Consider the following 144,179-nt stretch of genomic DNA (forward strand, 5'->3'; position numbering starts at 1 on the left):
AAACTAGGTATTGATGGAATGTATCTCAAAATAATAGGAGCTATTTATGACAAACCAGCAGCCAATATGATACTGAATGGGCAAAAGCTGGAAGCATTCCCTTTGAAAACCGGCAAAAGACAAAAATGCCCTCTCTCACCACCCCTATCCAACATAGCGTTGGAAGTTCTGCCCAGGACAATCAGGCAAGAGAAAAAAATAAAGGGTATTCAAATAGGAAGACAGGAAGTCAAATTTTGTCTGTTTGCAGATAACATGATTATATATTTGGAAAACTCCATCGTCTCAATCCAAAAACTCCTTAAGCTGATAAGCAACTTCAGCAAAGTCTCAGGATACAAAAATCAATGTACAAAAATAAATGTGCAAAAATCACAAGCATTTCTATACACCAGTAATAGAGAGCCAAATCATACTAAACTCCCATTCACAATTGCTACAAAGAGAATAAAATACCTATGAATACAACTTAAAAGGGATGTGAAGGACCTCTTCAAAGAGAACTACAAACCACTGATCAAGGAAATCAGAGAGGACATAAACAAACAGAAAAACATTCCATGCTCATGGATAGGAAGAATCAATATCGTGAAAATGGCCATACTGCCCAAAGTAATGTACAGATCCAATGCTACCTTCATCAAGCTACCACTGACTTTCTTCAAAGAATTAGGAAAAACTACTTTAAATTTCATATGGAACCAAAAAAGAGCCCATATAGCCAGGACAATCCTCAACGAAAAGAACAAAGCTGGAGGCATCACACTACCTGACTTCAAGCTACACTACAAGGCTACAGTAAACAACACAGCATGGTAGTGGTATCAAAACAGATATATAGACCAATGGAACAGAACAGAGGCCTCAGAAATGATGCCATACATTTACAACCATCTGATCTTTGACAAACCTGACAAAACAAGCAATGGGGAAAGAATTCCCTATTTAATAAATGGTGTTAGGAAAACAGACTGGCCATATGCAGAAAACTGAAACTGGACCACTTCCTTGCACCTTACACAAAAATTAACTCAAGATGGATTAAAGACTTAAACATAAGACCTAAAACCATAGAAACCCTAGAAAAAAACCTAGGCAATACCATCCAGGTCCTAGGCATGGGCAAAGACTTCATGACTAAAACATCAAAAGCAATGACCACAAAAACCAAAATTGACAAATGGGATCTAATTAAATTAAAGAGCTTCTGCATAGCAAAAGAAATTATCATCAGAGTGAACAGGCATCCTGCAGAATGGGAGAAAGTTTTTTCAATCCATCTGACAACAGGCTAATATCCAGAATATACAAGGAGCTTAAACAAATTTACAAGAAAAAAAACATGAAAAAGTGAGTGAAGCATATAAAAAGACACTTTTCAAAAGAAGACATTTATGCTGCCAACAAACATATGAAAAATAGCTCATCATCACTGGTCATTAGAGAAATGCAAATCAAAACCACAGTGAGATACCACCTCTTGCCAGTTACAACAGTGATCATTAAAAAATCAGGAAACAACAGATGCTGGAGAGAATGTGGGGAAATAGGAATGCTTTTACACTGTTGGTGGGAGTGTAGATTAGTTCAACCATTGTGGAAGATAGTGTGGTGATTCCTCAAGGATCTAGAACTAGAAATACCATTTGATCCAGCAATCCCATTACTGGGTATATATCCAAACGATTATAAATAATTCTACTACAAAGACACATGCACAAGTATGTGTATTGCAGCACTATTCAAAATAGCAAAGACTTGAAACCAACCCAAATGCCCATCAATGACAGACTGGATAAAGAAAATGTGTCACATATACACCATGGAATACTATGCAGCCATAAAAAATAATGAGTTCATGTCCTTTTCAGGGACATGGATGAAGTTGAAAACCATCATTCTCAGCAAACTAACACAGGACAGAAAACCACACACCACATGTTCTCACTCATAAGAGGGAGTTAACAATGAGAACACATGGACACAGGGAGGGAACGTCACACACCAGGGCCTGTCGGGGCTGGGGGGCTAGGGGAGGGATAGCATTAGGAGAAATTTTACATGTATATTGTACAAGACGGGTCAATGGGTGCAGCTAATGACCATGGCACATGTATATCTACACAATAGACATTCACATTCTGCACATGTATCCCAGAAATTAAAGTATTAAAAAAAATTAGTTTTAACTAACATCCAAAATTAATTAAAAGTTTATCAATTAAAAAATGTCTTTGCAACATGAATGAATAATTTTCCTCTCCTTTAAAGTAATCATGTGAATTCACAACATCCACTCTCCCAGCAATTTTAGAATGAGCACTGCTTAGGGAAGGGTCTTTTGAAATATAATTGTAACTATATATAAAATACAGCTGTTTTCTATAGTAGTTTACATTTTTGTCTATATTATCAAAGTGAAAGTATCATTTTTGTGCTCAGTTTCACAAGTTTGGAAGCCTTCCTACATTTTCCTGTGATCTATAGATTACTCAAACTCTTCAGAATTGTCTCTTCCTTGAAGTCTTTGAAGCTATCTGGATAGCTTTTAGGGGTGGGTGTTGAACAATTTCCTCAAGAATTTCATAGATATTAAACTACATATATTTCCTATCTATTTTAGCAACATTCAGCAATTTAGGTCTTCCTAGAGAAAATACATTTTTCCAGATTTTAACATTTTTAACATAAATCAATAGAAAGTATTACCCAATAACTTTGACTTCTCTGTCAGCTGGCTTTGTCTTCTTACTTATCCCTAATTTGTGTGCTTGGCTGTTTTTTTCCTTCTTTGAAAAACCACTTAGATATTTATACCTTAGATTTATACTTATATTTATACTTAGATTTTGTACCAAGGTACAAAAAGCTCTTGGATTTATTATACTTTATACTGCTTTTCAGTTTTCTATTCATTAATTTTAGCTTAAATTATTATTTTCTCCTGCTTTCTTATGTTCATTTTTTCTTTTGTAAATTTTCAAATTCAATAGCTTTTTTGTTCCATTTTTATTCTTATATAACAAGAATGTAATAAAGGTGCTTAATTCTATAACTTTCCTGTGAATACAGCTTTGGCAATATACCAGAGGTTGTTATATGCAGTCTCCTCACTTATTAAGTTTTAATTTATTTTCTTCTTTGACTACAAAATTGTTTATTTTCACATTTTTTAATATTATTTTTCTTCTGTTATTTATTTCTAGCTTTCTAATATCGTTCCCAGTGTCTGTAACCTACACTAATTCTATCTTTTGGAATATATTCATGTTCAATTAAACAAAAAACTTACAAGTGCTTAAAAGATTTTCTGTAGTGGATAGAGTTTATTACATATTCTTGAAATCTTTTTAATTTCCCATTCATTTATCTCTGTTCAATATAATCTTTCAAGGACTAAAGGAGGCAATTAGTTTCGCACTAGTACTGACTTTCTGCCAATATCTCTAGATACAATATTTACTTTGGTTTTGACTTTATAGGTTTCAATACTATGTCACTTGTTGAGTTACATTTCAGTAAAATATAAACCTTTGTAATTGTTTAAACATGTCACATTTATTTAAAGTTTCATATTAAAATTGCAAGCATTTTTATGTTTGTTCCATTTGATGACTAATCTTCACCTTTAATTTTTAACTTCTGATTTATTTTTACGTGTGTCTCATAGAAATTATGTAATAGTATTTGTAGTTTGCTTTTGTATTTACTCAATTTATGTATTTATTTGAAAAGCTAAGTTTGTCATGTATATTTGTATCTTACTTCTGTCTCTGAATATAACAGTTTTGTTTTACATCCTTCTTTTTGGTGTCCTTTATTTTCTCTATTTTGCTTTATAGTCTGTGTTTCTTCTATTTCCAACATCCCCAAATTACCTTATTTTTATTGTTATATTCATCAAACATTTTCCTAGTTTTCTAATTATTTTTACTCTTAGCACTTAATTTATTTCTTTAGGTTTTAGACATATGTTAATTATCTATACTAAACTGTATATTTAAATGGTTTTAATATTCAATATTACCCCTTGGAACCAAAGCTCTCCTATTTATCAATTATTTGTTTTATTCAACCTTTAGTTGAGTAATTATAGCTTCAAGTAGTTTTGGGGGTTTTTTAATTGTTTTACCTTGCTTTGTTTTTCCATTTTCCAAGTTATATTAGTAATCCTTCCTGGAGGTTTGCATATTTGAAAATAATTTAATGTTATCTCAATCTATTAATAATATTGGGGTAAGGTTAAAATTCTTGATGTAGCAACTCTTTTCCTCAAGATATTGTAGTTGATATTCTATTTCCTTCTGATTTCCTAGCTATGGAAGAAAAGGACAGAATTGTTACTGTTCTCTTTAGGTGACTCTCCCTAGTCCCATGTAGGTTTCGGTTTATTCATGAAGTTCAATAATCCCAGTAAGATATGCTTTGTTGTTTCTGCTTTTCATTTATCTTGATGAACTCTGACAACTCTTGTTATCAATATATTTAATTTTTTCAACTTAATAAAATTTTCATCTACTGTACCATCGAATGTTTTCCTTTCTTTTTTTTTTTTCAATTGTTTTCATTGAAAATACCAGTTATACTTATTTTGGAGTACCATCATCTTCTGGACAACATCTAATTGGATGCTATCATCTTCTGGTCACTTTGTTCACCATGACAATTTATTGGATTCAATATTATATTTTTCATGTCTATCCTCTATCACTGATACATTTTTATTCATATTATTTTCTTTCTTTCTTCACTTCAAGATTTTTACTGATATTATTTCTTCCCTCACTTTCTTTTCTAATTCTACAAATACCTTCTCTTTTTTTAATATTAATATTATACTTTCCAATTCTGTGAAGAAAGTCATTGGTAGTTTAATGGGGATGGCATTGAATCTATAAATTACCTTGGGCAGTATGGCCATTTTTACAATATTGATTCTTCCCATCCATGAGCATGGTATGTTCTTCCATTTCTTTGTGTCCTCTTTTATTTCACTGAGGAGTGGTTTGTAGTTCTCCTTGAAGAAATCCTTTGCATACTTTGTAAGTTGGATTCCTAGGTATTTTATTCTCTTTGAAGTTATTGTGAATGGGAGTTCATTCATGATTTGGCTCTCTGTCTGTTACTGGTGTATAAGAATATTTGTGATTTTTGCACTTTGATTTTGTATCCTGAGACTTTGCTGAAGTTGCTTATCAGCTTAAGGAGATTTTGGGCTAAGATGATGGGGTTTTCTAAATATACAATCATGTCATCTGCAAACAGGGACAATTTGAGGTCTTCTTTTCCTAACTGAATATCCTTTATTTCTTTCTCTTGCCTGATTGCCCTAGCCAGGACTTCCAACACTATGTTGAATAGGAGTGTTGAGAGAGGGCATCCCTGTCTTGTGGCAGTTTTCAAAGGGAATGCTTCCAGTTTTTGCCCATTCAGTATGATATTGGCTGTGGGTTTGTCATAAATAGCTCTTATGATTTTGAGATACATTCCATCAATACCGAATTTATTGAGAGTTTTTAGCATGAAGTGCTGTTGAATTTTGTCAAAGGCCTTTTCTGCATCTATTGAGATAATCATGTGGTTTTTGTCTTTGGTTCTGTTTATATGCTGGATTATGTTTTTTGATTTGCATATGTTGAACCAGCCTTGCATCTCAGGGTGAAGCCCACTTGATCATGGTGGATAAGCTTTTTGATGTGCTGCTGAATTCAGTTTGCTGGTATTTTATTGAGGATTTTTGCATCGATGTTCATCAGGGATATTGGTCTAAAATTCCCTTTTGTTGTTGTGTCTCTGCTAGGCTTTGGTATCAGGATGATGTTGGCCTCATAAAATGAGTTAGGGAGGATTCCCTCTTTTTCTATTGATTGGAATAGTTTCAGAAGGAATGGTACCAACTCCTCCTTGTACCTCTGGTAGAATTCGGCTGTGAATCCATGTGGTCCTGGACTTATTTTGGTTGGTAGGCTATTAATTATTGCCTCAATTTCAGAGCCTACTATTGGTCTATTCAGGGATTCAACTTCTTCCTGGTTTAGTCTTGGGAAAGTGTAAGTGTCCAGGAAATTATCCATTTCTTCTAGGTTTTCTAGTTTATTTGCGTAGAGGTGTTTATAGTATTCTCTGATGGCAGTTTGTATTTCTGTGGGGTCGGTGGTGATATCCCCTTTATCATTTTTTTATTGCGTCTATTTGATTCTTCTCTCTTTTCTTCTTTATTAGTCTTGCTAGCGGTCTATCAGTTTTGTTGATCTTTTCGAGAAACCAGCTCCTAGATTCATTGATTTTTTGGAGGGTTTTTTGTGTCTCTATCTCCTTCAGTTCTTCTCTGAACTTGGTTATTTCTTGCCTTCTGCTAGCTTTTGAATGTGTTTGCTCTTGCTTCTCTAGTTCTTTTAACTGTGATGTTAGGGTGTCAATTTTAGATCTTTCCTGCTTTCTCTTGTGGACATTTAGTGCTATAAATTTCCCTCTACACACTGCTTTAAATGTGTCCCAGATATTCTGGTATGTTGTATCTTTGTTCTCATACCTTTTCTTATCTCAATATAGTGACTTATTTAATATGGTATTGAGTTGATCTTCTTAATTTTTTTTTTTTTTTTTTTGGTGTTAAGTAGTATAGTCTAAATTTTTCTTCTGGTTCCTAGTGTTAATGATTTTCAGAAATATTGTTCTGTGTATGTTTTTAGTAATATATTAATCTTCTTTATTGTTGCAAAACATTTACAACAGTCCCACGCTGTTGCGTCTTTTTTTAATTCTTTTTGTGAAAGTTCATTCGAAGTTACTATCTTTCATTAAGTCTTTTTTGTTAATCTGGAAAATACCCAAATCCCTTCCATCTTCATATCTGGATTAAAACCTGCAATTTCACCACCATCTTATTCTAAATTTTTTCCTTTTCCTTTCCTTCAGTGCATTGAAATAGTTCCAACTATGCCAAAGATATTTTAAAAATAAATGACTTAGGAAAAATACAGATATCGATATATTTGTGGAAAAGGCTGATTGGCTTATGTAAAATTGTTACTAATTATGCAATTTATACTAAGTAGAATTTTAAAATCAATGGTAAAACCCAGGAAGCTTGTAAAAGACCTTAGATTTAGAAATATTTGCTTGAGGCAATTTGCTAGGCTTCTGAGGGCAAATATTTCAAATCATGTTATTGCTACTGCAGTCTCTCTTCACTACCGCACTAAAGCTATCTATGAGCCATTATTTCGTACCACAAAAGCTGCCAGTATAAAAATCAAAGCACAACAAAGAGCAAAACATATTCTGTCTCCTGCTGTAAAATGCACTGTGAGTGCAGATGTGCGTCCACTTTTAAGTGTCAAGAACTAAGCAGAAATTTTGAAATGTTTGAGAATGGATGCTTAATTTTACCTAAAACCAAATAAGCAATACTGTAGTTGATTAGCTTATAAAAGGTAACCTATTATTGACTTACAACCAATAAACGATTATGTTATAAAAGGTAATCATTCATTGGATTACAACAAATAAATGTTCTAAGATATACAAAAAGCAGACTTCCTATTACAAAGGAAACTTTATTAGAAATCTCATTCTAAGCTCCTATTCTTAGAATATTATCATGATCACAACAATGAGAATCAACAAATACAAGTGGTTTTTTTCTGAATGTCTGTTTTTATAATATCTTCCAAAAATAAAGTATAAATTCTAAAAACTGAAATCTCTTTATTGATATGCAAGTACTTAGCAATAAAATGTTTGAAAGTGACTCTCAAACTTATATTGTGAGGAAGAGTGTTTACATACAAGGACGAAGAAGGAAACTATATATAAGAAGATGAAGTCAAATATACAGAATGTGTTGGAATTCACAATCTGGGATGAAAACAAATGGCACCTTAGGTCACTAGATAGTCTATAACCAAAGAAACTAGAACTGTATGGACGGCAAGAGAAGACTCCTTCCCCACAGACTCAACAGGAGCCAGAGGCACCACTTTCACCAGCACTGCCCAAGCATGCTGGTTGGTTTCCACACCTCCCTGCCAGCAACAACTGTAAAAACTGTTACCTGTCTGATGATAAATAAAATTAAAATAGTACGGTTTATTTTATTTTGAATTTTCCTAACCACGAGTGGATCTGAATATCTTAATATGTTTGGTCTATTGTACTTCTCTTACATAGAATGTCAACTTATAATCATCTGCCTATTTTTCTATTGAGTTATATAACTTTCTATATACTAAGACATTAATATTTCTCTATTATCCCCATTGATCTATGTTTTCATTCATAGCTACTAGGTTTATGTTCATGATGGAGGTCTCCACTGTGTGTGTGTATATATACATGTGTGTGTATAATGCGTGTGCATTTGTAACTGTGCATGTTGTGTGTGGATGTGGATGTGTACTCCCTTGGTTTTCTTTTTTTTGCAGAGGGCTTTTTTTATTTTCATTTTGCTTTGTCTATCTTTTCACTTCACTTTTTATATTTAAACTGTTAATCTTTCTGCAATATTTTTTACAGATAGTTTAACTGAAGATCCACTTTTATTGTTTTCTAGATGGAAGGTCAGTTGTATTGGCATTATTTCTCAAATAATTGTTTTTCACCATGTTGTATTGTACTATAAAGTTTACCTTATATTCTCAAAAATACTCAGATGTATTTCTAAAATATTGTTTATATTCATTTTTATTTTTATATTCTTTTTTTTTTTTTTTTTTTTTTTTTTATAAAAGCAGGAGTCGGTAATGTTTTATTCTTAAAGACTTCACCTTTGGAACTTAAAATAAGCAGTATATTCATTAAAGAAATAGTTTGGTTTTGCAATACAGGAAGTCTTTACATTTTTTGTCTATAAAATGTTACTAAAGAAATATTCTAACGATCTTAAAATAACTTTGGGAGGCACGGGGAGGACAAAGGGACTGAATTTTTATGTCGCGGTCTTTGATCAGTGCTTTTAGTTCAATCCAGTCAAGTAAGTAAAGGTTCATAGAAAAAATTATGTTTTATAAAATCATAGTGATGAAAAAAAATTCCAGCTTAGGATCATCCCATCCAAGAAAAATACTGAGAAAACAGCTTGTAAAAAAGAAGGTAATATAATCAAATTATACTCATAAAACTCTACACTTAATAACAGGAATACATAATATAAAAAATATAAAAATAATTCTTACCATTTATTCCACACCTATCATTTCCCAGGCACTGTACACCGTACTAGATGCTTTACAATCAGACGGAGTCTCACTCCGTCACCCAGGCTGGAATGCGATGGCACCATCTCGGCTCACTGCAACCTCTGCTTCCCCGGTTCAAGCCATTCTCCTGCCTCAGCCTCCCAAGTAGCTAGGACCACAGCCATGTGCCACCACACCTGGCTAATTTTTTTATATTTAGTAGAGATGGGGTTTCACCATGTTGGCCAGGCTGGTCTCAAACTCCTGACCTCAAGTGATCCATCCGCCTTGGCCTCCCAAAGTGCTGGGATTACAGGCGTGAGCCACTGTGCCCAGCCTACAATCATGATTTCTAATTCCAAAAATCAGAATTTCTAATTCTCAGGTAGATGGCCAAAGCTATTTTTTAAGTTTTGTATCTTTTTAAACAGAAGAAAACGAATCTTATTAAAGCTGAATGACTCATTTAAGGCCATACAGCTGGTAGGTGGCAGTAGTGGGGTTTGAATACATTTTTCTTCCATACCACACACCAATTACCGTATAGAAAAACAGCTGAATTGCTCTTATTATTTTAGACAAATTTCATTTTTAAAACCCCACATGTGGTTTATTATTCTGTTATGGAAATATCTATCTTGCATATTAATAAAAAAGACAATCCCTGTGTTCTTATCATGAGTTTAGAAAACAAAGTGTTATCACAGATAACAATAAGCTATTCTTATTCCTAGTTCCAATGATTTTGAACCTATTTCTCAGAACAAGAAGCCCTCTGATTCAAATATGAAACAGAGTATTCTATTTCATCACAAACACAAAGATCTGAAACCCCATTTTTGAGCTCTCTCTGTATATAATAAGAATCCAGCCTGCATTTGTCAATGATAGAGAGTACAGTAAATAAGAAGTCCCTGAAGAGGTCAGAGTGTTGACAAAATTCAACATGATGATGGAGTCCACACAAACACAGGAAACAAAGCTCGGCTCTTCCATACAGCCGCCTGTCCTTGCAATGACTTCGTTTTAAGTCAACGTCTCTTCATGCCGCACATATTCCCCAACGTCTGCCTGATGAAATGCCACAATCGCCATGGGGTCTACTTTTCTGCAGTCTTGTGTAGATTTTGCTGCCACCCCAAAACCCAAAGGGATGTCTGCCATGGAGTACACCACCACGCCCTGGTACTGAGAAGTATTTTCAGTGATTCGACCCAGACCAGATTTCAACACATGGTTCCCATACAGAAACGACTGCTCTGCACCAGGCTTTATCCACACTTTATACTTGGCATAAGGTGCAAGGTAATCCAGGGCTGTGACGTGCAACCGAAACTTGTGGGTTTTAGTGAATTTTCCAAAGCAGGTCCCCAGCGACACCAGCTTGTCCCCGGAGATATTAGCGGCCAGCTTCATAATCTTCTCACTCACATAGTACACCCGGTCGTTGTGCAGACGGAAACAGTAGGTGCCATCGGGCCGGTCCACCAGCAGCTGAAGATTCTCCCCGATATATTTCGCGATCTTCTCAAACATGACACGGGTCTCTTCTTCAGTCAAAGGCCGCATTTTCTCCGTGGGTTGGAACACCGGATCCTCGTTATTTTTATATTCTTAAACCAAAACAATATTCTTATTTCTCATGAGAGTCCTTGAGTCCTGATAATGTATTCTATGTACATTTTGAATAATTTTATTGAATAAAGAATCCAGTAGATGTCTTAATTTACATATCAATTTAGGAGATTTAAATTTTATGATAGATCTTTCCAGTCAAGATGAAATCTGCATTTCCATTTCTTCAGCTCTTTTTTTTTCTTTCATAAGATATTCTATTATAGTATTGTGCAAATTGAGTAAGTCTTTGAAACTTTCTTTTTAGCTTTTCCTGAGCATTGTGTAGTTATAGCACATTATCAAAATCATCTCCATTTCTAAATGTAGGTAAGCAGAAAATCTTTTTAAACCTATTTTTCTGGTGCTCATACATCTTACAAATTTTCTGATTAATTTTAGTATTTTTGTTTTACTTTAGTAGCTCCAGTTTTCTTTGCATATAAAGATATAATCATCAAAAAGATTATTTCTTTTTTCCAATTTTTTTCCTGTTATTTTCTTCTCTCTTTGCACTTGATAATGATGTTGGCAGCTGCTAACCCTGTCTGCTTCTTAATAATAACTAAAATTGCTTTATTATTTGGCTGAAGTAGATAAAAACAGGCTGCTTTTGCTATTTGGTTAAAATCCTTTATTATATTTAAACAATTTTCTTCTATTGTATTTTATTTCAAATATTTCAAGGTAAGAATTATTTAACTCTATCAAAGACTTTTTCTCACCTAAATATGCAATCTGAGCCATAGTTGAAGCTTACATGTCACTTATAACCTTCAGAATTTTGAAAAAGGAGGAACATATCAATTTTCAGAAAACAGCTATTGCTCTTATGAAGATTTTCACTTTAATCAAGGATATCTGAGTTTTGTTTGTCATATAATATTAATCTTAGAAAAATGTGTGCATTTCTGCAGTAGAAATTTACTCATCTCGAAACATGTCCTCAATGACAAATTTTCATGATAAATTTGTAATAGCGTTTCAATGTCTAATTACATTGATTTACATCCCAGTTGCGTTTTATATCTCTTGATCTTAGAGTAAATTTAACATTCTGATTACTGGTACTGATTCTCCTATCTTCAGAATATCCCAAGTAGTAATTTTCAGACTTATTTTCAAATCCTTGCTTGTCAGCATTTGCCACAATTAGAATATTGAAAATATTTAAGGAATACTGTTTTGTTTTGTTTTTTCTATTTTGAAGCCTTCTTTCGTTTTGGTTACAATTATTTCCCAATGAAAATTCATTTCCCTTGCCTCATGCCAAGATTGCAAAAATTAGTTTTCCTAAATTGGTTGTTCTACTTTCAGGATTTAACGTCTTTCTAGAAAATTTTAATTCAAAACTAAACTTAAATATGTTACGATTTTTCATAGCATTTTTAGTTACTATAAAAACTTTTAGGTTCTTTTTAGTCCCATTAACTATGGTTACTTCCCCTACAAAATATAGTGACTGAAGTGCTATCCCAGCTTCTCACTGTGGATCCCAGGCAACTTTCTACAGCTCGTCTGTAATCAAGTTTCTGATAGCCACTAGTCTTTGCATCTTTAAAAACTACACTACATTTCTCACTCTCAGACTAATTTACAATTTTTTTGGCGGGGGGAGGAATGGAGTTTCACTTTTTTGCCCAGGCTGGAGTGCAGTGGCGCCATCTCGGCTCACTGCAATTTCCACCTCCCAGGTTCAAGCAATCTTCCTCCTCAGCCTCCCAACTAGCTGGGATTACAGGCACCCGCCACCACGCCCAGCTAATTTTTGTATTTTCAGTAGAGACAGGGTTTCATCATGTTGGTCAGTCTGGTCTCAAACTCCTGACCTCAGGTGATCCACCCGCCTTTGCCTCCCAAAGTGTTGGGATTACAGGCGTGAGCCATCACTCCCAGCCTACAAGTGTTTATAAAGTGGAAAATCTTCTGAAATTAGAGAGAACTGGGTCAGAATCCTAGCTCCACCATTTATAAACTGAATAAACATAAAAAACATTCTTCAACTAATTGAGCATCAACTAAAAATGTGTGTGATAATATGTACCCCAATCATTTGCTCAATTCCTATTAATTGAACATTAATGAAGAAAACAAATACAAATCCTGAGAAAATTATCTTAATGTTAAACTAACTGCAATGTGATGAAAGCATTTGATATACTAAATTATTGCTGAGACCACTGCATCAATTCACTGGACTTATAATCATAATGTATATTCAATTCCACAATTATGGAAAGTGTGTATCTACTACTTGAAAACATTCTGTTGGAAAGCATTCTATGATTTTAAATGGAAAACAATTGAGATCCTTATTTCAAATTTTGATATCACTGAAAAGACTAGTATCATAGGAAAAAAGGTCATATTGAAGAGTATGACTATTTTGCTTATATTCACAATTTTAGATGTTACATCTGGAGATTTAAGAAAATATAAATGTTAATTATAGAACATCTACCACTAATTACAGGGAATATGTCTTAGAGTCCTGTGCATAAATGTATTAATTAGTCTCTTTAAACTCTGATTACTGCTTTCCCTTTGCAGCCTCCCAGAGAGCAAAGAAATTCATTATAATGAAGAGTTCCTACAAAAATTCACATTATGCAAATTGCCTTTGGAAATATTATGAAATGTGAACCTCCCAAAAACTTTGAGAAGATATTTTATCCACATTATATGTAAGAAAACTGAGTTTTAAGGAGCAATTGTGTTACTAAACCAAAGTAACAAAAGGAATAAGTTGCAAAGAAATATGCCATTCAATACATAATCCTGGCAAATGATCAGCACCTCAACTGTCCTTGAAGAGTTACCAGAATGAGATGACTGTTTCCCAGGGCAACTGAACTATTACCATATTATATCTCGTAATCTCTCAGCATCCCACTGTGAGTAGGTCGCTATATCCCTTCAAGAACTGAAACAGACCATATTCATTATAGCATTAATCCCTGAACACATTTATGAGTTCCTCTGCAACGGCTTTACTGATCTTGTTCCTCTTTTCCCTGCTTTGAGTCACATCTTCTGTACAGACCCCAGAAATCCAGAAATTCTGACTCTAACAGTAGGTACATGCTTCAAAGCTCACTTTGAATGGGATATACTCCTTCCTAACTCTACAATAGAATCAGACATGATTTTTTCTGACTTTTTGAGTCACATTATTGTTATTCATGTTGCCCTGACCCAACCTTCAATTATTTTTTATTACAGAATCACTAAATTACAAAGTAGAAGTGAACAATGTGAATGAATTAATTAAGCCCAAGTTTTGAATGCACATATTTACTCAGACTTTTCTAGTAACTGAAGATGCAAATTCTTCAACAACTTCAGGATAGAAATGTTTACAAGATGGCCTATTCCATTTTCACACTATTCCAACCTTCAAAAAAAGTTTGTTTTTTGCTTTCTTTTTTTTTTTTTTTCTGAGACAGGATCTCACTCTATCGCCCAGGCTAGTATGCAGTGGTGCGATCATGGCTCGCTGCTTTTAACCTCAACCTCCCAGGCTCAGGTGATCCAACCACCTCAGCCTCCTGAATAGCCGGGACTACAGGTGTGTACCACCATGCTAATGAGCAAAAATGCTAATCTTTGCATTTTCTTTCATAAACATGAGGTTTCGCAGAGAAAACAATTTATCTTGTAAAATGTATTTGTCTTTAGATTCTACCCATTGAATCTTGTGGTCTTCAGTGGAAACACAAAGCAGAATAAACCTAATTTTCTGTCTCACACACACACAAGAAGTCTTCGAAAAATGCCAAACAACATAAATGTAAAACAAGCATGAAACAGAGATAAACTCACGCACCTGTAATAACACAGAATAGAGGTGGCACCACCAACCAATGACAAAGGGTTTAGTACGTGGTGTTAGAGAAGCTGGCTCAATACGGTGAAAAGGGAAATGAGAGCACCACATGTAAAGGTAGGCTCCAGCTGGATTAATGATGTAAGTGTGAAGTGTAAAACTTCAAAAATAATAAAAGTAAATGTAGCATATCTTTGACATAAAAATAAGGTAGATCTTCTCAAAAAATAAATCATAGATTTAAAAGGTTTGTTCAATTACGCACAATATGAGCAAAAATAAATGACAGTTTTGGAGATATTTGCAGTGTCTAACAATGACAAAGAAATTGATCAAGAATATACAGTGAACTCCTACAAATCAATAGGAAAAAGACAGAAACCGGGAGCAAGAGATGGTCAATAGAACTGCTCCAGTCTCCAACTCCCAAAGCAGTGACACAGAAGACCGGTACTTCATTTTCAAACGGAGGTACTGGTCATCTCACTAGGGAGTGCCGGACAATCGGTGCTGGTCAGCTGCTGCAGCCCCACCAGCTGAAGCAGGGCTGGAGGCATTGGCCTCACCTGGGAAGCACAAGGGGAAGGGAATCCTTCCTTAGTAGCCAGGGAACTGGAGACACAACACACCTGGAAAATCGGGTAATTCCCACCCCAGTACCAAGCTTTTAAGCAACAGGCACACCAGGAGATTATCCACAACTGGCCTGGGGAGGGTCCCACTTCCACGAGCCCCCATTGCTAGGCACACAGCAGTTCAAGCATCTCAAGGCAAGGCAGCAGCGAGGTTGGGGGAGGGCTCGCCATTGCTGAGCGCAGGTAAACAAAGCCGCTGGGAAGCTCGAACTGGGTGGACTCACAGCAGCTCAAGGAAACCTGCCTGTCTCTGTAGACTCCAACCTGGGGACAGCTACAGTAAACAACAAAAGCCAAAAGCAGCAGAAAACTTCAGCAGACGAAACGCCTTTCTGTCTGACAGCTTTGAAGAGAGCAGTGGATCTCCCAACAATGGAGGCTGAGATCTGAGATAGACTGCTCTGCTCAAGTGGGTCCTTCGACCCCTGAGTAGCCTAACTGGGAGACATCCCACTAGGGGCAGTCTGACATCCCACAACTCACAGAGTACACTCTGAGAGGAAGCCTAAAGCAAGAATCAGACAGGTACACCTGCTGTTCAGCAATATTCTATCTTTCAGTGGCTTCTGCCAAGCTGACCACCCAGGCAAACAGGGTCTGGAGCGTGGACCTCAAGCAATCTCCAACAGACTTGTTGTTGAGGGTCCTGACTGTTAGAAGGAAACTATCAACAAACAGAAGCACACCTACAATTCAAAACCCCATCAGTACATCACCATCATCATCAAAGACCAGAGGCAGATAAAACCACAAAGATGGGGAAAGCAGGCAGAAAAGCTGGAAATTCAAAAATAAGAGCTGATCTCCCCGCAAAGGAGCCGCAGGCTCGTCAGCCAGCAACGATCAAAGCTGGACTGAGAATGACTTGATGAGATGAGAGGAAGAAGGCTTCAGTCCATCAAACTTCAGAGCTAAAGGAGGAATTACGCATCTGTTTAAAAGAAACCAAAAATCTTGGAAAAAAAGTGGAAGAATTGATGGCTAGAGTAATAATGCAGAGAAGGTCATAAACTTAAAATGAAAGAGATGAAAACCATGACATCGAGAAATACGTGGACAAATGCACAAGCTTCAGTAACCGACTGATCAACTGGAAGAAAGAGTATCAACATTGAGGATCAAAATGAACGAAATGAAGCGTAGAAGAGAAACCAAAAGAAAGAAGAAAAGAAATGAACAAAGCCTGCAAGAAGTAGGATTATGTAAAAGACCAACCTACATCTGATTGGGGTGCCTGAAAGCAGGGGGAAAATGGAACCAAGTTGAAAAACACTCTTCAGGATATCATCCAGAGAACTTCCCCAACCTAGTAGGGCAGGCCAACATTCAAATCCAGGAAATACAGAGAACGCCACAAAGATACCCCGAGAAGAGCAACCCAAGACACATAATTGCCAGATTCACCAAAGTTGAAACAAAATCTTAAGGGCAGCCAGAGAGAAAGGTCGGGTTACCCACAAAGGGAAGCCCATCAGGACTCACAGCAGATCTCGGCAGAAATGCTGCCAGAAGAGAGTGGGGCCAATATTCAACATTCTAAAGAAAGAATTTAAACCCAGAATTTCATATCCAGCCAAACTAAGTTTCATAAGTGAAGGAGAAATAAAATCCTTTACAGATAAAGCAAATGCTTAGAGATTTTGTCACCACTAGCCCCTGCCTTACAGACCCAGCAAGCACTAAACATGGAAAGCAAACAACTGGTACCAGCCATTGTGAAAACATGCCAAAATGTAAAAGACCATTTAGGCTAGGGAAGAAACTGCATCAACTAATGAGTTAAAATAACCAGTTAATATCATAATGGCAGGGATCAAGTTCACACATAACAATATTAACCTTTAAATGTGTAAATGACCAAATGCTCCAATTAAAAGACACAGACTGGCAAATGGATAAAGAATCAAGACCCATCAGTCTGCTGTATTCAGGAGACCCATCTCACATGCAGAGACATACATAGGCTCAAAATAAAGTGGATGGAGGAAGATTACTGCTACAAATGAACAAAAGCAGGGTTGCAATAATTAGTCTCTGATAAAACAGACTTTAAACCATCAAAGATCAAAAGAGAGACAAAGAAGGCCATTACATAATGGTAAAAGGATCAATTCAACAGGAAGAGCTAACTATCCTAAATATATATATGCACCCAATACAGGAGCACCTAGATTCATAAAGCAAGTCCTTAGAGACTTTACAAAGAGACTTAGACTCCCATACACAATAATGGGAGCCCCCAACACCCACCAAATAACATTAGACAGATCAACGAGACAGAAAGTGAACAAGGATATCCAGGGAATTAAACTCATCTCTGCAAACAGACCTAATAGACATCTATAGAACCTCCACCCCAAATTAACAGAATATAGATCTTTTCTCAGCACACGACTCTATTCCAAATTGACCACACTGGAAGTAAAGCACTCCTCAGCAAATGTACAAGAACAGAAATTGTAACAAACTGTCTCTCAGAGCACAGTGCAATCAACCAGAACTCAGGACTAAGAAACTCAATCAAACCGCTCAACTACATGGAAACTGAACAATCTGTTCCTGGAATGACTACTAAGACATAACGAAATGAAGGCAGAAATAAAGATGTTCTTTGAAACCAATGAGAACAAAGATACAACATACCAGAATCTCTGGGACACATTTAAAGCAGTGTAGAGGGAAATTCTAGAGAACACCAATGCCCACAAGAGAAAGCAGGAAAGATAAAATTGACACTCTAACACGCAATTAAAAGAACTAGAGAAGCAGAATGACATTCAAAAGGCTACAGGCAAGAAAATAAGCTAAGATCAGAGCAGAACTGAAGGAGATAGAGACACAAAACCCTCCAAAAATCAATGAATCTAGGAGCTGGTTTTTTGAAAAGATCAACAAATTGACAGACCGCTAGCAAGACTAATAAAGAAGAAAAGAGAGAAGAATCAAACAGACTTAATAAAAATGATAAAGGGGATATCACCTCACCGATCCCACAGAAATACAAACTACCATCAGAGAATACTATAAACACCTCTACGCAAATAAACTAGAAAACCTAGAAGAAAATGGATACTCTCTGACACTTACACTCTTTGCAAGACTAAACCAGGAAGAAGAAGTTGAATCCCCTGAATAGACCAGCTAGCAGGTTTGAAATTGAGGCACAATTACCAGCCTACCAACCAAAAAAAGTCCAGGACCACATGGATTCACAGCTGAATTTTACCAGAGGTACAAGGAGGAGCTGGTACCATTCCTTCTGAAACTATTCCAATCAATAGAAAGAGGGAATGCTCCTAACTATATTTCTAGGAGGCCAACATCATCCTGGATACCAAAGCCTGGAGACACAATGAAAGAGAATTTTGAAATCAATATCCTGATGAACATCGATGCAAAACTCACAAAATACTGGCAAACCGGATTCAGCAGCACATCAAAAAGCTTATCCACCATGATCAAGTGGGCTTCATCCCTGATGCAAGGCTGGTTCAACATTCGCAAATCACAAACATAATCCAGCATATAAACAGAACCAAAGACAAGAACCATGATTATCTCATTGATGCAGAAAGCCTTTTGACAAAAATTCAACAGCACTTCATGCTAAAACGTCAATAAATTGCATTGATGGAACGTGACTCAAAATAATAAGAGCTATTGCACATTAAACCCACAGCCACATCATACTGAATGGGCAAAAACTGGAAGCATTCCCTTGAAAATCAAGTAATAAGATTGTGGGATGCCCTCTCTCACCACTCCTATTCAACATAGTGTTGGAAGTTCTGGCTAGGGCAATCAGGCAAGAGAAAGAAATCAAGGGTATTCAGTTAGGAAAAGAAGAAGTCAAATTGTCCGTTTGCAGATGACATGATTGTATATTTAGAAATCCCACCAATCTCAGCCCAAAATCTCCTGTTGATAAGCAAATCCCAGCAAAGTCTCAGGATACAAAAATTAATGTGCAAAAATCACAAGCATTCTTATACACCAATAACAGACAAACATGAGCCAAATCATGAATGAACTTCCATTCACAATTGCTTTAAAGAGAATAAAATACCTAGGGAATCCAACTTCATAAGGGATGTAAAGGACCCCTTTCAAGGAGAACTACAAACCACTGCTCCAGTGAAGTAAAAGAGAGGACACAAACAAATGGAAGAACATACCATGTCATGGATAGGAAAATCAATATCATGAAAATGGCCATACTGCCCATGTTATTTATAGATTCAATGCCATCCTATCAAGCTACCAACGAGTTTCTTCACAGAATTGGAAAACTGCTTTAAAGTTCATATGGAACCAAAAAAGAGCCTGCATCTCCAAGATAATCCAAGTCAGTGGAACAAAGCTGAGGCATCACACTACCTGACTTCAAACCATACTACAAGGCTTGCTGGTAATCAAACAGCATGGTACTGCACCAAAACAGAGATATAGACCAATGGAACAGAACAGAGTCCCTGAAATAATACCACACATCTACAGCCATCTGATCTTGACAAACCTGAGAAAACAAGAAATGGGGAGTATTCTATTTTAATAAATGGTGCTGGGAAAATTGCCAGCCATAAGTAGAAAGCTGAAACTGGATCCTTCTCACTCCATATAATGAAAATATTAATCTAAGATGGATTAGAGACTTAAATACAGGGTCTAATACCATAAAACCCTAGAGGAAAACCTAGGTGAAAATTCATTCAGGACATAGGCATGGGCAAAGACTTTGGCTGCCCAAGTTCAAAAGCAACAGCAGCAAAGCCAAAAATTGACAAATGGGATCTCATTAAACTAAAAGAGCTTGCACAGCAAAAGAAACTACCATCAGAGGAACAGGCAACCCACATTGGGGAAAATTTTGCAATCGACTCATCTGACAAAGGGCTAATATCCAGAACCTACAAAGAACTCAAACAAATTTAATATGAAAAAAAAAAACAAACAACCCCATTCTAAAAAGTGTTAAAAGGATATGAACAGACATTTCAAAAAGACTACATTCATACAGCCAACAGACATGAAAAAAAAAATGCTCATCATCACTGGCCATCAGAGAAATGCAAATCAAAACCACAATGAGAGATACCATCTCACACCAGTTAGAAATGGACATCATTAAAAAGTCAGAAACAACAGGTGCTGGAGAGGATGTGAGAAGAGACACTTTTACATTGTTGGTGGGATTGTAAACTAGTTCAACCATTATGGAAAACAGTATGGCGATTCCTCAAGGATCAGAACTAGATGCACCCATATGACCTAGCCATCCCATTACTGGGTATATACCCAAAGGATGATAAATCATGTGCTGCTATAAAGACATGCACACGTATGTTTATTGCAGCACTATTCACAATAGCAAAGACTTGGAATCAACCCAAATGTCCATCAGTGACAGGACTGGATTAAGAAAATGTGGTAACATATACAATTCATGGAATACTATAGCCATATGTAAGGATGAGTTTTGTGTCCTTTGTAGGGACATGGATGAAGCTGGAAACCATCATTCTTAGCAAACTATCACAAGAACAGAAAACCAAACAATCGCATGTTCTCACTCATAGGTGGGAGCTGACAATGAGATCACTTGGACCCGGAAGGGGAACATCACTAACACCGGGCCTACTGCATGGGAGCAGGGGAGGGGAGGGATTGCACTGGGAGTTATACCCGATGTAAATGACGAGTTGATGGGTATGACGAGTTGATGGGTGCAGCACAGCAACATGGCACAAGTGCATAAGCATATGTAACAAACTCCGCATCGTTATGCACATGTACCCTAGAACGAAAGTATAATAATAAAAAATAATTTAAAAAAATAAAATAAAATAAACTAGGCAATATGTGTATAAAAGAAAAGAAAAAGACAGAAACCTCAATGAAAACATGGGCAAAGGATATGGAAGAGAAACCACGAAGGTTAACACTTATTGGAAGAAATGACAATGTTCAAACCCGTTAGCAATCAGAGATATGCAAATTAAAACAGAGCAAGATAACTTTTTACTCCTCAAAAAAAACATTAAAAGGGGATATAAAACAATGTTGGCACATGCTTGAGGACATATAAGCTGCAATTTGGCAGTTTGGACTGGTGGAGACATCCTGGAGATTAACCTGATGATACTTACTAAAATAAAATATAAACACATCATTTGTCTCAGCAATTCATGTTTTGGATTGATTCTCATAGAAGCCCATGGGAGACATGTTCATTGCACCAATGCTGTGCTGAAGAGTCTGGGTGTGATTAAGTGTGCATCATTGAGATCCTGAATGGACAAAATCTTGTGTATTAACCACATGGAGTACCAACCAAAAATTAAAAATAATAGTTTAAATCTACACATAATAGCATAAATGGGCCTTTCAACACAAATAGTGCTGAGAGAGAAAACGTCTTCAGAGGATATAAAGTAACACCATTTACATAGATTTAAGATATTTAATAAAATAACCAACTTTCTTGGGACTTCGAAAACATGAATAGGGATGGTTGCATATGAGATAAATTGCAATATGGCTATAAATGAGAGATGAAGGTGGAAACCAAAAATAAAAAGAGAATAAATAAATTATTATGTTAGCAAAATATTAAAACACAGAAAGACCCATGTGTGGGCAAACAATAACATTACATGAATAGGGGAGTATATTAAACCTCTACATTTCAAGAAAAAATTTAGTGAAGACATCAGTTGTGCACCTGCCCAACTAAAGTTGATGTAAGGACATATATTAATTTACCTAAGATTGTGCTTGCTCAGCCTTTTGTCCTTTCCTCTTGATCCCCAAGACTTATAAAATTTGGGCACACATTCTTGGCTGACTAGCACAATCACAGTCCACAACTTTTTTTTTAATTACCCATCTTCAGCTAAGAGTGGCCGTAGAACACATGTGTCCAAACAGGGCAGTCAAAAGTCTTCCAGGAAAAGTTTACCTTCCCCCCAACAAAGGACAAGGGTTTTTAAAGACCTGATGATATAGTATATAAATACCTATATTTATTTTATCCCTCTGTATCTGGGGATTCTGCAACCATTAATTCACTCAAGCACAGATAAAATTATTGGGGAAAAAATGACAAAAATAAAAACCAACAATTAAAAATGATACAAATAAAAAACAACTCAAATATTCACAGAGCATATTCTGTATCGTAAGTAATCTAGAGATGATTAAAGTATGTGGGAGGAAGTTCATAGTTTATATGAAAATACTGTGCCATATTATATAGGAAATTTGAGCATTTGTACATTTAGGTATCTAGAGGGCTTCTGGAACCAATCTTTCATAAATACCAAGCAATGACTCTATGATTCTGTGTGTGTGTGTGTGTGTGTGTGTGTAAATTAATATTTTCATGATAAAATTTTAATAATGATCAAATGCCCTCAGAAAATTATCATGTGATTGACCTCAGTCCACCTTGCCTGATGCATTTTATACAATAATGTTTTTGTACAAATACACAATGAAACGGTACATCACAGAGCTTGGCTTCATAGAATATTTTGCAGCTCAGCAACCATGAAAATTCATTAACATGACTAATAACCTACCTCAGGAATATACCTATGTGTTAAATAGGAAGAAAGTAAATTTCTGCATTCCCAGATAGTCATAGGATTGCCATGAAAAAGTAAAGTCCATCTCTGTTTGTAAGTGTGACTATGTTACAGTTGAAGATTTCAGTACAGACAAGTTGTTATGAAAGAGACCTTCCTGAATCATGAGGTCATGTTCTAAAAATTATATAAGAATCACACTGATAGCCAATAGATATTGCCTCCTTTTGCTCTCTTTCCATTTTTAAACTTACACTTTGACAGAAAAATTATTTCTTTATGGTGTACAACATGAGGTTTTGATGTATGTATACATCATGGAATGACTAAATCAAGCTATATAACATATGCATTACCTCACATATTTATCAGCTTTTTGTGGTGAGAACACTTAAAATCTGTTATCTTAGCCAATTTTAATTATACAATACAGTCTTGTTAACTACAGTCAACACTCTCTATATTATGTGTCCGGAACTTATTTATCTTACAATTGAAGGTTCATACCATTCGACCAACATCTCATCATTTTCCCCACTCCGTAGCTCATGGCTAACACCGTTGTACCCTTCATTTCTTTGAGTTTGATTTTCTTGGATTCCACATTGAAGTGAGATCTTGTGATAATTGTGTTTTTTTAACCTGGCTTATTTCACCTGACATAATGCCTTGCAAGTTCATCCATGTTGTTGCAGATGATGGTGCTCCATTTTAAGGCTAAAGAATATTCCATTGTGCATAAAGTTCACATTTTCTTTACCTATTCATTCACTGATGGACACTCAGGTTGATAGTTGATTCTGTATCTTGCACATTGTGAATAATGCTGCAAAGAACATGGGGGTGCTGATGTGTCTTCAACAAACTGATTTTCTATTCTTTTTGATGGAAACTCAGCAATGTGATTACTACATTATAAGGATGTTTTATATTTAATCTTCTATAGAAACATACTGTTTTCCATTGTGACTGTACTAGTTTACATCCCCACCAATGGTAGAAGGATGGACTTTCCTTAGAATTCTAGCCAACACTTTTCATGTCTTCAATAATAGCCACTCTAAAAGGTATAAGGTCATAGCTCACTGTGGTTGTAATGTGCATTTCCATGATTATTAGTGATGTTAGGCATTTTTTCCATATACTTTGGTCATTTGTGTGAGTTCAACTGAGAGATGCCTATTCTGCTCCATCAGATTATGTTTCTCATTCCTTTTAATCTTCAGGTTTGCTTTCCATGATTTCAGTCACCCACAGTCAACAGTGGTCTGAAAATATTAAATAATAAATTCCTGAAACAAAAAATTCATAGGTTTCAAATGCTGTCTCATTCTGTCCCACTCAAACATTAATCATCCCTTTATCCAGAATATCCATGCTGTAGATGCTACTCACTCATTAGTCACTCAGTAGCTATGTCAGTTATCAGATGGACTGTAGTGATATTGCAGTGCTTGTGTTCAAGTAAACTTTATTTACTTAATAACGGCCTCCGAGTATATAATAATGCTGGCATAATGTTATTATTATTCCAATTCGTTATTAGTTGTTGTTTATCTCTTACAGTCCATGATAATTTATAAATTAAACCTTATTATAGGTATGTGTGTAAGTATAGGGGAAAAAAAAACATGTTGTATATACAGCTTAGAACGAACCAGAGTTTCAGGCATCCACTTGAGGTCTGGAACATATCCCTCAATTATAAAGGGGTACTACTGAATTGAGTTATTTGAATTTCTTATATATTTTCAATTATAAAGGGGTACTACAGAATTGAGTCGTTTGAATTTCTTATATATTTTGGGTATCAAATCCTTATGAGATATGTGGGTTGTAAAAATATTCTTCTATTTTAAAAGTGTATTTTCACTCTGTTGCTTATTTTGCTTGCTGTACAAGAGCTTTGCAGTTTGTCATGATTTTCTTTGTGTGATTTTGCTTTTGTTGCTTGTACTTCTGGGGTCATATTCTAAAAATTATTGCATAGACCCTGTCACAGAGCTTCTCCCCTGTTTTCTTCTAGTAGATTTATAACTTCAGATCTTACTTTTAAATCTTTAAAACTTTAATAGTTTCTTTTTGTGTGTGGTGTAAGATTAGGGTGTAATTTTTTTCTTCTGCATGTGGATTTTGTGTTTTCTCAGCACCATTTTTTGAAGAACTGTCCTTTTTTCTATTGTGGATTCTTGGCATCTTTATCAAAAATCAATTGGCCATGAATGTGTTTAATTTGATTATGGGCTGTCTGTTCCATTCCAGTAGTCTATATGTCTGTTTTAATGTGAATACTATGCAGTTGTTATTATCACAGGTTTCTTGTAGATTTTGAAATCTGGTACTGTGTTGCCTCTGACTTTGTTCTTTTTACTCAAGATTGTGTGGACTATTTGGAGTCTTTTGTGGTTTCATGAATTTTAGGATTGTTTTCTCTATTTCTATGAAAACTGTCATCAGAATTTTCATAGGGATAGCATTAAACCTGTAAATTGCTTTGGGTAGAATGGATATTTTAACAATATTGTTTCTTCCAATCCATGACCCATGGGATCTCATTCTGTTTATTTGTGTCCTCTACAGTTTTTTATACCAATATTTTATAGTTTTCAATATAAAGATATTTTGCTTAAATTGTTTAAATTAATTTTAATTGTTTTCAATTGTTTAAATTGATTCCTAAGTATTTTATTTTATTTTTGTAGCTGTTGTGATTGGGATTATTTTCTTGATTTGGTTTTCAATAGTTGATTGTTAGCATATGGAAATGCTACTGATGTTTGTATGTTCATTTTGTATCCAGCAAGTTTACTTAATTCATTTATTAGCCTTAAGAGATTTCTGGTGAGGTCTTTCTGGTTTTCTATATATAAAGTCATGTGATCTACTGAGATTATTTAGATTCTTCCTTTCATATTTGGTTATCTTTTATTTCTTTCTTTTGCCTAATTATTCTAGCTAGGACTTACAGTACTATGTTGAAGAGAATCAGTGAGTATCTTTGTCTTGTTCCTGATATTACAGGAAAAGCTTTCAACTTTTCACTGTGGAGTATTATGTTAACTATAGCCTATCATATGTGGCCTTTATTGTGTTGAAGTAATTCCCTTCTCTAATTTGTTGAGGGTTTTTATTAAAAATGGATGTCGACTTTTGTTGATCGCCTTTTCTACGTCTATTTAGATGACCATATAATTTTTGTCCTTGACTCTGTTAATGTGGTATATCACGTTTATTGATTTGAATATGTTAAGCCATCCTTGCATTCCAAACATAAATTACACTGGTTATATGGTGAATGATACTTTTAATATGCTGTTGATTTCAGTTTTCTAGTTTTCAGTTTTCTTGTTGAGGATTGCAGCACCTATGTTTATCAGGAATACTGTCCTGTAACTCTCTTTTATTATAGTGTTCTCCTCTAGATTTGGTACCAGGTTAATGCTGATCTTGTGGAATAATTTGAATGTATTCTCTTTTCTTTAATTTTTTTTGGAAGAGTTTGAGAATGATTGGCATTAATTCTTCTTAAAATGTTTGATAGGATTCACTAGTGAAGTCATGGGTTTCTGTGCTTTCCTTCGACAGCAGATATTTTATTACTCATTCAATGTCCTTACTTATAACTGACATATTCCTATTTTCTATTCCTTTGTAATTTACTTTTGACTGGTGAGTGTATCTAAGAATTTATCCTTTTCTTCTAGGTTATCCAGTTGGCTGACATATAATTGTCAGCATAATAGTTGCTTATTATGACCCTGTACATTTCTGTGGAATCAGTTGTAATTTTTCCTCTTTCATTTCTGATTTTATTTACCTGAATCTTCTCCCGTTTTTTCTAGTTAGTCCACTTAAAGACTTGTTAATTTTGTAATCTTCTCACAAAACCAACTCAGTTTTATTGGTTTTTTTTTCTGTTGATTCCTAGTCTCTTTTTCATTGAGATCTGCTCTGATTCTTATTATTCCTTACTTCCTTTTATTAACATTGGGCTTAGTTTATTCCTTTTATTCCCCTCAAGGTGTAAAATTAGTTTGTTTATTTAATATTTGCCTTCTTTGTTACTGTGAGCATTTATTGGTATAAAGTTCCCTCTTAGATCTGCCTTTGCTGCATCCCAAAGTTTTGGTATGTTGTGCTTTTCATTTGTTTCAAGATATCTTTAGTTTTCCTTTCTTTTTATTCTTGACCCATTTGTTGTTTATGATGATGATGTTTAGTTTTTATATATTTGCACATTTTCCAAAATTCCTTCCGTTACTGATTTGTTGATTCAAACTATTGCGGCTGGAAAAGATACTTAATATGATCACAGTTTTCTTAAATATATATTAAGACCTGTTTTGAAACACATTTCAAAACCAAAAAAGCTTCTTAAATATGTTCAGACTTCTTTTGAAGCATGTTTTCTGTGTTTTGAGCAGAATTGTATTCTGCTGCTGTTGGATGAAATGTCCTATATGTGCCTATTAGGTACATTTGCTCCGAAGTATAGTTCAGATCTAATGGTTACTTACCTATTTTCTATCTGAATAATCCGTTCATTGATGAAAGATATAATAATAATAGTAATAGTAGTTATAATAACATGATGATACAATAACAGTAATATTATATTGTAAATCTCTTCAAGTATATTAATATTTGCTTTACATTTTTAGGTGTTTCACATTGGGTACATATATGTTTATAATTGTTACGTCTTCTTGATGAGTTAATCCATTTACGTTATAAACTGACTTTCTTTTTCTTTTTTTACAGTTTTTTTAAATTTAAAGCCTAACTTATCTGATATATATATATATGTGTGTGTGTGTGTATATATATATATATGGTCCTTTTTGGTTTCAATTTGTGTGGAATACCTTTTTCCATCCTTGTTCTTCCAATGTGTATGTGTCCTTAAAAGCAACATGAGTTTCTTGTAGGCAACATTTAGTTGGGTATTTGTTTATATATATACACACACGTATATATATAAATTATGTGAATATATATGAATATATATGTGAATATATGTATGAATATATATGTGAATATATATATGAGCATTTTCTTGTTTTCTGGTTGTTTTGTAGACCTTTTCTTTTCTTTCCTCCTCTCTGCTGTCTTCCATTGTAATTAGACAATGTTTTTCTACTGATACATGCATTTCACAGTGAGTACTTCCTGGGATCCCTTCGATAACTGAAATAGATCCCACACATTATTGTGGTAATATCTTACCTCTCTAATGAGCTCTTCTGCAAGTGTATTACTAATCTGTTGTCTTTCTTTCTCCTGCTTTGGAAATCATTTTCTGCACAGACACTCAGCAATTGTTTAAAACTTGGTCTAACAGGAGGTTAGCCTCAAAACTCATGTGAAATCTTACATTCTTCTTCCTAACTCTATAATAAAGTTGAGTATCATTTCTTAGCTTTATAGGCCATATCATTCTTATCCAGCTTGCCTACAACTAACGTTCAATGATCCTTTACATATACAGTCCCAGAATTTCAAAGTAGAAGTGAATGATGTGGATAATTTCATTAAGTCCATGTTCAGAGTGCAGATTTACTCAGAATTTTCTAGGGGGTGGAGATACAAATTATTCAATAACTTCAGGATAGGGATGCTAACAAGACAGATTATTCCATCTTCATGTTGTGTTAGCCATTTGAAAAGTGTCTTATTTTGTTAAGTCTTCCTGTCTTTAAATTCTACCCATTGGACCTAGTTGTCTTCAGTGAAAAAACAAAGCAGAATAAACCTAATTCTCTATCATACATATCCCCTCCATACAAAACCTTTAAAAAATGCTAAGAAACATAAATATAAATCAAGCATAGTACAATGTCCAGAGACAAACTCTTATATATGTGATAAAATCATAGACTAACAATGGTCACCACCAATCAGTTACAAATGGTGAGCTGTTTGGTAGGTGGTGCTGGGGAACCTAGCTCAGTATAGTGAAAGATGAAACCATATGGAGATGTATCATTTATTATTTAAAAAACAAACTTTGCCAAGAATGCTAATTTAGAAAGAGGGTAAATCCTTGGTTCATGGCTTCTTTGTTGTTGAAATCCAACTGTAGGGTGTAATCCTTAAACATATGTCATTTTTGAATTTACTCAGAGTACTCTCATGTTTGTGTTATATATCAGTGCTTCCCACTAAAATGTAATCAATCAATAATTCATTACTCCATCAAGTCGAATGGATGGGGAATGGCGAGATGTTGATCAAAGGGTACAAAATTCTAGTTAGTAGAAATCAGATTTAGCAATCCCTTGCACAGAATGCTGACTCTAATAATTAATAATGCATCATATATTTTTAAATTACTGAAACAGTATATTTTAAATGTTTTCACCACAAAAATGTATCAATATGTGAGAAATTTGACTTGTTAATTGACTTGATTTAATCATTTCACAGTATTTTCTTGATTTTAGTCACATTTACGTTCTTCAAAACAAAATTTTAATGATTTTTACGTGTAAGAAACTTTTTTGATATTTACATTATGACATTAATAATAGTTGACTTTACTGTAAATTTCCTGTTCATTCTTTCTTTAACTTCATATCTTCTCCTGTTATTTCTGTGATAAGTGAATTCATACTTCATGACTTTTCTTCATTGAGAACACTCTTATTCCTAAATTCTGGGGTTCTTGCGGTTGCTTCACCCTCCATCTTTGCTTCTCGTTTTACACACTAGAAAATCTTCAGATCTTCTCTGCTACTCCGATTCCAATATTATGTATATGAAATAACTCCTAAAACTAAAATTGTCTGTATCAGTCTGGGCCCAGTCAGGAGATAGAAATACACAGCAAGTTTAACAGGAAAAGTTTCACATAAAAATCATAAACTATAATAATAGAGCATTTTTAAGATATGATGAATCTATATGCTACTCCAAGACTGTGGGAGAATACTGAAGGAAAAATAAACTTAGAAAAGGTACTCTACCTTCTGGCTTACTGTATTGAAAAGTTGTTGTGCTATAGTTAACTACGGTATTGCATACTTTGAAAAACTTATTAACAGAGTAGATATCCTGTTAACTATTCCTACCAAAGAGAGCAGAGGAGGTATCTTTTGTAGATGATGAATATGTCTATTACCTTCACTGTTGAGATGGTTTCATGAGCATATGCATATGTCCAAATTCATGAAATTATATACATTACACATGTATACTTTTATATCAATTATATCTCAATGACATGAGGGATGTTGAGCTTTAGCCTGGCAAGAAACTTTATTTGGCCCTGTCGTTTGAAGAGTAGCACCATAAAGATCGTTCACCCAGAGTCCCCATGGGGCTCCTACCCAAACAGACACCCAGATTCCCTCTACAGGATGTCCCCACCCACTCTCCAGAGTCTATCTGAGGCCCACGGCTTCCCAGGCCCCTACATCCCCACATTTCCAGATGTGCATTGCTTGTTCACCAACTTTGCTTCAGAGGGTCACCTTCTGTCTCCCTGGTGACTACAGAACAAGTTTGATTATTTAGTCACTTAATGTTATCCAAAAGTTGCATTAGTGACAACATTCAAAATTTTTCTACCTATCTTGAAATATGCAATACATTGTCATTTGCTATGGTCACTCTATTGTGTAATGGAACACCAAAATTTATTCTAACTATAATTTTGTACTCACAGTCAAAATAATTTTGAAAAGAAATCAAAGTTGAAAGCCTCACACTACCTAATGTTGAGTTACTACAGTCCTGCAAAAAACAAAACTATGTGATATTGATGAAAGAATGGGCAATAAATAAGTAGTGATTGAAGGAATAAATAAATCTAAGGCTCCACTAATAAACCACTTGCCCGAAATTCCAGAGAAGACGTAAACACTAAAGTCAGTGATGATTGTAGTGCAAAAAAACACAAATTTTTACAAAAATAACTGAAATTTGTTTATGAAAAAAGTGTAATTTCCTCCAACTAAGAAGTATTTATGGATCAGCCATGCAAAATCTAATAATTTACATTTTGAATATAATTAGAATAAAATCTTCTGTCTCCAGGTAACACAATGGGAGCATTAACATCTTCTCAAAAATGAACAGGTTTGTTGAAGTAAAAACAGATAATATCCAATCCTTACATGAATGTAGAGATGTTAAAATGGGATATCCCCTGGGAAGAAGTATTAATCTTAAAATATTTCAAAGGCTGATTCTAGGATGATGCTCTAGTAGCAAGAGGAGTAGCATCTTCAGTAGCAAAATGGTTGGTAGATACAGCAGCCACAGTCAGAACCAGACCCATATCCATATCTGGAACCATATTCGCAGCCCCCATGGGCGTTCCCATAGTAGTTGAAACTCATGGTGCCAGAAGGTGAGATTTAGTCGAGGACAGATGGATTTTTCTGAAGTTTCAATGTAACATATGACCCTAGAACCTTTACATCCTGACAGGAGGAGCCAGGGCACATCATCAATTTCATGATTCGTGCAAAATAGGTTTAATACCTAGTATGTGCAAATCACCCCACTCAGTTGAAAATGAGAGGACCTGGTCTTTTCATAGCTATAGCATATGCCTTAAATAAACATATTATTATAGGTTTTCCAGTTTTATTGAGGATCCATTTTTTTGGTCACGTAGGCATTGTCTTGAGCCAATTACAAATCTCTAAGAACAGTTTCTATCCATTAGCCAGTCATCTGAACACATGATTCCAAAGATACATTTTACACAGGAAGGCTCTAGGAAGGGTTAGGCAGTTGATGTTTGAAAATGCAATCAATAAAATGAGTTTGACCCATTACTTTGACTAGCTTGCTAATTACTAATTCCTTTGTAGGTGATTTCATTGGAACCCAATGCTGCTGTATACAGAAACTCCTCAATATTTCATGTTACAGAGTTTCTATGAATTCAAATAGCCATGGATATAATATTCTGATAATATGTATTTACTTCTGGAGAAATTCCTTAACAAATATTAATCACCTCTAGATATTTATTTAGTTCAAACTAGAACAACAACAAATGAGTATCCTGTATGATAACAGCTGTTGAATGTTTTATGAATTTTAAATTCCTTTTAATCTTTTTATTTTAATCAAAATTAACACATGAAAGAGGTAGGTAGCATACTATAGATATTGAGGTGGAAAAAAGTTTAGGAAACTTACTAAAGGCACATATGAAGCACAAGTATGTATTCTTCTTTGCTGTGCTACATACAATCAGTACGTTGTTATTTGCTATTGTCACTCTATTGTGTAATAGAGCACCAAAATTTATTTTGAAATAAATACGTACAGAGATATATCAATGCCATATTTGTGGATTGAACTCAATATTGTTAAGATGTTCATTCTCCCAGAATGGATCTATGGATTCAACTCTATCCCCATAAAAATCTAAGCATGATATATATGTAGATATTAACAAACTGACTTGAATGTTTAGATGGAAAGGCAAAATAACTAGAAGAGCCAACATATTTTATTTAATTTGGAATTTGTAATTGACACATAATGTACACATTTATGGTGTAAAATGTGATGTGTCAATGCACATATATATAATATAATGACCTCCCTTCCTCATCATCGGGTGCTTAAATACTTACTGTAACAGGGATGTCATTATTTCGTGTGGTTATCCATTTCACTGTGTAATTACTCTGTTATAAAATTCCCCATATGCTTTAGGGTCTCTCATTTTTTTCATTGTCAATTGAGGTCCTAGATAAAATTTATTTAAATGTTTGGTACCCAGGGCATTCCCACCAAATATGGCTGCTAGTGCCTCTCACCTGTTCATTTTCACTCGAGAATAGAGTGTCCTTGAAGTTCATTGGAATGGCTGGCTTCCTGATCTCTGCTGATGTGCAGGTATGTTATCCCGGTTATCCAAGACAACCACACCTCTTACCAGGTAATTTAGAGAACAGAAGAAGAAGTGTGTGGTAATCATTTTCCATTATCCATAACAAATTATCACCAAAATAGCAGCTTAAAACAACATCCACTATTATCTCAGTTTTCGTAGATCAGAAGTCTAAGCACAACCTAGCTAGGATTTTGCCTCAAGGTCTCACATCATTGTAATTAAGGTGTCAGCCAGGACATCTGCAAAATCTCTTTGCCATGTAACTTGAATTGCCAGATTTCGTAAGTATGCCCCAAATATTGCATAAAACATACTTATACTAAAAAGACATATATTTTTAATCTGAAATTTACATTGATTTATTTTGTGTTTTATCTGCTAACCCTAAACATAATGTAATCACAGAAGAGATATCCCATCATCTTTAGTAAGATTAGAGACAAGTTATAGGTCCCTTCCCACACTCAATGAGAGTAAACCACACAAGCGTACGGTTATTGGGGGCCATCTGAGAATAGCAACAATTCACACCTGCAATGTTTTTTCTTTTTGGCTCAACTGTGATTACATTTCTCCCAGGAGAGATAATGGCTGTAGCAATAACATTCCAATATGTGAACTTTTTAATTTATATAAACTTAAAGGGTACAAGTGCAATTTTGTTTCACAGATATATTGTATAGTAGTAAAGTCTGGGTTTTTATTGTATTCATCACTCAAATAATGTACATTTTACCCACTAAATATTTATTTTTTTCTTCCCTGCCTAGAAGGATATTTCTTTCTTCTATGATTGATCAACTTCTATTCATCCTTCATATTTCAGCTAGAAATCTGTCTCTTTTTCAGAAAGTTTCCTCATCCTTCTTTCTACTTTTTCTTAGTCCTGGCCCTTCTTCTGATTTATTCCCCTGTACTTCTCAAATACTTCTGTGTGTAACTGTTTTATAGCAATACTCCAATCTTTGTAGCCTGTGGTCTTCTATGCCTTTCCTATGTTTTTGGAAAGCAAGGATGAAATATTTTACTTCACTGTTCATAGTACATAATGAAATGTGTTTTATTAGGAGCTCAATAAATATTTGATAAATGAGACTTCACGGTTATCTAATTTAGAAGTGATTCTATACCTTCAAGAAAACAATCTCTTCATCCATGCCCTTTTGCCCTACCTCTTCTCAAGACTTCAATTTTTTTTCAAGAATCAAGGGTGTCTGGGAACAGAATTTATTTGACCATGGGTGGCTGAATTTTGACTTTAGTTCTGACTGTCTTTTTATATCCCAAATGAGTATTAGATTTCTGCAGCCAGACATATTACAATTGGCCCCTCCTTCCAGATATAGAAACATAAAAGTTCTCATTCTGCACTTTTTTTTTTATACAGCATCACCATTTTCACAATCAAGTTTCAAAGCACAAATCACTTTCTTTAGTATCCTAGATTAGGATGGAAGTAAAAATGGATACGTAAGATCAGTTAATTCCATACCTCTTTCTGACTTTGTAACTTCCTCCTAGAATAACTCTTAACAGTGAGAGAGAGAGCCAACCGAGGTTTAAATACGTCCAATAATAGAGCGCCTAATGAGGAAGTAATTCTTGTTTCAGATGCTGTCACATATTAAAAAGAGATCTTGTGTTGAGGAATTTATGTCATTGTTACACATTCCATCTAATTAGTTTCTCAAAAACAACACAGGGCACATCTGCAAAACTAGTCTTACTAATTTTGCAATACCAGTCCTGAAGATATATAACTATATATATGACCCCAAATTCCCCACAATTCTAAGTGCTAAGGAAAAAATATATACTTTTTAGATATTTTCTTCCCTAGATGTTTCTCCTTTTTCTTTCTCTATTGAAGTCTAAGATTTTACAGGTTCTACCTTCACCAAGTCTCTGATGTTCATCTGTTCTTTTCCATTATCTACACTGAAGTGCAGATCTCTTTAACCAGTATCCAAATCGTTATTATACTTACATTTTAACCTTTCTGTCTCTTCCATTCCAACCCATTTTTGTGCCATTAGCATTTTCCTAAAGCAGGCTTTTCTGTGGCATTCTGTGTGTGTGTGTGTGTGTGTGCGTGTGTGTGTGCATTATTGCTCGTTAATGTGGAAAAAATGGATAGACCCAGAGTCATGAAACACAAATACTTAAGAACAAACCCTTAATGAAAATCAATTAAGAACAGAAGACTCAGCCAATAAGCAGCCATTTTTTCAGGGACTATATTTAAAATACGTGACATCTAGTACGTCACAGGCATGGACCAAGCAGAATGGAAAGCACAATTAGAAAGAGCAGCTTAGCATTAGCCCACCCAATCTTTGAAGACATCATAGAAATATAAGACAAAAGTGTAAGTCAATCGCATGCCTGAAACAAAAAAAAAAAAAAAAAGAAAAACTTGTTAGGACCAATGAAACATGTTTATTTGGAAATAGTTACAATATAGAAACATAAAATAAGAAGGTAGTAGGTTTACATCCGGACCATGGCCAGAGTTAGGTCTTCTGTCTTCCAGAAACATCATGGGGTAACTCAGGCCCCCACAACAGTAAGCAGGATTTCATAAGATGATCTGTTTTCTGCAGGTTCTGACTGCTCTCTATTCCGTAGAATCTGATGGAATTGTAGGACATTGAAACAGAAATGGCCTTGAAATGGTCCTTTTAGAAGAAACGGTCCACAGCAGTTATTTTCTAGCAGCAAGAATAACATCTTCTATAGCAAAATGGCCGGTAGCCACAGCAACTAGAGCTAGAGCCGTAGCCAGAGCCGTATCCACAACCATAGTTGGAGCCATATCCACAGCCATAGCCAGAGCCATAACCACAGCCGTAGCCAGAGCCATAACCACAGCCAGAGCCAGAGCCATAGCCACAGCCGTAGCCAGAGCCATAGCCACAGCCGTAGCCAGAGCCATAGCCACAGCTACCACATGAGTTTCTGTAGTAGTTGCAACACATGGTGTCTAGAGATGGGTGTTTAGTAGTTCAGTAGAGAAGCAGGTGGGCAATTCTGAAGTCTGAATGTCATCTTCTGCCCTGAGACCTTTATATACAACCAGAAGTGGGTGGAGCACACAACACAGACTCTGTGGCCTCATTACAACAGCAATTTACATTTTTAAAAAGTTCATCATTCTAAGGACAATGAGTGTTTCAGGTAATTATGACCAGGATTTGCCCCTAGCCAGCCATGAGAATTGTAAAGAAACAGCTGTAACCCGCACATGGAACAAGCATGCCTTGTGGAGTGTAATCAAACCTAATTTAGATTTTTTTACTCCAGGGGCTATTATCTCTTCTGTACTTCCAGGTACACACATACCTGTGCACTGGGAGATGTCCCAGCATTTTCCATCTCAGTAATCAACAAGAAATTCCCAGACTAGAGTTGAGAAGCAAACAGCAAAGGCACAAAATGAGGCATTCTTAGGTTACACTTGCAAGAAAGTAGATGGAGCCCATGCAGGATGGCCACTGCAGTGGTGGCTAGAGCAAGAGACAGGTGAGGCAAAGATCTGAAGTGATGTAAAACAGAGGTCTGATACAATATAGTAAAATAAAAGCAACAGGATTTTTGCCCAATGCACCATAATCTACCCTAAGATTTCTTGGAACTTTTCAGTGTGTTACTTTCTTTGAAACATCTTGCCCACTTCATCAAATTTTTTTTAACTTTTATTTTAGGTTCAGGGGTACATGTGCAGGTTTGTTATATATGTAAACTCGTGTCTCAGGAGTTTGTTGTACAGATTATTTGATCACCCAGGTACTAAGCCTGGTATTCAAAAGTTATTTTTTCTCATTCTCTCCCTCCTCCCACCCTCCCCCTTCAAGTAGGCCCCTGTGTGTTGTTCCCCTCTTTGTGCCCATGTGTTCTCATCATTTAGCTCCCACTTATAAGTGAGAACTTCCAGTATTTGGTTTTCTGTTCTTTCATTAGTTTACTGCTAAGGATGATAGCCTCAGCTCCATCCATGTTTCTGCAAAGGACATGATTTTGTTCTTTTTGATGGCTGCATAGTATTCCATGGTGTATATGTACCATGTTTTCTTTGTCCAGCCTACCATTGATGGAAATTTAAGTTGATTCCGTGTCTTCGCTACTGACTTCCAATTTTTACCTTCCAAAATCCTGTTGACCCTTCAAAGCACAGCTTAGGCTATATGTCCTATGAAAGCATTCCTGGACATTCACAATAAGTGTTAAGCATCACTCCACCATTCTTCTAGGGATCTATTTGCTCAATTCTATTATGGTCCTCAATATGTTATACTGGCATACTCTTATTTTATTCATCTGATTCCCTCAGATGATTGTGAGTTATTTATGGTCAATAACTTTGTCTTTATTTTCTGTGAATCTAACAAACTAGGGGCACTCACTAACTTAAACGAAAGCCTATGAGATTTCTTCCAGCTGTAAATGTTTTTATTTTAAATTAGAGGATGTTATATGAGAAAGATAACAATAATAAGTATTATTATTTATATTTCCCTTTATAGTTTTCTCTACATCCTCACCAACGTCTGTTATTTTTTGTCATTTCAATAACAGCCATTCTGAGTGGTATAAGATGATGTCTTTGTGGTTTTAATTTGCATTTCTGTGATCGTTAGCAATGTTGAGTATGTCTATTTGCCGATGATATGATCTTAAATAAAGAAAAACCTAACAACTTTACCGAAAAATGTTACCGAATTCATTTATCAAAACTTATTGTATACACAACATTATATGTATAGTATTATATATGTGTAAAATATATATACAAGAATATAGTAACCAAAGCAGTATGGTAGTGGTATAAATATAGATATATAGGTCATTGAAAAAGAAGAGAGAACCTGGAAATAAAGCCATATATTTATAGCCAGCTGTTCTTTGACTAAGTCAACAAGAAAATACATTGGGGAAAGGACACCCTCTTCAATAAACGATGCTGGGAAAATTGGATTGCTATATGCAGACGAATGAAATTGGACCCCATCTCTCACCATACACAAAAATCAACTCGAGATGTAATAAAGACTGCAATGTAAGACCTGAAACAATAAAAATACTGGAAGAAAACCTAGGGAAAACTCTTCTGAACATTGGTCAAGGCAAATAATCCATGACTAATACTTCAAAAGTATGCAACAAAAACAAAAATAGATGAATGGGACTTAATTAAACTAAAAAGCTTCTGCACAGCAAAAGAAATAATTAACAAAATGAACAGACAACCTGAAGAATGGGAGAAAATATTTGCAAACTATGCATCTGACAGGGGCTAATATTCAGAATGTACAAGAAACTCAAACACTTTAACAACAACCACCAAAAAAAAAAAAAAAACACAAATAATTTCATGAAAAAAGTGGACAAAGAACATGAATAGACATTTTCCAAAGTAGACATCCTGTTACAATTTTTGAGTCACATTTACATTTATTACTTACTTTGATTCTTATGAAAACAATGTAAAGTAAGAAGTTGTGTTTTTGTTATTTTCCAGCTTTATTGAGGCATAATGGACAAAGACAATCATGTGAGCTTAAGTTATACAACATGATGATTTGATACACACATTTACTGAGAAATGATTGATACAATCAAGTAAGTTAACACAATAATCACATAAATAGCATTTTTGTTTTGTTCTCTGGTGAGAACAATTAAGATCTACCCTTTCAGCAAATTTCAAGCATACAATGCAGTATTGCTAACTATAGTTAGTTACCACGAGGTAAACTGTATCTCCAGAACTTATTCTTCTTGTAACTGAAGATTTGTACTCTTAAACTAACATCTTCCCATTTCTTCCACCTCCCCGACCCCTTGGCAACCACTATTCCACTCTGTTTTTGAATTCTACTTTTTTAGATTCCACATATCAGTAAGATTACTCAGCATTTGTCTTTCTCTGGCTGACTTGTCACTTAGTATAATGTCTTCCACGTTTATCTATGCTGTTGCAAATGGCAGGATTTCTTTCCTTTTTATAATATTCCATTACAAATATACACCACAATTTATTTTTTCCTTCACCCATTAGTGAACAGTTAGGTTCTTTCCATGTCTTGGCTATTGTAAATAGTGCTGCAACAAACATGGGAATTCATATATCTCTTTGAGCTACTGATTTTGTATCCTTCACATATAAACCCAGAAGTAGGGTTAAATCATGTGGTAGTTCTAATTTTCATTTTTTGAGGAACCTCCATATTGTTTTCCATAATGGCCATATGAATTTATATTCCCATCAAAAACAGTGCACAAATGTTTTTTATGGCACTTCCTCGCCAACGCTTGTTATCTCTTATCATTTTTATAATACCCATCACACCAGGTATGAGGTGATAGCTCACTGTGATTTTGATTTGTATTTCTCTGATGATTATTGATGTAAAGCAACTTCCATGTACCTATGGTTTTTGTTTTTACACACATCACAGATGTGAAAACAGAAGCCACAGGTAGTTGTCACTTGCCCAAGGACTCTCAGCTGTTTAGTGGTAGAATCAAATCGATTTAACCCCTGCAAGAATATTAAAGCTCAGGAAGGACCCATAAATTATTTTTTCCTTTAGTTTTTCAAATGGAAAATATGCACTTCGTTTGACTAAAATTGCCAGTATTTTGCAACTTTTGTCTTACACCTCTACCATCTGGATTTTCTTTCTTTGTGGTCTTTACAATCCTAGCCAAAATTCCTAAAACTCTATACCAGCTTCTAGTACTTTCATAATTTAACTTTCATGTGCAGAACTTTAATCAATGTGGAATTTCTTATGCATATAGTGTGAGGTAGGTATTTATATCTTTGTATCTAAACAGGTGGGACATTGATCAATCCCATTGCTGTGGTTTCAATGTTTGCCCCCTTCAAAACTCATGTTGCAACTTAATTGCCATTGGAAAGGTATTGGGAGGTAAGACCATTATGAGGTGTTTAGATCTTGAAGGCTCCACCCTTATAAATGGACTAAAACCATTATCACAGGAGCAAGTCTGTTATTGCGGGAATGGGTTCACCCCATCTTGCTCTCTCTCTTGCCCTCTCTTGGTCTTTCACCATGTGATGCCTTCTGCCATGTTTTGATGCAGCAGGAAGACCCTCACCACTTTGATACTGGATTTTCCAGCCACCAGAACTATGAGCTAATAAGTTTCTGTTTATTATAAATTACCCAGTCTCGGGTATTCTGTTGTAGCAGCACAAAACAAACTAAGGCACAGATTTACTGAATAAACTATCCCAGATGGAAAATTTGTGTATACAGGGACTTCGCTCCTCCCCTGAAGTCTGCAGCACTGGCAACACTGGTCCTATTGCCTCAGGCTGACCTACTGCTTATACCTGGATAACCTGGTTAGACTTCCTAATCTTTGCTAGTGGCCTAACATGACTTCTCTTTCTAGCCAGTGTCCTTACCTGGCCAGTTTGTTATGATTGGCCCTCTAAGACAACACTCTACAATAGAAATATACCATGAAACACATTGAGAAATTTAGATTTTCCAATGTCCACATTTTAAAAAGATAAAAAGAAACAGGTGAATTAATTTTATACCATATTATATTCACCCTAATGTCTCAAAATATTATCATTTAATATATAATAAATAATTTAAATGTATTTGATGCTTTCATTCTTTTTTCTATTAAGTCTTTGATATCTACTGTGTATTTTACACTTACAGTGCATTTCATTTTGAACTATCCGTATTTTGAGCGCTCAACAGCTGGCTAGTAGCACCATATCAGACAGTGCAGCTCACTCAAGAGACGTGATAATTCTTTTATGGAAGTGGACACTGATTAAAATTTCACAGTGGAGCCTCCTACTCTTTCAATAAACTGACAGCTTATTTTCTTCTTTCCTTGAATTTCTTGGCCTTGAATTCCATTTTCCATCTCTTGTAACTGACCAAATCTACCTCATCCTTTATGGTTCTCTTCCTATCATTCTTTGGAAGCAATTTCTGACCCTTGTCGAGCCTTCTCTTTCCACATTCGGATTTAAGTTTCCCCCTTGAGCTCTTCTTGGTAACACCATCATACCTGCAAGCATACCTGCTATGTATGATTTAGTATTTTGTGTCCCGCTGAAGATTTTGAATTCTTAGAAGGGACTATGTGTTTTATCTCTCTGTCTCCACACCAATCACATCACATAGCTGAAACATGAATCTTAATGTTTGTTAAATAACTAAAAGAACAAATTTTACAATTTAGATTTTACAATTTACATCCTCTACAATATGTAATAACATATTCCAAAAAAAGGACTTTTGTGTTTCTTTATAAAGGAACTTTGAAGCTTAAATCATTTTCCGACCACAGAAAGTATTGTGAAATATAAATAGTTTTTCCTTCCCTCCATAATGTGTTACACATGTAAATTCACATATCCATTTTTCCCAACCTCCACCAAACAGGCCACACCTACACAAGTGTGCACACACACACACACACACACACACACGAACCTTCTCTAATTTTACCATCTCTGTCTCTGTTAACATTATCACCATTTTCTCATTTCACACAAGCTGAATGTCTCAAAATTTTCTTAAACTGAGATAGCCACAATATTTCAGGTTTTCAAGATATGTTAAGTGTCATCCACTGCTTGCAATACTATAATAACCTCAGAGTTCCAGAAAGCACAGTTTGTCTGCAGATCTGACTCACAAATACTCCAGATGTGAAAGGTATCCTGCTCTTGGAAGAAACCCCGATTGTCCATCAGTTGGACAGATTCCATCCTGGATGTAGCCTTCCTCCTGGACTGATATTGATTGTTGGGCTATCTTTCTCAGAGCCAGACATTTTGTGGGGTCACCCAGCTCCAGGGACCTCAGAGAACCAGACTTCGTGTAATGGTCCCTGTTGTGTGGATGAAACAGGGATACCGTTATTACTGTTGATTGTAAGAAGTTTCTACTGAATCCAGAAGACTCTCTGTTGTAAGATTTAAATGATAGAGTTTGGATGGTCTAGAACTGGAGGAAAGGACACTAAAATCAGAATCCAAGAAGCAGTAAACACTCCACATCAGAAAGTCAGCCAGGAAACTAGAACAAACCCTTTAATCTCATTTTTATGACCACCCCAATCTAAAAAGAACTCCATTAAGATACTAGACCTTGCTCTTTTCTAACTGAAAACTGTGTCATCACACATCACATCCAAAACTCAATGAACTGCTCTCCCCCTTGGTACTTACTACTGTCTTTTTTAGTCTTTCTTTGCTGCTGAAAATGTTGTATTATGAGCTCAACTGTCACAATCTCAAAATACTTCTCTGAGCTGTCTCTCCAGTACTTCAAACATTAATCTCCTCTCCATTAAGCTGCTTTATTCCCTCTATAGCAATTATCTGTCTAATTCGTTTTTGCTTCTTTTTATTATTCTTTTTTTTTTTTTTTTTTTTTAAACGGAGTTTTGCTCTTGTTGCCCAGGCTGGAGTGCAATGATGCGATCTTGGCTCACTGCAACTTCCGTCTCCCAGGTTCAAGTGGTTCTCGTGCCTCAGCCTACCAAGTAGCTGGGATTACAGGTGCCCATCACCACGCCTGGCTAATATTTGTGTTCTTAGTAGAGACGGGGTTTCGCCACCTTGGCCAGACTGGTCTCCAACTCCTGCCCTCAAGTGATCCGCCTACCTCAGCCTCCCAAGGTGCAGGGATTAACAGGCGTGAGCCACTGGGCCCGGCCTATTTTTGCTTTTTTAAATCTTCATCTGTTAGACTATAAACACTCTGAGAACAGGACATTTGCTTATAATTTTTCTTCTGTGTCTTCAGTGTCTAGGATGGTGTCTATGCAAAACTATTTGTTAAGTGAATTAAATCACATTTCTCAACCTCCATGTAAGCAAACAAATATATTTGTGCTTTTGTCAGATGTAGATAAATTTGATAGTACACTCTTTCTTCTAACTTACCCTTTTTTTAGGTTTTTATTCCTCATACCTAACACTTGAGCCTGACGCAAAATTTTCAACAATCCTGGAAGTGATCTCATCTATTGCATTACTTTTTTTTTTTTCTTTTTTGAGACGGAGTCTCACTGTGTTACCCAAGCTGGAGTGCAGTGGCGCAATCTCGGCTCACTGCAACCTCTGCCTCCTGAGGGTTCAAGGAATTTTCCCGTCTCCACCTCCTGAGTAGCTGGAATTACAGGCATGCGCCACCAAGCCCCGCTAATAATTTGTATTTTTAGTAGTGACAGGGTTTCACGATGTTGGCCAGGCTGGTCTTGAACTCCTGACCTCAGGTGATCCACCCACCTCGGCCTCCCAAAGTGATGAGATTACATTACTTCTTTAAGCACTCAGGCTATATCTCCTCCCTGAGACTTTTGTCATAACATCCTGAATAGGTGTCACTTCCCCTCCCTTTTCCCCTCCAGCTCCATTCTAGACACTCAGTGCCATTTCCAAAGCACAGTTCTGAAATAATCTGTGATTTGTGCTTGGGCATGTGAGAGCCTGAGCATGTGGGATATGAGAAGCAGATAGAGAAGACATTATTTATGATGCAAGTATAAGAGGAAATAATTGCGGTATATCAAGGAAATACCTAAGGTTCAGCCAACATACTGTTAGCCCAATTTTCAAGAGATACCAAAACACCCCAAGAAAGGAGTAATTCACAAGCAAATACACAAAGATTTTTAGAAATAAAGAACCATTTTTATTGCAAAAGATTGCCTTCCCCAACTGTGGATGTTTGATCATTAATGCAGTCATAACAGACAATCAGAGATTAAGGGAGCAAAAGATAACATTTGGAAAACAGTCAGATGACACCATGGATCCCATGGCCGTGATTTCATTCAAAGAAATGTGAGGCTAGAGGTCCAAAACTCTGTCAAGCATGTAATTCTTGGATATAGAAATCTTGGAGTATGAATCCTTGAATCAGCATTATCTTTAGATGTGTCATTTTAGAAGCAAATGGTCATCTGACAGTGATATTTTAGCAGGAAGAATAGCATCTTCTAAAGCAAAATGGCTGGTAGCCACAGTAGCCAGAGCCAGAGCTGTATCCACAGCCATAGCCAGTTCCATAACCACAGCCATAACGGGAGCCAAACCGACAGCCATACCCACAGCCGTAGCCAGTTCCATAGCCACAGTCATAGCCGGAGCCATAGCCGCAGCCATAACCAGAGCCATAGCCACAGCCATAGCCGGAGCCATAGCCACAGGAGTTGCCATAGTAGTTGCAACACATGTTGTCAAGAGGAGAGAATTGAGATGGGTTTCAAGAAGATGCTTCTGAGGTGTGGATGTCTTCTGCTTCCCTGAGACCTTTATATACTGTCAGTAATTGCCAAAGCATACCATTCACTCCCTGACTTAGCCAACAAATATTTGAACAGCTATTATGTGCCAGTCACTGTTGACCATCAATTTATATTTCATATAAATTATAAGCATAATATTTTGCTTAAAATGAGCCAATTATTTTGGAGCCTCTAGTTTCATTTCAGGAGCATCGTTTTAATCTGCTCTGCCAAAGAACTGTCTCAATGAAATCATGTGCCCAAATATAAAGCTGATACTGATTTTCAAAATCTCCTATCAGTAAATATATATCTTACATAACTAGTTTTGGGGGGATCATAACAAAATTTTATCCTTTTTTTTTCTCTCTCTTTTTTCCTAAAATGTCTACCTCTACCCATATGGAAGGAGACACCTCTATTCTCTTTCCGGAGTCATTACAGCTTCTTGCCAGGCTTCTTTCTACAACTCACTCTGCACTTCCACATCTACTCCTTGTCCAACCTCCCTCAAATCCCAAGAAACATGTTCACAGCTGATCATTCAAAGCCAGACTGTATGCTACCTGCAGGTGCTTTTTACATTTTCCTTCCATACACCAGGCAAACCAAGACCTTCGGGAGGCAGAGAAGCCCTCCTTTTTTCTCCCATTTCTTAAGCTATGTAAGTAATTGTCATTGAGGAGCCTTTTAAAACCTAACCAGCTTTGTTTGGATAAGGAATCAAAAAAATTCATTCAACCAGAAACTCCAGTTCTTTCCTCCAATACAGATTTCATCAAAGTTTTGCATGATGAAATACGGGTACATTCCTAGAATTTAATAAACCATTTTTTTCTCCCTTAACTACTATTCCTTGAACATTTACTTCAGAAGCTAAAGGAGAGTGGACAATTTCAGGTTGCTGACAGCAAAACCCCACCTTTAACAACTAACACTTCTATGATATAAAGTAGCACAAAAATAAACTTTGTCCCCTTTCCATACATGCATTTCATGCTACTCATTACCCACTTATTACGAGTTCTCAATCTTCCACAAAAATGTTCATTGTGATTTTGAAATACAAGGTGCCCTCTTTCTTCCCAATAATCCTCTCTATCACACTTATCTTTTCAAGATATGAAAGAGGAAAATGAGTATCATTTTTTTCTGCCATTAGTATTTTTCTTGACACCCTCAATTATCAACCAAAAACCTTCTGTTTATACATCAAAACTCAGAACTGGAATCACTTTCTTCAGGATGCCTTTCCTCATTGCTACTGCGGATTACATTTTCCCTTCAGTTGGCAATCTTTCCCTTTCCCTTTTTTTCTGCTGTCAGTCACTCGTCTCATCTGATCACTCTGCTATGTTTCGTCCCGAAGAAAAGCGAAAAGAAAATAGATCTCTGTCTCAATTTTTTCTTTTCCTTCAGTTTCTTTCTGTTTTTTTCATCCTTGAAATTCAAAACTATAAATTCTACTTCACAAGTAGATTATCTTGTTTGCTTCTATATGCAGACCAACACATATGCAATTCTTTAAAATTCCATGAATCCTTACACATAGCAAACTCTTCCCTACCTTCTCCCTAGACAAGTATGGAATGGTGATATTTACTTGCATAAATTTAATTGGATATTTCACTACATAGACACTAAACCGATCAATTCAATTTATCCATCATGGATTGAGAGCACGCCATATGTAAGGCACAATCAGAGCCAATCATACTGGTTTGCAATCCGTGCAGTTTATAAGGCCCAGTGCTCAGACAAGGTTCCTGTGCTTGGAGTTTAATGCTCTACAGCCCCCAGCTTTAAGTTCTTAATACTTTGTTGAAACTTTATCTTGTTTACTAATAAAAGCGTGATATTCTTGAGGAAAGAGACTATACCTTTCACATAGAAATTCCAGGCAAACCTGAGACCCAATCCACATTTTACATAAGAGGAACTTAAAAGTCAATAGGAGTCAAAGACTAGATCCAAATTGAAGCCACTGTAGCTTCAATTTGGGTCTAGTCTAGGTATGACTGTAGCAAACGATATTGATGCCACAAAGAATATTTTTTCTACTGAGGCTGAAAACGTGGTCAGAATTCAGGAACTGGTGTTCAGCCATAAAATTTCTATGACATTTCAAAATTGTCTAACGTGTATGGCATCTTTATTTTCTCTAATATTTTAAAAATTTTTGTCTTTATAGTCCTAGCAGGACCATGGTGATTCTGCAAGAGGATACCTGTAATTAGTGCTCGGACCTGTTACTTATGTATCTGTTATATAGGTTTGTGTGTGTGTGTGTGTATGTGTATTCGTGTATAAAACTATATATATGTTACCATCCATCACCTCAACTGCAAATTTACACAAGCAAGCAACTTATCTCTCCACTTGCAGGATACAGAATATCCATCTGGTATACTAAAAGTACTTAGAAAAGCAAAGGATTCAAGGGAAAAAATATTTTTCAATAAACTTCAACTTTTCATTCCTATCAGTAAAGGACTGAAACATTTATCCATCCATAATACAGATTAAGACTAGAATTCCATGTTATTTATCACGGTTCTTCAGACATTTATAATGACTGATGGTCCTTGTAATAATCCAGGTGAATTAGATTAGTGGGAAGTGATCTCACAGACACCGGCTCCTAGTTGTTGGTATTATAGGAAAGATACAGAACTCAGCAGAAACGAGATGCTATGCAGAACTGAGCAGCTTGCCTTGACCTGAGATCTCCCTCTCTCCTTGGTTCTTCCATGGGGTACACAGCTGTCAATAACATTCTCTGTGCAGTATGGTCCTGTTGGAATCAAGTAAATATGTAAACTCCTGCTCTTCACTTCCTTTTGCACTCATGTTCATATGACCATACTGGAAGAACTTACACTGAAACACTATGAACTTCATTTAAGAGAATATTTACAAACTCCAAAGCTCACTGGTTCTTGAAGCAAATCTAGATGTAGAGAGAGATGAAAACAATGTCAGGGCTTCCAGTGCCTTGGTGTCTTAATCAACAGTGCTTCCCATCTTTCCTATATCCTTGTATGCCTAAAGTCCTCTCCTGAAGTTCTAACACCAGGTTTAATCCAGAGAACAAGACCACAAATCCATTTACCTGCTTCCTCTCTTCTAACTAAAATGCATTCAGTTTTCACTGAATTCACAAAGATATCACTGATTCACAAAGAATCTCTGCTTTTTCCACATTGGGTTTCCTCATATCTAATTTTAGTTTTAAAATTTTAATATGTACTTAAACATTTTTGTTGGTTGCTTTGCTTTCTAGGCATCCACTGAACAACTCAGTTGAATTCCACAAACACTAACTGGGCCCATGCCATAGGAAAGATGTTGTCTTGGGAAATGAAAGTTTTCAAAGATAGATCATACGTGGTTTTTGTCTCAGGGTCAAGCATTTGCATTAATAAAGTGGCCCCCCCACAAAATGACCTCTGTTCCTCTTAGGAGCAACCTACCTTTTTACTGCCCCTATTTTAGGGCTCATTTCTTTCCACACTACAAGTAAAACAGACACAATGGAGCTAGTGCACACCCATATCAGTGGTTCTCAATGATGGTTTTTTTGCCCTCAGAGACACTTAATAATGTCTGGAGACATTTTCAGTTGTCACGACTTGGGAGAGCGGGAGAAGTTACTGGCATTACTGGCATCTAGTAGTAGAAACCAGGGAAGTAGCTAATCCTACAAGGTATAGAGTAGTCCCCAACAACAAAGAGTACTGAGGTCTAGAAACCCTGATTTATAGCTATACATCTACAAGTAGGCTTCTAAAACTACAGGTGTCCAATCCAAACTAACCCTTTCTTCTTATTTTATGCCCAGCATCTGACCCTTCTATCACCAAACACACAGTCCAAAAAAGTGGGTTTTTTCTTGTTTCTTTGTTTTTAACTTATCTCACTTGTCTGGGTTTCATTTAAATCATTGTCAGAATCAGATTGACTCTATACTTTTAAGTTACTTTTACTATAACAGCCACAAAATCCAAGTTGGAACAGAATATGTACTCAGGAAGATCAATTCTTCTCCTGGGTGCTCGAATTTGACAACAAAGGAATGAGTGGTGATCCAGCACTTTATTAAATGCCTTCAGCAGGGATTTTCACAAAGCCGCCAATTTCATTTTCTGATAATCTTTATTATGAGACATTTTTCTTTCAGTCGAGAAATCTTCCTATTTTTTCTGCTGTCTGTCACTGGCCTTATCTAATCACTCTACTATGTTTCATCCCTAAAAATAAGCATAAAGAAAATGAATCTCTGTTCCAATTGTTTTCTTTTCCCTAGGTTTCTTTCTTTTTCTATTATCCTTGAAATTCAAAATTATAAATTCTACTTCGCATCATTCCCTGGAATAGACACTTCGCTTTTCAACACTACTGCCAATACTCACTTCCAGGACACAATACCCCTGAGTTATTGAAAAGGTCTTCTATCAAGATTGCATTACCTCTAATCCTTTCCACTCAGATCTCTGGACACTCTTTCATAAGGGCAGAAACTATCTACATTCCCTGAAAATCCAGCTCTGAATACATGTTTGGCACATAATTTGCACGTAATATTTCTCTACCATAAAAAAGATGATTAAGTCAAACATATGTTCCATTGTTTGTGTGGCATTTATAAGCCATAAGATATTTGGATATACGTTTAAGTTCTCTGAACACCAGTTTCTTCTTTCTAAAATGGAATCTTAAGCTTTCTCACATCCTTTTTCATAGGTTTCATGCCTATGCAGTGCTTTAGGTCAGGAACTATATTCTGTAAATGTTATACCTTTGATTGTATTTTTCTCATACCATAGTTTTGAATTTTTGTCTAATAATAGCTTTTCGAATATCCATACTTATTTTTACTGAAATGCTGATTTTATCAGAATTTAATGTGATAACTTTGTAATTTAAAGGAGGTTGTCCCATGGTATATACATACATACTCTAATTTAAAATTTTTCTATGATGAAGAAGCAAAACCCCACAGAAAATGAATTATCCTCCCAGTAGCTTTTGTACACCCTTGACTGAGCCACTCTGTATAGTAATTTATTACTAAACATACAGTGTCACCCATATGTCATTAGGAATAGCATCATGCATGTTTTCAAGCTCAGCAATTATAAGATGATTTTATGTTGCATTTATAAAGCATATCACTTGAAAACATATTTAGCTACCAATCATGTGTTATGTAAAGGAAGCTCATGTGATTTTTATTGTTGTTGTTGTTGTTGTTGTTTGTTTTTGTTTTTGGAATACCACTAGAGTCAAAAGATCAGCCTATAATACAAAAATATTTTATTTTTAGGACTATGGCTATTTTGATAGCTTCATTGAGTGTCATCTCACAGTAAGAGTTTTAGTGAAGATCAAGGATTTATTATACAGTAAATCCTAAATATTAATAGGAGATATGTTTTAGAGATTTCCATAATTTGGGATGTACATAAATTTCCCCACTTACTGTACAGTAATTTTTTTCTAGCTTTCAATTCCAAGAGTTTTCTTGTCTAAATTTTCATTAAACAATGAAAAAGTTCTCTCTAACCTGTCCTTCTATATTGTAGTTAGTAAAGTGTCTTTACATACATTTCTTCAATTCATTCTCACAATCTGGTGAAATGAATAGGGCAGGTACTACTTGAACTAGTGTTTAAGGAAAGAAGCTGAAGCCCAAGATGATTAAGTCACTAGCCCAAAGTCACACAGCAGATGAGTGTAATCCATCAAGTGCCCCTCCTGGCCAGGCCTTCCAGATCATTGATGAGGTCTGTGCTGCTCTCTGGGTACCCTTCTTAGACTAGAGAAAGGCTATGAATTTCCTCTATAAATCTGCTTGGTTATTGCAGTTTTGCCAATACTGTCATAAATGCATAAGAAGATGGCTTTTTGTTCTGCTGCCCTATCACACTGGCCATTCCTGTTCATGCCTCAGGCCTCAATTCAAATGCCCCTCTTCTTGCAAATCTTTCTTATCTTCCCACTAAATAATCCCTCTGTATTTTAAAACTTTTATATTTATCACTATAAAAACAATAACTTCTTTCTATTCGTAATACTATCATATAACTTAAATAAGACTACTGATCCACTGAGGACTGACCCCATTTGGATAGATAGTTGATGGGTAAGCAAGCAGGTAGATAGGAAGGAGGGAGGGAGGGAGGGAGGGAGGGAGGGAGGGAGGGAGGGAGGAAATTCTCCAAAACATCTACCATAACATGAGCTATTTCTCTCTTTTCTTAGCCTCTAAGTTGAATAACAACTCCTTTCTACACTGCTGAGTACTGAGTACACAGAAGACCTAATCTTATTTGAAGAATTATTGAGATTTTACACCAGCCATGACTTTCTTTCAATTTATGTAAGATACTTAGCCTTGTGAAAAACTGACTCTCCTGTCTCCTTTACTGTCTTGTCTCTGTCATTACTGGCATCATTTTCTCGCTCATCAGGCTCAACAGTTCTGGGTCATTCTTGATGTGAAGTTCACAGAAGTTCAGGACCAGAATGAACACTAGGTCACCAGCTATTCTGCAGTTCTCACTCTGGTGATTTTGTCTGTCTTACCTGTGATTGGGAAGTTTTCATCACCTATATTCCCGTGGAATAGCCAATTTAGCTCTCAGGGATATACTTGTAAAAAAAATTAGAGGCTATTGCCCATTAGTCCCAATTCTGATCTCTGGAGACAAGAAGCAAATCCAACCCTCCTGCCATATTATAAACCTTTAAATGTAACCCATGTCACTTCTTCCCGCACAAGTCTAATATCTTTCCTCACAAAAGATCACAAGGATGCATTTCTACTAAGTTTCTCGTCCTTGGGCATCTCATCTACCTTCCTCTTTCATCATGTCCAAGGCTGAAATACTTGGCCTTCAGACTGCTTCATAAGTCCATCACTTTCTTCCCTTTATTGGTGACAAAACTCAATTCAGGCCCACATCACATCTTCCCGAATTCTCCTAGGCTCATGTCTCTTCCTTTCCAATCCACCCTACAAGATATTACAGATTTCCATAAACACAATTCTGAATCCTGTGCAATTGCCTATATAAGCATGTGTTTCTGTTATTTCTGATGTAATCACCAAATAGTAACTTGCTGAAGAAAAATACTTGGATAAATGTCTGAAAATGGTAAAGTCACAGGTAACCACACACATGAAATGACAATAAAACAGGAAGGTCACAAAATCTATAGTAATGGATGATTTTAAATAAGATGGATGACACAGACTTGATAGATTCAAAAATGTATTTTATTGGGAAACTGATTTGCCACGTAGAGCACAAATGCTCATGGCCATAGTCATACCATTGGAAGAAACCATGAAACTTAAGGGTTAAATTTCAGGAAACAGTTGGCATATAATCTTTCTTCCATTAACATCAAACCTCTATCTATGGCAAAAATAGTTCAAAGGGATTTAAATAGAGTCACAGCTGTCATCCTATTGTCACTTCAGCAGCAAATAATGCTCTGATAGTGATTTTCTAACAGAAAGAGGTCTAGCATGCTCTGTAGCAAAATAGATAATTAGCCATTGCAAACACAGCCAGAATGACAGCCATTGACACGGCCGTACCTTGACCCACCGCCGCAGCCAGAGCCAGGGCTATATCCACAGCCTCCACAGGGATCGCCATAGTAGTAGCAATTCACGGTGTTAGGAGGTGAATGTCAATGAATTATAAGGGGTAATTCTGCATGTCTGAATGGTCCCCACAATCGCGGACCTTCACATACAATCAGGGATGGGTGAAACACACTGAATCCACCTGGTCAGTCTCATAGAAATCTGCTTCAAAGGAGCTCATTTTAACTAGGCACTCCAGTTTTGTTAGGAGGTCACTCCAATTTTGTCAGAAAGGCTCTTCTAACGTACTTTTACCTGGGGTTTGTCTCTAGTTGATAATGAGCCTGGAGCAATACGGGCTTCTTTTTCATCAACGCTCTTCTATTAAAAACATCTCACATGTGACTCATGACCCTACGTAGACCAAAATATGTGGTTTGTCCTCTAACTAAATGAAGTGGCCATGAAATTTTGTTTGGGTCCGTGTGTGTGTACATGTGTATATGTAAATATATAGAATAATATTAATCCTACTTAACAGGGATTTTAATTCCTATTAAGAGACTTTTTTTGGTCCAGAGTTTTTTTTCTAAATAAAATCAAGTGACTTGGCCAGAACCACACAGCTGTGTAGTGACAGAAGTATAACTTAGTCATCAGACTCCAAATTCCATATTCTTTGAGTGTGACTTAAAAAGAGAGCAGAGTCCAAAAAATCAGCTTTCTTAAAAACATTGAAATGCCAATATTACCATTCCATAAATTGTGAATATCTATGACTTGTTTTTTGATGCTAATAGATCCTTGCTTACATTTCACTTTGACCTTCATAGGTTTGTATAAGACAAACGCAAATTGACCATTTTTACCTCTGCCTTCTAAGAGTTCTAAGTCTCCCTTAACAAACAAGGCAGCATTATCATTTGCCCATCCAGTCATGCTGCTCAGGGTCAGAATTGTCTACAATTCTTCTTCCTGAAAGAAGAGTTAGGTAAAGATAGGGCTAAGAGAAAATGAGTATAGTTTTTTTTTTGTTTTTTAAATTATGGGTCTAAGCCTGTGTAAAAGTGTATAATCTTCAACCATGATCATATATAATTAAGCCAAAGAGCAAAAGCCATCTTGAGATTTGGACTTCCCTCATTATTGTCTGTGCCTTTCTCTGTGCAAAATAAAATAAAATAAAATAAAATCCAACACATATGCAATTCTTTAAAATTCCATGAATCCTTACACATAGCAAACTCTTCCCTACTTTCTCCCTAGACAAGTACGGAATGGTGATATTTACTTGCACAAATTTAACTGGATATTTCACTACATAGTCATTAAACCAATCAATTCAATTTATCCATCATGGATTGAGAGCACGCCGTATGTAAGGCACAATCAGAGCCAATCATACTGCTTTGCAATCCGTGCAGTTTATAAGGCCAGTGCTCAGGAAAGGTTCCTGTGCTTGGAGTTTAATGCTCTACAGCCCCCAGCTTTAAGTTCTTAATACTTTTATCTTTGAATTTGTGGTTCATTGATGAAGTCTGTGGGGCAATGGAACATGTGCTGGGGTGGGGTGTCAGCTCACACACAGTCCCACCTCTCATCTCCAGCCCACCACCAGAACAGGTCTTTGGTTTTCAGCTCCATCACTCAGTGACTGCTGCCACCTTCTTTCCACAAAAGGAGCCTGAGCACAGGCATGGAAAAGGTCAAGATGGAACAACTATAAAGATCTAGACTCACCCAACAGGTATTCCCACGCCCAAGAGCACATGACATTAATAGCGAACAAAAAGCATCATGACATGTCAAGAGAGCATGTTTTCTGTTTACACTGGACTCTGCAAATTATGTAGCTGGCCCTAGATAAAGCCCAACGTGTTCCATTGCCCTACAGACTTTCTTGAGAGGATGTAAGTGGCAAAAAACACACATTCTCAGACCTTCAAGTTTCTGTTAATATTTCAGGAGTTGGTCCTTAACCCCCCACACCCATCCACCATTCACTCCACCTTGTTGCTTCCCTTCACCACCAAGTTTTTTCAACAAGTAGGCTGTGCCCAGAATTTTGCCATCCTTTTACTCATCAATTTCTCAATTAACTGTAATTTGTGTTCTATCTCAATCATATAACTAAGCCTGCTCTCAGTAAGTCACCAAAGATGTCCCTGCTGCCTGGTTACTAAATAGACCATATCATTATTTAACCCCTTTGAAGCATTTCACAACACAAGCCCCCATCTCCTTACTGAATTTTAACTCCTAACCTCATAATTTTTCCTTGAAAATACAGAATTCCTTACAAATTACAACTGATCAAAAGTCTATATTTTCCAGTTACCACTCAACTGGTCTTGCTGCAGAATATTCTCAAATATATTCCCAAACATATTATTAAATTGGTCTCTATTAAAGTTTGGTTATTTTATTATAATATATCTTAATTAATATTTTGATAACCAATAAAACAAAATGACCAAACACTCAGACAATAAACAAATCCTTGTTAAGTGTTATGCCATATTGCCTGGAGCATTTTGTACAATAATTTATTACCAAACATAAATGCTCAACAGTATGTCACTAGGTTTGACATCATGGCATAGTTTGAAGTTTATTAACTGTGGTGGAAACAGATGTTAAATACTTCTGACCTAGAAACATTATTATGTGTAGTATATAGAAAGGGCAGTATGACATGATACTAAGTACATTTTTTTCTTCGTGGCAACTGACCAATGAATGCCAGCGACGTTAAGAACCTAAGTCAATAACCTATTGAGTCATTCGCTCATACCAGGAAAAATACCCTCCAACAGAAAAATCTATGTATGCTTAATTAATTAAGCAAGTCTTTCTTCAAAACTATTTTATATATATATATATATATATATATATATATATCTTACATGGTTACATATAACACATGGTCTCGGTCACCAATTCATGGACTTTGTGAATGCAGTGAATATATATATATATATATAATATATATATATATCAAATACATATATTCTATATATATTATATTTGATCCTTGTAAAAGTATTGTAAAAGGCAGCACGGTTAGTTTAATTCCAGTTTTACAGAAAGGATAAAAATGAGACTGGATAAGAATGAGTTTTTCCTGAGGTCTCCCAGCTCCTAAGTGTCTCCATAACAGCTTTCAGATCCAGAGCTCACTCTTCTCTGGACCCATGTCTTACAAGATGGTCTCCCAGCCTCTTACTAAAGACTTGTCATAAGAAAAAGATAACTAGTTCCCCAAAAAAATCATTCCATTAAAAAAAAATTTCCAGCTATCAAAGAAATCCCTGCATACTTTAGAGTCTCTCAACATTCAACAATGAATAGTTCCCAATGCACTTAGCATCTCTGTGGAACTATTGCCTGCACTGGGTGCCTCTTAAAGTAATTTTCATGAATCTTGATGCACCATCCTTTCCTAATGGTCTTCCCTGTTCCCATTTCCAGCTGGTATGGCAAGTTGATTGATGGCTGCAGATGAGCTGATGTGGTATCTTTTAACCAAGCCTTTCAAGTTACCCAAATTCTGTGACTATTTGCAAGGGAAACCTCTGACTGCCTCTGCTAACTGACTCTTCCAGTAAAGACCAGACCTCTGTCAATAAGATGGCATGTTATCGATGCCTTCTCCTTTTATTGGTCCCTCTGATCATTTCTCCAATCATCCAACAGTCTACCTCCCATTCATCCTTCAAGGATGATTTTTTGTCTCCTGGAACTTTCCACTCCCCATCATCTCTAACTTTGATGTCTCTTTTTTTATTTTTTTCCAAAGCACCCTCTGCATAAACATTAGAAATATTATCACATCTGTATCATAACCTGCCAGTAAGGTGCTGGTAAATGCACTTACTGGGAAAAAGTAAATAAATAAATACTTCCCTCTTAGCCAGTTTCAAACTACCAACATGATGTTACTGATTGTGGAGCTGAGACGATATACACACAATTAGCCTTCACAAGCCAGCACAGTGAGCTCCAGCATCCTGCTGCAAGAGAGGCATCTCACAGCTGGCTCTAGCATGCTGCTGTAAGAGAGGCATCTCACAGTGAGCTCTAGCATCCTGCTGCAAAAGAGACATCTCACAGTGAGCTCTAGCGTGCTGCCGCAAGAGTGGCATCTCAGTGTGGCACTTAAGAACACGGATTCTGGCTTCAACTCTGCCTCTGCCACTAATTAGCTCTAAAATCTTGGACAATTCATTTCATTTGTCTGTGCCTCAGTTTTCTCATCTTAAAATGAATATAACGAAAGTACCTACCTCTTAGGGTTGTGAATAGAATTTAAGCTGGTATCTGTAAATCACTCAGAATAGTACCTAGCCAATAGTAAGTGCTATTTAAGAGGTTTTATTTTTAATATAACTTAGATTGTGTGGTCTTGTTATCTCTCCCATACATCAGAGTGCAAACTTCTTGGAGTCTAGAACTTTATCTTGTGCCATTAAATCTACAACATCTAACAAAGTCATTATATAAACTTTTATAAATGTTTGATAAATGACTATTGATAGTTCAGAATCCAGAACAGAGGTTGGTCCATAAAAGGTGAATTTTTGTCTTTCCTCAAAGCATCAATATACACACACACACACACACACACACACACACACACAATCTTATCTGCTCCCTACTTTGAAATTCTAATTTATTCTATGCTAGAAGATACCTCTCTACAATGGGATCAGGTTTCTAAAACTAACTGATAATATTTGATCTCTCTCTCCATTACAGAATTCTACGGTCAATCATATTATTTTTTTCTGTTCTATATTCAGCAACATCATTCTTCTCAAGCCTCTGTATTTGAAAGCCACTTTTTGTTCATAGAATCCCAGAGGTTACAGTAAAAAGAAACTTCAGAGGACAGTTAGTTCTGCCCAGCTCCCAGATGCCAGGGCTGCATTCACAAAGTATCCATGAATTGGTGACTGAGACCATGTGTTAGTATCTTTAGAGACAGGGTAGGCCATAAAATTATCAATCCACTTTTCAGACACAACTAATTATTACAGAAATGACTTTTTTATTATTTTATTTTATTTTATTTTATTTTATTTATTTTGAGATGGAGTCTTGCTCTGTCATCCAGGCTGTAGTGCAGTGGCACAATCCCAGCTCACTGCACCTCTGCCTCCCAGGTTCAAATGATTCTCCTGCCTCAGCCTCCTGAGTAGCTGGGACTACAGGCATCCGCCAGCATGCCTGGCCAATTTTTTGTATTTTTAGTAGAAACATCATGTTTCACCATGTTAAACAGGATGGTCTCGATCTCGTGACCGTGTAATCTGCCCGCCTCAGCCTCCCAAAATGCTGGGATTACAGGTCTGAGCCATTGCACCCGGCTAGAGGAATTTCTTAAGTCAAGAAGTCTGACCCATTGAATCTTCTGTTCGTGAATTCTGATTACGGTCTCTTGAATTGTACAAAGCAAATAGAAAACAGTTACCTTATAATCTTCAAATATACAACACCACAGGCAATGTTTCCTGCTCCAACTTTTAAAATCATAAACACTATAAAACAGGGGTTTTTCTCCTAGTAAGGGAAAACATCCATGCTTTTATTTTCAAATGCTAATGTTCAGCATATCTGATAATTTAATGCTGACTTCTTTCCTGGTATTTCCTATATCTTGCTTTTCTATTATTTTTATCTTTATGGACCTAATTATAGTTTGTTTTCTAAGCAGATCACTGTGACTAGCTCACAAAATTGTTGTATATCTTCTCCAAGGTACAGAATATCGTTATCACTGCTGTTTCCTTATGACAGTTAAATCGCAGTTGAATATATACAGAAAAAGAGGGATCACTCTAAGAGTTTGTTTTTCTTACAGAAAAGGGAATACAAAGATCAACAATATCCATACTCAATACAAAGCCTTAAGTTCTCATTCATTTGTATAAATGTCTTACTAGTAAATCATGATTGGTAAACTTTGATAATGTTTATCCTCAAAAAAAAAAAAGGCCATCCTCCCACCATTCTTCTGGAAGCCAATAATTTTTCTGCATTTGTTTATCACATTTCTTCTCTTTCAAGTAGTTTTATGATGTTGCTGTGTTTTTTTGTTTGTTTGTTTGTTTGTTTGTTTTGAGATGGAGTTTAGCTCTTGTTGCCCAGGCTGGAGTGCAATGGCGCCATCTCTGCTCACTGCAACCTCCATCTCACTAGGTTCAAGCAATTCTCCTGCCTCAGCCTCCTGAGTGGCTGAAATTACAGACACGTACCACCACACCTGACTAATTTTGTATTTTTAGTGGAAACAGGGTTTCTCCATGTTGGTCAGGCTGGTCTCAAACTCCCGACCTCAGGCGATCTGCCCGCCTCGGCCTCCCAAAGTGCTGGGATTACAGGCGTGAGTCACTGTGCCCAGCCCAATGTTGCTATTTTTAATTAACTTTGTTGGTTGTTTTAACAAAAGAAACAAGCTCTTATTAAATACATACAATATACGAAATAGCACACCATGGTCAACAGAATTCTGAGATGACCTTCATGATTCCTACCTACTGGTGTCTATGCTTCCGTGTAATTCCCTCACCTTGGGCATAAGAGGCAGGACGTGTAACAGCCTTCTAACCAACCAAATGTAGTAGAAGAGATGGCACAGCACCCCCATGATAAAGTGACTTCACAGGGCAACAGTGAAGAAATTTTCATTTAATGGTTTTACAGGTGAGTAAAGTAAACTTAAGAAAAGAAGTTGCTTTTTTTTTTTTTTTTTGAGACGGAGTCTCGCTCTGTGGCCCAGGCTGGAGTGCAGTGGCCGGATCTCAGCTCACTGCAAGCTCCGCCTCCCGGGTTTACGCCATTCTCCTGCCTCAGCCTCCCGAGTAGCTGGGACTACAGGCGCCCGCCACCTCGCCCGGCTAAGTTTTTGTATTTTTAGTAGAGACGGGGTTTCACTGTGTTAGCCAGGATGGTCTCGATCTCCTGACCTCGTGATCCGCCCGTCTCGGCCTCCCAAAGTGCTGGGATTACAGGCTTGAGCCACCGCGCCCGGCCAGAAGTTGCTTTTATCTGTTGTTTTATTGTTCATTTAGAATCTTGTATATAAAGCAAAGATTCATAGACAAGCCTTAATTTAAAACGAATAAATAGCATCCTGGGTATAACTTTGTTATAATCTTCATCTTGTAGCTTTTTGTTTGTTTCCTTATAAAGTCCATGTATCCCTTGAGTATAATTTCTTTTCTTGTTCATCTTATGCTCCCATTGCCTATTCATAGGCATCAACTGTACTTATAGGCTGTCATTAATTATTTGCTTAATTAAATTGAACTGAATTGAATCTGGTTGGATAAAAGAAATTAATTCTTGCAGTAATGTCTATGATACATTAAACAAAAAGACTGAACTCACAGAGAATCTTTATTAAGCTATTGTACAACATAAAAGATCAGGAATTTCTGACTAGAGCAATTGAAATGGCACTCAAAAGAAGAAGTTAGTTATAAGAAACACAGACAAATATTGCATGTTCTCACTCGTAAGTGGGAGTTGAACAATGAGAACACATGGACACAGGGAGGGGAACATCACACACTAGGGCCTGTCGGGGGATGAGGGGTTAGGGGAGGGATAGCATTAGGAGAAATACCTAGTGTAGGTGACGGGTTGATGGGTGCAGCAAACCACCATGGCACATGCAGACCCATGTAACAAACTTGCACGTTCTGCACATGTATCCCAGAACTTAAAGTATAATTTAAAAATATATATATAACAACAGCAGAAAAAAAAAAAAGAAACACAAACAGAATTTGGCAAGACAATGTCTCTGGCAAGACAATGTTTCTGAAGGAAAAGGAGGAACAGATGATGTTATATTTTCAGACCTTGGCAATTTGGCAATGATGACACTATTTTAATACTTATTATTCCTACTTTTCTTTATAGTTAAGATGACTTCTGCTCTCTACATGTAAGTTCTCTGGGATCAAGCAAAGATTCCCACAAAGTATTGTGAGAAAATGACCCAGTTTACATTACTTGGCAATAACAGTGATTAAAATGAGTAATGAGAACTCGGGTATTCATCTCCGCTAGGTATTACTCATTCAAGAGAAGCTCATAAAAGCAATGATCTAGGTAACAACTTTACACCTATGGCTAATGTTGCAACCACCACAATCCCTTATTATAAACACAGTTTATAGTGACTACATGATTTATTTTCTCATCTTAGTATAACAGCAAGTGAGGTAATCATGATAATGTATAAATGTGGGCCCGCCTGGCTAAGCATTCCTATTAGGAATGACTCTACCAGTTTCATATCAGTTTCTCTCTCAGAAGCTTTAAATTACCAACAAAGTGTAATTGGTTAAATATCTGGGAGAATGTAAATGTCAACAATAACTGGCCATTACTTTTTCTGAATTATAGGAGAATTCTAAGGAAGCTGGTGTGGGGCTGTGATCTCAATTTGTGCAGAGCAGAAGCCCAAGGAAGGCCATGCCACTTGGCCTGAGTCGTGCTGATGCTGATTTTAGAAAAGCAAGCAATGCTTCATAAGTACTGAGACTGTGTTTAGAACCACCAACTTTCCAAAATTAGGATGTAATGACAAACCATGTGTGATGTTTTGCTAGTCAGGATATATTTTGTGCCAATTACACAATTTAGCTGGCCTTTTCAAGAGAAAAGAACTACAGCCACATACTGCATTTGATTTTGAAAGAAAAAAAAAAGCCATCTCAAAGAAGACACTACTATGATCCTGTAGAAGACATACAGTGGAGAAAGCATTGTATATGCACTTGAGAATTAAAATCCATAATAAGACCTATAATAAACAGACTTTAAAACAGGCAGCAAGAAGATTCATGATGGTGCTATCTAAACTATTCATGATACTAGTTTGAATAATTCATTCAAACCCAACTTTTCGTTTTGTAAGATCTGAAATTCAGAAAATACACAAGTAAATTGCAAAGCTACAACTTCGTACATTTTGTAGGATATAATTCGATTCTGCCCAGATTTCATCTTCAAGAGAAACAAGTTAATTGCTTTTTTACCTAAAATTATATGCAGAAAGCAGAACAAATTAATTTGTAAGATGCCCTTTTGGCTTATATGATTAGTGAGTAAACATCTACCCACCAGAAGTAATTTTAGAAATAAATTTAAAAGTTAAAAAATAGAATACCTGATGTAAATGACGAGTTGATGGGTGCAGCACACCAACATGGCACAAGTATACATATGTAACAAACCTGCACGTTATGCACATGTACCCTACAACTTAAAGTATAATAATAATAAATAAATTTTTAAAAAAAATAGAATGTCTGAGTAGGAGAAACTAGGAGAAGATAGAGATCAATTTAGATTATTGCTTAATTTTTTAAAATTTATCTTGTAAGGAAACTAGTATAAAGATTGTCAAAAATGTAAACAAAATCATTTTGGGATAGTCAGATCTCCTTAACAATGAATACAAAGAATAACCAAACAGCAGACTCAAATTGTTCAAGACTTTATGAAAATATTTAGGAAAAAGCTTTACGAAAATATTTAGGAAAAGACTTTATGAAAATATTTAGGGAGCAAATTAAATGATTCACCATGTCACAGAAAATGTAATAAATAATTTCATTAGGAAATCCTCTAGGAATAAAATAAATAATGCAATCTTTTTCACGCCTGCCGAATTTTGTGCTAGTATATTCAGTCAATGAGAACTCAGCAGGCAACAACACTTTTGATTCCTTCTATTTAGATTGTTACAAGAGTTGAATAGAATGTTGTTCAGCAAAACTGTTTTATGTTAAAAATCAAAGGCAATACAATTTGCATCATTACAATAAAAATTACCCATACATAAACTTATTTCACAAAAATGCATTGAGTCCATATATCTATGCCGGACAGTGTCCTGGGCTGGAAATACAGTAGAGAAGAAATGAGGTGGAATCTCTGACCTCAGAGAGCTTCCAGTTAAAATAAGTATTTCCAGCATCTCTCATCTCTGAAGATCTCTTCTTGGCATCTCTCTCTGTCTTAAATGTCTCTACTGTAAATAAATTGATATAGTTTGGCAGATACATTCCTTTTAATAGCAGGAAATAATTTTATTTTCTTCCCTATGACACTAACAAGATTTCATTTCCCTGCCTAGGTTTTTAAAGTTTTAACTATTACTTCAGGTAATAAATATCATAATATAAGTTCTTAAATATGAAATAAATTGAAGTAAGTACAAAACTATACCTCTCTTTGGCACCTAATATAATCCAATTCATAGAAATGTCTGGGTTTTTCATCACTTTAAGCAAAAAAATGCCCAGATTATGTCTCCCTATGATTATCCATCTTACCTGAAATCTGAAAAAAATATTAGACAGTAATCCAGCTACTTCAAAGACTTGAATGTTTGGTTCCCACACACAAGTTCCTACATGTTCTAACATTTCTAAAATTTCAAATATTTATCATGGTCCAAAAAAGAAAAAACCATCAATCAGACCATGTGATGTGATGGAGTAGCCACAGCTCTCCCCTTTCCTGATGAACCCCTCAGGCCATTGATTAATGCAATCAATCGAGTACCAGACCATTACATCTGATTAAGCACTCCCTGATTTTATTGGCAATTTAAGAACTCCAGCTAAATGCTTATGAGGGAATCTAACACATTAAATCTCATATATCATTTTTTTTCCAGGAGGAAAACTTCATTTGGTATTCAGTCCACACTAGATAAAGGGTGATCTATGGAGACTGAACTACTAAAGCAAATAGGCATGCAGGTGATGAATAAACAGAAGGGAAATGTCTTACAAACACATATGGTTTTAACCAGCGACCTTAATGTTGAGTCAAGTGTCCTTTCCATGAACTTCTTTGGAACACATATGATAACAAAGTCAATAATAACTACTGTCACAAAGTCTCCACTCTTGGCGATCTTGGGAAAGAAGTATTAACTTGAAAGAAGTAATAACTTTTGCACCAACATAATACGTCTTTCCCAGGATTACAAGCACTGGAGACTTGGTTACAGTAGTTATTATTGACTGTCTTATTTAGTCTTCTTTTCTGATTTCTGCTTATCTCCTATGAGTGTATCCCAGGAGCAGCATGAGGAACGTGGAATTCTGTAGGAAACTGCCAGAGACCCAGGAAACACTTGAACACAGGTGAAAGGAAAGAGAGGTGTGCCAAGGACTGAGGAAGAAGCAAAGAATCCTAACCCTGATGTAGGAAACATCAACCCCTGTACATCAGAGGTGGTCATACTCACAGAGAGCCTGTAATAACCTATAGTATGGGAAAAAAAAAGAAAAATGAGCCAGTTCACCAGGTATCATAGATAGTGCAGAGAATCATCATATACTAAGTGAAGTAAGTTTATGTATGGATAATTTTTATTGTAATGATGCAAATTCTGTTGCCTTTGATTTTTAACATACAACACTTTTGCTAATAAACATTCTTTTCAATTCTCACAATAAGCTAAGGAAATGGGCAAGGTTGACCGTATCTCATCTTACAAATGGGTAAACTAGCATCTCAGTGAGTCTCTATCATATAAAAGATGGCTGGTGTTCAACGCAGCTTTCTAATTTCCAATTCCATGGCTATTTCACAATACAATTAAGTACTATGGAACTTTAGGTTCTTATTTTAATGCATTTTTAAAATATTAAAATAATAAATAATTCTTTGTGCTGTTTCCCCCAGATTTTAATTTTAAGGAATTGTGTATTTTATTTTTAGTCTGCCATATAAAATCCAATATTCATTAAGTGAATATAAGAGAGAGAATAATTGAATGAATTAAAATTGTAAAATATAAGACATATTACAGAATTATTTTGAACATATTTACATACGTATAAGCTGAATACTTTGTGAATCCCAATGCTAATATATCCTTTCCATAGTTATAAAAGAACATTCAATTTAAGAAGTGAAGCCAGGAAAATTGATTATTCTCATGCAAAAGAATGAAGTTGGATCCCTTCTCACTATATACAAATATTAACTATAAATAGATCATCTTAAGCATAAGAGCTAAAACTATAAAACTCTTAGAAGAAAATATAGCAGTAATTTTTTACTTAGTCAAAGACTTCTTAGTTATAATAAAGGACAAGTGACAAAAGCAAAATAGATAAATTGGACATTATCAAATTAAAAACCTGTAGTTTTCAATGGACATGATATCAAGACAACCCATGGAATAGAAGAGACTGTTTGCAAATTTTGTATCTTATGGAGGAGTTTATCCAGCATATAAAAAGAACTCTTGCAACTCAATGATAAAAGACAAATAACCCAATTCAAATATGGGCAGAGGATCTGAATGAACATTTCCTCAGAAGGGATGTACAGATAGCCGAGAAACACAAGAAAATATGCTCAACATCATGAGCCATCAGAGAAATGTGAATTAAAATCACACCCATTAGAATGACTATAATCATAAAGTCAGATAATAACTAGTGTTAATAATAATAAAGTGTTAGTGGAGAAGCTGAGCCCTCATCCACTGCTGGTTGGAACGTAAAATGGTGCGGGTGTTTTGAAAAACAGCCTGACAATTTTTCAAAATGTTAAACATAAAGTTACCATTCAGCTCGTAGGTATATAACCAAGAGAATGAAAACATACATTCACCCAATGAGCTGTATATGAATGTAAGAGCATTATTTATATTAGTCAGAAAAAAATGAAAACAAACCAAATGTCTGTCAGCTGGTGAATGGGTTATAAATGTGGTATATCCATACAATGGAATATTATGTAGCAATAAAAAGAGAGAAAGTACTGATACAAGAAAATACAATGGCACTTCTACACAACTTCTGGTTGCCAGGTGAACTTCTGCTGTGAAATTCATTGCCTGTCAACAGTTGATGTTTTTGAGAGCCTTAAGAAAACCACTTCTTACATTTTAATTTAAATGAGTCATTTTTCTTCTTTCACATGCAAAATCTCCCACTTTAGTTTTTGCTGTTTTCCAGTATTTGGGCTTATGTGCCCAAAGTGTTTTTTATCTAAACTCATAGAAATATAAGCTGTATTTCAAGAATGATCATTGCCCATGAGCCACAAAAGAGGTAAAAAACATACTTTCTAAATTATCGGGAAGCCTCCTACAGCTGATTTTATAAGGAACTCCCTAAAATACACACCCACAGCTTAAGAGATTTGTCAGTAAACAGCAATGTCATGTGATAGCAATTAATAAACACAGTAGTAACACCTTGTTTGTTCCTGTGTTCAACTGTCAAAGTAGACCATTTCTTCTGGACTATTAAAACACCTAAATGTGACCTGGTTTATCAATGGTAAAGTGAATCATGGAGTTTTTGATGAACACAAATAGAAAAATATCCTGTAATGTAAATTTAAATGCATGTATTTAGGAGCTATAATATATAAACTACAGTATACAAATAGAGGTTGGAAAGCCATAGTTTGATGATACAAGAGCAAATGTTTAAATGATGACTATACAAAAATGCCGGAAACTCCCAGAGGCAAAGAGTAAACTGGAATATCATATTGCCTGCTACCGTCCACAAGAGATGAAGGGAAAGGAAAATTAACACAGGCTTCTTGAAATTCATCACAGGATATACCAGTAAAGGCACAAAAACTGGAAGTCAAAAGTCAGCAGCAAGATGATAAGCATTTTGGAAATAGGGTGTTCTGTAGAGAGGGTAACCATAGCCAGAGTTGTATCACAGCCATAGCTTGAGTCATAGTCACCACCACTTATGGAGCCTTAATTACAGCCCGGTCCTGGGTAGCTTTTGCTACCCACATTGTAGCCATAGGCAAGACCACATCCACAGTTCCCATACGAGTTTGTGTCATAATTGGAATACATGGTGTCAGCATGTAAGGTTTCAGTTGCATTGTAAAGGAAGACTGATGGTCTGTTCAGAGCACCATGCCAAGACCTGCACTTTGCCTGCCAGGAACGGGCAGGCCGTGTGTCATGCAGACTCTGCCTCCTCCATGTCTCCATCAGTTTGTGGAGCAGCCTTTCATCGTTTTGTCGTGTCCTCTTAGAAAAGATTTGATCAAAGCAGTTAAGAAAGTGTTTAAGTGATCTGCTAACTTGGCTTTCTCCAAATTTTCAGTCTAATATAAGTCATTTTTGATGAACATACTCATCAGATTTTATTATCCATAACTAGCAGTCTGACCCCTACTGTGATGGTGAAGGTCTCAGGTGAGCACCAGTCCACATGAGAGCTGCTATAACAAATCATTTTGCCTCTTTTATTATGCTGTTATTTTACCTAAGACCATAACCTCAACTTCTTCCTCATTGCAATTTAGCACATCACATCGGCCAGGAAGCTATATTCCCATTAAAGCATACAGCCACAGAGGCAGAATTATGTCTGTGTCTACCTGCATTCAAAACAAGATATAATTGGTGATTAGGCCACATCTGCTACCAAATTCATAGAGTTAATTAATGAGAAAAGTTAACTCGTGTGTTAAAAGCTATGATCTAGTCTAGGTGTGGTGGCTCACGCACGTAATCTCAGCACTTTGGGAGGCCAAGGAAGGGATTGCTTCAGTCCCAGAGTTTGAGACCAGCCTGGGCAACACAGGGAGACGCTATCTCTACAAAAAATTTGAAACTTACACAGACGCAATTGAGGTGAAAGGGTTGCCTGAGCCTAGGTGTTTGAGGTTACCATAAGCTATGATCAAGCCACTGGACTTTAGCCTGGGTAACAAAGCAAGAATCTGTCTCTAAAAAAATTTTTTTTAATTAAAAAGAAAACTGAAGCAAATTATTTTTACCTTTGTGATATCTCACCTGCCTAACTTGTATGCTGTTAATAACATTTTGATAATGTATCCACCCTTCATGAGATTTTTAGTTTATTTCTATGATTCAAAATTCACAATCTAGCAAAATCCATTTCATACTTTTCAATGTATTCCCCAAATCCCTTCCCTTCATTCTGTTTCTCCTTTTCCATGGCCAAGCATCAATCGTCTTTTGGCACCTGACCCAAATACAGCCATACCCAAATGAAGAAATAACATAAATCATAAGTATAGTACATTTTAAAAGTGTTGTTTTACTGAGAGGCAGTGTAATCACAGTGCAGTCTCAGGTAAAAGCATACTGCCACCCCTTACTATCAAGTGTATTCCAATTTGGATAATAAATTGTATCAGTGACGTATAATCAATGACTCAAGGGCCAGCCTGCCTTGCCAGGTTCAAATACTAGCTTTGTCATTTACCATTTGTGAAATTTGGACACGTTTTACGTCTCTGACCCTCAGTTGCCTCATTTGCTATAGGGATATTAAGTTAAGTACTAAGGATTAAATTAGTATATGAAAAGCATTGAGAACAGTGTCTGAAAATGACAATTATTATTACATTTTTAAATGTAAGCTGTGGTTATTCTTGTATACATTAAAACCAATTACATTTAGAGAGAGAGAGAACAACAACATGCCCTATGGCCTATGGCACTTCAGAAATAAAACAAATATGACACAGAAAACCAACTAAAACAGTATTATTTGATTATATATAGCATTAAGCACGAAAAATGTCAATAGGGACCTTTGGGATTGTGAAACTTTTAGGAGGAAATAGTTATTAGCTTTGCTACATATTACCTGAGGCAAAATGTATGCTAATATTCCACTGAAATGTTAATATTTAGATGTGAGTATTAGTTTTAGTTTAACAATAATGGAATACAAATAGGATGCATTTAGAAAATTCTGGGGATGAGATAGATATAAATAAGTTACTATTAATATGAATAAGGTAATTTTCACTAAGTACTTGATATTTTATTTTTGAAAAGAAAAAGTAGAATACTAAAAAATACTTTTCCCCAGGTTTATGAAAGCATTGTGGAAAGTGAAAAATAAAAGTAATTCACTTTCCAGGATCTTTCTTTACAGAATGGCTTGATAGGCTGCCTACTAATGTTTCCAGAATCTTAAATATGGGAAGTAAAATGATATTTTTAATAAATCATGTATTATATTTTAGATAGGTTTACCTGGTTCTATTAGCATTCACAGAATTTTTCCTTTCCATAACAGAAATAAGCCATCAGTAGAATCTGTATTTGAGTAATTAATTCTAAAAGCAATGGTGGATTTGAAAAGATTAATCTATACTTTTCCCCTTAGAAATGGCAACATGTAGATTAAAGGCGTTTAACCTGGATTAGAAGACAAGTCATGGTCGCAGAAGACATTACACTCCAGCCCCCCAAATCATGGGGGCACACGCTCACAACCTCGGCATTATTGAGAGAGCCACAGATAAGCATCACTAATTGGACCAGATGCTTTTTACATCCAGTACTGCTCCAAAATTCTGAGTTCTCTCCAGCAGATAATTCAATTAGGTCAAAAAAAAAAAAATACTGCAAAGTAAAAATAGTCACAATCATTTTATCAGAAAGTTCAGAAAATTCCAAAAACTCCTAAGTTGACTTGCAGGTACCAAGTGAAAAAAGAAGAGATTTTCTACTTCTAGGTAGTATACAGATGATTAAGAAATATCTTCCCTCCCATAATAACCACAAAATCTTGGACAAAAGAAAAAAAAAAATCACACTTCTCCATGGGCCTAACGAAGAATAGTAGATGATGTAAAGAATCCTAGTTGAACTGAATTTAAGAAAGAAATAAACCTTAAAAGAGGAAGCCATGGGAGCTTTTATTGCTGAAGGCAGATGTCCACTTTGGATACAGGCAGATCAGACATAAAGAGAGAATTTAAGAATAATTATTATATATTTCAAATATGAAAAAGAAGCCAGTCTCTTTCACTAGCTTCACTCTTTTGACAGTCTGATTTCACCTCAACTCCCCAACGCCCTTGTGTTCTGATTTCCGTGGCTAAAGCCAGCTTAACACCTCCGAATGTGTACTGTTAAGCTCCAAGGGAAGAAAACACATTCCAATTCAGGCATCCAACTCATGAACATCACAATCTCTTTTATTCACAGCCAGTACTACCTTTTTTAAATCTACAGCTGACATCACTATGATACTTTGCTCTGGAGGCTGTAACTGACAACATATAAAATGTAATAGCAGCCAGGTAGAGCATTATAGTTCTTGAAATGAAAGGGGATTTGCCATAATAGAAACTCAATCGCCATATGCTGCATCAGCCATAAGTATCATGTTGGAACACAGCGTGCTGTGTTTCAAAATACACCTTATCTTAACACTCAATACCTGAGGCAAAGGCGCATTCAAATGTATGTCTTTGCAGAGAGACGAATAATAAAACAGCATCTTACATTTTATAGTGTTTTACAGTGTGCAAAGTGTTTTCATGTATATAATCTAGTATAGCAATAAAAAATTATGAATTCTATCTCACAGAAAAGAAAACCAAGGTTTAGAGACACTAAATTACTTGCAGATGGTTAATGAAATTGTGGAGGGACAAATTGCGCTAAGGTTTCCTCATTCTAAATATAGGACTCTTTCAACAGTCACACAAGACCACATTCTTTCAAATAGTTAATATCATAGAAAAGACATGCTGAATTACATAATCAAAACTTCTGGTTTTTCATTACGGCTGTATAGTAAGCAAATGCATCAATGAGCTCATGTATACATTCATTTGTGCAATAAATATTAATTGAATATCTTTCATGGGTTGAGTCCTGGGAATGCGAAATAGTACCTGCCCTTAAGAATCATACATTTGACAATAAACATGTAAGTAATCAATTCCAAGATACTATAACAAGGAGAACACAGAGATTACCACTAAGGGAAGCTTGAAGTTTCTATTCCAAGAGGACGACTAAAACTTCATGAGACAAAGAATCAAGGAAAATATTCCATGGAGAAAGAAAAAGGATACGAAGGCGAAAATACGGAAAGGCATAATAGAGTTGGGGTGCAGCAGGTATTTTGACACCAAGTACCCAGAATTCTGTCTTTGGATGGCTTTGCCTTTCTGTCTGCATTCACTTAGTGATCTCATCCAGTCTCATGAATTTAAGTACTTATATATGTTGCTGGCAACTACCAAATTTATAACTCTGGCCCAGGTGCCTTCCAAGACTCATGTCCATCTGCCTGATTGACATCTCCAGTTGGATTCTTGATGAGCATCTTGAACATAAAAGCTTCAAAATCGATCTCACAGATGCACTTCTTTTTCTTTTTTTTTTTTTTTTTTTTTTTTGAGATAGAGTCTCATTTTGTCACCCAAGCTGGAGTGCAGCAGCTCACTGCAAATTTCGCCTCCCAGGTTCAAGTGATTCTCCTGCCTCAGCCTCCAGAATAGCTGGGACTACAGGTGTGCACCACCAGGCCTGGCTAATTTTTGTATTTTTAGTAGGGACAGGGTTTCACCAGTTAGCCAGGCTGGTCTCGAACTCCTGACCTCAGGTGATCCACCCGCCTCGGCCTCCCAAACTGCTGGGATTACACGCCTGAGCTACAGCACCTGGCCCACAGATGCATGTCTTTTGCAATTTGTTTTACTTCCATTTAAGACTGTCCTATCTTTCCTGTCATTCAGCCTAAATCTTGGAATCACCCTTAACACTTCACTTACATTTATATATCACACCCTATCATTCAGCAAAACTAGTAAACTCTACCTTTGAAATAGCTCATCATTTTGATTGCCATCACCAGCAGCTAATCGCAAATGGCTTTTAGCTGACCTTTCTGCTTCTACTCTTGTCCATTCCTGCTCCCCAGCAGGATATTATCAACATACTACCCAGAGAGAGCTTGTTAAGACTGAAGCCAGATTGTGTCACTCCTCTGCTCCAAACCCTGCAAAGGAATCTAGAATAAAAGCTAAAACTTTTTACTTAGGTTCTCTGACCTCATCTCCTGTTACCCACTCATGCACCACCTTCCCTGCCTGCTAGCCACACTGCACCTTTCTTCTTCTCTACAAAATAGAGTCCAGCCATTGCACTTTCTGTTCACTCTGCTCCCAATGTTTTCTCCTAAAAAACATGAGTCACACTTTATCCTCCTTCAAGGTTCGCTTGAATGTCATCTTCTCAAAGAGAACTTCATTGATCATCTTATTTAAAATTTTAGCACCCTTCCTGGTACTCCTTGTCACACTTCCTTTCTTTTTCTCCAAAGCCCTTTTCATCATCAGACATTAAATTTATTTGTTTAAGCTCTCCAAAGCTAAATGTAAATTCCAAACATGCAGTGATTTTTGTCTAGAATAGTAATCAGCAGAGAGTACGTTCTTAAAACTTTTGTTGAATGAATTTAGTTGGTGAACGTGGTGTATGGCAAAGTTTCACAAGGGATGAAACATGAAAGCTAAGCCATATTCACAAAATGATGGGAATTACATATGGGGTGTTCAACCTTCCTGGTTTACCAGAGACAGTTTCTGTTATTCTCTTGTAAGTACTCAATTAATAGGGCTTCCATGGCTGAGGCGGGCAGATCACGAGGTCAGGAGATCGAGGCCATCCTGGCCAACATGGTGAAACCCTGACTCTACTAAAAATACAAAAATTAGCTGGGTGTGGTGGTGTGTGCCTGTAATCCCAGATACTCGGGTGGCTGAGACAGTAGAATAGCTTGAACCAGGGAGTCAGAGGTTGCGGTGAGCTGAGATCGTGCCACCACTCTCCAGTCTGGTGACAGAGGGAGACTCCATCTCAAAACTAAATAAATAAATAAATAGGGCTTCCATAAACTATCCAAAACATATAGTTACCCTATGTATATGGTATGCTAGGAAATTTAGACTTTTTCTCAAGCAGTGGGAAGCAATCAGAAGATTCCCAACAGGTGAATGGCATAAGCAGGTACGTGTTTTGAAAAGATAATTCTGTATCAACAAAACCAAGGAAACTGAATGGAGAGGGATTGGTGACTGGGAAAATGGTTAGAAAGCCAATAAATACCTTGTACGGTGGAAATTATTCCTAACTATGTGACAGACAGTGAACATCGAGATGAACTGGACATTTTGAGATGGACAAATGGAAAAACTGTCAGCAGAATTTGGGAATTCATACCATTAAGAACATATCATAGGTCAAGGCTGGTTGTACGATTTTTAGCCCGAGTGATGGTGCAGATCAGGAAGTGGTTTATCCAAAGTAATGGACACAAGAAAATGATCAAGATTGAAAAGCAAAATGTCAAAGCCAGCTGAGATATAAGTTTGAGGCATATCTGTGTACACTTAGAAGACAGTTCAGCAAATTAAGAAGCAAAAAAAATCTGGATATAGAAAATAAATTTAATGTCAGAAAAGAGAGATTTAGGACTTATCAATGCATATTTGAGAGTTTAAAGCATCTTGGTCTATGTCTTATTGCATACATTAAATGATTTTAATGAAGCCAAAAACCTTGCACATTTACTTTTAGTTAATCACTATTATATACTGGAGGTAAGATACCGTTATGCATTTTTGGGACATTTATCCAGCCTCATAGGAGTAATATCTTCAACAATCTTTTCCAAATGAATACTGAATACTGCCAATCCATTTTGAAACTCTATTTAAATACCTTTTACTTGTATAGGTTTAAGTTGCACAACTTGATGATTATACACACACACACTTTGAAATAATCACTACAAACAAGTTATTTAACATATATATTACCTTGCGAAGTTATTTGGTGGGAGGGGCAGCTAAGAAGACTTAGAATTGCCCTCAATAAATTTCAAGTATATAGGACAGTGTTGTTACCTGTGATCAACATTAGATCTCTAGAACTCATTTATCCTTACTATCTTTCATAAGTGAGACTTTGTACCCGTTCACTAACATCCTTCCATACACCTCTTCCCTCTCCCCTGGTAACACCTTTCTACTCTCTGCTTCTATGAGTTTAACTATTTTTGATTCCACATATAAATGAGATTATGCAGTATTCCTTTTGGTGCCTGGATCATGTCTTTTAAGAAAACGTCCTCTGGGTCCATTCATGTTCTCATGCGTGGAAGGGTCTCCTTTTTCAGCTGAATAATATTCTGTTGTACGCATATACTGCATTTTCTGAATCTCTTTATCTGTCGATGGACATATAGCTTGTTTCTATATCTTGGCTATGGTGAATAATGCTGCAATGACACTGGCGTGTAAATGTCTCTTTGGGATTCTGATTTCAATCACTTTGTATTCATACCCAGAAGGAGGATTTCCGAGTTGCATGGTAGCTTTGTTTTTAGAAACTTCCATAGTATTTTCCATAGTGTCAGTAGCAATCTGCATCCCCATCAACAGTGTGAAAGGGTTCCCTTTTCTTCATACTTTTACCAATGCTTGTTATCTTTCAATTTTTCAAATGTAGTCATCCTAACAGGTGTAAGGTGATATCTAACTATGGTTTTAATTTGTTATTTTCCTGATGATTAATAATGTCGAGTATTTTGTCATATACCTGTTGGCCATTTGTATGTCTTCTTTGGAAAAATGGCTATTCAGGTCCTTTGCACATTTTGTAGTCAAGTTATTTGATATTTTTTGCTATTAAGTTGTAAGAGTTCCTTATTATATATTTTTAATATTAACATCTTATCGGGTATTTGATTTACAAATATTTTCTCTCATTTCATAGGTCACTTTTCACCTTGTTGGTTGCTTCCTTTGCTATGCAGAAGCTTTTAAATTTGATGTAGCCCCACGTATTTATTTTTGCTTCTGTTGCCTGTGTTTTGGGCGTCATATCCTTTTCCCCTATGTTTTATTCTAGGAGTTTTACAGTTTCAGGTTTTACATTTAAGTCTTTAAACCATTTTTAGTAGTGTTTTTATATGACATAAGATAAGGGTCCAATTTCATTATTTTGCATGTGGTTATCCAGTTTCCTCAACAACATTTATTAAAGAGACTATCTTTTCCCTTACCATGTATTCTTGGGACGCTTGTTGAACATTAGTTGATCATACTTGAATGGGCTTATTTCTAGACTCTCTTTTGTAACGTTGGTATATGTGTCTGTGGGTAAAGGGAAACTGTTCTTACCCTCTTTGATGCACCTATCCTTGGATTTTTCTGGAATCTCTTCATCTCTCCACTGAACTCCTAGGTTCCCAGAGAAGTATTCCTGCCCATGCATGGTTGTGAAAATTGATGTTCCTGTGGAGGGCTGAGGGATAGAATATCTTACTCTACCATCTTGCTTCCATCCTGCCAATCCATATTTTATTTGGGCACAAATCTCCTTCTTGAAGACATTTGCTTATTCTTTTTTAGCTCATTTGGTTCATCCTTAACACGTTTGTATTAGATTTAAATTAGCATAATGGCATATGGTAAAATCTACTGTAAAAACGTAGTAAGCAATATTGCTTATAGAGTCACTAAACTGAACACCTGCAAAACTAAGTAAATATTCACTGCCAATCCATGACAGTGAGAAGTTAAGTACTTTTCTGCTAGCTCTGACAAAGTAATGTACTGGAGATTATGCACTGCCACCAAGTTATTAAGCTTCCCTTCCTCTCTAACAGAACCTAAGGAAAAAGCCTTTCCTCTCCAACTTCCGACTTGAAGACGTGGTCACCGGCATTGATGCCTTTGTACTGAAGTGACCTCATAAACTGAAACTTAAGATGATGCTTTCCGAATGTTTTTAGAGATGAAATTAACATTTCTGTCCTCACATTTATATTAAATTAATTCACAAACATCTTTGTTGTTTTAAAAGATAGATTTTGTTACTATTTAGAGATGGTTAGGACAATAGGTCAGGAGACAGCGGCCACTGAAAAGACAGTTTGTTATCCACAAGGATCCCAAGATGAGGAGGCATGCCACATCCAAGGGAGTTACCTAGAGGAGGACTAGAGTCAATCAGGAGGCAGAGGCAGAGGAGGAAAATGTGAAAGAGAACCTTCACTGTGGCTTCTGTGGGAGGCAGGGTAAGCAGGTTTAGGATTGTCAAGTTTGGATCATTTCAGTGGGCTCTGGGGAATAGGCGCTGTCCCTACTTGTCTGGTGCCTGGCCCGGGGGTTATTTGAGCAGGTGGATAATAGCCCAGAGTGTGAGACCCCAATAAAGGAGGTGGTTGGGGGTGTGCACTCTGAATTGGCTGGTTTGCATTTGAAAGGTACACTCACCGGTGGTATGTTTACTACCTCTAGAAATTGGCTAACTTGGCCAGGTGCACTGGCTCACGCCTGTAATCCCAGCACTTTGGGAGGCCGAGGCAGGCAGATCACGAGGTCGGGAGATCAAGACCATCCTGGCTAGCACAGTGAAACTCCGTCTCCACTAAAAATACAAAAAATTAGCCAGGCGTGGTGGCGGGCATCTATAGTCCCAGCTACTCAGGAGGCTGAGGCAGGAGAATAGTGTGAACCCGGGAGCCAGAGCTTGCAGTGAGCCGAGATCACGCCACTGCACTCCAGCCTAGGTGACAGAGCGAGACTCCGTCTCAAAAAAAAAAAAAAAAAAATGAAATTGGCTAACTTTGGAGGGGTAGTCCCTCCAAGGTCAACAAGGCTCACATGTCAAAGCACCAGAATACAGAAAATAAAAGACATGGTCAATACATTTACATGTACTTGTTGCTTCATTCAATTACTAACAAAAATTTGTCTTTCAACATTGAGTGGTGATGGAGCAACATTCTTGACTTTCAAGGTAAATTATTTATAAAGCATTTATGCCTCAGTTTCATTGCATGCACACTAAACTGAGCATCTCCTCTAGAAGAAAATGACAGGAAGCAGATATAATGAAAGAAATACATCCATGAATTTGGTTACTACTTCAGTTGCAGATTCCAGCAAGTGAATTAAAAATCTACAAGCAATCAGATATCCTGTTATGTTGGTATTATCTAGGAAGTTCAATATTAATATTTTTCAAGCACCATTGAACACGTTATAAATGTTATATATTATAAATGCTATATGCATAAATGCACTTATATTTAAAAATGCTCCATCTTATTTGGAGCATCTTATATAAGCATATGGCAAAGAATCTCCAAAATTCTCTTTATGTCATGTCATTTGTTCTTGGCTAAATAATAATGATTTTTAATTAGCTCACTATTTCTCTGATTATGGACAATAATTCTGTTATTCTACTATGTGCTGTAATTATACCCTGAACACAAAACTGAAGAATGAGAAGAGAAATCATAATGCTCATAATTGCCAAATGACTCGTGGCCTTTATCATGTTTCCTCCATTGTCACTTGCAATTGCAATCTCTTTTCCTTACTGAGTTTCCTTTCTGCAAATGTTGCCACCAGATTCACAATGTTGTTCATCATGTGAGTTCTAGAGATTTCTCAGCAAAAGAGTAAATAAAATCATGATGAGTTTTATCATTAACACAGCATTTTACCAAATTAAAAAAATTTTATTGTTTCTGTATGCATGCAATATACATTATTCTTAATGTACACAACACAGGAATAGCATATTTAGTTATATTGTGAATCCTTTGGCAAACAGAGTATAATTCAGGAAATAAAATTTAAGTAAAATTAAAATATAAATATAATCTAGAAGAAAATCTGTACTTCAGGGTCATACCTAAGGAAATCTCCTGAGTGCTTGCTGGAAAAGAGGAATCTCAGGCTCCAGTCCAGACCCAGTGAATACAATCTGGTTTTTAACAAAAACCTGATTTGAACATAAATTGAATTCACCTTAAAGTTTGTGAAACATTGATTTAGATAGCATAAGCTCTCCTAATAGTTGGATCACTCCTCAATGTAGGCATCTCTTTAAATGTTTATCTGTTCCTAATAATTTTAATTCAAAAATCACAATTGTCACTAATTACTGTGGCATATTTCTCTTATGATCATGAATACTCCAATTAGCAGATTAGCATTTCAATGTATAAAAGCATGAACACCCGGGCGCGGTGGCTCACGCCTGTAATTCCAACACTTTGGGAGGCCCAGGCGGGCGGATTACGAGGTCAGGAGCTGGAGATCATCCTGACTAACACAGTGAAACCCTGTGTCTACTAAAAATACATTTTTTAAAAAATTAGCCGGAAGTGGTAGCGGGCGCCTGTAGTCCCAGCTACTCAGGAGGCTGAGGCAGGAGAATGGCGGGAACCCGGGAGGCGGAGCTTGCAGTGAGCCGAGATCGCGCCACTGCACTCCAGCCTGGGCGACAGAGCGAGAGTTTATCTCAAAAAAAAAAAAAAAAAAAAAAAGCATGAACAGTCTAATTTACCTTTGTACTGCTTGTTTACATTTGAAAGTGAATATTCAGATAACTATAAATCGTTAACATTATTTGTAAAACTGACATTGTCACTCTGCTGGAACAATCACATGACCAGGAATAATGAAAAGATCAGAGATATCAAGAATTCACATGACCAGGAATAATGAAAAGACCAGAGATATCAAGAATAAGGTTGGAGTTGACATGAGGTCCTTCAGAATTCCAGAAGCTGAAGCCAAAGCAAATGTCAAATTTATTCTGTATGTACCCAGTCAATACATTCTCTTCCTTTTTCTGTTAATTTTTATCATAAAACAGAGCATCTGCTTATGTAAAAGTGCAGAACAACATGTTTCTAAAGTACAATCTAGAACACGCTGCAGCTTTCGGCCAGGATGAATTCCATCATCCAGATACAGATATGTCCTTTTTCTAGAACACGCTGCAGCTTTCGGCCAGGATGAATTCCATCATCCAGATACAGATATGTCCTTTTTCTTCTGTGAAATTCATGAGCATAAACTTAACAATGATTCACCGTTAAATAAAATTACAAACCTATGGTCATTACCTATTAGTCATACCTCTCTAGGGCATTATGAGATGCCTGAAAATAAATGGTTTTATTCAAATATATTTTTGTTCAAAACTACTGGTAAAAACAACCTTAAACTACATAGTTGCCAATTTTATGGGGAGCAGGGCAGTGCCTGTTTTGTCCAATTCTGTCTCCTTGAGCAGGGTCTAGGACTACTTAATAGTCATTAGATGAGTCTTGACAAAGTGTTTTTTGGCATTGTCTTAGCCAATTTGGGCCGCTATAACAAAGTACCATAGACTGGGTGGCTTATGCCCAATAGAAATTTATCTCTCTCAGTTCTCGAGGCTGAAAATCTGAGACCAGGGTGCCAGCAATGGTTGGGTTCTGGTGTGAACCCCCTTCCGGAGTGTGGACTACAGTCTTCTCCTTGTATCTTCACATAGTGGAAAGAGGGCCTGAGTTCTCTAGAGTCCCTATTAGAAAGGCAACAGTCCCATTCATGAGAGCTTCACCCTCTTGTCCTAATCACCTCCCAAAGGAGGTCCCACCCCCTAATATCACCACATTGGGGGTTAGGACTTCAACATATAAATTCTGTGGGGATACAAACATGTCATCTATTGCAGGCAGAATTCTCAGAAATTATATAGCCAAATACTGAATAAATAGGTAATGGGTTATTTTGCCAACTTTACTTTCCATGAAATTGAATGATGTTGGATTTCAATTGATAGATCATTTAAAATAATTTTGTTGTTAGATAATTATTTACTTTTGGCTTACACCTAAGGAGAGGTCAAACAATCAAGTACAATCACTGTAACAAAAATTCCTCCACTTTGTCCACTTAACTACAGAAACAAGGCTGTTGATGTTTTCTGTCTCGAGATCTAAAGCTAGGAATAGGATTGATGCTGAAATTTATCTCATTCTAGCAAAGAATAGTTGTTCAAGAATGTGTGAAATAGGAAATTTTAAATAAAAAGTTATCTTTCTATTTTTGTCTCATCATTGAGCTATGTATCTATTTTTATTCATATTTTAGTAACTATTATATTTGTAATATTTTTATGACACTCTGATGCATGACGCACTATGCTACATTTCATCAAATCTAAACTCCACCAAATGTGTGGCATGCAATTATTGTATTCACCTTTAAGGAAATGCAATGGTGCACAATAGGCCTTTAGATTTCTTTGTCTCCCATATCCTCTACTTTATACCTCTGACCTACATCTCCCCATTTCCTCTATCCCTCTTCTGTGATAATCATTAATGAGGAATATAGCTAATAAAATTGTACTGTACTTGGAATTTCTGCTAAATGATTAATTTTAGTTGTTCTTGCCACCAAAAAAACAAGTATTTTTGTCAGATGTTGGATATGTTAATTTGCTTCACTATAGTTTGCTATTTTACTGTCTCTATGTATCCCATAACATTACTTGTATACCCTAAATACACACAATAAAATTTTTAAAAAAGAAAATGCAGTGTGGCACACATCAGTTGTCAAATGCACACAATTTCAAAAATATTAAAACATGAAAACATGTGCACCTAAATATCCATGAAATGTAGTAATAATTATAACTGCTATGGGCCAAATTTCATCTCCTCCCAAAATTCATACGTTAAAGGCTTAACCTTCAATATGATTATCAGAGATAAGCCTTGTAGTGAGGTAATTAAAGTTAAATGAGGCCATAAAGACAAAGGTGGGGGCCTGGATTTGATAGAATGCTGGATTGTGTTCTCTCTCGCTCTCTCTCTCTCTCTCTCTGTCTCTCTGTCTCTCTCTCTCCCTTTGCCACGTGGGGACACAGCAAGAAGATGGCCATCTACAAGCCAAGATAAGAGGCCTCAGAATGAAACCTACCTTGCCAGCACCTTGATCTTGGACTTCCCAGCTTCCAGAATGGTGAGAAATAAATTTCTGTTGTTTAAGCCACCCAACCTGTGAAATCTTGTTACAATAGCCTTAGCTGACTGAACAACAATCTAATTCAGAGGGACAATTTGAAGACATAGCTTTGTGGGAACAGGAAATAAAATTTATTAATAAAGTTGTATGGAAAAATAAATTATAAATTTATAATTGTATCTTTATGTGAATATTTTTGAGAAGATGCATGATAGAGTAGTTCATAAAATACCTAAAATAATATATTTCATTAGTAAAATTTATGGGAAAAGGACAATGAAAAGATAAGTTCAAGGAAGAAAAAGGATGCAAATTTCTTTTATATTAAGATCTTGGTTAAGGATTTTTCAATGAATAGTGTACAGCAAATGGCTATTATACTTACATTCTACTGGTAGATTTTTAAAGTATGGCAATAATTTTATTTTAAAGTGACAATATTGACATGGTTTGGCTCAGTGTCCCCACCCAAATCTCATATTGAATTGCAATCCCCGGTGTTGGAGGTGGGAACAAGTGGGAGGTGACTGGACCATTAGGGTGATTTCCAATGGTTTAGCACTATCCCCCAGTGCTGACTCGTGTTAGAGTTCTCAGGAGATATGGTTGTTTAAAGTGTGCAGCACCTTCCCCTTCATTCTCTCTTCCCTGTGGCCGTTTCATATGAACCACACTTGCTTCCCCTTCACCTTCCAGCATGATAGTAAGTTTCCCAAGGCCTCCCCCGAAGCAGCAGCCTGTATAGCCTGCAGAACTCTGAGCCAGTATAACCTCTTTTCTTTATAAAGTGTCTAGTCTCGGCCAGTTTTTAATAGCAGTGAGAAAGCGGACTAATGCAGACATTTAAAATATGCCAGAAATTATCTTCTTTGTATCTAATTAAATATTAATTTAATATTTTAGATACTATCTTAAAGAAATATGAGAAGGCATTTATGAGAAGGGCAGATATTATCAGTATTCACCAATCTCATATTCTCTTATTCTAGGCACCCAAATGCCTTGTATATGGTAGGGCCATTTGACAAAATCTGGCCAGTAATATATAAGGGAAAGAGATGTATGTGTCTTTCAAACAAAGTTAGTGATTCTCTAGTTTCTTTCTCTTCCACTGAAGACAAAGGAAGTCAGTCTCTTTGCAGATGATGCAGCCAGAATATGATGGGTCTCTACCCCACCGGATTCCTAAGTTATTTTTTAATAACACACCCCTGACATCCTGCAATGGGCATGTAACATTAATATGTAATAAATTTATGTTGGGAGAAGCCACTAAAATTTTAAGGTTGTTGGTTACCTCAGATGAACTTAGCCTGGGCTGATGCAGAAGGGGAGTCTGTGAAGAAAAGGAAATGAGGACCATCATGATCATGGAACCGTGGGGAAGAGAAAATTTTAAAAGCTGTTTTCTTGTGTTTTATAGAGAAAAAGTGATAGGAGGTATGAGAAATAGCTAATGAATCTGATAAATTGGAATTCCTTTGATGATCTTACAGAAAAAGGTTTTCAGGGAAGTGTTGAAGGTTGATTCAGTTGCTATAAATTGAAGAGGGAGTAGGAAGTCAGGCGGTGACAGTGTGAAATGCCATTTCAAGATTGTGGCTCTAAAGGGAGAAGTTGAGGAAGAAATGTAAAAGGGAGATGACATACTAAAAAATATTTTCTAGAAAACTGTCAGTCTGGCCTGAAGTAAGTCATACATATGCAATTTATGTAAATCCCAATGTACTTGTAGTCCAAATTACAAATAATACTGAGTAATGCACAATCTTTTATTTCTCACCAAATCTTTAATGTGTCTTTGTTTCTCTTCTCAACTAAGTCATGAGCTTCTAGAGAGAGAACAAAGGCAAAAATCATATTCATGTATTTGTCTCACAGCATCTACAAGTAACTGGTATTTAGTAGAAGCCTGATAAATTTGATTCATTGACTAATCATAATCCATAACAATGTCTTGAAAATTAAATATAATATAAAGATTGTTGTTTATATTATGCTTTTTATGAAAATTAATTAATATCATATAAATACCATAAATTTTATAAATAACATTATTATTACCCCCAAAATTAACGGGATGTACTAAAAAGCCTTTATATAACAGATATAATTATACCCTCTGAATACACATGGTTTTCCCATTAATCAGTTATGGCATCTGCAAACATTCAGGACCAAGTCAGAAAATATCATCTGGAGTGAACAATTATCTGGCTGCTACCCATAGCCCACATGATGCTACATTTTAGGAGGAGCAAGGGTATGTTATTCATTTATTCCTCCAGTTACTCTTCAATTGAAACAAGTTGAGAAATAAGAAAGCTAATAAGGACTTCACTCTTTTGCCATTGATATTCACTGAATATAAGAAACATACTATTATAGACAATGAATGTGTTCAGTTTTCTGGAGAATTTCTAGTAATATTTAAGCTGTAGATTCAAAGGAGAAGTGTTATACTATCTCAGGACACAAGGATGCTCCTCTTTGGACACCAGTTATGTCAAAATACTTTGATGCTTCAACAGTGATAAAATGGACAGGACTCTGAAAGAGTGACAATCCTGTCCTAAAACTAAAATCTGGACACAAATTTGAGTATCTTTAGAGAATAGAAAAAAATCTACCCAAATATGAATCTCAGAAAATCAAAACAATAAATAAGTCAAAGAGAGGGCAATTCAGGAAAGAAGTAAGCCAACACTTCTGATAAACTGTTCTGGCATCCTGCACTTAGATATAAACTCAGGACCCAAATTGAATAAACAATGAAAAAATACATAACAATCACAATGATACAACAAAGTATACCCAAAAAATCAGAAAGGAGAATCAGCTATTGCTCTGCTAGGAAAAGGTACTTATTTTTAAAAATCAATGTAGAAAAACAACCCCCAACTTTAACTGAAATTAAATATGTTATGTCACCCAAGCATAATATCACATGAAGAGAATAAATAGATCCCTAAAGGGAGAGTGTCTGAGGAACTTCAATAAAAGTCATTCAATCCATTTTGAGGTAAAATCAGTTCAACACTAGCATTTAGATTCCCGGGTACAACAAAGAACAGAGACATTAGTTACCAAAAAATAATATAATAACTGGAGCTTAGATGTGAGGTGAGCAAGTGAGTGAGCTGACGGGTCATGGTGATCAAGGTTTAGAAGTCCCCAGGTAAAAAATAGTAGAGTGCAGAGGGCCAATATCTTCCTCAGCAAGCTGGGCTTCTATATTATCAGCCAAAAGCAAAAACGCGTCCACAGCTATATCCAAGTCACTGGAAACATCTACATTTGCACCCATATCCATAGCCAGAGCCACAGCTGCAACCCAGTCTCCAGAGAGACCACATTCAGAGTCAAAAGATTCAGAAGATCCTAAATGGTACCAGCCAGAATGGCAATTATTATAATGCATCAAATTAGAACTAAGGGTGCTCTCTAATATCCAGAATCAAGTAATCAAAGTTAGGCAACACTATCATTTCAGGGTCATTTCTACCTACCTAGCAGTGGGTGGGATGCTACAAATAAATTCTGTACCTTATTATTCTATTAACTGATTTAAAGAAAATAATAAATCTCATTCTCTTTTGTCCTCTTATATGAGGAAAGTCTTTGAAATGGGCTCAAGAGTGTTACAACTTAACCTCAAAGCATATTTAGTTTTCTTTAATGAGTACAATCGACAGTCTATAATAAGTAGTGAGAATCTTTTCTTTTTAACCCTAGATTTAAAGCTCTGAAACTAGACTGTGTTCTACTCTGCTCAAATACACTGAAATTTATTTGCCTTCTAGTAAAATCTCAAAACCAGTGATGAGGTAAACCTTCCCCAGAAACTAGGAGTTTCTGAACAAATCTCACTTGAGATAGAAAAGACTCACTTGCTTAGAATGTTGCTGACACACACCTGCCACCTGTCATTTACCATGAAGCTGAAATGCCAGCAGGGTATGTCCAAATGTAGCAATTGCCCACAAGTATTATCCAGAGATATTAGCAGGCTCCGGCGAGGTAAATACCAACATTAACTAACACTGTTGACCTGAAACCATAGGATATGTTTCTTTTTAAAAAGGATCCAGCTAACAAAGAGCTTCACTTGCTTTTTCCAGGTGTGCAGGTGTTTTAATGAATACCTGTGTTCAGTAGGGATCATATTAAATTTAAAAATTGCTAGTCTCTGAATTGATTAAGAACCCACGTATAGACACCAAGGCCCTGCACAAGAGCCCAAATATAAACATGAAGACCCTGCTCAAGAGGCACATCTGAAAATGAAGGATAGTCCACACTTTAATCTACAATATAAACAAATCTTATCTACTTAATAGTCCTCTGATCTGGACTTTAAACTTACAGAACTTCCATTTCAGCTCTAGAGTTCTACTTTCCTACTTGCTTTAATATTATGTTGAGAACCACCAAGTGCTGATATATTTATGAAGAACCACCAAAGTGCTAGTACAATCAATGATATTCTCCAGAATTCCCATGCAAACATAAAATAAACTGTTGGGTTATCATAAATAAAAGTTCAAAATGTGAATAGAAATCATTTAAAAAGTATTAATAAATTCAATAAAAAGAAAAGCCATGTTGTTTTCAAGGCAAAGTTAGAGCCAATGGTAATTTTTAACATTATATTCAGTAACAAAGCATATGTAATAATGAAAACCCAGGTACATTAGAGAAGTGGCTGTCAAAATGAGGGTCAGAACTGCAGTAAAGCTTGTTAGGATTCAATGAGCCATTAAAAACAAGATTTGAGTCGAAAAGTAACTCAAGGTGGATTAAAGATTTAAGTCTAAGACCTGAAAGCATACAAATTATAGAAAAAACAAAAACTTAGGAAAAACTTTTCTGGACGTTGGCCTAGACACAGAATTTGGGACTAAGATCCAAAAGCAAATGCAACAAAAACAAAGATAAATAAATGGGACCAAATTAAACAAAAAGCTTCTGCACTACAAAAGAAATAATAAAAACAGTAAACAGACAACCTACAGAATAGGAGAAAGAGATTGGTGTGAAAGTAACTGCTGTTTTTGCTATTTAAAAGTAATGGCAAAAGGCGCAATTACTTTTGTATCAACCTAATACTTGCAAACTACACTTCCAACAAAAGAGACTAATATAGAGATTCTACAAGGGACTAAAACAAATCAGAAAGGGAAAAATAGCAATCCCAATAAAAAGTGAGCAAATGACATGAATAGACATTTCTCAAAAGAAGCTATACAAGTGGCCAACAAACATATGAAAAAATATTCAACTCCCTTAATCATCAGGGAAATGCAAAATAGAACCATGATGAGACACCACTTTACCCCACCCAGAATGGTCATTATTAAAAAGTTAAAAAAAATAGATGTTAGTGTGAATGTGGTGAGAAGGGGAGGCTTATACACTGCGGGTGGGAATGTAAATTAATACAACCACTGTGGAAAAGAGTACGGCGATTTCTCAAAGAGTTAAAAGTAGATTTACCATTTGATCCAACAATCCCATTGGTAGTTTGCTGCGTAACTATCAAAAGGAAAATAATTCATTATATCAAAAAGATGCCTACACATGCATAGTTACTGCAGCACGATTCAAGGTGCAAAGGTATGAAATCCACCTAAGCGCCCATTCACCAATAAGTGAATAAAGAAAATCTCATATACACATTCCATGGTGTAAATATACACCATGGAATAATAGTCATAAAAAAATGAAATAATAAATTTTACAGCAACTTGGATGGAATTGGAGGACATTATCCTAAGTGAAGTAACTTAGGAGTGGAAAACCAAATACTGCATATCATCACTTACAAGTCAGAGCTAAGCTATGGGTCCGCAAAAGCATACAGAGTGGTATAACAGATACTGGAGACTCAGAGGGTGGGATGGTGGGAGGGATGAAGGGAAAAAAATACCAACTGGGTACAATGTATATATACACCATGGAATGTGTGTATGAGATTTTCTTTATTCACTCATTGGTAAATAGGTACTGAGGTCGATTTCATACCTTTGCACCTGTGAAAGTAATGGGTACAATGTACACTATCTGGGTGATGGATATACTAAAGACCCAGACTTCACCACTGTACAATTCATCCATGTAACCAAACACCCCCTCTACCCCTAAAGCTATTGAAATTAAAAGAAAAAACTGTTTTGAGATAGGATTTATAGGATTACAGGAAACATTTTGGCAAGTGTCTGAATGTGATCTTCCTCAACACTGTCGCGTGTTTCCTCTTTGCTCTCTTGCCCAATCCTGCCACTTGTCAACCATTAGTGAAAAATATTTATTGCCACTCACTTCCCAAGCAGCAGCGTTTAACCTGTATGTCATGTTACCCAGAGGGTTGGTGTCACCATTTTACTGATGGACAAAACAATGTTTAGCCCAACCAGCCAGTCAATTTAGAGGAAAGGTCACTACCATTTGATTACCTTTTCTTCTCACCCTGCTGGCAATTGCAGTGTTTTTATTTTTTTCCTTCAGTTGAGCTGTGATATGGGTCATGAAGAGTGGCAAGAATCTTAGGAGAAACAGAATTTTTAAAAAATAGATTATCAGAATGTGTATTAATAGTTTTTAAAACACAACACAAATGTATTCAGAAATGTGATATTCTACAGGAAAATCATGGAAATCTATATCCTTAATGGTCTATTTAATGGTAAAATGTATTTGAAAATTTATTTCTAAGCCAGTCCCTATATAATAATACTACTAAAAGTTTCTGCTAGAGTGTAGGGGAGAAAGTATGGACACAAAGACCTAGAGATCAGAATGGTATTAGATATCTCAAAAGCAAAAATGAAAGCCAGAAAAAAAAAAAAATGAGGCAAGTTTTTCAATAAAATGAAAGAAAATTATGTCTAACCTAGAAATCCAGTTAGTCTATAAACTGTCAGATTAAAATAAAAATATTTTTAGACATGCGAGATCTCAGAAAGTTTCAGAAAGAAACTGAAGAGTTACTAGCTCAGACAACTGCTGTAGGATATGCTCCACCAGAAATCGACAAATCCAAACACAAATTCAGGCAGCAGATGATATTAAATGGAGTGGCAAAAAGGATTTGAGGCAGGGTGCAGTGGCTCACGCCTGTAATACCAGCACTTTGGGTGGCCAAGGTGGGAGGATTACTTAAGGTCAGAAGTTCTAGACCAGCCTGATCAACATGGCTGAAACCCATCTCTACTAAAAATACAAAAATTACCCGGGAGTGGTGGCGGCACCTGTGATTCCAGCTACTCGGGAGGCTGAGGCAGGAGAATCGCTTGAACCCAGGAGTCAGAGGTTACAGTGAGCTGAGATCGTGCCACTGCACTCCAGCCTGGGCAACAGAGAGAGAGCCCGGCTCAAATAAACAAATAGATAAATAAACAAAGAGGATCTATGCTATGCAGCCAGCCTAAAGGGCAGCAAACCTGATTGGACAGGGCACAAAAGGACAGTGAGCTCCAAGAAGAATATTTCTAGTGGGGAGATGGAACCCGTGGATTTTCCAATGTGTGTAATCCTATAGTAAGAATTTTACAATTCTGTCAATGAATTTAAAGAGGGTTTCTTGGTGGAAAACTTAGGCAGTTATTAATTCATGGAAAGGAAATGCTATACCAATGCACCAAGGATTTGGGGTAAGTATGTAAATACTTACTTGTCATATAGCCCTGGCTAGTCTCAAACTATACCAATACTACACTATAAACACAGTAAATACTACTGTGATATTACCATATGGGAGATTGTGAGAGGGAAACTGCATGCATCTTGGGTGAAGAATATGTTTTTAAAAATCCTCATTTCACATAATAGGAAGTTAGTAAATTATGTGTAAAATTGAGGGAACAAAAAGAACAGAATAAGATTATGATGGACAAATGATTAAGTATGGAAAAAGTCTAAAATACTTGAAGGTGGGTTGCCACTACACAGAAGAAATCAAAGGTAAGAAGCCTCTATTTTTGTTGTCTGTTTTGTTGTAGAAGTTACTTTTGAATCATCCATTTAATATGTTGATTATTTTTAATGTTAATTAATAGTTTTTGAAGTTAATTTTAACCAACAATAAATGCTATAAAACAGTGTAATGAAGAGGGGGCCTCAGAAAGGTATCTTCACAATCCATTAGGACACGATATGAAATAAGAAGGTTATTTTAATTGCAATGGCCTAGCATTGAAGAATAGTATGTGTTCTGAACCTTAAAAATACTTCCAACATTTGATTTAGTATCCTGGCTCTAATTGGAGTCTAAAATAAACAAATAATCAAAGTAAATAATCAAATAATTACTTAGTAAATGTTCATTAAAATATTATTTTTATTTAAAATTTTAAACATTTAAAATATTATTTTGAATGATAAAGAATTGAAAGCGTCCTAAATATGTAAAAATTGAGTTTATGTTAAATAACATGCTGTATTTATACAGAATAATATGGTGCAGTCATTTTGAAATAATATATAATTACATGGGGGAGTATTCAAAATAACCACATTACAAAGAATACAAAAATTAGTTTTTCTATATTTTATAATTATTATTTTACTAAGGAAATAATACTAGTTACTCCTAAGTAGTGGATAATGTTTATGTTTTTTCTAACTTTATTTTCCATACTGTTTGCAATGAGCAATTATGGATAGAAAAAAAAAACGACTGTTTTTATTTTTCTACAAAAGTAACTCAGAGTCCAAATTCCTGTAATCTTTTCTTGTGGAGCTAAATTTCTTTTTTAAAAAAATAGTTTCTAGTGTTTTTCTGTAGAATATTCCTTAATTTTCTATATGCTCAATAAAATTCAGATGATAAAACAGAATCAATATTCTAATAAGAGTTTGGATGATGCTATACAGTGGAAGAATTGTCACCTCCCATATGTCCTACTTGTATTAACCCCCATTTGTACCAGGTTTTTTTAAAAAAATTATACATCATGTTGCTGATTCATCCCTAGTGTGCAATGGTTGGGTTTCTGAAATGTTTCCCCAAGCCAGTGTTTCTCCATTCTTTACCGGGCCCTGCCTCTTACTTGTTCCCTTCATGCCAACTTTCACTTTTGCTGATTGCCTTGTTTAGATAGCCTTCAAAATCTATTTTTAACCTTCAAGGTTTGGGAATACCACTCGATCTCACAATATTGGAAAAATGTGGTCAGGTGCAGTGGTTCATGCCAATAATCTCAGCATTTGGGGTGGCCAAGGTGGGCAGATCATTTGAGGCCAGGGGTTTGAGACCAACCAGGGCTATATAACAAGACCGCCTCTAGAAAAAAAAATAAAAAATAAAAAGACTCTGGGGGTGGTGGTGTGCGCCTGCAGTCCCAGCTTCTCTGGAGGCTGAGTGAGGAGGATTTCTTGAGCCCAGGAGTTAAAAGGATGCAGTGAGCTATGATCACACCACTGCACTTCAGCCTGGGTGAGAGAGCAGAGCCTGCCTCAAAAAAAAAAAAAAAGAATAAAAAAGACAACTGTGTGATGAGCATGTCTATTTCTTTGTCTAGATCAATGAATCTCAAAAGGTAATTCAAACATCACTCATTTTGGAATCATCTTGTACTATACCAATCAAAAATGCAGATAAATAGGCTGCACCTCCAGATTACTGAACCAGAACCTATAGAGGGAGAACTCTGGAGTGTTTATTCTTTAAAAGCATGACTGGAATTCTTACATATGCTCAAATTTGAGAAACACAGAATCCAGGTTATTATAAAGTAACCTTCACATATTTTTACATATGTGCCAAGTTAATAAGCTACTTTCAGAAGCCGCTAGATTCTCTATCTCCACACTTCTCTTTCAGTTACCAGACTAATCATTCTAGAAGTTTATCTCTACTCCAGGTTCTGGAAGAAGTTCTGTTCTTACCCAATTTGCAGAAAGATTCAAGAAGCTTTGCAAACCCCATGGGAAAAATGCAGAGAAATCCATTTCAAAGCATTTTATACTGTATAACTGTATTTACATTACCTTGTCAAAAAGACAAAAACTATAGTGATCAAGAACAGATCAATCACTTCTCAGAGTTAGGGAAGAAAGTATAACTAAAATGGAATAGCACGACAGAGATTTTTTTTTCCGACGGGGGACGGGGAGGGCAGTGATAGAATTGTTCTATATTCTGATTGTTATGGTAGTTATACAGATATACTTAAAAACATATTAAACTATACAATTTCACTGTGTGTTGATTTTTTAATTTAAACCTTATTTGATAGAGAATTTTCCCAAAGATATAAAATTTCTTCATTTATTTAGATGTTCTAGATCATATTCTTGGATAAAGTTACATTTTTTGGAGAGCTTTATATCTACATTACATTGTTTTACTACCTCTACAAATGTCTTGTAATAGATTTTGCTTTGACATTGCCCAATAGGCTTGCATCGAAATAGATTATAAAAAATAGACATTAGAAACATATTATTATGTTAATTCTGGTGGTGTTCTTAAGGTGATATTTAATGATGATGATAATGATGGTAATTTCTAAAAAGAGGGTAATTTATAAAAATTTCTTATTTCACAAGAACAGCTAATTGGATGAGAGACTGTGAGAGGACAAAGTTAGGGAGACGGGGAATATAAGTGTTATCCTGGAGACTATAGCTCTTCCAGGGTTTGACTACCTGAAGAAGTGAATTCCCCTGACATTTATCTTCCATATCTATTTTTAAGGTGTCAAGTTTGGTGATTTAGAAATAAACCAAATGTGAAGTGTGAAGTGTGATTTGTCATAACAAAATTCCCCTTTCTTGACCTTTTCTATTTAAAATAATTTAAAATGTATTTTTGTCTTCCTTCATGTAGCATTTTTCTCAGTTTTCTGTGTGAGGCAAATACCACCCCAGTGAGATTTATTTTAGCTCACAACTTTCTACTTTTGTTATTAATGGTTTCACCACTAAAGTCATACAGAACACTCAAGAAATAAGCCATATAAACATAAAATACACCAAAACCAGAATATGATAGACATAGAAGGCTTTATTTATTTATTTATTTATTTATTTATTTAGAGATAGGGTCTCCCTCTGTTGCCCAGGCTGGAGTGCAGTAGCGCAGTAATGACTCACTGCAACCTCGACCCCCTGGGCTCAAGTCATTCTTCTGCCTCAGCCTCCTGAGTACCTGGGACTACAGGCATGTTCCACCACATTCAGCTAATTTTTTTATTTTTTGTAGAGACAGGTCCTCACTATGTGGCTCAAGCAGGTCTCAAATTTCCAAGCTCAAAGGATCCTCCTTCCCCAGCCTCCCAAAGCACTGGGATTATAGACATAAGCTACTGTGTCTGGCATTTTTAAATTTTTTTCTCTAAGTTTAAGGTATACATGATGATGTTTTGATACACACATAGACAGTGAAATGATTACCACAGTCAAACCACCTAATATATCCATCACCTTACATAGTTACTTCTGTGTATGTATATATTTGTATGTGGTAAAGCACGAAAAATCTACTCTATTAGCAAATGTTCAGTGTATAATACAATCTTATGAACTATAGTTCACAGGTTGTACATCAGTTCTCTAGAATTATCTATCTTACATAACTATAAATTTGCATCCTTTGACCTATATCTCCCCATTTCTTCCCCTTATCTTCCCCTGGTAACCACTCTTTGTTTCTCCGTGAGACCATGCAACATTTTTCTTCCTTTGTCTGTCTTATTTCACTTAGCATAAATGCCTTCCAGGTTCATTCACATTGTCATAAATGGCAGTGTGAGGAGGATTATAAATTTTAGCATATCTTCTGTGCATTGATTCTTCTACTTGGCATTATAAGCATTGAACCAGAATAAAGACAACAGGAAACCAAAAAGTATTCTTTGAAAGCTAAAACTTTATTGGGCTGCATGACACGTTGGAGATCCAAGCAGTTAGGCCTAATTTTAAGCCCCAGATTTCTTATTCAAGAGTATAATATGAATAAGAAGAATGAAAGAAGAGCATCATGCAAATTCACCATGACCTATTTACTTCTTCCTTACAACATCCATTTAGTGGATGGAATGCTTAGAATAGTAAACCACTAACTTTCTGCAAACTGCAGTAGGAAAATATATCCTTAAAGAACGAATCAAGAGGAAAGAAAAAAAGTGAAAATCACATTTTTATGGCTCAGTTAAGCATATTTATTAGAATATGAAAGTCAGTAAAATAAAATTCACCTAAAGTTAGGGGGACATCAAATCCACTAGGGGAATGTAAAATACAGTACGGTATTCTATCGAGAAAAACTAAGACTTCTATTAAAGTTCAGCCCACAAAGTTAATCATCAGTCTGCTTTGCACAGTTCAATACAGAGAGAATCTAAAATTCACATTTTATCACCTGGAAAGCTGTCAATAAAACATCTCTTCAAGTTTGATTCCTTACGACACTGATTATAATATAGTTCTCATTGTCAGAACTTAATAGAGATCTAGTATCCAATATCTTCTGTCATCAAGTGGCCAGAAGCCAGTATAGCCATATCCAAAGTCCCCACCCCCTGGTGAATAGGTGCTAAGACATCCACAGCCAACACCATCTCAGGGGAGAGCCACAACTGCCCTAGTAGGAGCCAGGGGAGATGCATCATTGAAGAGGCGAAAGGACTTCTTGTTAGTTGAGTGTTTAGTACAAAGACTACTAAGAATGACTTACTGCACCTGCCCAAAGTCTTTCATACGCCCCCAGTAGAGGGTGTAGCATCTTCATTGCTCTTAAAATTGCTTGAGGTTGACCGACTGCCTAGTGTCCCTTTAATGAGTTTAGTCCCCACAAGGAGAAGTTACAGAAATGCTACCAAAGTCTTTGGTAAAAGCAGATTCCCAGTTTATCCATCAAAAATCAGGCTTCTAAACAACTAGAAATATTCTTACTATATTGCCTAACATTGCTTGTGAGATTACAGACATTTTGGAGGCACACAAAAGGGATTATTAATACTATCTAAACTATAAGGTTAAATAAATGCAGATTCTTCTCCCAAGAAATTTTGATATGTGATTGAGCAGATTATGGCTGCTTTCAAAACCAATGCAAATCTTCTGTTAATCATATTTCATGTCATCCAGAAGTATTTATTTCTTACTGAGAACGTATTCCACAATTTAATTGTAATTTTTCTGGTGATCATTTTATATTTTTATCAATTATAAGAAAATATATTTTATACTTGAGTATTTAATACATTTTCAAGAATAGCCACTACTTTCACTAACTTTTTTATTTATTTATTTTTTGTTTTTTTATTTTTTTGAAATGGATAAAATAATTTATCCATTTATAAATGTCACCCAGGCTGGAGTGCAGTGGTGCGATCTTGGCTCACTACAAGCTCCGCCTCCCGGGTTCACGCCATTCTCCTGCCTCAGCCTCCCAAGTAGCTGGGACTACAGGCGCCCGTCACTATGCCCGGCTAATTTTTTTGTATTTTTAGTAGAGACGGGGTTTCACTGTGTTAGCCAGGATGTTCTGGATCTCCTGACCTCATGATCCACCTGCCTCGGCCTCCCAAAGTGCTGAGATTACAGGCGTGAGCCACCGTGCCCGGCCCCCGACTTTCACTAACGTTTTAATTAATTTTCAGTTTCTTCCATGTTCCTCTTTTGTCATGGAATTATGAACCATGTTTAGGCTCTACATTTATTAAATAACTTTGACGTTAAGGTCTACCAGGTATGGGAAAATAAGTTATAAAAATAATGGGATGTTTCACAGAATCAGCCACATCAGATAAAACGTAAGTGTAGTTTCCTTCAGTAATCAACCCTCAAGAAACATGACTTTGTGGAGGAATCTCTTACTCTTCCAGTTTCCATCCTATATCTGACTAACTACAGATCTATCACCAGAAAGAGAAAAGCACATTATAAATATGCACATTAGCCTTTCAACAGAAACTTAAAGAATCTGTGAACACGTTCTACATCTTACTTATATTAAACATTAAGCCAACTAATTTTCACTACTTTAACTGTTCCCTAAGATATGATCAATATTATTGGGAAAAGGCTCTCTGAAATGACACAAATAGGAAAAAACCTCCCAGCATCAAAGTCAAAATGTAACAGAAAATACAAAAATTAGTTCAAGATGGATTAAAGACTTAAACATAAGACCTAACACCATAAAAACCCTAGAAGGAAACCTGGCAATGCCATTCAGTACATAGACACGGGCAAAGACTTCATGACTAAAACACCAAAAGCAATGGCAGCAAAAGCCAAAATAGACAAATGGGATCTAATGAAAGTAAAGAGCTTGTGCTGAGCAAAAGAAATTATCATCAGAGTAAACAGGCAACCTACAGAATGGGAGAAAATCTTTGCAATCTACCCATTTGACAAAGGGCTAATATCCGGAATCTACAAAGAACTTAAAACAACTTACAAGAAAAAAACAAACAACACCATCAAAAAGTGGACAAAGGATATGACCAGACACTTCTCAAAAGATGATATTTATGTAGCCAGCAAACATACGAAAAAATGCTCATCATCACTGGTCATCAGAGAAATGCAAATCAAAACCACAATGAGATACCATATCACACCAGTTAGAACGGTGATCATTAAAAAGTCAGGGAACAACGGATGCTGGAGAGGATGTGGAGAAATAGGAACGCTTTTACACTTTGGTAGGAGTGTAAATTAGTTCAACCAATGGAAGACAGTGTGGCGATTCCTCAAGGATCTAGAACTATAAATACCATTTGACCCAGCGATCTCACTACTGGGTATATACCCAAAGGATTATAAATCATGCTGCTATAAAGGCACATGCACACATGTTTATTGCGGCACTATTCACAATAGCAAAGACTTGGAACCAACCCAAATGTCCATCATGATAGACTGGATTAAGCAAATGTGGCACATGTACACCATGGAATACTATGCAACCATAAAAAAGAATGAGTTCATGTCCTTTGCAGGGACATGGATGAAGCTGGAAACCATCATTCTCAGCAAACTATCACGAGGACAGAAAACCAAACACCACATGTTCTCACTCATAGGTGAGAACTGAACAATGAGAACTCTTGGCCACAGGGAAGGGAACATCACACACCAGGGCCTGTCAGGGGATAGGGGACTCAGGGAGGGATAGCATTAGGAGAAATACCTAATATAAATGATGAGTTGATGGGTGCAGCAAACCAACATGGCACATGTATACCTATGTAACAAACCTGTACGTTGTGCACATGTACTCTAGAACTTGTATAATTATAAAAAAAAAAGCAATTATATTATGAGCCAAAAAAAAAAGAAAAGAAAGTTATAAACAAAATTAGATCAAGTTCACCAGGGAGCATAGATCATTGTCATTCCAATTTCTGTCACAGAAAGCTGAATAGAACCTTCCATATTTCCGCTCATTATTTCAATCCCTTTGGATTTCCCAGTAAAAGTCTACTAATCATGATTATTACCCAAGAAATCTAGTGGTGATGAGGATGGTGATGACAACGGGGAGGAGGAGAATAAGAAATAGGGCTGATGAAGAGAGGGAAAATGAAACCACAAGCCCCAATTGAAACCACATTAAAATGAAACTTACGAACCAGGGTTCCATCCTCTGCTTGCTGCATGATGTGGAAACTGCCTCTTCGCTTGTGCCTGTAATTCCAGCTCTTTAGGAGGCCAAGGCAGGTGGATCACTTTAGCCCAAGAGTTTGAGACCAGTCTGGACAACATGGCAAAACCGTGTCTCTACAAAACATAAAAATAAAAAATATATAAATAAACAGAAAATTTGCCAGATGTATTAATACATTTTCATGCTGCTGATAAAGATATACCCAAGACTGGGTAATTTATAAAGAAAAAGAGGTTTAACGAACTCACAGTTCCATGTGGCTGGGGAGGTGTCACAATCATGGTAAATGCAAAAGGCACATCTTACATGGCAGCAGACAAAAGAGAATGAGAACCAAGTGAAAAGGGTTTCCCCTTATCAAATGGTCAGATCTCATTAGACTCATTCACTACCAGGAGAAAGGTATGGGGGAACCGCCCCCATGATTCAATTATCTCCTACTGGGTCCATCCCACAACATGTAGGAATTATGGCAGCTACAATTCAAGATGAGATTCGGGTGGCGACACTGTGTTACAGTTCTTAAAGATGGTGTGTCTGGAGTCTGTTCCTTCAGGGGTTCAGATATGTCTGCAGTTTCTTTCTTCTGGTGAGTTTGTGGACTAGCTGACTTACGGAGCGCAGCTACATGCCTTCGTGGGGTGTGTTACAGCTCTTAAAGACAAGGCATCTGGAGTTGTTCGGACTTCCTGGTGGGTTCATGGTCTTGCTGGCTTCAGGAATAAAGCTGCAGACCTTCATGGTGAGTGCTACAGTTCAAAAAGGTGCAGTGCACCCAAAGAGTGAGCAGCAGCAAGATTTCTTGTAAAGTGGGAAAGAATAAAACTTCCACAGCTAGGAAGGGGACTGGAGCAAGTTGCCACTGCTGGCTTAGGCAGCCTGCTTTTATTCCCTTATCTGACCCCACTCACATTTTGCAGAGAGCTGATTGGTCCGTTTTGACGGGATCCTCATTGGTGCGTTTACAAACCTTGAGCTAGACACAGAGCACTGATTGGTGCATTTACAATCCTTTACCTATACATAAAAGTTCTCCAAGTCCCCACCTGACTCAAGGGAGGCCAGTTAGCTTCCCCTAGTAGGTCAGCCAGGCCTGCCGGTAGACCTCACCCCTAGTCCCTCACCTTGTGCCTGCTCCTCCTCAGCCTTAGTAGGTCCCTGCCCAGCCTGTCAGGAGGCTTGGGCCGCGCAGGAGCCCACCACGGAAGGGGGCACGGGCATGGCGGGCTGCAGGTCCTGCGCCCTGCCCTTCCGCGAGGCGGCTGAGGCCCAGCAAGAATTCGAGTGCGGCGCGGGCATGCCAGAAGTGCTGGGGTACCGGGTGCCCCCTCCGCAGCTGCTGGCTAGGGTGCTAAGCCCCTCACTGCCCCGGGGCCGGCGTTGCCGGCCGGCCGCTCCGAGTGCGGGGCCCGCCGAGACCACACCCACCCGGAACTCGCGCTGGCCCTGGAGCGCCGCGCGCAGCCCAGGTTCCCGCCCGCGCCTCTCCCTCCACACCTCCACGCAACTAGAGGGAGCCCGCTCCAGCCTCAGCGCCCAGAGAGGGGCTCCCACAGTGCAGCGACGGCTGAAGGGCTCATCAGGAGTGGCCAGAGCTGACACCGAGGCGGAGGAGGCACTGAGAGCGAGCGAGGGCGGCCAGCACGTTGTCACCTCTCAATATCTCCAGGTATGATGGCATGTGCCTATTGTCCCATCTGCCCAGGAGGCTGAAGTAGGAGGATCACCTGAGCCCAGAGGTCAAGGCTGCAATGAGCTGTGATCAAACCACTGCACTCCAGTCTGGGCAACAGAGTGAGGCCCTATCTAAAAAAATAAAGTCTTTTAGATCTCAAGTGCCACCTTGATACAGTACGTTTAATTTGGTGATCTCTACAGTTTCTTACCTCTGTCATATTTAATATATTTAGAAAGAGTGAAACATTCTCATTTTTTAAAGGAATGGCACTTTTGTCAAGTTTATGATTCTCTTAGAGAGTCTATTTTCTCATATGCAAAAGGGCCTTAGACTATGAGTGAATTCTCTCACAGGTCTGCTTGAAGGTGTAAGGAGATGATGCTTAGAAAATTTATTTAAAGATTGCTTGGCTCTACACAAAGATGTCATTTTGCGTTTAATTTTGGCTCATTTACAACCAGTCATATTTTTGACAACTTATTATTCTGTGAAATACTACATTCATAAACACTTAGAAAGTCATCATTAAAAGAAAATCAAATAGCATCCTTTTTTGTGAGATGTAACTAAAATAGCCATATTGGCTGCTACAGGTTATTTTCAGCTACACTGAGTTTGAGCCATGGGAAAGCACCAACATGGAACCCACAGCTTCCACGTCTAGATCCTTTCCACCTAGGTTCGGTTATAATCTCCTTACACACACTCGGATAAATAAATCAGTCTGTAGCCAGTTGGTGAATGCAGGGATTCAGGCATCTTTGCACCCAAAATGGGGTGAATTCAGAGATAGTTATTAAAAGCTAATAGGCGGCCAGGTGCCGTGGCTCACGCCTGTAATCCCAACACTTTGGGAGACCAAGGCGAGCAGATCACCTGAGGCGGGCGGATCACTAGAACAGGCGTTCGAGACCAGGCTGGCCAACATGGAGAAACCCCGTCTCTACTAAAAATACAAAATTAGCCCGGTGTGGTGGCACATGCCTGTAATCCCAGCTACTTGGGAGGCTGAGGCAGGAGAACCGCTTGAACCCGGGAGCGTAGGTTGCGGCACTGCACTCCAGCCTGGGCAACGAGCAAAACTTTGTCTCAAGGAAAAAAAAAAAAAAAAAGCCCATAGGCATTCTTTTGTCAATTTTACAAACATGAGTTCTCTGTTTTTCTTAATGTGAGCCATGCCATGTAAGCCTAAAGTGTCACCCTGCTCTATGTATTCCTGGTGCTTGTACAGCTTCTTAGTTCCCTCCTCCTGTCAGCAGCAACACACGGGCAATTGTACAGGGAGTGAATTAAGCTCTTCTCTGCTCCTGAGGTGTTTAGTCAGAGAATGCTTCACAGTCAAATTCTGAACTACTAGGAAATTATTACTTTAAGAGAGTTAAAAACTGAGGATATTGGTTAAGGCTTTGTATACAAAGCTCATTCACAGAGAACTATAGCTCTTTAATTTTAATACCACAAATACACAACAAAATCACATTAGAAAATGAATAGATAACAAGCCACCACATTATTCCGGGGCTAAGGAGTTTATTACCCTTAAATTATGCAAATTTTATTTTAAAAAGAAAATGTGTTAAAATGAAATCTATTACAGGTGCTGGCATCAGACTTTAAATTTGAGCTATTATTCAGTTAAGCACTGGCAATACGCTTTTTAAAAGGTAAAACATTAGTAAGACAGAAATTAATTTATGGTTTTCAACTTAAAAAAAAAAAAAAACTCATACAGGCCGGGCGCGGTGGCTCACGCCTGTAATCCCAGCACTTTGGGAGGCTGAGGTGGGCGGATCACGAGGTCAGGAGATGTAGACCATTCTGGCTAACATGGTGAAACCCCGTCTCTACTGAAAATACAAAAAAATTAGCCGGCTGTGGTGGCGAGCACCTGTAGTTCCAGCTACTCGGGAGGCTGAGGAAGGAGAACCCGGGAGGCGGAGCTTGCAGTGAGCCTAGAGTGTGCCACTGCACTCCAGCCTGGGCAACAGAGTGTCTCAAAAAAAAAAAAAAAAAAAAACTCATACAATTATAAATTAATCAATGCCATTTGTAATAATTCAAATGTTAGAGAGATACCACAATAGAAATTAGAAAATATTTTGAAATGCATGATACTGATGACAAAATGCAGTAAAATTTGAGAGATGCAGCTGTTTAGAAAGAAAATTTTAGAGTTTAGTGAGAGTATTGAAAAGCTTGAAATCAAAGTTGCAGTACTTTATGTGAGGATGCTAGGAAAAAAATAGCAATTTAAGCCAAAAGAAATGTCAGAAATTACAAAGATGGAAAATTATGAAGATAAGAACAGAAGCCAATTAAATATAAGTCAAACATAATAACAGAAAATCAACAGAGTCAAAATTTAGGGTTTGTGAGGGTCGATAAAATCAAGTAGTTCAATTTTAAAAGAAGCATAGAGAAAAAGAAGTCAATAATTGCAGAAAATTTATATAATTATTTAAAAAATATTTTTGTTCTATATTCCAAAGCAGAATTAACTTCTCCGTTTCCTTCAGTAAGGTTAAATGTCTTCGCCTTCTCCTTTCTTTGTTTTTGAAACACTTCTTCAAAATAGTCTTTATGGCAAAACATTAGAGTAGCCACATGATGAATAGAGAGCAAAACTACTCTTAGCCAAGAGTACAAAGTTAATCAATTTGTTCTAAAAAATTATAGAATTCTAGTTCATGTTTTTGCACCAAAGAGGCTTGTAGAGGCATTCTCTTTTACTTTATTCGCTAATTCTACACTCGTATTATGGTGTGAATGGTGGGGTGGGTATCACATTAAAGAGACTTGATATGCACCCAGATCCTGGTTAATCCAGCTGCATGGTTCTGTTGGTAAGGTCTGTACAGTGTAGGCCTCCATGGGTAGTTTGTTTTTTTAACAATAAAAAATGAATTATTTGTCAACATTTTGAAAATGGAAATTTTCAAAATTTGTGCTGGCTAACATGGTGAAACCCTGATTCTACTAAAAATACAAAAAATTAGCTGAGTGTGGTGGCATACACCTGTAGTTCCATCTAATTGGGAGGCTGAGGAAGGAGAATCACTTGAACCTGGGAGGTGGAGGTTGTAGTGAACCGGGATCACACCACTGCACTCTAGCCTGGGTGACAGAGCGAGTCTCCATCTGCCCCTCTCTCCCCAAAAAAGAATTAGGTAAACATTTTTAATAATTGTGTGTGTTTGTTTTTAATTGTACTTTAAGTTCTAGGGTATATTTAAGAATTTTGACAGAATACTATTATCTATATAACTAAACAAAAAATGTTAAAAATATAAAATACAATAATTAGAATGAACAAATCTCAAACACTTCCAATGACAAACTAAAACACTAAACACTCTGAAACTATGGACCAACCTCCCCGCTAGATGAAATATAGACTATAATAAAGAGCATGGATCAGAGAGTGGCAGGATCTGGTTGCAGTTTAGACAGATTGGAAGTAGAATCAAGCTGATTAAATTTAGTAACAATGTTGTTTAATTCAATTAATTGAGGAATTTTACTGAGAAGCTCTTTATCTTTCTAAAATGCAGAAGGAAGGGATTATATTCTCTGGAAAATGATAAAAATATTTGCATATGTATATTTGTGTATATGTATGCATCCACAGAAACATATGCGTGTGTAAGTAGTAATATTTATATGCCACAAGCCACAGCTTTTCTATATTATGTCCATAATGCAATAAAACATTACAAAAAAACTTGAAAAAGCAAGTAAATTTATCTAATCAAAGGAAAACATTTAATAGAAGAAAATTCACATTTACTACAAACGTTAGAATTACCAAGCATTGACTCTAAAATGACTATGATATAAAAATAAAAAGTAATCTGATGAATATCCCCAAATAGATAAAATTTTAAAATAAAATTTATCAGATAGAAGGAAGAAAATATTTGGCAAAACAGTAATAAAGATAAATAAACTTGAAAACAATTTTTTTTAGAAAAGATTAAGTACACAAGGAAATTGAGAATGAAAAATAAGATGGAGTAAGTTACCAAAGATTTGCTGAAAAACATTAAGCAATTTAAAGATTATCTAACAGAAATCCTAGCAGAAGAGGGGCAGAAGAAAGCATAGAAAAGCTATTAGTCAAAATATTGTGCTTTTGACAAAAATACTACAACAGCGAGCAAGTAACAACAACAACAAAAAAAAATCCCTTCAACCCACAGATCCAAGAATGTTAGGATTCTTAAATCAGAGTAAACACAGAGAAATTCAAACTCAGGCATATAATAATTAATTGATGAAAATGAAATAAAGAGAAGATCTTAAAAGTATCCAGAATTTTATAAACTACACATTTTTTAGGGGAATAGTAATAAGAATTACAGCTAATTTTCAACATAAATATTAAAAGTCAGAAAAAAAAAATGGAGTGATAGCTTTAAAAATCTGAAAAAGAAAAATACTTAACCTAGAATTTTATATCAGTTAAAAACGCCCTTCAGAAATCAAAGAGAAAAAACTCAGAAATTTTAAATCTGCACAAATTATTTATAAAATAAGTAATCTGACTGAGGCTGACTGGCAATAAGCTGATTAGCAATTTCTAGAAGAAGCGGATAGGAGCTGCGAAAACAAGTTATATAGTCTCTAGACAGCACCCTTGGATCCGAAATAATTCAATCTATACATCAGGGATGTAAATCCACAAACCAAAAAATGGCAAGCCAATATTTCCACAACGAAAAGCACACATATACCCTAGAACTTAAAGTACAATTAAAAACAAACACACACAATTATTCAAAATGTTTACCTAATTCTTTTTTGGAGGGAGAAGGGCGTATGGAGTCTCACTCTGTCACCCAGGCTAGAGTGCAGTGGTGTGATCCTGGCTCGCTACAACCTCCACCTCCCAGGTTCAAGTGATTCTCCTTCCTCAGCCTCCCAAGTAGATGGAACTACAGGTGTGTGCCACCACACTCAGCTAATTTTTTGTATTTTTAGTAGAATCAGGGTTTCACCATGTTAGCCAGGACAGTCTTGAGCTCCTGACCTCGTGATCTGCCCGCCTCAGCCTCCCAAGGTGCTGGGATTACAGGCATGAGCCACAGCACCCGGCCACCTAATACTTTAAAATACTCACTTGTTCAGAAAAGTATAACAGAAGATAACATGGAGCTCGTTGTATATTTTGGAAGAGTTAATGAAAAGACTATATTCAGATTTTCATTTAACCCTGTATTGATTATTTATCCTACTTAAATTCACTGTAGTACAGGGATTCAAATCATAAAAAGAATCCTATTGAGGCTGTATCTAACATTAGGTAGAAGAGCAAAGTGTTGACCTTAAAAGTGAAGAATTTACTAATGTGTTTTTTTTATTTTCTTCAATAAATTGTATAAGACGTTCAAGAATATAACCCAACCTTACATAGACTTGCGTACATTTCTGGTTTTAACACTTTTTAGAGTGTAATTTGGTTAATAGGTAATATAATGGAAGGACCACAGTAGTAAAATCAGATTTGAACTCTCGTCTGAAATTTACATATTGTTTGTCTAACTTTTGATACTAATACCACATTCTGTGCCTCAATTGCAAAGTTGTACAGAAGATGTAACTACCTCGTCTAATTCCTGAGATTTTCTGAAGCTCTAATTAGAAACAGTGAAATCATAAAATACAATATAAATGCATGTTAAAATCATTGTTTTCTTTCATTAATCCCAAATCTAACTCAGAAAAGTGGTTCATGAAATGATTCCGTATTTGTTTGATGAATCAATACACTTAATAGTCAAAGCAGTGTTTTACAGGCATATCACACACTGAATCTCCTGGAAGGAGATTTATGTGTTCTTCATAAAACACATATCACTGACCTCGCAGCTCTCGATGGGGGAGGAGGAAAGAGGGCAGCGTGAAAATTTGCTTTCTGAAAATGTTCCAGGTTAATGCTAATCTCAGTGCTGGTCCAGGCACCACATATTAAAAAACATGGTTCTAGAGATGAGATAAAATTAAAGAGAATAGCAAGATATAAAAATATATGTGCATAGTCACATATGTTTGTGTGAATATTCAATTAACTTTTTAATTGAATTTCAAAGTAAGCACATATGCAATTATAGTTCAATATATACAGTCATTCTGTATTTATTATTTAAGATCCAAAGTAGATTGGTTTGATTTTATTATTGGGCTATGGATACTAATATATAAATTAAATTTACCTGGACATCACCAGTTTCTCCTTTCAGATAACTCAGGGTTAACATCTTTTGGTAATATTTTAAAGTCAGTCTTCATTTTACTAAATTTAAAGTATTATTTTTGTTGTAAAATATAAACGAAAATATGACCACTGTAAACGTATTTACACCAGAAAACATATTCAAACCACATGTCCCATCCTATGTTGAATTAAAGATTTTTTTTAAAAAAAGTTTAACAAAAAAAAAAACAGAAACATTCTCATATTTCAAAAAAGCATCACAAGCCTAAATGAGGAACTCCTGGAAAAGTTCAGACACAGACTGAAGTAACACATCTTGAAGTGAACCTGATCCACTGTAAACAGAGGCTGGATTTGCTCAAGCAGCACCTTGCAACTCAAAGAAAAGTCGGATCAGGCTGAAAACAAAAAAACAAAATGCCCCAGAAGTGATAAAGTATTCGATAAGCAAATTAATTAATAAACACCTGTTGCCCGGTCTCTTTTATAGCCAAGTAGCTGGTACCCTCTGTAGCTATAACAGGCAGAGGACTGCGGGTAAGAAGGTGCTGCCATCACCACAGGTAGCACTGTGGCCCAGGGAATATCCATAACTTCCAAGCAGCCATTTTGGTAGAAGTTCTCAGGGAAGAAGTTCCATCACCTAGTCCAAGGAATAAAGGTTTGATCAGGCAGCAAGCTCAATGATTACAGCACATAATAGGATCCTTTTTCCTTTGTGACTCACATAACCTCACCAGAGGCTGTGATGAAGAAATGTACCTCTTTCCTTTTTTAGATCAAGGGAATTAGTATTCTCATTAATTTCCTAGATCTCCTTGAAAAAAAGAGAGAGAGAGATCCTCATTATTCTTGAAAGAAGTTTAAGCTGGATTGACTGCCAAAGGTGAAGAAGGATTCTTCTTTGTGGGTTTTTTTTTTTCCTCTGTAATGAGAAGTTACTGCAGTGTCTTCAAAGTCTTTGGTTAAAATAGACTCCAAATTGAATTCTCCAATTATTAGATGTCTGAAGAACAAAAAAAAATAATGCCAATTGCAATAGTAAACCATGCTTTTGGTCTGCAGGAATTTACTAAACGTCCTCATGCTTCATAAAGCCCTATACCAGGATTTGAAGTAGAGATATTAAAGAGCTTGTAGACCGAACAAACCTTTCAAATTAGAAACAAAGACAAAGCAGACAAGCCTACAGTCAACATAAGTCTATGCAGCTAAATGCCATAGTTATAAAAGCTTCAGTGAATGCAGTAGGCAGGAATAATAGGAGTCGTTTGAGTGTATATAAAATGTCACAGATGAATTATACTTTAAGTTCTGATGTTAGGACCAGTGAGAATGTGGCACAATACTTATAAGCTACAAAAGCAAAATTTGACCACTGACGAGGAAGCACTGAGATCTGGGATGAGCCCTATAGCGTGCCTCTTTTTTACTTCTTTCTTTACTGGCTTTCTATCTCTGGGCTGTGCAACTTTGAAGAGCTTACTCATCCCATCATTCTAAGGCAAGGCATAAAGTCATTTTTGACATTTATGAAAGAAATTTGCTTACAAATACTCTCTATTTGATATCTCTAAAATCTAAGGGACACAGTTAAATTAATGTCACTAAAAGAGCTGGGGAAAATAAAATTTCTGCATGATGTTATTGCTTCAGCCTCTCAGTGGATCCTGACATAATGGTATCTGTAGCCTATCCTGACATCTTGGGAAGTCATTTCTGGACTCATAGTCTACACATTTGTGGGCTCTCTCTTGGATACCACAAAAAATCCCAGCCAAATAGTGCCATGTTGATGGTTTAAACAAATGATTTCAGTGGATCTCATTGCCAAGATTAGAGATCTTAATTTGAAAAACATAGCAGCCTCTTTTTTCATTCATGATCATTTTATTGAGGGGATAATATGAGCTTAATGTTGTGCCTTATTTGGGGAACACGGGGATGAACAAGACAAAGCAGGGTCCCTTTATGGAGTGTGTGTGTTTAGTTCTATAGGATGCCACTGGAGTGGATTTGGTTAGCAGAGCAGCAGGTGGTAAGGCTTCAGCATCCAACACACCTGGATTAGAAACCCCACTCTGCCACATTCTAGCTTTGAGATTATGAACGTGTCATTTGAACTTTCTGAAATCCAGTTTCCTCAAGTATAAAATGGGGATAATAGAACCTGGAATAAAACCAACCTCATGGGGTTGTGAACAGTAGTAATGACCCACTGCAGGCCCAGAAATAATATTGGTTATTCTTGCCTCTTCCCTAATTATGTTTGCCTTTGAAATGACTGAAAAATTATACTGGACTACACTCGAAATGATGGCCTAAAATCACAAATAAACCAAATTGAGAAGATAGTCTGCATCATAAGAAATTAATAAGATAAAAACATGTGCTTACCAAGCATTTAGCTCAAAATTAATTATGCTGTTCTAAAGACGTATACAAAGAGGAGTGGGTTGGTTGGTTGGTTGGTTGGTTTTTAAGTATGATTTTCTTGCACATGTGCCATCAGAAATCTATGGGTTGAACACGTGTACTGGGCAAAAGCTATACACTTTGGATGGCTTTGAGAAAGGCCACCATTTGTCTGAAGGAAAATTATGGGAAACCAAAAATCACCCATATGTGTATGAAGCATTTCTAGTTTCTGCTTTGCCTTCTGTGTCTAAGGTTATTGACAAAAGAGCAAGAAAAGCCTTTTCTGGATGAGAAAAGACCTACACTTTGGGTAAAATTTACCAAATACCGGCATCGTGTATTTATTCTTCAGTGTTTTATGTTTGCGTCCTTTTGTATCTTTACTAACTGAGAAGAACTCTGATTTATAAGGCATTTGATAATCTTCCTGAGGTATCCTTTGTGGCTGAAAGCTTTTGGCGGGGGTCTGGAAAGCAGGGCCAGTATGAATATTTGGGAAAGGTTGCCTTCTTTTGTCAACTGAGTTCTTATGACTATGAGATTACCCTGTGCTAGGAAGGCTCCTCTTTTTTTCTGACTTCTTGCTGAGAAACTGCTCTCAAATCCACTTAGGAACTGATCCTACTATAATAAGGTCTAAGGGAAGAGAATATAATCTTGAAGAAGGATACAGAAGCAGAAGGGAAGACAGTGCAGGAAAAGAAAAAACAGGAGGAAGGGCAAATTATTTGGTCATTTCTTATATGCAAGAATAATGTGAATATAGTACAGAACTCTCTGCCTTTATCAGATTCACTACAGCTCTATTATCTTCACATTTTTGGGTGTCATAATGTTATGGTCAACACCTTTGTTGGAGAGTGTCATCAAATACACTGGTCACGTAAAGGATGCCATGTGGAGAATGTTTCTCTGCCAACCTTGTAACAGAGGGCAGATGTCAGATCCCTTCAAAATAGCCTTTAGAGAGTACATGAGAAATGTTAAATACGATATCATATAACATGTTATCTATCCTAGTTAGCCATGAAAAATTCTGTAGGACTCTAAACCTCCCCTGTAAATCAAATGGGTAAATACAAATTAACATTTATATATTCAGTTACCACTGGTGAATTATTACTTCAGAGTAGCCGAGGGATTGGGAAGCCTAATGATAAGGAAAGGAGGTCTAATTAGACTTGCTGGGGGTCTCTCTAGAAGATTCTTCTATGCATAGGATGCCTTTAATATTCAAATCAAGTTCTCAGTTATATAAATTATATTCAGCAGGGAAATGTTAAAGATACACAGCCTGGTTTTCAATTAGAAGAAACAAGCAATTAATGGTGAAATAGAAAATCAAAACAATACTTCCTGTGTGACTTTGTGAGATAAACCTACCTCATAAAATGCACAGACATTGAACTTCTAACCCACAAATGGCTGTGAATTAAAGAATGGCACTGCAAGAGGGTAGCAAACAGATGTTTAACATCTTTTTCGTGTTTATTGAGGAAAGTGGTCTGATAATCTAGTCACATATATTGAGTTTCTATTATGTACAGAGCACTAAACTGGGCTCGGATCAATACCAAAGTTGATAAAGCAATTAGAAACAAATATCTAACTACACTCTTTACGTCTAGACTACCATTAAGCTTAAATGTAGCAGTAAATGTTCGTTCCAAGCTTTTCTTAAATTTACCTGTAACATGTTACTTACTGTTTTCATTTTTATGAATTCTATATAAATATGGAGGAATCATCTGGTTTTTAATTTTAAAATAAAAGGAGACAACTAAAAAAGATGGGAAAGAACAGCCATGAAAACAGACCCTGTAATTGTTCTAAATTGATGGCATAAAACCAAATTACTTAAAGGGATGTTTTTAAATACAAATCCCCAGACCCCGTAGATCTTCCCGTCAGAATCTACAGGGATGGGATCTGGGTATATGCATTTGAAAAGACTGAATCTCAGTTTTTAAAAATAATCATCAAATGATATTACGTAATGTAGATGCACTAGGAATTTGTCATTTCTATGCAATAGGAAAAAGTGAATTTATAAAATCCTTACATAACATACTTTTTCTCTTTAGCAGGTCATGGCATCTGAGCCTTCAGCACCAGACTACTGAATATCTACCTAATAGATTATTTCTCTGTCTGAAAATAGTAGACATTGTCACAGCCAATGCATTCTTCAGTTTAGAACTTTCTAGCAGCAACCACATGTTAACTCAAGTTGAAAGGTGCTAAACACAGATGTTGTACATCCTGTACTCCTTTGGGGATGTAAAGAATCTTCCCCCCTCTGTCCTTATCTTGTTGAGATGTGCTAGGTACCTTTGAGTAAAAGACTTCCCTTTATCAAGACTCAGTGTCATAAATAAATGGTGTGGGTGGGTGGGTAGTGTACATCTGTAATGACCTGAAACAGTGCTTCTTAGAGTGTGAGTCTCAGACCACCTCTACTAGAAGCCATCAGGAGCTTCTTAAAAATTTAAATTTCTAGACCTGACCCCAGATGTACTGGGTCAGAATCCCCAGGGGCAAGGCCAAAGAATCTAAATTTTAAATCAGCTACTCAGGTAGCTGCATACTGAAATTTCCAAAACACTAGATAAGGTGCTCTCTGAGGTCCCTTCAAGCCCAAATTTTTATATAAGTCAGTCATCATTACAGAACAGACTGATAACCTTCTAATTTCGATCTGATGCTCTGATTTCTGAAAAATCCCGCGTTTCTTTTTCTGTTCTATTTTAACCTGCATGTTTAATTAATTCACAGTTCTCAGCATGAATTAACACGTGGCTGCCAGAAAGTTGCAAACTGGAGATTCTGTTGGCTGTAACCTTGTCTACTATTGCTAAAAAGGAAAATGATCAAATATTTCCTGACTTTTTAAAAAAGATATACATTAAATAAAGTATGGTAGAGAAAACACTGTCTTCTGAAATGACCTTTCCAAATAGTCTTTATATTTTTAACTACAAAGTGAACCATATGCAATATAATCACTTGCACATATTCAATAAAAAAGCAGGGTTAAGCCAAATCTTGTTACCACCAAGAATATTTGTACTATACGTAAGATGTTTTCAATAGAAGGATTGAGACATTTTTTATTTGGCTTATAAAAGGAAATGGCTCCGTTCTCTAAAGGAACACAGAGAAAAGCTGATATATCTCCAGAAATAGTCATTACAGCTCGTATATTTTAAGAGTGAAACTCGTTATCTGCTGTTGATTCTTTAAGAAACTTGCCATGGTTGTGAATAACCTGGGTGCTTCTAAGCTACAAAATAGACACCTTAGATAGTTTGATACAGATTTATCCCTTCACCTAAAAAACTCTGATTTCTAAAGGATGTCTGTGGCTTCTCTGTTACTCAATGCTCCAGAATCCTTTGTTAGGGGACATGGTACTTTCGTCTATAATCCTTAGTCCCTGGGAAAGGGAACACAGTGGGTTCCATTTGGACTAACATGGAAGTGACTGAAAAAGTTCCTCCTGTGTTGGGTTTTCTCGCAGAGGAGAAGTAGTGAGATAAGAAGGGCACCCTGAGCAATAAATGGTGCTCCATTGGGTTGGAGATGGGCATCATAAAATTTTAAGAAGGTTCAAACAGGCAACCTTTTTATTCATTTCCTGCAACCCACCCTCTTACCTGCTAATCACACAGGATCAATAATTCTTTGCTTTCTCACTGTTCCTAAGGCCCACATGAGAAAAAGAAATTCACTTCCCCCCGCCACTCCCAATGTAACAGAAAATATGCACACACCAAGAAAGGAAACTTCACCCTAGCATGAGAATATTATACCAGTTGAGATAAATTTATTGAGATTTTGATAGACATAGCCATAACTTCATCATGACAAGTCATGAGTGTCATGAAAATTTCAAAAGTAGTGTATGACAAGTAGGAGGTTGAGTTTCCAAAAACGTCCCAGAGAACATCAGCCAGGGCAGGCAGCTTGAGGAAGCGTCTCCTTTTTCATTTTCCTCCCCGGGACTGGAGGTAAGTTGGAAGGCAGTGTCTCTGAGGTTGATGAGCAAATGAGGACTGAAGGAGTGGATACAGGGGGAACCTGGAGATGTGCTGCTCAGCCTTCAGGGGAGAGAAGATTCTACGCCTCGGGGATTTCAGTCAATCAGTAGAGAGCAAATGGCCAGTATCTCCTGTAGCCAAAAGCCCCACAGCCATTGTAGCCATAGCCGAAGCCATAGCCCACTGGGGAGTAGGTGCTGCCATAGCCACAGCCAACACTATATCCCAGTGGGTAGCCATAGGTGCCCCAGTAGCATCCTGGGAAGACAGCCTCGGAGAAGTTGTTGCAGTGCATGGTGTCAGGAGTGGAGGGCTTAGGTAGCAGAGGAGTGCGTTTCCTCAGTGGGATGGATTCCTGGTCTCAGAACCTTCTTTATATATCCTGGTTCTGGTGGGTGGTGAAAAACACAAAGCCCTCATTTTCATTCTTGACACCAATTTACATTCTTAAAAGCTCATTAACTTGTTTTGCTCTTGCTTATGATGTCTTTACAGTGGCTTAAGAAAGCTCTCATGTGATACAATGCAGCAAGAACATGACTTTAAACAAATTATTTCCCTTCCTAAAAAAAAATCATTGCCAGGACTTCAAAGCACTCTGTCTTATAGACCCTGTATAACTCTCTGCAAGCAGGCATATAATATCAAGAAATATTCATAACAGTTGTTAACTGTTATGCAGTCCTCTTGCTCTCTGAATTCCCACAACACACAGTTGGAATTCGATAAATAAGTGTTAAATACATTAATAAATAAAATAACAAATGGATAGTGAGTCTATCTCAAAATTCTCAAAATTAAAGCATGTCTTAGTATTCACATGCTTCAAGGATTCTCTTCTTTGGAATATGGAAGACAAGTACAATAAGACTCATGAGAAAGAGTCTTTCTTTTTTCTCTCTGTCTATATCTACAGCTACCGTGTTTGGGAAACTGGTTAAAAATGTAATCTTAATCATAGTCCCCTCCTAAACTATACCTAACATCACATTTCTAGAAGAATGCTCGAATTAATAGTATTGAGCTTTTAAAATGGAATATTTGGATTAATCCTTGTACTGAATTGTCAAACAAATTTGATTTTTTGACCTGAAACATGCTTTAAACTAAATGTTGAAACTAATAAGGTAAATACAGAAAAATGAATTAAAAAATTTATGGTAAGATTTAGAATGTTTTTTCTCTTAGATCTAATGAAACCAGATTGTCTGACAAATGTGATGATATTATAAAGGACCAGATGACAATATGAAATCAGTTATTTCACTTTTAGAATGATCGTGTACCCCAGGATAAAAAAGGAATGTTATGCCTCTCTAAACAGAGAGTTAGTTCTCAAACGTGAGTTAAAGGAGGGATAAGGCTGATCAAAACTATCTTGGATCATGTAAGACCTGATATATTATTCCCAGACACCTGTGTTAAGATTTCTTACAGTGGCACTTAGTAGAGAACTTACAGAACAAATACCCAAAGAGGGCACATGGAACAGAAATAGGCACAGAGGTAATAGGAATCATTCTAGAAGGCCACAAAACAGATATGTATTACACATGAGCTCCCCTAGATTTTAATTCATAACCCAGAGGTAACTTTGCTCCCTGCTATCAGCGGCTAGGGATCAGAGGCTAAATCCAAGAACAAGACGAGACTCTTGGAAAATTCAAAACCATGCCAGTGTACTAGCCAGATTAATTAAATTAATTAATTAAATCTAATTAATGAAAAATAGATTACAGCAGAGGCATTTTTAAATATATATATACACATATATGTAATTTTTTCTGAAGTGGAGTCTTGCTCTATCACCCAGGTTGGAGTGCAGTGGTGCAATCTTGACTCACTGCAACCTCCGCCTCCTCGTTTCAAGCAAGTCTCCTGCCTCGGCCTCCCAAAGAGCTGGGATTACAGGCGTGGGCCACTGCACCTGGCCTCAACTTTTTATTTTTAATTTTTGTGGGTGCATGGTAGGTTTATATATTTGTGGAGTACATGAGATGTTTTGATACAGATATGCAATGTGTAATAATCACATTCTGGAGAATGAAAACAGCTATAGTACCCTGGTTCGTGAGCAAACCTGGATGCCTGCCTATGGGGATTCAGCAATTAAAATTCAAACACGACATGTGGCTTATAGCTAAACAAGTTCAGGGAATTGAAATTAGATTTATTCCCAAAACATAAAGGTATTCAACCACAGATCATTCCCTAAAAATCATAGAATGATTTACATTCTGTTTCTACTGGCATCACATTGCTATATTTCATGATAGAAAAGCTGATGTTAGGGGGAAAAAATTTAGACAAAAGATAGCATTGTTTAACGGAAAATTTAAAATTTTTGAATAAATATTGCCAAAGGTCAATTATGATGCTCTATTTAAATGAATTTTCCCATTTGCCTACCCAATCTGACAAGATGCTAGTTTTGCCTTCTGCAGCACAAAACCTAGCTCTGTACGTGAATAGTAATTAAAATATGTTGTCTTTTTTAAAACTTAAGCCCTATTTACAGAGAACAGCTTGGATTTTCTCTAGAAAGTCTACAGAAAATTCTAACAAAAGAAAATTTTGGGAGACATATCATTTATCAACAAGTCATTTAAAAATTAATAGCGAATTTAATCCTATATTGAGCCTATGAAAGCTTTATTCTGATAATAGGCTTATCAAAGAAAGAGTCAGGATTTCATAAAGCTTGGAAGTACACATTTTTGAAAGCCCATTTGTTAAAAAGTATACAATGTAACAAATATAAAATTAAGTACAAAAGTAAATATTTGTTGAGATGCTTTAAAAAATCACCAAAAGAAAAAAAACACTAACAAAACTTACAAATATTACAAAATTCAGAGAAAAAATAGTATTTGTATTATGAATTGCCTGGCACACTACTACAATAGTTTTCTTTCCCACAGGCTAGCTTCTGGCCCCATCATTTCAAACTGTTTTCCCCTCCACTACTCATCCTGTGCTGTATGCCACGGGAAAAATCAGGCTAAGATAGGGCCTCTGGTCCTGCATTTTCACATCACACATTCTGGGTAGATCAGCAGAGTGGTCGAAGAATTCCTGGGAGCCATTCCCACATAAGAATGGCTAGAAGTAGCTTAATTAGATACAGAAGTGGCTGCAAAACACATAAATATATCCCACCATGCCCAAACTGAACATATCACTGACTCAGCTTCTCCTTAACCAGATCCTAAAAATATCCATGGCCTCTCTAATGCCATCCAACATGCGGGGAAATGTGATTGTGAAGCAGCCCAGTAGAAAGCAGCAGCATTTCAAACCAATTGCTGTTAAAATATCCTTTTGTAAATTTTCCCCCTAAATAAGCTATGTAACTTGAAGGTTTACAAAAGAGAAAAATATATTTTCACATGTTAAATGGCACAGTAATAAGCTAATCATTGTTAGATATTTATTGGCTTGGATAAAATTCATGACCCTCTTTTAATAACAATCCTAAAATGCTGTTTAATAAATAATTTGACTTTATCTTTCATATTTCTTTGATTTCAAATAAGACCTGACATAAAGATAAGAAAAAATTCTGCTTTTTGACTTTCTACAAGGGAGCAGGAAATATATTGTGTACAAATTTCAGAAACAGAGTCAATTACAATGTGCACAGTAAAAATATCCCTGTCATATTGGCTTCAAATATAACATTTACACCTTCAGCATATTAACATTTATTAGAAATGAAAGCTAAATTAGAATGGAATGTTTTTGTTTGTTTGTTTTTTGTTTTTGTTTGGGGGTTTGTTTTTGTTTTTGATTATTTTATTTTGTGACAGGGTCTCTCTGTCACCCAGGCTGAGTATGTGGCATGATCCTGATTCACTGAAACCTCTGCTTCTCAGGCTTGTGCGATAGAATGGGATGTTTTAAATGAGTTTTAGAATATATATCAGTGATATATACAATACAAAATTATCTTCCATACAGTACAAAAATTATCTTCCATTCATCTTTTTAAACATCTATTCTTACAGACATCTATTGAGCATGTATTATGTTCCAGACATTGTATAGGTGCTGGAGATCCAAAGATGAATGAGAAATGGTAATTAAATGAGGAATTATAAATAAATGAAATACCTGTTATATGTTCTACCCTAGAAGTCTCTTGTAGAGGCTTCCCCTTGTAGACTTGGGAATAAAGGACACAGTGGATGATTCTACCTGAAGTAGGGGCTACTTGCAGGAATGTTTCAGCATGAAGGGGATAGATACATAAACTGGGTCTTGAAAAGGGATATTTTACTGGTAGACATTGGCTAGAGTATAGTTGGATCTAGGAAATATTCCAGAAAGAGAAAGTAATTTAAAGCAGAGTTTCAAAGATGTTAAATAGCCAAGTGTCTTCCAGGAGCCACAAATTATTCAGAGGGATCATAGCCTTGGATATGAGAGAATAATTAATGGAAGGTGGTGCCAGGAAGGTAGTCAGGGGGCACCTGTGACTGTATGTGTTGTGGAAGCAAAGGAGCCACTTTATACACTAAGATGGGAGTGACATGATCAATTTTACACCTTAGAAATATCACTACTCTGAGACTGTGGAGGATGAATTAGAATAAAGAAACCCCAGAGGTAGAAAGACCTGTTTAAAACTTTATTAGGAATGCTTGTGGCTGCAAGTAACAAAAATCCCATTTGAAAGTTGATTAAACAGAAAGAATTTATTTTTCACAAATAATAGGAAATGAGAACATAAGTAATTCCAGGGTTGCTTCAGGCCTTGACAGTGTCAGTATTCAGGGCTGGCTTCATGGTGATTCCCTCAGCAGGTGCATACTTCACATTCTTATATATCAACATCTAAAACCAGGAAGGAAAGAGGGCTGCTTCTCAACGATTCCTCTTCATTTTGTTTCAGGAAGGAATATCTTTCACATTTGTCTTGCCATGGATTTCCTTTGGGGCCCATTGTCCAAAACTGAGTCACACCTCATGGTTGAGTTATAGGGAAAGGTGGAAAAGCGTGCATCTGGCATTTGTGCCTTAGTGGTGTGAAGCAGGCTCCGGAAGCATAGAAAGAGAGAGAGAGAAATGGTCATTGGATTAATAATCAGTAGTGTTACCACAAAAGCCATCACACTAACTTAGGCAGGAGATAATGTGGGCCTCATAAAATTTATTATCCCTACAGTTCTGGGTGCCAGAAGTCTGAAATCAAGGTGTCAGCAGGGCTGGCTCCTTCTGCAGGGACTGAGGGGATAATTCCTTTACTTACCTTTTTCAGCTCCTAGAGGGCATCTGCATTCTGTGACCCGTGGCCACTTCCTTTCATCACTCCAATCTCTCACTTCTGTTGTCACATCTCCTGCTACTAACTCTGACCCTTCTGCCTCCCTCTTTAAAAATCCTGCTATGATCGGGTTCAAACCAAATAAGACTTCACTGAGACAGATTAGAAATAAACTCTCAAAAAATCAAAGACAAAGAGAAGTTTGAAAGCAAGAGAAGAGATTCATCATATACAGGGGAACCTCCACAAGAGTTTAAGCAGATTTCTTAGCAGAAACCTACCAGGCCGGGAGAGAATAGAATGATACATTCACAGTACTAAAAGAAAAAAAAACTGCCAGCCAAGGACACTATTTGACAAAGTAGTCATTCAGAAATAAGGGAGAGACAAAGACTTTCCCAAACAATAGCTGAGGGAATCCATCATTACTAGACCTGCCTTACATGAAATGCTACAAGCAGTTCTTCAAGCTGAAATGGATGTTAATTAGCAATATGGAAATACATGACAATATACAACTCACTGGTAAAGGAAAGCACATAGTCACATTGAGAATATTCTGACACTGTAGTGGTAATGAACAAATCACTTATAATTTTAGGATAAAGATTCAAAGACAAAATTATTTTAAAACTTTAGGATAATTTGTCAGTGGATACATGATTTTAAAAAAAAAAAGACTTAAATATTGACATCAAAATGTAAAGTGTCGGGAAGGCTGCAAAAGTGCACCAGTATTTGTGATCAAAGTTAACTTGCTATCAGTTTAAAATAGACTTTTATCTGGGGCTCACGGTATTCCAAAGCAAAACCTGTAGTAGTTATACAAAAGACAAAGAGAAATGAATCAAAGCATACCACTATAGAAAATCATCAATTGACAAAGAAAGACAGCAAGAGAAGAAAGGAACAAAGGATTTACTGAAAACAATTAACAAATTGGCAATAGTAAGTCTTTACCTGTCAATAATTATGTTAAATGTAAAGGTACTAAAAGCTCCAATCAAAAGATAGAGCAGCTGAATGAAAATAAATAAGACCCAACTATGTTCTGCCCACTAAAGACTCGCTTCACTTTCAAAGATGCACACAGGTTGAAAGTGAAGAGATGAAGAAAGATATTCCATGCAAATGGAAACCAAAGGAGTGCAGAAGTAGCATCAGACAAAATAGACTTTAAGTCACAAACTGTCACAAGCGACAAGGAAGCTTATTATTTAATGACAAAGGGGTACATTTATCAATAGATACAATAATTATAAAATACATATGTACACAACCTCAGAACTCCTAAATATATAAAGCAAATATTAATAGATCTGAAAAAAGAAATAGATAGAAATATGATTATAGTACAGAGCTTCGATACCCCGTTTTCAACAATGAATAGATAATCCAGACAGAAAACCAATAATGAAACATTGTGCTTGGACTTAGACCAGATGGACCTAACAGATGTACACAGATAGTCCACCCAAGAGCAACAGAATACACATTCTTCTCAAGCACACACAGAACATTTTCCAGTACATATCACATGTTAGGCCACAAAATAAGTCTTAACAAATTTAAGAAGAATGAAATCATATCAAGCATCTTTTTCAACTATAATTGTATGAAACTGGAAATCAATAACAGGAGGAAAACTGGAAAATTCACAAACGTGAGGAATTTAAACAACATCTCCTGGACAGCCAGTGGGTCACATGAGGACTGAAAAATATCTTGACACACCAAAAAAAAAAGAAAAAAAATACCAAAATTTTGGAATGCAGCAAAAGTTCTAAGAGAGAAGTTTATAGCAATAAAATCTACATCAAGAAAAATTCGAATTTCAACTAAACAACATAATTTATATTTGAAGGAACTAAAAGAAAAAGAACAAACTAAGTCCGAAGTTACCAAGAAAAAAAGGAAATAAAGATCAGAGCAGAAATAACTGAAATATAGTCTTAAAAAACAGAAAAGAGCAACAAAACTAAGAGTTGGTTTTTTAAAAGATAAACAAAATTGACACACCTTTCGCTAGACTAAGAAAACAAGGGAAAAGACAAATAAAATCAGAAATAAAAGAAGAAATATTATAACTGATACTCAAAAAATATAAAAGATCATAAGAGACTACTGTGAACAATTATATGCCAAAATAATTCGATAACCTCCAGTAAACGGCAAATTCCTAGAAATATCCCACCTACCAAGAGTACATCATGAATAGGAAATCTTAACAGACCAATAACAAATAATGAGATTGAATCAGTAATAAAATATCTTCCAACAAAGAAAAATCCAGAGCCAGATCGCTTCACCATTGAATTCTATAAAACATTTAAGAAGAGCTAATACCAATCTTTCTCAAAGTCCTTCAAGTAATTAAAGAGGAAGAAACACTTTCAAACTCATTTTATGAGGCCAGTATTACTCTAATACCAGTCAGTCAAGGACACTATGAGAAAATAAAATGACAGGACAATATCCCTAATGACCATAGATGCAAAAATACTGGCAAACCAAATTTAAAAGCACATTAAAAAGATCATACACATGATCAAGTAGATTTACCTCTGAAAAGCATGTTTCAGCATACAAAAATTAATCAATGTAATATATTTTACACATTAATAGGATGAAGGATAAAAATTATTTGATCATCTCAATCGATGCAGAGAAAAAAATTGACAAAATTCAACAGTCCTCATGATAAAAGTTCTCAACAAATTAGGATTAGAAGGCATGTACCTCAACATAACAAATGAAAAAATCGATAACAGTCTTAGAAATAAAACAAGAAAAAAAGCCTTTCAATTACTCCTATTGCTTTTAGGATAATATTTTTTTAATCTTTAAACTGACCTAAAAGTTCTCAATTCCCTCTTCGTTAAGTTTTGCTGTCTTTTAGTTCTTCAAACTTTGCCTGCTCCTCTCACTCTCAAGCTTTGACACACGCTGTTTGTTCTGTATGGAATTCTCTTCCTTCCTCTCCTCCTGATCAACTCTCATGCAACCTTCACACGCCAGCTCAATCACTTCCTTTGGGAGACCTTTCTGCCATTCCTGATTAGCTGGAGCCCATCTGTAACATAACAGTAGGCCAACCTCTTCCTCGTATCTGTAGGACTTAATCGCAGTTGCCACATAACCTTCTCTTGTGTGATTGGTATCTGTCTGCCTCATTAACATGCTTGTTTCCAGGAGAGCAAAATGGTGTTTTTAATCAGCCTTGATTCCTCACTGCCTCATTCACTGCTGGGCATAATATATGTTAAGTTTCAGTTGAACGAATTAATGAAAGAACATTCTAAACCTAACTTGGCTACTCACTTGCTGTGAGGATTGAGGCAAATCACTTTTCCAGGCCTAGTGTGACCCGACTGTAAAATGGGATGAGTTGACTTCCTGGGACTTGCCACCCTAAACATTGTATGATTCTGCCATCAAAATCACTGATGAGTAAATATAACAATTCAACACTCTCTCATTGGAATTTGGTCAATTAGGCATGCAACTATGGAGAGTGCTTTTTCTCATCTTATTACACATTCCTCCTAAGACAAACGAATGAGCTTCCAGCTGCCATCACTTTGAAAAACAAAATGCAGTGACAGGAGTCTCAGAAATGTTGAAATCTTTACAAGAATATCATGAGAGTTTTGAAAGTTTAATCTGTGCAAGAATCTCCCAGGATACTTGTTTTAGATAAATATTTCTGAGCTCCATTCCTTTAGATTCTGATTCCATGGGTCTCATGTGGGGCCAAGGAATCTGCATTTTTAATAAGCAGACCAGGTGATTCCAATAAAGGTGGTGCTTTAGTCAAACTTTGAGAAACGTGCAGTGCTCTTTAATAAGGTACCTGAAAAGGCATCCTCTTTAGCAAAACATACAACATAAAATGGGATGAATGTGAAATGGTGAAGGAGAAAACAGAGACACTCTATTAGCCAGGCTTAATGTCTAAGAATAGAGCTGATGTGACATCATTATGGGCAACTGTGCTCCCAAGAGGACATTTGACAATGTCTGGAGACAGTTTTGTTTGTCATAACTCAGGGTGGGAAGGGGTGCTACTTAGCATCTAATGGGTAGAGGCCAGCGATGCTGCCAAACATTCTACAATGCATAGGACAGCTCCCACAATACAAAGAATTACCCAGCTCAAAATGTCAATGGAGCCAAGGTCAAGAAACCTGGTCTGAAGTCAAAAATCACACCAAGTCAAATAAAATTGCCAGGCAATATAAAAAAGAAAGAAAAAACTGTCACATGACAGGATCAGAACTTGCTGACCAAGACTTAGGCTAATTTAAGACACAATCTCAATACCTTGCTACTACAGCACTTTGAGGGATAAGCCACGTTTGTGAGGCTGTGTGGTTAATTATCACAGCAAGCATCTAGTTAATGAAGCTTAACTTCATTTGATGCAGAACCTATGTGGTTTTCTTAAGAAATAACGTGTTACCACAACAATGCCTGGATGCATGGTAGATTCATGGACTCTGTTCAGAAACACCTTACATGTGATTTATAATGAACATGAAAAAGCAGTTCAAAGGATGGCATGTTTCTGCTGCACGCTTTTCATCACTGGTAGGATAAGAAGGTCAGTTTTGGCATCTATTCTCTATTCTTGGGGATGCAAAACAGAGGAATTAAGGTCCTCTTCTTGTGACACCAAGGCAGAGTTAGAGCCAGCAACTGGAAATGTGTATAAATTTAAATTAAAGCACCAGCCTGCAAGCTGTGTTAGTGGAAAGGGTAACAGATATGGTCAATTGTACCACCTCAGTGTGAAGACGATGTCACTGAAGAATAGAATCATGATGCTTCAAATCATTTGCCATTACCCAGGTTGGCCTCTGGAAGACCAAAGGGCAAATCCTTCTGACAACCTTTAAAAAAATGCTTCCTGTTACTGCCAAACAGCAAATGAAATGGCAAGCTCAAAGCATTATGTCATCAAAGTCTTTGCTGAGCAAAACTAAACATAAAATAAAATTTAAATTTAACCAAAAAGTATGACCAGTTCCAAAGATTTCCTTCTTAAAATTTAAGGTTGTTCATAAGGAAAGTCTTAAAAATTCTGAAGTTGCACCCCAGCACATTAGATATAGAAGCTTCAAAATGGAAATCAGAGGGCACACTTGGAAAGTAGATTACTAAGAGGGGAGGATGATTGGAAAGGGAAGAAAAAGAAACAGGACACGGTAGTGCAAATACCATTATCAAAGATCATGTCAGAAGCCTCAGAGGCAAGTCACTAAAAAGGAATTGGTGTCTGAGAAATAACAGCTTATTTTCAGAGACAACAATGCTTACCATGTTTAGTTTTATAGAATACCCAAAGAATTCCCTGCCTAGCAAGCTTTAGAATCTGGAAATATGTCCCTTTATCTAATAGAAGGCTCTCCTGCTACAATTTTAAGTACTTTTCCTCTGTCTTCAATGGAAATGAAAAAACATAATCTGGTTTTTCTGTAAATAGCAATAAAAAATAGAAAAAACGTATAGGAAAAATGATAAAAAAGAGAAAACTTTCTTTTCTTGATAAAAATGTTAATACTATTTCATCAGTTCTTTTAAAAATCAACAGTGAGAAGTATCTCCTTTTCTGCTTCCTTTGGGATAAGAGTCAACAGAACTGGGCCAGTCCTGAAACTTTATGTGCACACAAATCACCTGAGAATCTTGTTAAAGTGTAGAGTCTAATTTAACAGGGGAGAGACCTGAGATTCTGAATTTTGAACAAACACAAGGTGATGCCAATGTTTCCTGTCTGCATATCATATTTTTTTGAAACGGGGTCTCATTTTGTTGCCTAGGCTGGAGTGCAGTGGCGTGATCATGGTTCACTGCAGCCTCAACCTCCCCAGACTCAGGCAATCCTCCAACCTCAGACTCCTGAGAGTTGAGGCTACAGGTGCACACCCACATGTCCAGCTAATTTATGCTGTTGTTGTTGTTGTTGTTGTTGTTGTTGTTGTTGTTAGTAGAGATGGAGTTTCATCATGTTGCCCAGGCTGGTCTCAAACTCCTGGCCTCAAGTGATTCTCCCACATTGGCCTCCCAAAGTGCTGAGATTACAGGTATGAGCCGCCATGCCCAGCCTGCAGGCCATATTTTAAGTAACAAGGAATTGTGCCTTTTTCTATACGGTTTTAAATAATTATATTCATTCAAAAAAAAATTTATCAGCTGGGCGTGGAGTCTCACACCTGTAATCCCAGTACTTTGGGAGGCCAAGGCAGGTGGATTGCCTGAGGTCAGGAGTTAGAGACCAGCCTGGCCAACACTGTGAAACCCCGTCTCTACTAAAAATACAAAAATTAGCTGGGCGTGGTGGTGGGTGCCTGTAATCTCAGCTACTCAGGAGGCCGAGGTACGAGAATCGCTTGAAAAGAGGAGGTGGATGTTGCAGTGAGCCAAGATTGTGCCACTGCACTCCAGCCTGGGCCATAGAGAGAAACTCAGTCTCAAAAAAAAAAAAAATCAAATGTCTGGGATCCAAAGCACAGGTGATGTAACATTGAATAAAACATGGTGCTTGACCTCAAAGAACCTACAGAATACATCATGTAATGAGGGAATCACAGCCGTCAGCTAATGAAGGCACCATTAAGAAAGATAAACAGCAGCCCTGATAACACTAATGGTAAACCAGAGTGTCCCCTACTTCCCATCTGCAACTTCCAGAACACCAAATCAGATTAGGTCAGACTGTGATGATGACAGAGTGAGACAAAAATAACACCCCTCTGTAATCATGTCTGAGAAGGGAGAAAAACAAGTGCAGTGAGCTACACAAACCACAGCGATGACCACACGTTACCTTTGGTGACTGCTGCTGCTTTACCAATTACAAACGTAGCCTTGTTCCACCTCCTAAATGAGATCCTTTGAAACAGCTGATCCTAGAATGAGGCTGCGATAGGCAGAATAATGTTACCTAAAGATGTCATCATTCTAATCCTGTATGTTATACAGCAAGGCTGAATTAAGGTTGCCAATCTGCTGACCTTAAATTAGGGAGATTATCCTGGATTACCTGGGCAAACCCAGTGTCATCACAAGGGTTCTTATAAATAGAAGGGGAAGACAGGAGACTCCTGTATCAGTATCAGAATCAAGGAGAGAGCTGGGAAAGTGCTGTGCTGTTGTCTTTGAAGATATAAGGGACACAGCCAAGAAATGCCTCGGGGGGCTGGGGTGCAGGCAGGGCCAGCCCACACAGTCACATCCGGGACACACGTCTTTATTTTGAGGGCAATGTGGAGCCAAAAAAGGGTTTCAAGCATGGGACGGATGCTATCAGTTTTGATTCTTAAACCCCTTTACCCCAACCCTGGCCCCCAAGCAGAGGCAGCAGGTCAGGAACAGGACATACATTTGACAGATGAGGAGTTTGAGGCCAAAGAAATGGGGTGCCTGGACATCCAGCCAGGGGGCAGCCTCGAGAAAGTGGAAAATGCAAGGTAATGAATTCTGCTCTAGATCATCCAGAATAAATGCAGTGTTACCAACACCTTGATTTGGTGTTGTCTTACCCAGTAAGACCCATTTTGAACTTCTGACCTCCAGCACTATACAAGAATAAATTTGTGTTATTTTAAGCCACTAAATTTGTGGTAATTTGTGACAGTAGCAATGGGAAACTAATACAGTATGCAATGTAGAAGAGACCTCTACCTCCTTCAATCTTCTGGAAAATCATCTAATTCAAGTCCAAATCCCATAACGAACCCCTCCTCACACCCTCTTAGTGAGGTATCTTGCAGTTTCTCATGTTTTGTGATCTCCACTGTGGCAACAAGTTAATAAACCTAACTTGTTTGGCTATCGGTGTGTTTCTGGTTGTCTTGGTTAGCAGATTTCAACAGTGCAGTGTGAACAATATGACATCAAAGTAAACAAAGATAAGACTTTTCAACTGGGAAAAGGAAAGCACCCTGGGGTGGAGGAAGATCTTTTGAAGGATCTATAGGAGTTCACTAGATTGAAGAGTGCAGAAGGGAACAAAAACCTGTGATAGTCCCCACTGCAGGGGAAAAGGAAGCATGTTAAGGAGAAGTAGGAAATAAGGCTAGAAAAATTGGTAGATGTGAGCCTCTACTTGATCATTGTCCTGAAAGATGTAAGAAATAAATAAAAAAGTCACCAAGGAGTTTGCAGAAAAAGCTACATAATTAAACTTGCGTTTCGAGAGTTTTTTGTGCCTGCTGCATGAAAGATGGATTGGAGACTGCCTGGCAGAATGGATAAGTAGCTGGGCTAGTAACCCAGGCAGGAAATGATGCGGGTGTGAATTGAGGTAGAAATATCAGGAATGAAGTCCTGAAAGGATTTCTTAGAGGCAGTGAGAAGGCAAAATCTAAGGACTTGGTATCAAGATGAAGAATAGAGCCTAATGATTATTAAAATCTTTTTGGAAAGCTTGTGAAAATTCTAGAGAATCTTGATAAAATCAGTGATATAGTTTGGCTCTATGTCCCCACCCAAATCTCATGTTGAATTGTAATCCCAGATATTGGAAGTGGGGCCTGGTGGGAGGTGATTGGATCATGAAGGTGGTTTCTAATGACTTAGCACCATCCTCCTAGTGCTGTCTTATGACACAGTCCTCAGGAGTTTCAGAGTTGTTTAAAAGCATGTAGCACCTCCCACTTTTCCTCTTCCTCCTGCTCCAGCCATGTAGGATGTGACTGCCTCCCCTTGGCCTTCCACCATGATTGTAAGTTTCCTGAGGCCTCCCCAGCCGTGCTTCCTATTCCGCCTATGGAACCATGAGCCAATTGAACCTCCTTGCTTTATAAATTACTCAATCTCAGGTAGTTCTTTATAGCAATGTGAGAACGGACAAATACAATTAATTAAGGTCAAATTGGCAAACATATAATTAATGTTCTGCCTCTGTTATCAGTGGCAGGACAATGGGCATGGAAAGAGTCAGAGATGTCAGCTTGATGCTCTGGAACTAATACAGTATGCAATCTAGAAAAGACTCTGCTTCCTTTAATCTTCTCCAAAATTAACTAATTCAAGCCCAAATCCTGTAACAAACCCTTCTCACACTGTCTTACTGAGATATCTTGCTGTTTCTCCTGTTGTGAGGTCTCTGTTGTGGCAACAAGTTAATAAACCCAACTTTGTTTGTCCGCGGGAGTATTCCTGGTGGTCTCGGTTGGCAGGCTTCAACAGTGCAGTATGAGAATATGATATAATAGTAAACAGAGATGGGACTTCTAAACTAGAACAAAGAAAGCTTCTTCTTCAAGCTTCACCTTTCTCACCTGTTGAACATTTGCCCACTTGGGCAAATTACTTAGTCTCTGTCAATTTCCTCATGATATTGATCTCCCAAGATAGTTGTCAGAACTAAATAAAATTCTAGGGATATATTTTTTAACTCACTGTGTAAACACAAGGTATAATTATTAATGGCATAAGAAGTATTCAGCAGGGATATTTCTAGGGAAGAGCTCTATAATTTGGAAAGTGATGTATAGTTTGTTTAAAGTGGAACAATGGATTTGGAGTCAGACCCTCCTTTCTTATGTTAGTGTTTTACTTCACAAATGAATGATACAGCCTGAAACAAATTATTTAACTTTTGAATTTTGGCTTCTTCAATAATAGGTGGATAATAAAATCTACCACTAAAAGTTATTACGCAAATAGTGAAATTATCTATTATTGTATCTGTCACATTGTTGCTGCAAGAGAAGGCAAGTTGTTGTTGTAACTTGTTAATCCCTTCTTGGCCCTCTTTAAGGAATATATAGTTTTTAGGTGCAAGATGTCAGAGTTACCCAACAGATTTCGCCCTCCTTCTTCGCCAGAAGCCATTAAATTATAGTAAGGGAGTGAAAGAGTGGAAACCAACAATGACAGAGAATTGTAAGGATAATGTCAACTGAAGAAAAGTTAACTACATTTCTGGAAGTTGCAAAGGAGATGAAGGAAAATCACAAAGAAAGAGAAGCCATAGCAGAAACTGTGACGAGGGAGCTAAAGGAAGGAGTGAGCCTTCAAACTCCCAGAGAAAACTGAGACTCACAACACTAAGAATAAATGACAGGATTAAGGCTGAAACAGAGGAAAGGTGGTATGAAATCTAGTTGAAGAACGGGGTACTGAGGCCACTGGTGTAGTCACTTGGTCAGCACAAAGGACCTTTACACTCCGGCATTTGAAGACCTCCCTCCTAACAAAAGGTCAGCCTCTCTCTTACCGTAAGCAAATTTTGCCCCTCAATGAATTCTGTTCCCACACACAGAGTCCAGCGCAGCTTCTGAGTGAGTCATTCTTAAATCAGGGAGGACAATTAAGAGTCATAGCAGTGATTGTCATAGCATATGATATGCAGCAATGACAGCACAGCAGTGAGCTCCCTTAGCACCCATATCTTACTTTTTTTTTTTTTTTTTGAGATGGAGTCTCACTCTGTTGCCAGGCTGGAGTGCAGTGGCGCCATCTCAGCTCACTGCAGACTCCACCTTCCAGGTTCAAGCAATTCTCCTGCCTCAGCTTCCCGAGTAGCTGGGATTACAGGTGCCCGCCACCATGTCTAGCTAATTTTTGTATTTTTAGTAGAGACGGGGTTTCACCATATTGGCCAGGATGGTCTTAATCTCTTGACCTAGTGATCCGACCCCCTCAGCCTCTCAAAGTGCTGGGATTACAGGCGTGAGCCACCGTGCCCAGCCCTTACCCTTACTTTCCTTTTTTCTTTTTTTTTTTTTTTTTTTTTTTATAGTTATATTGTCTTTGTTCTTAAGCGCTCTGTCGCCCAGGCTGGAGTGGGGTGGCGCGATCTCGGTTCACTGCAAGCTCCGCCTCCCGAGTTCATGCCATTCTCCTGCCTCAGCCTCCCGAGTAACTGGGACTACAGGTGCCCGCCACCATGCCCAGCTAATTTTTTGTGTTTTTAGTAAAGACGGGTTTCACCATGTTAGCCAGGATGGTCTCGATCTTCTGACCTCATGATCTGCCCGCGTCGGCCTCCAAAAGTGCTGGGATTACAGGCGTGAGCCACCGTGCCCGGCCACTCAGCCCTTACTTTCTAAATACGAGTCTGCATTTAAAAAATTGAGAGCTCCTGGGAGAAATCCCTGATTCTATGATTAGAGCAGAAAAGTTCAAGATGAGCCAGACAGGAATATCTTGTTGAGCCAGAAAGAAAGAAAATGATCAGATAGTGATGGGGGACACTTCCAGAGGACTTAGAAGCCAGCACGAAGGTATTCCCACTGTCCAAATCCCAGGCACTTTGAAGATCAAAATAAATATTATTGGATTATTATATATTGAGTAAAATAAGAATCCATGAACCCATACTGATATAAGCATTGGCACATATAAGTAAACAAACAAAAAAATATTAAGTGGGGAAAAGAGAAAGTTATTTCTTACAGTAGAATGCCAACTAATAAATGTAAAGGGATTTATTAATGTAAAATTAGAAATTTGTGGATGAATCATAAAATTGACAAGTAAAAACTTGATAAGAAATAAGATATTTACATAGTGTCAAAGTATCAACTCATAAATTAATTATTAGTTACGAAGGGCAAAGAGCAACTTTACAGTAAAGAGACCTGAAAGATGCAACTTTCCCCAAGTGATAAAAGTTACTGTCAACCAAATCTACATGAACCAACACAACGTGCCTCCTGATACAATGTGCTGAGAAGGATAAAGCATCACTTTTGTGACATTTCCACCAAAAGTGCATGATATAAATCTATTCATGAGGAAAGTCAAACCCAAATCAAGATACATTCTATGAAATGAAATGACTACCTGCATTCTTCATATTGGTTGAGGTCAAGAAAGGCAGAGAGAAGTTGAGGTACTGGTCCACATTGGAGAAGACTAAAGAGACATACATAATGCTGGACTGGATCCCAAAGTAGGGAGGAGAAAAGTACAAAGGACATTAGTGAGACAAGTGATTAAATTTGAGTATGCACTTTGGGTTAGAGAATAGTATTATATTAATATTAAATATTTAATTTGTATAGTTATATTATCTTTGTTCTTAAGACAAATGGTACGATACCTGCCACCTATTCTGAGTGGCTATCCAGACAGATAGATACATAGATACATACATAGATAGATGATAGATAGATAGATAGATAGATAGATAGATAGATAGATAGATAGATACACACACACTGTACATATACATTATATAGCATATATACTATATGTAATATATTCAATGGAAGAAAAATGTAAATCTGAGAATGCAGGACTTTTTTGCACTATTGCAGCAAATTTTCCATAGGTTTGAAGTTTTTTTAAATAAAAATTAATTAACAAAATACAAAACAATTATGGTCTTAAAATAGAAAATAAATGTTAGTCATAAAGATAGAATCTAAAGTTTCATGGTTGGTAGAGATCTCAAATCACCTATCCAGTACTCAGCACCCCTGGAATCTCTCCACCAACAGGTCATCCTACCTATGTATTGGAGCCTTGCCGATGATCACCTATTTCATCTTTAAATAGCCCTATTCTTTTTCCCATTTGCACAGCCATATCCATCTTGATATGTAACTCTTACTCCCTCTCATGGTCATGTTTACATACTGAAGCTTCCCTTCTATGCAAGCCTGTAACACTTCGTATGTCTACATGGCTCTTATCACAGACTGTCTCCATTTTGGGTCCTGGGAAGCAAATGAGAAAGGAGTATCTATCTGTCTTTGGATAGTCATTTACAGCACATTGATTGACATAAAATAGGAGACTATTAAAAGCCGTTTAAATATTGAATACAGTGTATTTAATTCTTTAGGGCAACTATTGTGTTTTAGTTATCTCTAAGATTTGTGTCCCCAAATCTTAAGCCAATGCTGTGCTATACTATGTGATGAGTACCTCTTGAATGAATAAATCTCGAAGATAGTCAGCTTCTCAGATCAAAAGCACCTCTTCTTAGGTGTTTTTACAACTGCAAAACTCTTGACACAGTGGCCACGGTCCAATAATACTTGATGCGTGAATAAATGAACTTTACATTGCACAATACAATATTTTGCATCCATAAAGCAGAGATTTAACAAGTAAAGTCAATGAACAATTAATCGAGCACCTTCTCTCAGGCAGAGGTGCAATAAATACATGATATGTGAATGAATGAGTTTTAATTCAAACAAAGTATTTTGCTTCAATAAAGCAGAGATTTTTCAGTAAGCAAGACAGGGAGCATTTTCTAAGTGTAGACCATATACCATTTCAAGTGCTTTTGATGGCAACCATTATTTCAAAGAACAAACACTTCATTTGTAGCACCAGTTATATGTATAATCAGAGGTGAAGAAAGTGGAGAAAATAAAACCCATCTATCAAAAAGGATAAAAAATAATATGTGATTTTAGTTGTTGGCTTCCCTTTATTGATCAAATCTTAGGAGCTCTTAAAAATAGAGTTTCATAACTAAATCTGTTTAGTTCCAATTCTTCCAACAACCTGAGGGGTTCACATTTCCCCAGAGCTGAGTTCTATAAACAGTAGGAAAGGAGAAATGGACCAAAATGGAATCGTGTCACTGAGGAAAAGAGAAAAGAAAACATGTTTTAGCATTCAACAGTTAAGAAATATTCCTGTTTTATAATCAGCTTTGAGAAATGCCAACAATTGCAGTATATATGGGTTAAATTTGGGACATTTCCAGGGAGTTTTTTAAATTGAAATATCAATATAAAAATTAAAAATGTTTAGGCATCACCCTATCCTGGCTATATAGTCTGAAATCAGAATAAAATCTGGTTAAAGTCAACCATTACAGGTTTAAACTGACTGATGAATTCAAGCGCATAAAAGCAAAGTAAAATAAATAACCAGGACAAAAATATTTATGCTGAAGGAAATAGATTTATTAGGAGACTAACAGAAAATCCCCTTCCTACCCACACCCAATTTATAATACATTAATGTTGATGTAGAAGCTAATAATACATGAGCAGAGCAATCATGAGAGGCAAACTACTTGTTTCACTGCTAAAATTCAAGTATGACCCAAAAAATGCATCTTGCTTCCTTTGTCTGTAGATGAGTATCAGTTCAGCACCTGAGTCCTGGGTGACTTGTCCAGCAGCATCAAAGACAAAGACCATAGCAAGAAGTCAGCAAGAAAATGGAAGATGTATCACCCAAGCACATGGGAATGTAGGAAGACAGTCATTGCTCTTCAGGTTGTTCTGTGCAGAGAATTAATTGAGAGTCCTGTAGTCACTGGAGCCATTGATCCATCAGTAGGTGCTGTAGCCAAAGCCAGAGCCAGAGCCCCATGGCCTATAGAAGCTACCACCATAGCATCCGCCCAGGTTGTTGATGTTGCTACCACCAAAGCTGTAGCCCAGGGAGCTGTAGCCATTGCATCCACAGCCATAGTTCAGGGGAGAGCCCAGAGGCACAACACAGTTCAAGGGGGTGGCTCTGAAGGTCCTGTGGAAGTTGGTCCCATAGCTAGGGTACCCTGGGAAGTAGCTTCCACAGCAGAAGTAACGAGTCATGGTGGCAGCAGTTGAGAAGGATTTAGATGGATTGTGAAGGGTAAGTTACCCAAGTGTGAATGAAGGTCTCTTCCCACACAGGGCTTTTTATATCTCAAGCTGGTGGGCACAACACCTCTGTCTAAACATCTTCCCACTAATTTGCATAGGTAATATCATTCTTTTCTAATAAAATGCTTATAAGGAATGCACAGACTCATTGCCCACATTTTTGTTGGCTTTTCTCTGTACTATTTTAAAGCCAGTGACCATACTTGACATGCAATCGAATTCTTTTCATCAGAGTCCCATAGTTTAACTACTGTTCTTGATTGCATCATGTGAGACTCTTTAAATCCTCTGATTATAAACTGTTCCCAACTGACATAGCTAGACTAAAAAAGCTTTGGCAAGAATGCAAACACTTCAAGCCAAGACAAAGCCATATATTGAGGTCTTTTCAACATTATTTTGAAACATCAAACTGAAATTCTATAACCTCTTGAAATTCACCCATGTGCCATTTTAAAACAAGTGTATACCAACTAGTTAATGGGTACATAGTTTCCTTCTGGAGTGAAGAAAATCATTTGGAACTAGACAGAGGTGTTGGTTGCAAAACACTCGGAATGTACTAAATACCACTGAATTGTTACCTTTAAAATGACTTGGTTTATGTTGTACAAATTTTACCTCAATAATGTATTTTTATTTTCAAAAGCACTGCTACACAAACCTATCCAAACAGGTGTTTTTACAGAGGCTGCAATTGTGCCAAATAATAAGTTGGCTGTGGATAACCTGCAAGTAATTTTCATCTGTTTCATTTATGAGCATTCTGTTTGTTAATACATATTTTATTTTTCATGGAGAACATACCATGTTTGCTTGTAAATCATCTTGAACATTGCCAAACTATCTTTTGTGGAGTTGCCACACTGGCGCTGAGTGGGATGATGCCCAATTTCAGAGTCAAGTTATACCACGCTGGCTTCTTACTGACTCCTATAAAACAAGCCTGAATACCATGATCCATTATGAAATGCCAGTTATGTTTAAGGATGCAACACTTCCTTCTGCTCTTATTTTGCCTTACATAACCAATTCTCATGAAGAAAGTAAACCATGAAGGATCTGAGCCCAGCAAAGCTAAGTCTATTCCATTTCAAAGCTTTAAGACATCATCTTTTTATATGTGAATCAAAGTCAGGATTCTCTGAAAGTAGAAGAAAAAACTTCCCGAATGCCCGTTCCTTTTTTTTTATTTCCATCTTAACAGACAATCATAGAGTCCAATAGGCAAAACTAATCATTCCTCTCAGACATCCCTCACTCTTTAAGATTCTATCTCTCAGTTTCTCTGACAGAGAGCTGCCTACAGAACGTTCTATAACTGGATATGATTTCTTTTATTCTACAAATTAATTAAATGTCATAAGAGTGTATAGAGAAAGTTAAAGAAAAATGTTATATTTTCAAATTCAGTTTAACAAAAAGAATAAATTAAAATGGTAAGAGGATGTGTCCTCAGCGTGCAAATTATACAAACTCTGTATCAGATAATCCAGACAACTCAAAAATACGTTTGTGATTAGAAGAGGGCAGGGGTGACTAAGAATTAAGCGTGACTTGAAAAAATTCACTACTGATTCTATCACACAATGACATTGGAACCTGTAATTTGTATATGCTGCCACCAGGTGGCAGTGGTATTTCAGTTACTCCATATAAACTATAGGACTGGATTTAGGGTTCTCAAATGTAAGCAGGTGGAAGAATCTCCTAAAGAATTTGCTTGAAATTCCGAATTCCAGGAACTCTCCTCTCCCACCACCACCACCTGAGATTCTGGAAATCTATATTTGTAATGGGTATCTCAGATAATTCTGATGAATAAATCATCCTGATAAATTCCAGGGCCACTTTGCCATGAGAATTCAAAGAAACTTTTGCTGGGCTGTGTGAAATTGCCCAGAGATACCTATCTCTCATTGGCAGGAGTGTTTGGTTTCAGTCGCAGGTGACTTATTTCCTTTAATTCTGGATGATAGAGGTAATTAAAGAAAAAGCTTTACTTTGTCTTCTTCCATTTCTTGATGCTCTCTGCTTCTTGTCTCAGGACACACCTGATTAGAAAGGGAAGGTAATAGCAATGCGTTCAAGCGTCTCCTCAGAGGTAAAACCCACCTGTGTGAGTGCTGGTTTTCTAACCCATAATCAAAAGAAAAACTTATATTTTCTGCTTAGCTTGTTTTTACTTTCCTATCTCTTACTAGACATTCCCAGAGAAAATTATCAGTCAAGTACTTGATTGCTATTCAATGATTTTATTTTAAATATTGATAATAACAAAAAATATTGAGGACTTACTCTGTGCTAGGCTTTGTTCTAAAGAATTTGCATATACTACTTAATTATATATTTCACTTCTATATGTATAGTAAGAAGGCTTACTATGCAGTATTCTAAGCATTTGACAAGTGTTAATTCATTTAATTTTTATAATGATCTTATGATGTGGGTATTATGATTCTTTATAAGAAAACTGAGTCCAGAGGGTTTAAGAGAATCACTGAAGGTCACATGGTTAATAGTCAGCAGAATCAAGCTCCAAACCCATTTCATCTACCTCCAAGCCATGCTCTTAACTACTTTACTATCCTGTTTTTGATATGTCATTAAGGCTTTAAAGGGCTATAGCTTCTAAATGCCTCAAATCTATAATTCATTGCATTTTTTTTTTGAAGAACATATCAGTCTAGCTTTTGCTGCTAAAAACTAGAAAACAAACAAACAAAAAAACCAAAGGCTAGTTTTTCTGCTGTAACAGACATCCAAATTTTCCATGTTCAGAAATTTATTGCCTGCTCACACTACAAATTCCTCTCACATTGGTGAGTTTCTTGGATACACATCATTCTCATTCAAAAGACTTAAGCTGACAGTACTTTGATTATCTGAAATATGACAAACGGGAAAATGAACGGGGCAAGCCTTGGTAGCTTTTAAAGGCTCTCCTCAAGTGTTATACACCACTTCCACACTCTCCTCACTTCCTAAAGTAAGTTCCACAGCCACATCTACCTTCACAGGTCATGAAGAGCAATGCTACTATGCGCCTGCAGGGAGAAAGCCCACAATGTCACAGAACAACATTAATGACTTCCACAGAGTTTCTGTTTCTTACATGAGCTAAAATAATTTTAACACATTTTAACACATATTTCAAAAGAATAGATAAGGACAGACATAAAAAGATTTTTAGGACTTTACATATCATAATTTAAAATAGTCCTGATAATTCTAATACTGCACAATTTTAAATATAGAGGTTTCATAGGTTGTTTTTGCAATTCATGTACTATTAGTCAGTCTTTGGTTGTAGATTAGCATATAGCATTAATTCCTTTTCTTTGTTTTCTTTTCTCCGTTTCCCCCTAATCACTATGTACTCTAATTGAGGGAAACGTTGCCATATGAGTTTTACAAAGAAAATCCCTCAAGGCCAGTTGATTTGGCAGTGGGGAGGGGGGAAGATAGTTCTAACACCAGATTTTATTTGACTTATTTGAATGCATGTATTTTCTTTAAAGAAAAGAGAAAATGAATTGACACATAGTATTTACAAGGAAAAAAATAAGCAATAAGGAGCCTACTTGACATATTCACTTGGAAATTTGAGAACCTTTATCAGGCACGGATCAGACCCCACTCATAGCCTCGCAGCCTCTCCCGCCTCTTATGCAGCTGCCCTTATAGGAATCATCTTGGTGTAGGTTCCAACTCACCTCAAGCTGGTACAAAATGATGGAGCTTTGCCTCAGCGCCTCACCAGACATCTGTCATCTCCCACCTGGGGACTTCACCATTAGCAGCTAAGAAAGAGATAGTGGAACCTATCTGGGGCCCATGCTTGCAAAATCTGGAAGTGTAAGGCAGTTAATGCCCTGTGGAGCAAACTTTCGACCAAAAAGCAGTGGAAGTGTGGATATATTCTCGCCTTTTCTCCATGGACAGACTTGCCTGAGACAGTCCTAAAAGGGTTAGACAGCTTCTTGGGGAATAGTCTCATGGAATCCAGCACATAGTTGCTTAGCTATGGTCAACTGGATGAGGCATCTTCATTTGAGCACTCCACCTTCCCTGCTTTACTTCCCTTACCCTTCACTCCTGCTCCTTAAGAAAGCAATAGTACATGAGCCCTTCACCTGAAATTCTGCTTTCTAGAAAACTCAGAACAAAATACCGTATCAAACTATTTTTGGAATAACACCTTTATTGAGATGTAATTCACATATGATAAAATTCACCCAAAAATGTACAAAAAGTGTACAGTGGGTTTTAGTGCGTTTATAGAGTTGTGCAACCATCACCAATAACCAATTTCAGAACACTTTCTTTACCCCAAAAAGAAACCCCGTAACCACTAAAAGCCACTCCCAATTTACAACTACTAAATTAAGTTCTCATTCAAAAGACTTAAACTGACAGTGCTTTCATTATCTGAAATATTACAAACAAGGGAAGATGAATGGGGCAAGTGATAGTAGATTTTTCTTTTCTTTTCTTTTCTTTTTTTTTTTTTTTTTTTTTTTTTGAGACAGAATCTCGCTCTGTTACCCAGGCTGGAGTGCAGTGGCTCAATCTCGCCTCACTACAATCTCTGCCTCCTGGGTTCAAGTGATTCTCCTGCCTCAGCCTCCTGAGTAGCTGGGATTACAAGCGCCCGCCACCACGCCTGGCTAATTTTTTATATTTTTAGTAGATACGGGGTTTCACCACGTTGGCCAGGCTGGTCGCAAACTCCTGACCTCAGGTGATCCACCCGCCTCGGCCTCCCAAAGTGCTGGGATTACAGGCGTGAGCCACCACGCTCAGCCAATGGTAGCTTTTAAAGACTCTCCCCAAATGTTTTACACCACTTGGACACTAAACTAAGTTCTGTCTCTGTGGGTTTTCCTATTCTGCACACTTCACATAAATCAAATCATACAGTGTGTGGCCTTTTGTATATGATTTCTTTCTCTTAGCCCAATATTTTCAGTATTCATCCATGTTGTCACATGTATCAGTATTCTTTATTGTCAAACGGTGTTCCATTGTATGAATATACCACACTTCGCTTATCTATTCATCAGCTAACAGGCTTTTACATTGCTTCCCATTTTGGCTATTATAAATATACTACTGTGAATATTCATGTGGAAATAATTTTTAACATGTCAAAACTTAAGCTCTTAATTTTCTCCTAAACACTCACTTCTTCTCCAGCCTTTCTCATCTCAGTAAATAACACTACCACCAAACTGCTCAGAACAAAAACTAAATTTCTTTCTTCATGATAATTCCTTCAACCACTCCGTCCCCAGGTCCATTCAGCTTTGCCTCCAAAATATAGCTCAAATCCATCACACTTTTTCACTCTGTCTGCTGTCACCTCGTCACACCATCGTCTCTGCCTTGAGCCACTGCCAGAGCCTCCTCACCGGTTTCCCTCCTCCCACTCTCCTTCCACTCTACAAGGTTATTCCTGAATACCAGCTACAGTGGCCTTTAAAAAATAAAGTGTGTTTTCTCCTAGTTCAAAAGCCTTCAGCAACTTTCTAATGTTCTTAAGAAAACAAAACTTCAAACTTCTGACCATGATCTTGCTCCTGTCTAACTGTCAAACTTCACCACATCCTATTCTTCCTCCCTTCCTATGATACAGTGAAGAAGATCTCCTTCCACATTGCCTGTCTTCCGCACTGGAATTCCATGAAAGTAGGCATCTCTTCTGTCTTGTTCACCATTGTATCTCCAGCATCTTGTGTCGTGCCTGACTACTACATAATTGGGACTCAATAAATATCTATTAATCTGTTGAATATATGAATGAATGAATGAATTGAATTGAATGAAATGAATGAATCTCATAGAAGATGATACCAGTACATAAAAAGATGATAGAATTCCAAACATCCTCCTGCTGGCAAGATGGATATCTGATATCTCCTCGCCCCCAACCAGTCTGGTTCTGTGTTGACATCCTCCCTGGCCTCCCTGACTGTGTAACGCTAGTTCTTGGACTCTATGTGTAGACCAAGGATAAACCCATAGTGGGCATTGATTCTCCTCTATTCCCAGCACTAGGCCAGGAGTTTGAGAACAGCCTGGCCAACACGGTGAAACCCCATGTCTACTAAAAACACAAAAATTATTGTTAGGGTATGCCATGAAGGACAGGACAGGTGTGATTTCAATTGGTGAAGGAGAAAAAGATATTTATAAAGAAGGAACACCAAAGGCAAGGACAGAGCAGAACTGTCTAGGTTCGTTTGGGGATTGGTGAGCTGACCTCTGTAAACTGAGGACAGAGCATGTGTAAGAAAGTTAAGGAGAACTTTCTGTCAAGTGAGTGCCAGAGTTAAAGAAAGGATATATATACATGCAGAACACGTGCAGGACATAGATAAAGAGCAGCTACTAAAATTCTTAACTGAGGAAATGATGCGATGAGAACTAGCTTAGTGTGAATGACGGATTCTAAGGAAAACTATGGAGACAGGACTGTCTCTTAGTATCCTATTCTAATCATCAATTCAAGAAATAATTGAGCATCTGAGTTAAGTTGGGGGCGATAAAAATGGTAAAAAAAAGAAGACAGATTTGAGTGAAATGGGGAAGAAGGATGTACAGAACTTGTTTAGCAATGAAAAGGATGGCAGCTATGAAGAAAAAAAAGAAATCCAAAGAATCACTCCTGGTACCTGGATGAAAGGTGCTTCTAGTAATGATAACAGAGGAGTTAAGAGAAGGATTTTAATGGTGAGGGCTCTCTTGCGCCAATAGTTGTAATTAAACATTTGGAAATATAGAAAAACAGCTTAGAAGAAAATAAGCTAAATATCATAATCAGAGCTTTATCTTCCTAGAGGTGATACTTCAAGGAATGTTAGACAGATAGAGAAGACCCACCAGAAAATAAACAAAAGGCTGAGAACAGAACACTGGGGATGCCTAGTTTTAGAGGGATGAGAAGCAAGAGATGTCAGAGGACTCAGAGTCAGAGAGTCAAAGTGTTGGAGCTCCTGGAAGCCACAGAGCTTGGGGATTTTCAAGGCAGAATAGTCAACAGGGCCTAATGCCACAACAGAGCTGGGGAGGAGGGGGATGGAGAGTACTTCGCTGAATTTGGCAAGAATTGTTTATTGATGATCTTTGAGGGAGAAAAAGGAATAAAGGAAAATCTGTAGTGCAAGTGATTAAGAATTGCAGCACCAACAAAAAAGTAATAAATGTGACTCCACAGATGCTTGAGGGAAGAAAGAAAAACTATGAGAAAATATAGCAGAAAGAGCATACAAATCAGGGTGGAGTTTCTGTTATTTGGGTCTTTGAATACCAAAAGAAATTCTGAATGTTGGAGCTGGAGTAAATACCAATCTAAACTCCCTCTTCATTTTATACATGAGGAAAGTGAGATTCGGAAAAGAAAACGAGCCATCCAATACTACATCATCAGTGTTGATTTGAGCCTAAAATCAAAATGTGAAGTTCTCGTCCATTACAGGTTTGAATCCAACCAACTACTCAGCAACAAAAACAAAATGTATTCCTTGTCTGCACTGGATACCCTATGGTTGGCAGACTCAAAGGCATCCCCCATGATCCCTGGCAACATAGTGTCCACACCCTTGAGGGATGCCCTCCTGTGAACACGTGTGGAGCCAGTGACTTGCTTCTAATGAATAGAATATGGTGAAGGTGGCAAGATGTCACCTCTGTGATGACATTATACAGACTGTAGTGTCTGTCTTGCCAAAAGACTCTCTCTCTTGCTCATTTTGATAAAGTAACCATGCTGCCGAGATCCCATGACCAGGAACTGGAGGAAACAACCAGCCAACAGCCAACTAAAAAACCAAACAAACAAACAAACAAAAACCTCAGGTTTTCAATCCAACAGGCTATTCCACCAACAACAATATAAATATTGAAGTGAATCTTTCCCCACTCAAGCCTTGAAGTGAGACCGCAACCCCAATAGACACTCTGTTTGCAGCTTTCAAAGAAAACTATGAAGAGAGAACCCAGAAAAGCTGTGCCCAGAATCTTGACCCCCCAAAAAACTGAAATCATAAGTGGGTGCTATTTTAAACTACTAAGTTTGTGATAATATTGTTACACAGAAATGGGAAAGTAATTCAACATGCATGTGTGCATACTGTGCAGACTCAACCTGCCACTGATACAATTGGCTCCAAACTTCATTGCAAATCCATTCACATGTCTTTATCTCCACGGTCACCAGCCACCAAAGGAAGTAACTCTAGGCTTCCTACACTCTCTGCTTCAACTTTGAGGTGAATTTCTCATCTGCACACTGCCAGGCACAAGAAAGAAGGGGCACAGTCCAGCTCACCCAATCCCTCCTGAGAAGGTGTCCTCACCATTGCACCAGGCTATCAAGTCTCCCACACCTGCCCCAGCAGACCTGCGCATGCCCAATCCTGTGTGCTTTCTGTCCTTACGGAATTTCATATTTTGCTGCCTTCTGACTGCAATCTTTTTTTCCTAGATTGTTACAATTTATTCTTTTTGAAGAAATTATCTTTTCTATCATTTCTAGGTCTGTGATGAGAGAGTAGAAGGCAGACTCCTGTGTTCGGTCTGTCATTTTGATACAATATTCTTTCCAGGGTAATTGTCATGATTTCATACTGTCTCAAAAAAAAAATCAATTTACAGACTTTTTTCTGTAACTAAAGTCTAACAGGGATTTTTTTACAATGGTTCTTATAAGTACTATGCAGCTACTACAAATTATATATGTAAGGAATGTTTAATGGTATTACCAAATGCTCATACTATAATGATAAGTTATAGGACAGTATAAAAAGTATATTGAAGTTACATACTCCTTGAGGTGAAATGTTAAGCCATGTGAATGAATGAGGTACACAAGAAAACAGAAGAGGGCTGAGAACAGACCTCAGGAAATCTCCAGGAGACTGAGAGATGAAGAATTAGAGAGAGAGAAAGCTGTAGACAGAGAGAGAAAGGTACTAAACAAGACCATGGAAGTCCTGGAAGGCTTCCTAGAGTAGGACCCAGGTGAGCTGATTCTGAAAGGCAAGTAGGAAGGATCCAATAGAAGTGATGAGAGCAATAATAGACCAAGGAATGAAGGGAGTAAAAAGAAGAAAATGAGAAAAACATTTAGACTTGGAGACACTGATGTCACAGAGCCTGACACACAGCAGAACCCAGTAAGCATTTTAATACATTAATAAACTGGTGCTAATTGACTAATTAGCAAAATCAAAAAAGTGGTTCAAATAAAACCAACATTGTAGCATTTTTATAGCAGCCAAACCTGCAATGCAAACCTTGAACTCTGAGGAGGCTGGTCCTGCAGCCTCAGCTGGACTCTCTGCTGCCCTCTTGTAGACAGATACCATCACCGCAGCGCTCAAAGCAGTCAGAGTTCTTGGCAGCCTGTGGTCAATTAGTCACATGTATGAGTCTTCTAACTTTGAAGCTACTGGTGCTCTCCATCTCAATATCTTCATAGGGCAAATACAGACTGAGGCCAACAGAAAGGTACCAGGAAATGGTAGCTCTCAAAAAGCAATCGATAAGTCATTATTAAATACCTTTAACTCAGCTATGTTTCTGAGGCCCTATCCACTTGTCAGAGCAAAGGCTGTCCAGAATAATTATCCTGATAATGCTTTTTGCTACACCTTCTCTCTAAATTGCTCCATTCCTTGGTTTTATCACTGAGAAACATGGCATGAGCTTTAGGCAGGAACTGAAAGATGTCCCTCGGCTCAGTATAGTTCAAGAATATATTTTCCCAATTTTCCAAAAATTGGGGAAAAAAGAAACTGATTTTTTTTTTAAAGGAGTTTCACTCTTATCGCCCAGACTGGAATACAGTGGCACTATCTCGGTTCACTGTAACCTCCCGCCTCCAGGGTTTAAGCGATTTTCCTGCCTCAGCCTCCTGAGTAGCTGGGATTATAGGCACCCACCACCACACCCAGCTAATTTTTGTATTTTTAGTAGAGGCGGGGTTTTGCTATATTGACAAGCTGATCTCGAACTCCTGACCTCAGGTATTACACCCATCTTGGCCTCCCAAAGTGCTGGGATTACAGGCGTGAGCCACTGCGCCAGGCCAGAAAACAAACAAAAAACACACAAAAAAAGTCTTTTTTAAAACCCAGGTTATTAGAGCTCATAAACGTGATAAAACAGCAGGCCCTGGATCACCCACAGTGATTGGTCTTGCAAATCTATGCATTCTTTCATATGTGAAGCCACAGAACGCTATTGTCTGTGCATGACAGCTACAGAGAAAAATCAGAAAATTTTCTACACTCATCTTGACGCTCTCTGTAAAATTAAAGTTTGAGAGTCAGAAAAATTTGGAGCAAGCTTCAAAACTAACAGTGAACAAATAAAGACCTAACTACGGAATTATCAAAAGATATTTTTAAGTTCTAGTTTTATAATTCAAGAAAAAAATCATTAAATGTATTTAATCATGCAGTCAAAACTCTATATTCTAAATTTTAAAAACTAAATCAAAAGAAAAAGTCAATCTGAAAACAGAAAACAATGTGAAACAAATGAATCTAACTCAATGTCAAGTCAGTAGCACAACTCAGAATTATTTCAAGTGACTCCAAATCACAAAATGTTGTTTGTGCACACCTAGAGGTAAAATACCCTCAAATGAAAAGAAATATTAAAAAGCCTTCAATTGTGTTCAGTAATCTTATTGTTCACAATGACATTTGTTTTATTATTTTGAAACTGTCATAGGTAAGTATAACATAATGTAAATGAAAAACTTAGATTTTCAGCTTAAGAGGTAAAAAAGAAGTTTAAAAATCAAAGAAGTAAATGTGAATTTGAAATACCAGGGCCAGATGCGGTGGCTCACGCCTGTAATCCCAGCACTTTGGGAGGCCAAGGCAGGCGGATCACGAGGTCAGGAGATTGAGACCATCCTGGCTAACATGGTGAAACCCAATCTCTACTAAAAATACAAAAAATTAGCCGGGCACGGTGGCGGACGCCTATAGTCCCAGCTACTCCAGAGGCTGAGGCAGGAGAATGGCGTGAACCCGGGAGGCGGAGCTTGCAGTGAGCTAAGATCACATCACTGCACTCCAGCCTGGGCGACAGAGCGAGACTCCATCTCAAAAAACAAAACAAAACAAAAAAAATCAGAATAGATTCACTATTTATGTTTCTCTTTCAAAAAATACAGATCCCCTGGCTCTGTTTATTAAAACTGTCTGTAATGACAACTCAGTAGCAATGTGGACTCATAGCATCAAGACTGTGCACTCTTAATGTCAATTTATATTGATAGGAAAGAGCTCCTTAGGAAAATTACTACTTCCAGGTCTGGAGGAAGAAATGCGTAAAATGAGCTTGAACCACCTGTGCCTGAAAGCACATGAGCTGTCAAAGACACCTGAAGTCACAGCAAAAGGACAGAAGGCAACCTGAAGGTATTCCTACTGGCCAAAGTTGGCATAATATAAGCACAAAAACAAAAATTACTATAATGGGTTGAGAAAAAGATTTTTTTTAATTCCATGAATTGTTAATGATATACAAATAAATGAACTGGCAACATTTGGAGGTTGCTGTGGCACCAAATTTTTTGTGGAGTGTAGTTTGTAAATAAAGTTATAAATTATTCCTTTATCTTCCCTATTTTATATAAATTCTATCTAAGAGTAAAACAAATAATTTATGAGTGAAAGTTAATCTTCATAAAACACCTTCACTTTATAAAGGAATGGTAAAAAATAGGAAATTCTCCTTCACAACATTTAATGAAATCATGGGACCTGGCAATGATCATCAATGGATACTAAAATTATTAGGTAAAAAATCAATGTGAACTGTACAGGGTGCCCAAAAGGTCTGGAAGCATAGATATTATTTTAGTGTGTATTGCAATGTAACATCACTAAAACATTCATGATGCATTTGCCTGTGATTTGAAACTTGGTGGCCACTCTAACAGGTAGATTAAACATATAGAACTCAAACTTACTAATTGATCCCAGCATCACTACAAGAAAGTCAACTTAGGTTTCCTGATTGCTGGTGTGATGCGATGGAAGTATACAGAATTACCTCTGAGATATCTTTTTGAAAAAGGAAGAAAGAAAGGAAGGACAAATGAATGAGCTAGGGAGAGGGGAAGGAAGAGGAGGGGAGGAGAGAAAGGAAAAGAATGGGGAAGGGAAGAAAGAAAAAGCCTGAATTTAATCAAACCCCTAGAGTTTCTCAACCTTGGTACTATTAACATTTTTGAGCTAGATCATTCTTTGTGTGAGGGCTGTTCTGTGCAGTGTAGGGTGTTTATTTAGTAGAATCTTCAGCCTCTACCAACTAGATGCCACAGCACACTCACCAACAAAATGTGACAATCCAAACTGTCTTCAGACATTGCCTAATGTCCCATGGTGGTCAAAACCATTCCATTTTAGAACTACTATTTTAGATCTCACTACCATTTTAGAGTAAAGACGGGATATATAAGAACAAATAAATAAAACATGAAGAAGCAACGATCTAAACCTAGAATGAGTTATCACCACACCACTCCCCATCAGCAATAGAGCCCTTCTGCCATCTGACTGATTGGTGACGCAGAACCCCTCTTTTGAGAATTTACTTTCTTGGACTATTTCCTATTTTACATGTCTAAGTCAGTGTTATCCCAGAATCAGTAAATGAGATCAAGTTTGTGTGCAAGCATTCGTTTAGGAATCATTAACTCTGGGCAAGTTGAGGAGGTTGGGATTGTGACATGCCAGCTCCCTAGTAGCTCTCATTGTCGACAATGCGCTTGCATGTTAATTCCTCAGCATTTCCAGCCTGCCCCACGCAAAAGCTGAAGAGCTCTCTACAGATCCAGGGGAAAGCACTCGGGCGTAGAGATTACAGACGCTGACAGCTGGAACCATGCTGAAGGGAGATATAGGATCATCTGAGATTTAAGCTCAAATGATATTTGAGATTTCTTTAAAAATACCTAAGCAAAGAATAAAGTAAAGGAAGATAGGCAAAACAATATAGGCAAATGTCGATAATTATTGAAGTTGTGGTCCGCACAGAGTGTTTATGTTAGTCTCTCTGATTTTGTGTTCGAAATTTTTTATAATAAAATTTAATAAAAATAATACCATTGTATTTATTATTTCAAGAGCCGTTGACTTCTGAGAGTCCTATCTCTTCTCTTTTTTTTTTCCTTAAGTATTGACACTTCACACAAATATTAACTAACTTCTCATCATCCATAAAATAATATTGGAATGGTGCAAAAGCCATTGCAGCTTTTGTCGTTGAAAGTAATGGCAAAAAACACAGTAACTTTTGCACCAATCTTAACAGATGAAAATTACATAATTCCACATTTTTATGCTGTACACCAGGTTTGAGTTTGAATGAAATAAGTACTTGTATCATGTCTCAAACTAAATATGGAACTTCTATGAAAACATTTAGATCATGACAAATATTGATGAAGAGCACGTACTAAACAAAATTAAATAGAAGCCAGGCATGGTGGCTCATGCCTAAGATCCCAGCACTTTGGGAGGCCGAGGCAGGAAGATTGCTTGAGGCCAGCAGCTCAAGGTTACAGTGAGCTATGACCACACCACTGCACTCCAGCCTGGGCAACAGAAAGAAACCATGTCTCTAAAATGAATCGATAAGTAGAAAGATGTACACTTACGTTTCCATAACTTAGGAGAAGAAAATGGCAAACTATTTCGGAAGGAAATTTAGGATATTCGACACCAAAAGGAGAACTCTGTAATTTATTAATGATTTTTAAATAGACCAAATGGTAGTTCTATGACAAAAGAGAGGGCAGTTAAACCAGGGCGTCAAAGAACAGGGCCCCATTCTGTGGGCTGTCTCATATGGAGTATGAGAAATACAAATCAGTAGTTTACAATTAAATGGAAGGTTATATTTCCTTAAAATATTCTCATTACCAAGAGTAAATCAATGAACCATGGAAGTTTTTACAAAGCTTAACAGAGTTTATTTTACAATGGCTTTATTTCAAAGATATGAATAGAAGTTAATCTAAAGTAATCTAAAGTTAATCCAGTTCCCCAGTTGGGCTGGGCTAGGTGGCTCATGCCTGTAATCCCAGCACTTTGGGAGGCTGAGGCAGGTGGATCACGAGGTCAGGAGTTCAAGGCCAGCCTGGCCAAAATGGTGAAACCCCGTCTCTACTAAAAATACAAAAATTAGCCAGGTGTGGTGGTGCACGCCTGTAGTCTCAGCTACTCGGGAGGTAGAGGCAGGAGAATCACTTGAACCCAGGAGGTGGAGGTTGCAGTGGGCCGAGACTGCACCACTGCACTCCAGCCCAGGTGACACAGTGAGACTGTCTCAAAAAAAAAAAAAAAAGTTCCCAGCTTGGCCATAGCCCCTGAATCATACAAACCTGTCTTGCACATTAAAATCTTCACTACTCTTAGTGAAAAGTTTAACAGGAACTCAGGCATAATAGCGTGACACGGTATGTTACATCTTTTTGATAAAGGAGGAAGATTTATTTCATTTTCCAATATCCTCAGAAACTCTCTTCTGCATCTTGTCTCATAATAGAAAAAAGCAATTGACAAAAAGATAATGTTATGCTTTTTACATTTTTATATGTACTCTGCAAGTCTTTCATTCATTTTCAAAATACTATTCTAAGAAACACTGCAATCTTATCCTTTTATTTCCTTTCAAAGAAATATAAAACTTATAAAACATCCTTCCACATAAATGCTCAAATTTCAAGGAGTTATTAACAAATCAACCATCACATCTGTTCAAACAGGAAGCCAAATTTTGTGAACTCTAAATCAATATGCAAGAAAAAAAGAAAGAAAAGAAAAATTTTCCTCTGTACTTTTAGTAAAGAAATATCAAATGCCAAGATCAGAAATAACTTAAAATCTTATGTCTTTCCTGAAATATCACAATGGCTTCTAATATCTCTCTGATTTCAGACTCTCCTCTCCCTACCCATTTTGCAATTGTTCAAATGTGTCTTTGTAAAGCCTTGCGTCATTATGCTATTGGCCTGTTCTACAGCTCTCCTCCGTTCCCCAATGCTACTGAAGTTCAAACTTTTCAACAGAAGATAAAGCC

At 36.8% G+C, this 144,179-nt stretch overlaps 4 protein-coding genes and 1 pseudogene across 5 annotated transcripts; all 5 read right to left on the reverse strand.

Annotated features, from left to right (window-relative positions):
• Positions 1-8,979: 8,979 nt before the first annotated feature.
• Positions 8,980-10,801, reverse strand: LOC116274599 (annotated as a pseudogene). Its single transcript, XR_004183371.1, has one exon. The product of XR_004183371.1 is annotated as a 60S ribosome subunit biogenesis protein NIP7 homolog pseudogene (transcript).
• A 17,043-nt stretch (positions 10,802-27,844) lies between these two features.
• LOC101014241 (keratin-associated protein 6-2-like) lies at positions 27,845-36,473 on the reverse strand. Its single transcript, XM_021935545.2, has one exon. The coding sequence runs from the start codon at positions 35,678-35,680 to the stop codon at positions 35,414-35,416; it is 267 nt and encodes an 88-aa protein (XP_021791237.1). The 5' UTR covers positions 35,681-36,473; the 3' UTR covers positions 27,845-35,413.
• Positions 36,474-42,935: 6,462 nt separating this feature from the next.
• On the reverse strand, positions 42,936-50,160 carry LOC116274600 (keratin-associated protein 21-1). The gene has a single exon (XM_031665707.1). It carries the CDS (start codon positions 43,949-43,951, stop codon positions 43,694-43,696), a length of 258 nt encoding a protein of 85 aa, XP_031521567.1. The 5' UTR covers positions 43,952-50,160; the 3' UTR covers positions 42,936-43,693.
• A 58,835-nt stretch (positions 50,161-108,995) lies between these two features.
• On the reverse strand, positions 108,996-110,984 carry LOC101013544 (keratin-associated protein 8-1). The gene has a single exon (XM_003895547.4). The coding sequence runs from the start codon at positions 109,519-109,521 to the stop codon at positions 109,330-109,332; it is 192 nt and encodes a 63-aa protein (XP_003895596.1). The 5' UTR covers positions 109,522-110,984; the 3' UTR covers positions 108,996-109,329.
• A 14,470-nt stretch (positions 110,985-125,454) lies between these two features.
• Positions 125,455-132,526, reverse strand: LOC101017631 (keratin-associated protein 7-1). Its single transcript, XM_003919224.4, has one exon. The coding sequence runs from the start codon at positions 129,015-129,017 to the stop codon at positions 128,754-128,756; it is 264 nt and encodes an 87-aa protein (XP_003919273.1). The 5' UTR covers positions 129,018-132,526; the 3' UTR covers positions 125,455-128,753.
• Positions 132,527-144,179: the final 11,653 nt, after the last annotated feature.

The sequence above is a fragment of the Papio anubis genome, chromosome 4 (genome assembly GCF_008728515.1).
Source record: "Papio anubis isolate 15944 chromosome 4, Panubis1.0, whole genome shotgun sequence".
NCBI classification, from domain to species: Eukaryota; Metazoa; Chordata; class Mammalia; order Primates; family Cercopithecidae; genus Papio; species Papio anubis.

What these genes read in the sequence shown, in the direction of transcription:
- LOC101014241 (XM_021935545.2), bottom strand. Translation starts at nt 35,680, where the DNA reads ATGTGTTGCAACTACTACAGAAACTCATGTGGTAGCTGTGGCTATGGC.
- LOC116274600 (XM_031665707.1), bottom strand. Translation starts at nt 43,951, where the DNA reads ATGTGTTGCAACTACTATGGCAACTCCTGTGGCTATGGCTCCGGCTAT.
- LOC101013544 (XM_003895547.4), bottom strand. Translation starts at nt 109,521, where the DNA reads ATGCACTGCAACAACTTCTCCGAGGCTGTCTTCCCAGGATGCTACTGG.
- LOC101017631 (XM_003919224.4), bottom strand. Translation starts at nt 129,017, where the DNA reads ATGACTCGTTACTTCTGCTGTGGAAGCTACTTCCCAGGGTACCCTAGC.